The sequence below is a fragment of the Dermacentor andersoni genome, chromosome 1 (genome assembly GCF_023375885.2).
Source record: "Dermacentor andersoni chromosome 1, qqDerAnde1_hic_scaffold, whole genome shotgun sequence".
Taxonomy (NCBI): domain Eukaryota; kingdom Metazoa; phylum Arthropoda; class Arachnida; order Ixodida; family Ixodidae; genus Dermacentor; species Dermacentor andersoni.
Window position 1 is genome coordinate 336,445,059 of NC_092814.1, and position 125,060 is coordinate 336,570,118.

General features: G+C 48.4%; 1 protein-coding gene, 1 long non-coding RNA gene and 1 pseudogene across 2 annotated transcripts; 2 read left to right on the plus strand and 1 right to left on the minus strand.

Moving 5' to 3' along the window:
- Positions 1-25,545: 25,545 nt before the first annotated feature.
- Positions 25,546-118,838, plus strand: LOC140215358 (uncharacterized). The gene is made up of 2 exons (XR_011892314.1): positions 25,546-25,678; positions 118,785-118,838. It is a non-coding gene; the product is annotated as an uncharacterized lncRNA (long non-coding RNA).
- LOC126516948 (carotenoid isomerooxygenase-like) lies at positions 56,905-58,425 on the minus strand. Its single transcript, XM_050167026.2, has one exon. It carries the CDS (start codon positions 58,423-58,425, stop codon positions 56,905-56,907), a length of 1,521 nt encoding a protein of 506 aa, XP_050022983.1.
- Positions 85,700-92,166, plus strand: LOC129381250 (uncharacterized; annotated as a pseudogene).
- Positions 118,839-125,060: the final 6,222 nt, after the last annotated feature.

Here is a 125,060-nt window from a genome sequence, read left to right on the forward strand (position 1 = left end):
CGACCATACACCGGCCCAGCCCGGGGCCGCTCTGCGAGCCCATATCCGGAAAACTAAAAGCAGCAACCGATGGAGGTGCGGTTGCTGTTCGTCGAACTGACGAAGATCCTCCGCCGCCGACGAAGACGACGAAGAAACCATCTCGACGACCTAATGACAACACGCCGCCGTCCCGACGAAGTCAGGAAGCCAAGACTACACCGACGAAAGACGACTTGACGAAGCGACGTTCCAGCTTCAGTTCAACACGACGCAGCCGTGATCCGACGCCACGACCTAACTGCAACGCCAGACAAAGAACCACCGACCTTGACGTGCTTCTCGACGGCCACGCAGTCACTGCCTTAGTCGACACAGGGGCCGATTACTCCGTAATGAGTGGACACATCGCCGCCCAGTTGAAGAAGGTTGAGACTGTATGGGAGGGCCCCCAAATTCGGACCGCTGGAGGACACCTCATTACGCCGACTGGAGTCTGCACGGCAAGAATTACCATTCATGACCGGACTTACCCTGCCACCTTCGTTATCCTGCAACAGTGTTCACGAGACGTCATTGTCGGCATGGACTTCCTGAACCAACACGGCGCAATCATCGACCTGAAGTCGCAGTCAATAACGCTGTCGGAAGATCAAGCGATACCATCGGAGAGCCCTTGTAGTCACCACGCCTTGAGTGTGCTCGAAGATCAAGTGAGCATCCCGCCTCGCTCCAGCATCGTTATTTCGGTCGGCACCGAAGCACCCGCTGACGTAGAAGGCGTCATCGAAGGCGACCAACGTCTACTACTCGACCGTGAAATTTGCGTCGCAAGAGGGATCGCTCGACTGCATGGAGGAAACACGAGAGTGTTGCTGACAAACTTCAGCCAGGAGTTCAAGCACATCAACAAGGGCACGACGATCGCATTCATCGAGGAAGTACAGGAAACCAGCGATGCCTTTGTCCTCTCGGATTCTGTTGCATCTACCCCGACGACCGCAGTTCCCGAGCCAGACTTCAACATAAATCGAAGTCTCCCCGTGATTAAGCAGCAACAGCTCAGAAGTCTGCTTCGACGATACAAAGACTGCTTTTCGACGTCATCAAGGATTCGACAAACACCAGTCGCAAAGCATCGCATAATCACCGAAGAGAGCGCTCGACCACTACGCCAGAGCCCTTACCGAGTTTCGACGCGAGAACGCGAAGCTATAAGACAACAAGTCGTCGCGCAGCATTTCGTCGACATCATCCAGCCGTCGAAAAGCCCGTGGGCGTCTCCAGTTGTTTTAGTGAAGAAAAAGGACGGAACCCTACGTTTCTGCGTCGATTATCGTCGACTGAACAAAATCACGAAGAAGGACGTATACCCCCTCCCACGGATAGACGACGCATTAGATCGGCTCTGCAATGCTAAATACTTCTCATCGATGGACCTCAAGTCTGGCTACTGGCAAATAGAAGTCGACGAAAGGGATCGCGAAAAGACCGCCTTCATCACGCCAGACGGCCTCTATGAATTCAAGGTTATGCCATTTGGACTGTGCTCGGCGCCTGCAACGTTCCAGCGCGTGATGGACATGGTTTTAGCAGGATTGAAGTGGCAGACCTGTCTTGTTTACTTGGATGACGTCGTCGTCTTCGCCGGAAATTTCGACGATCACCTTAAGCGGCTTGCGACAGTATTAGAGGCCATCAAGTCATCAGGGCTCACCCTGAAGCCGGAAAAGTGTCGCTTCGCTTACGATGAGCTTCTATTCCTAGGCCATGTCATCAGCAAATCTGGAGTGCGCCCCGACCCGCAGAAGACAGCTGCCATCGCAAAGTTCCCGCAGCCAATCGACAAGAAGGCAGTGCGCAGATTCCTTGGCATGTGTGCCTACTATAGGCGCTTTGTCAAGGACTTTTCGCGCATCGCAGAGCCGCTAACACATCTAACGAAATCTGATGTCGAGTTCAATTGGGAAACGCCGCAGGCCGACGCATTTTAAGAACTCAAACGACGCATGCAGTCGCCGCTGGTACTTGCACACTTCGACGAGGACGCCGATACTGAAATCCACACTGACGCCAGTAGCCTAGGCCTCGGTGCCGTCCTAGTCCAGAGGAAAGAAGGACTTGAACGGGTGATATCGTATGCTAGCCGGTCGCTGTCAAAAGCGGAAAGCAATTATTCTACGACTGAAAAGGAATGCCTCGCCATCATTTGGGCTACAGCTAAATTCCGCCCTTACCTCTATGGCAGGCCATTCAAAGTCGTCAGCGACCACCACGCGTTGTGTTGGCTAGCTAACTTAAAGGACCCTTCAGGACGGCTGGCGCGGTGGAGCCTCAGACTACAAGAATATGACGTAACGGTAATGTACAAGTCCGGAAGAAAACACTCCGACGCCGACTGCTTATCACGCGCCCCAATCGATCCCCCGCCGCAAGACGACGTGGACGACGACGCCTTCCTTGGGATAATAAGCGCGGAAGACTTCACTAAACAGCAACGAGCAGACCCGGAGCTAAAAGGCCTCGTCGAGTATTTGAAAGGGAACACCGACGTTGTCCCTAGGGCATTTAAGCGCGTGTTGTCTTCGTTCACGCTACGAAACAACCTGCTCGTGAAGAGCTTCTCACCAGTCCACGCCAGCTACCTTCTTGTGGTGCCGTCAGCGCTCCGTCCAGAAATACTGCACGCCCTACACGACGATCCAACCGCTGGGCACCTCGGATTCTCCCGGACGCTGTCGAGGATACAGGAAAAGTATTACTGGCCGCGTCTGACCGCCGACGTCGCCCGTTACGTCAAGACATGCAGAGACTGTCAACGACGCAAGACACCACCGACAAGACCAGCAGGATTACTACAGCCGATCGAACCTCCTCGTCGACCATTCCAGCAGATTGGGATGGATTTGTTGGGGCCGTTTCCGATGTCAACATCCAGGAATAAGTGGATCATCGTGGCGACGGACTATCTCACCCGCTTTGCTGAAACCAAAGCTCTACCAAAAGGCAGCGCAGCCGAAGTGGCGAAATTTTTCGTCGAGAACATCCTGCTACGACATGGTGCCCCAGAAGTCCTCATCACCGACAGAGGAACGGCTTTTACAGCAGAGCTCACCGAAGCCATTCTGCAGTACAGCCAGACGAGCCACAGGAGGACAACTGCCTACCATCCGCAGACGAATGGTCTCACGGAGCGCCTGAACAAGACCCTCGCCGACATGCTAGCAATGTACGTCGACGTCGAGCACAAGACGTGGGACACGGTCCTGCCGTATGTCACCTTCGCCTACAACACGGCGGTGCAAGAAACAACACAGATCACGCCATTCAAGCTGGTTTACGGCAGGAACCCGACGACGACGCTCGACGCCATGCTGCCGCACGTCACTGACGAGGAGAATCTTGACGTCGCTACCTATCTCCAGCGCGCCGAAGAAGCCCGACAGCTCGCCCGCCTACGGATCAAGACCCAGCAGCGTACCGACAGCCGACACTACAACCTCCGACGACGCTTCGTCGAGTACCAGCCCGGCGACCGTGTTTGGGTATGGACCCCAATACGCCGGCGAGGACTCAGTGAGAAGCTGCTGCGACGCTATTTCGGACCCTACAAGGTCATCCGACGTATTGGCGCTCTATACTATGAGGTCGTGCCAGACGGCATTTCGCACTCACAGCGGCGCCGCGCACGATCTGAAGTGGTGCACGTGGTGCGCCTTAAACCATTTTACGGACGCTAATGAACTTCCTTAGTTTGTTGTTTTCTTTGCTACGAGTGCTTTTCTTTGTTACTTTCGTTTGTTAGCAGCATCGGGTCGATGCTTTTTAAGAGGGGGGTAATGACACGTGTACTTATCTTTATCGGGCAACCACGTTTCGCCGCTTAACAACTGTAATCGCACAGCGAGGGACGCGCCTGCATGTATCCGACGTTTCTGGAAAGTTATCGACGCTTCTATCCGTGTGTCTGTTGTCGCCGAACCTTGTGTTATCAGATTTCATCGCGTGACACGAATGGTGTAGAACTTTGTGGAAGACACGCGGGTCCCATCAGTTAATCTGGAACATTCGACGACTGATCTATAAAAGCCGACGCGCTTGACCCGCTAATCAGTTTTCCGACGATCGCCGACCGTGTTCGCCGCTATCGTTGTGCTATAAGTGTAGCCTGTTCTTGTGGGCACAGGTTCGCCCAATAAAAGCTAGTTTTGTATTCCACCGCATTGCTTCTTTCTTCACCGTCACTACCACGTGACAATATAGCCGCCCGTGTCACGTGAAAACGACGGCGCACGCGGTTTCTGAATCCGGTACCAGCAAATCTCCAGCCGGTTCGTCGCGCGCCCGATTCACAGCTATCGCCGCCAAACGTATCACGATAAGCATGTTCGCCTATTTGTTTTACAGCGCCTGGTGCGAAGTGCCATTGGAAGCGTACTGCACGCTTTTAGCAGGCGATAATCGTTTCGCTTCGGCGGCACCTCGCGTCGCCCACCAGCTCGATTTCGCTTCGGTTTCCCGTCGCCCTCTTAAAACACCGCGCAATAGGAAAACTACAAAACGCCTCTCGGGCCCCCGGAGCACCACCAGCTCGACGCGCGTCGGCGTCTCGTGCCTCAACGATCCACGCGACGCTTCGCATTACGCAGATGTCTACAATAGCTGAGTCTGTCGAACTGGTTTAGTTACTTCGGATCGTACGTTTCCCCGGTTAGCACGTTTTCTTTTCTCGGGGGTTTTTATTTTTCAAAACCTATGAACGAGTTTGTACTTTATATATATATATTTATATATATATATATATATGTATGTGTGTGTGTGTGTGTGTGTGTGTGGGTGTTGATTTTTTATTGGTGGGCTTCGGAAAGTTGGTCGGGCCCCAGTCCCCCCCCTCTCCGGCCTACCGGAAAAATGATATATTTCCGCCTATGGCAATACCTGCAGTTTTGCATCATCTTTGACACAGTGAGGCGTGGTGTACGTAACTCTGCAACTCAATCGATAGTCCGTTCCATGAGTGCAACAAGAGCACTGGAAGTAATGCTCATGCATTATCTGACAAGCCCCACTAGGGAGTTATTTTACTCCGATGTTTCTGCACACTGTTAAAACAGTTGCACCCTTTGGGGTGTATATTTCTCCCACAACGATAATCGTCACCACGTTGCTTGCGTTTCCTTTCTTGAAAATTCGGCGCTCGCTACTTTCCTGTCGAGAATGCCATGTCACGCTGACAACGCGCATGCCGTTCGTGACTCTGAAGTATAGAGTTGTCTACGATATCCTAGAGGGAACGATATCCTAGAGGAGGCCGAGGGCCCCGGGTGCCAGTTTGGAGAGGGGGGGGGGGTATCATACATGCCTGATAACTCCCCTCTTCCCGCCGGCTTGACTGGGAGTAAATGGTAAAGAATGCTCCGGTAACAAGCACCCCGAGCTCATGTACCCGATGCACCAGATGTGGAACAGAACTGCTTGTTGGCCTAGTTGGTGCTTGCTAAAAGACATGTTTTTTGCCGCAATTCAACACTCACAAAAGGAAGACACATAAAGACAACACGGGCCGCCAGTGTTGTCTTTATGTGTCTTCCTTTTGTGAGTGTTCAGTTCGGCAAAAAACATGCATTTTACCAGATGTGGAGTGCCGCAGAATTGTCGACTGGAACTTTATGAACATCCTACATAATAATTGCACGAATGTGCGGGCTAAAATTTAATTCGCTAAATGGTTTCTGTGTCGTCAGTGTGTATACCGTGCTTCATTTATCAGTTTTGTATCGTTTGTATTATTTTTTTATCAGTTTCGCGGTGTTGAATAAAAACACTCTCTCCTAGTCCTAGCTAATCATCACTTTATCATATTTTGTTGTGTGACTTCATGTCGCTAATACAGTGTGTTGTTTCAGCTGCACAGAATTTTATAGAAAGGTGAATTTTGTGAGGTTATTTTGCGATATTCTATCAGGTTATGTGTGCTTGTGACCACTAGGAACTCGGTATCGTGAAAAATACGGCAGATAATCAATAACAATATCTTAAAGAACTGCTTAGTTAGCAATTATAGAGGAAACATAGTAATTCGGGGAATTGAGGGCCCAAACTCATATTGTTAGCCCAACAAAAGCTTTTCTCTAAAGAAAATTGTCTTGTGTGGTAGAGCCTGCAGTACTTTGGCACCGCGGGCGGTGGAGTATGGCACTACCCAAAGAAATATGAAATAGTGCACTAGTGACGTCGATATCTTCATACTCTCTATTGCAACTGCACACCAAGAGTAGCGCAAGCTTCCGCTGGCGCAGGCTTCATTGCGGTCTTCTCTCTCTCTTTTTTTTTTTTGTGTATGGTGACGCCAGTAATCGACGCGAAGCGTGCTCTATTCCGTTCCCAATCTCGTGGTGCTACCGAAGCTCGGATAATCACGTTTGCCAATAGCAGCAAGTAAAAAAAAGGCTTCATGGATCAGAATGAAGAGAACTCGAAACTGTCATAGCATTGCCGCCGGCCCAGCAGGAAAGCAGGTGGCGTTTTCTAAAAGGGTAGGGCGATCAAAGTCACTGACACGCTATTTAATTTTCGTTTGCGTTCAGGGCCACCCACAGCCAAAATACTGCACGCCGTATCTACAACAATTTTTGTGAAGTTGTTGTTGGGCAACACATGACTGTCGGGCTTCAATTTCGCAAATGCAATATTGCCTCTAAAATTGCTAATTAAAACTTTATTAATGTATTTTTGTGACTTGTAAATCATATTTTCCACGATGCGGCATCTGTATTGGCTCCCACGCCTTGCAGATGTGAAAATGCGCTTATCAGAAGTTATCAGTGCAGCACCCTGTGTTATTTGGTGCAGAAAATAAAACAGCGTGTATACGTGCTACATTCGCGATATCTGGGAACGAAAGCGAAAGAGGGGCCCCGCGGGAGATACGCGGTATCCAAGGCGGCTGTGCTGGTGCTGAAACATAACCCCCGTTCTCCGGAAATTTTCGATATCCTCGCCTTCCCGACAACACCTGGGGGGTTGACAGAAAACCTATGGACCCCGGGTGCCAGACGACCTAGCTACGCCACTGGCTTTGCCGGTTGCCATTTCATGCACACATCTACGCTTGATTACGGGAGAGCCAGTATATTTTAGTTTTTTTGCTGGTGGCGTGGTCTCGAAACTTTTGATCGTGACTGTGCTTATAGACTAGGAGTCCGAGCACAAGCTTTTTATAACGCGGCATCTTTGTCTCGATATATTCTCAGCATGTCAAAAAAGCAAGAGTTAAATGAAATAACTCCTGTTTCATTGCGATACGAATTTTATTGACGTTGCAGGCGAATTTCAGCCGTCGTCGGCAGTTTGGGCGTCGCCGTGAAGGACCGCATAAAGTCCGACTGCGATAAGATCGCGGCCGCGCGCCGTATGCTGTAGGTGAGAGGGAAAGCGTGCGAGGATGATCCGAGAAGGATGTGTGGCTTGGTGCAGTGCCGTCTTCTCGCGCCTGCAAGGCAAAGCGGGGAGATGTGGGCACGCTAGAAAGGGGGAGGGGGTGGTGCAGCGCGCGTTTACGCGTCTGGGGCACTCTCACGTAAAAATATTCCAATATATTTTTATTCCAATCTCCTCACGTCAAATTTGCGTAACCGCCGATCCAAGCATAGGGCGGTGACCCGCAGGGTCGTCTGAACAGACCAATCGAACGCTCTCATCTATAGGAGGTCAATTTTGTTCGCTTTAAAAACGAATAACCTTGCCTACGCTGAGCGGCTTGTCTTATCTAATTGGCTGACAAGAGGCGAGGAGCGCGCTTAAGTGGAGAGGGATTCGATGGGGCCGAGCCAGTGCATTGAAAATCGATAACCGGATGAAGAGTGTGGTGCCGACGTCTGCGATTGGTCCGCTTTCCCTTACTTAGCTTGAGGTAGCTGGTCGAAAATCGCGGCAGCATGCGACAGAAGGTTAATAATGCTGCTAAAACGGATCCTCAGCAAAGAAGGGTTCGCAAAGCGAGGTCGTAAACGTGCCGATAGTTCTCGAAAATGCTACACGGCCACACAAAAGGTTGTATTGTACGCAAATAAACCCATGCTCTCCGGCAGGTGCGAGTAGCCAGTGCCTGAGCGATCGGCGGCAGCCATCTTTCATTCCTTTCGGAAGGGGGCAGTCTGCGGCTATTCAGAAAAAAAATGTTCAGTTTTGTTCGGCATATTATTGCATCTTTACGCGTACACGTCACTTAGACGCGGTGAGTTCTTGCGGTTTTGTGACATTGCATGACAGGCAGGTCAAGTGGGTGCAACCCTAAAACTTTTCACCAATAGTCGAGGTCTAATGGCGAAAAGGTGTCGAATCAGAAATAACTATTTTTCTTTTGTTCGGTCCAATCATGCATAATAAGTGTGCACACATCATATCAGATGGGGAGCTATCGCGGTTTTCGTGACGTCGCGTGACAGACAGGCGAAGTGGGGGTGGTCCAAAAAAGTTTTTGACCAATCGCGGAGGGCTGATTGTAGCCTTGGAATAGAACAGTTTGGAATAGCTTTACGTTATAGCTACCCTGCTCCGGCCGCGGCTGCACATGGCGCGGCTGAGGGCGGCCGCTCGCGTCTTGGAGGTAACCTGCGGTGGGCTCGAAGGCTAGTGGACCCAAAATAGCTGATGGCTTCGTGTGCGTTCTGTTCTCACGTGCCTAGTTTCGCGTTGAAGGGAGAGGCAGCACGAAGAGCAATTGGCTCTCCGCTGAAGCCGCTCTTCGTCACACCAGCATTCTGACAGTGAATGTCTGCACTCATCGAGTAAGATGTGTTTGTGTTTGCCTGTGCCTGCATGGTAAGTTAGTAAGCGAATGTTTACAGCAGTTTATACGGCTGATAAAAGTGCTGTCTAATAATTTACCATTGCAATCAGTGATTCGCCTTTCGGGCGAAAGGGCGGTTTCTTACGTTGTTGTCGCTCTTAACATGTTGTACCTACAAGCCCAACGGAAAGATACCCCCCCCCCCACTTCCTAAGGTATTGGTCGCAAACATTGCAAAACACAGTAAAGTGTGGCTTACCCTCGACTCAAATTCTTGCGGCTTCATGTAACATTTCATTCTCCCATGACGTAGAACTTCGGCACCCAATAGTAGCAGGGCATCGATGTTACGTAGCGGAAGATGGCACGCATGAATTGCCAAGCGTGCTCAACTTGTCCATGGCGTAGTTTCAACGGCCAAAACTAACTTGAGAGCTTCCGCAAGGTACGAATAAGCGCAGCATGTGCTCGGCGTGTTGATGGTGTTGGGGGCTCGGTGCTGGCGCCCGTTATTGCGAATGGGTCGCAAGCCCCAAGGGTAGCGTTGGCCTGGCGGCCTGGGGCACTGGAAGCATCCGAAGGTCCCGGCAAAGCATGAGAAGACTGGTAACAGAACAACTTGTTTATTCTAACATAGCAAAAGAGCGGCCGGTCAGGTCGACCGAAGTGGAGAGACGGGAGAGCACGTAACTCAACAGAACAAATCGGAGCCTCTCTCCTGGCGTCCGGGGGCAGCTGCTCTTATACTCTCGGCGTCGCGGGCCAGAAGGAAGGTCACGGGATGAGCCCACGCGACGGCGGAGCATGAGCCCACGACGGCGCGCACGGTCGAGCCGAGAGACATGTTGAGCCGAGTGTAGTGACGCATCGCCAACCCGCCGACGGACAGACCTCCTGGCACCTCACTTGGGGAGCTCCGCTCCCCGGCTGCCGCGCATTGACAAGCGTGGGCACACACACACACACGCACACACGAAGACACGTGGCACTGAAACACGCCTGGACACGCTTGGCGGGGAGGCGTTGCGGCGTCGTCGAACGGGCCAAAATGTCCGCCGCTTTGAACGAAGCCCCGGCGTCCGTTGCATCCGCGCCGGCATTACCGCGCGTTGTAGGCGAAACGTAACAGACCGCCCCGCCGGGGGAAGGAGATCCCGATGGTCAGGGGACTGCATCCGCTGTCCGGAGGGATGTCACTCGATGACGCTCATAACCGAAGTCGGGCGTCCTTTGGCGTTTCTTGAGCGCAGCGCACAGAGAAGGCCTCGTTCTCACGTTCAGGTTCACACAGGACACTGCAAAGTGACTTCGGGAGAGTTGACATTTTTGTTCTCGTTTCCGGCAAGCGTTAGAACTACGCCGAAAGTCAACCGCTCAGTCAGTAAGCACGGCACAACCCTCACTAAGCCCTGCCAGGCTCTTTCCCCTTTTATACTGCTGCCTAGTTCCTTACAGTAGTTTAGCAGCACTCAGAACGCGTCCACAAATCGGAAAATTGCACTAGAAAGCACATCATCACTTTGAAACACTACACGAAAGCAATAAGTTAAAAAAAATCCTGCCTCAGGAAGAAAAACATCCGTAACAAGCAATTTTGAGGCTGATTCCCACGTTAGGGGCTTCGACTTAAGCCATCGGCGTTACCGTTGAGACTCCCCTTTTTGTAACGCACCTCAAAGGAATATTGTTGCAAAGCGAGGCTCCAGCGCAGGAGGCGGCCATTTTTGGGAGAGATGGTCTGCAGCCATTGGAGAGGGCAGTGATCCGTTTCAATGATAAACCTCGAGCCGGCTAGGTAACATGACAATTTCTGAACGGCCCACACGATACACGCACACTCTTTCTCGGTGGCGCTATACGCCTGCTCACGACTCGTCAGCTTACGACTAGCATACAGGACGGGGTGTTCTACTTCTCCATTTTCCCGTTGGCACAGTACAACGCCCATGCCTCGCTCACTAGCATCACACTGAACAACGAACCCTTTTGTGTAGTCGGGCGATCGTAGCACAGGCTGGCTTGTTAGGGCGCTCTTTAGGGCGCTAAAAGCTCTTTCCTTTGTCTCGTCCCAGACGACTGTTTGCGGCTCTGTCTTTCTTAGAGCATCCGTTAGGGGAGCCGCGATATCAGAGTACCTGGGGATGTACCTCTGATAGTAGCCGGCGACACCTAAGAACGACCGAATATCGGTCTTCGTGCGCGGTTGCGGGAAGTCTCGCACAGCGGCCACCTTTATTTCAGAGGGGCGGCGACGACCCCGACCAATCACGTGTCCGAGGTAGACAACCTCGGCCTGTGCTAACTGGCACTTGGGAGCCTTGACTGTCAAGCCCGCATCGCGCAGGCGGGTTAGCACTGCCCGCAAGTGCGCCATATGCTCAGGCCAGGATGCGGAGAATATCGCTACGTCGTCTAGATACGGTAAAGCGAATTCTTGCTGTCCCCGCAACACTTTATCCATGAGGCTTGAAAAGCAGTATGACGCGTTCTTCAAACCAAAACTCAAAACTTTAGGACGGAATGTCCCCATTGGTGAAATGAACGCCGCATACCTACTAGCCTCTTCTGTAAGTGGAACCTGCCAATAACCCCTGACAAGATCTAGGGTGGAAATAAACTGAGCGCTACTCACTCTCTCAAGGCGCTCCTCGATGTTAGGGATCGGATAAATTTGATCCTTAGTGATGGAATTAAGCCTGCGGTAGTCGACGCAAGGACGAGGTTCCTTGCCCGGTACCTCAACTAAAATCAAAGGGGAGGTATAATCACTCTCACCCGCCTCAATAACACCGAGCTGTAGCATTTTCTTTACCTCAGCCTCCATAATATCGCTCTGGCGGGGTGACACCCGGTACGCCTTGGATCGTACTGGCTCTGGGGAGGTAAGTTCTATGTCATGAGTAAGGACAGAAGTCCTACCAGGCCTCTCAGAGAACAGACCTTGAAACTCTTGTAAGAGCTGGTGTAGTTCGGTTTTCTGCTCAGGCGACAGCGATGCTTTACTTATTAAGTCACTAATGACTTGATCGGTGTCTTTCCTGTTCGTCACTGAGCCTAGTCCCGGAAGCTCGACCGGAAGCTCTTCGGGCACGTTTACCATCATGCACACCACTGCTTCCCGTTGCTTATAGGGTTTGAGCAGATTACAGTGGTAAACTTGCTGTGCTTTCCGCTTTCCTGGCAGACTCACCACGTAGTTAACGTCCGACAGTTTTTGAACAATCCGTGCTGGGCCCTCCCACTGCACGTCGAGTTTGTTCTTTAGCGATGTGCGCAATATCATGACCTCATTGCCCACCTCAAAACGACGGGACCTGGCTGTCCGATCATAATAAACCTTGGCCCTCTGCTGGGCCTCTGCCATTGCTTCACCTGACAACTCCTGTGCCTTTCTTAAGCGTTCGAGGAGCTTAAGCACGTACTCTACCACGACTGGGTCGTCGCCCCTGCCTTCCCATGATTCTCGAAGCATGCGAAGCGGAGATCGCAGCGAGCGACCGTACACCAGCTCAGCTGGCGAAAACCCCGTAGCCGCATGCGGCGCGGTCCTTAATGCAAACATCACTCCAGGCAGACACAGCTCCCAGTCAGTTTGATGTTCAAAACACAATGCTCTCAACACGCGCTTCATGACGGAGTGGAGCTTCTCAACGGAATTCGACTAGGGGTGGTGCACTGAGCTGTGTAACAGCCTTACCCCGCACCTTTCGAGAAAGGCTGTCGTCAAAGCGCTAGTAAACACTGTACCCTGATCTGACTGGATTTCTGCAGGAAAACCAACTCGCGCAAATATGGACAGTAGTGCATTGACTATCTCAACTGAGCTGAGTTCTTTAAGCGGCACTGCTTCAGGGAACTTTGTCGCTGGGCAGATCACAGTCAAAATGTGTCGGTACCCCGTGGCTGTTACCGGCAGAGGTCCCACTGTATCAATAACGAGCCGTCTAAAAGGCTCCGTAATGATAGGTACCAACTTCAACGGCGCCCTCGATTTGTCCCCTGGCTTGCCCACCCGCTGACAGGTGTCGCATGTCTTCACAAAGTGGTCTGCGTCCCGAAAACACCCTGGCCAATAGTACTCTTGCAAGAGACGGTCCTTAGTTTTCTTAACTCCTAGGTGTCCGGACCACGAACCCCCATGCGACAAGCGCAACAGATCCTGACGATAGCATTGAGGCACGATCAGCTGATCGAACTCCACTCCCCTGCGGTCTAGATACTTCCGGTACAGGACCCCACCTCTTTCCACAAAGCGAGCATTTTTCTTGGCGATACCTTCCTTGATAATGCAGCGTATGTTTTCTAGGCTGCCATCCTTCTTTTGCTCGGCTATCAAAGCCGACCGGCTGACTTTTAGCAACCTGTTAAGTCCGTCTGACGTAGGCGCGATGAGCAAATCTGGAGACAGCTCTTCTAACCTTCCCGTGTCGGGATTTTCCTCTCCAGTATCTGGTGCCTTTAACGCTACAGGCTCAATTTTATTCAGTTCGGGCGTGCTCTGAATACCAGCTTGCTGCGCCTCTGACCCTTTCTCATCGTTCAACAACGTCGGCCCCGCAACTACCGCCTTTGCAGCGAGCTCCCGAACCTTCGATCTGGTTAAGGCCTGAACGCTAGCCTCACCAAACAAAAGCCCCTTCTCGCGCAGGAGGTGATCGGACCTGTTCGAAAATAGGTACGGGTACTGGGGGGGCAGCATAGATGACACTGCGGCCTCCGTCTCAAGTGCTCCGAAAGGTCCTTCAATAAGCACTTTTGCTACCGGCAGACACACGCTATGAGCTTCCACTGCTTGCTTGATCCATGCGCACTCGCCCGTGAACATATCGGGTTCTACGTAAGAGGGGTGAACTACATCCATTGTAGCTGCGGAATCGCGAAGCACTCGGCACTCTTTCCCGTTCACGAGGAGGTCTCGCATGTAAGGCTCGAGAAGCTTCATGTTCTCGTCAGTGCTGCATAAAGACAAAAACACGACTTTTGTTTTTGTTTCTGGACACTGCGCCGAAAAGTGACCCGGCTTCTGGCACGTATAACAAACGCGCGCTTGCCTCGTCTCGAACCGCTTTCTGCGTTCGGCTTCGGTTGCCGCCGTCTCCGTACGTTCGGTCGGACTGCTTTCACTCGCATCCGAACTACGTGTGTCCCCCTTTGCTCTCATGGGTGTGAACTTCGGCCTCTCAAACTTGGAGCCAAATTCACCCTTTTGACCGTCCTTAGCTCCGCGAGCCCGACGCGTCACAAACTCCTCGGCTAGCTCAGCGGCTCTAGCCACCGTACTAACGTCTGGCCTATCCAAGACCCAGTACCGCACGTTCTCAGGTAACCGACTATAAAACTGTTCTAGCCCGAAACACTGCAGAACTTTCTCGTGGTCACCAAACGCTTTCTCTTCTTTGAGCCACTCCTGCATGTTTGACATAAGCCTGTACGCAAACTCTGTATATGACTCACTTCTGCCTTTCTCGTTTTCCCGAAACTTCCGACGGAACGCCTCCGCTGACAGCCTGTACTTTTTTAGCAGACTCGATTTCACTTTGTCGAAATCCTCTGCCTCCTCTCTCTCCAAGCGAGCGACTACGTCGGCCGCCTCGCCGGGTAGCAAAGTGAGCAAGCGCTGTGGCCACGTTTCCCGAGAGAACCCCTGCTTCTCGCACGTTCGCTCAAAGTTAACCAGGAACAAACCAATGTCCTCTCCAAGCTTAAACGGCCGCATCAGGTCAGTCATTTTGAACAATACTCGTTCTCCTGCACCGTGTGCCTGACTTCCATTACGAGCGCGTTCCATCTCTAACTCGAGACGCTTCATTTCCAACGCGTGTTGACGGTCGCGCTCTTCTTTTTCTTTCTCTTTTTGTTCTTTAAGTTCGCGCTCCTGTTTCTCTTTTTGCTCTTTAAGTTCGCGCTCCTGTCTTTTTGCCGTCTCCCTCTCCTCAATGGTCTCAAGGCATTCCGACAGCTCGTCATCCTCAGCTTCTAACTCAAGAATAGCCCTTAGCAGTTCTGGTTTTCTGAGTTTGTCTGAGACATCCAGACCCAACTCTCTTGCAAGCTCCAGCAATTTCGGTTTGCGCAACGACTTCAAATCCATGGCTGCTCTGAATGCTGCTTTCTCTACTGCCTACTATTGTCTTGCCGCAAACTAACCCGGCAGCAACGACAACCACAATTACCAGCTCTGTTTCTGACACTAACAAAAGCCTGGCAAAACTCAGAAGAAGAAAGTCCCGCACTCACCAAACCTCGCAGCCAAGAATTCAGCGCAGTCGTTCCGCTGCAGGCAACCAGTCATCACACAGGGCTCGTTGCACTGCTCCCGGATGGTCGTTGTGCTGCTCAGCATACATTCAACCGCATCTCTTCGCTGCTGGCCTCCGTTGTCGCGATCTCACCGCTGGCAACCAGTTGTTGGGGGCTCGGTGCTGGCGCCCGTTATTGCGAATGGGTCGCAAGCCCCAAGGGTAGCGTTGGCCTGGCGGCCTGGGGCACTGGAAGCATCCGAAGGTCCCGGCAAAGCATGAGAAGACTGGTAACAGAACAACTTGTTTATTCTAACATAGCAAAAGAGCGGCCGGTCAGGTCGACCGAAGTGGAGAGACGGGAGAGCACGTAACTCAACAGAACAAATCGGAGCCTCTCTCCTGGCGTCCGGGGGCAGCTGCTCTTATACTCTCGGCGTCGCGGGCCAGAAGGAAGGTCACGGGATGAGCCCACGCGACGGCGGAGCATGAGCCCACGACGGCGCGCACGGTCGAGCCGAGAGACATGTTGAGCCGAGTGTAGTGACGCATCGCCAACCCGCCGACGGACAGACCTCCTGGCACCTCACTTGGGGAGCTCCGCTCCCCGGCTGCCGCGCATTGACAAGCGTGGGCACACACACACACACGCACACACGAAGACACGTGGCACTGAAACACGCCTGGACACGCTTGGCGGGGAGGCGTTGCGGCGGCGTCGAACGGGCCAAAATGTCCGCCGCTTTGAACGAAGCCCCGGCGTCCGTTGCATCCGCGCCGGCATTACCGCGCGTTGTAGGCGAAACGTAACAATGGCATCCTTTCCATCTTCACAACACCTTCCGCGTGTCTGTTGTGATAATGAGGCGATAATTAGGATGAATGTAAAAAACAGTATTGGACTTTTTGGTAGTGCTCTTAATATCGTATAAACGTAAATCGTACATTTTTAACCAACGATCCCAGCGGCCGCAGATCGACGTGAGTTCCTTTGCACAATGTTCACGATGTCGCCGCATCGTGATATTGCTATTAGTGTGGTCCAACTTCTCATACACATTGCAGGCCTCCTTTAAAAAGAAAACGAAATTATGGGGTTTTACATGCCAAAACCACTTTCTGATTATGAGGCACGCCGTAGTGGAGGACTCCGGAAATTTCGACCACCTGGGGTTCTTTAACGTGTACCTAAATCTAAGTACACGGGTTATTCGCATTGCGCCCCCATCAAAATGCGGCCGCCGTGGCCGGGATTCGATCCCGCGACCTTGTGCTCAGCAGCCCAACACCATAGCCACTGAGCAACCACGGCGCGTTGCAGGCCTCCTTGAAGGCATCCTTCGCGGCCCTGCACAGCACCTACTACCGATGGCTAACGTTGGCGACCACCGAGGAACACCCCTGCTACATACTGATCGGCTTCTGCTGGCTCCTCCAGGCACTGCGCCACGCCGCGTTCCAGTAGACTGGCACCTCTACGAATATGGCGCCGCTGGACGAGCAGCTTGAGATGAAGCGCACGATGCGTGCCGAAGAGGTTGTGACCTCTCGTCCAAAAAAAGAAAGAAAGGGTACGTGGGGCACACCGTTGCATGAGAACACCAGAGTTTTCATCTCGGATATGTGACCCAACGCCCTAAAGACCACATTCCAGGATCCCCAAAACTTGCTGCGGTGACGCAAAGTGACACTCCAGGCGCATTTCTGCCGTCGGCATCGGCGTCGCCGTGAGGTTCCGTATGAAGTCCAAGGGTGATAACATCGTCGCCGCGCGCCGTATGCGATATGTGCGAGTGCAAGCTTGGGAGAGTGAGCCGGCGAACACGGCTGCATCGCGCGTGCGCGAGCGAGGAAGTCGCTAAGGTCCCTGAATAAAACTGAAAGGTAGCGACACTCCTCCTCGCCCGGCCTCTCCTTCTCCTGGCCTTCTCGCAACTCGCTCTTTCTCTCGTAGCTCACTCTCGCAGTTGGGCCGTTCGCTCGGAAGCCACCCAAGAATTACACGAGGTGTGACATGAAAAATTGTGCTTGGGTGTCTGCGCATGAGTTTTTACCGCAGTTAAGGCTTGATTATTGTGTGCTGTGCTAATAGCTATGATGGGACGCTATGAAACTGGAGGAAGCATATTTTTCTTGTTATTTTTCAGCGCGTAACTGCACTCTTGTTTTGTGGCTTCGGGTTGGCTGCCTGCTTTCAGTTAGAAGGCTCTTGAGGCTAGTTTGGTGGACAAATTCCTTTTAGTGTCGAGTACTAGCACAAAAATCAGAATTATTTGTCTCGCCAATAATGTATACGTAATGTACACGATGTTTACGTACATGCCAGAGCATTGTTGGAGTGTTATGTCGTCCACTGCCATGCATTGTACTCGCAGGCAATAACACTGTCGCGGCTTGGACAGACCAACCCGCTTCCCGAGTAATTACTATTGCATTGATCAGGTTCTTTATTTGGCTTTCTAAAGACACTTGCCCGGCGTGAAAGGGCTGCGATGAATGATTTGCCGGTACATGCCAAAGGCGGTGCGCTCACGTGTGTGCAGCACTGTGTAGCTGCCGATTCAACAACTCGGATGCCTTTGAGCTGCTCGAATGGCATACGTGTGTACGTGCGTGTACCCAATCGACTGCCGTGTTTGCAGCTTCATAATTTAATAATCTTACGTTGAATTCCAATGGCGGAGTCGGAGCAAGTTTTTCTGCTCGTTTCGGAGCAAGTCTGTTCCAATGACAGAGTGAGGGCTGGAGTAAGGTGTTGCAATGAGAGAGTCGGAGGGGATTCAGAGCGGGAGTCACTCCGTGGAGCAGAAAAAGATGCTCCGCCAAAATCGGCGGAGTGAACCGGAACTCTGCGTGACGTATTTCCTTTAACACGTTTGTCTGCTGGGAGGCGCCACCGGTCACGACTCGCGAGGAAGCAAAAGCTGCTGCACATTTGGCGAGATATCCATACCGCTCTTTAAAAAAACAAGAACAGGTGAACGGCGCGGAAGAGACAAGTGACCGGTGCGGCGGTGCTGGGAGCAAACAGCGGAAGGTAATGACAGCACGCAAGGTATGCTGGGTAACTCGGTGATAGAACTTCCGCTTCCGCCTTCCTCCGGCGGCGCAGGTTGTGTTCCACGCGCGGATCTGGAGGCGTTGCTCTGCGCCAGAGTCGAGTGCTCGCTCGCGGAGTCCGTCGGCTGCTCCGACTCCGCCAATGGAATTCGACATTCGTACCATGATTGGCAAACGCAAGGCGCGTGACATATTCGCCTGAATAATGCGAGCGTCATGTAGAAACGTGCGCGATCAACGCGGAGCACCTCAGCTATTCTCGTCGTTTCGTCATGATGCTGGCATCTCTTTATGCAGTGAAACTGGTCCTGCGTTTTTATGACAAACTGGTGTCGTTGGCTCTCAAGCGCCGCAAACATCGCCATGGAACCTGTACTGAAATTCTGAACAAAGCGTATGCAAGGACGAAAGTTACTCAGAGAAATGGTTTTCATCAATGAGCACTTCCCCCTTTACGCAGCTCCAAATCAATATAAGCCAACAAACTCGTGCACTACTGTATCCTGCCGAGACGGCGAAGCGGAGCGAGCCTACTCACAATAGTCAAAATCATTTCTCCACTGGTAGCGAACAGCTTGTCGTCGCACAATATATTTGCAGCGCCTAACAAAAGCATGGACTGACAAAGCTATGCACTCGCAGTACTACAACGAAAACATGTGTTACGTTTCGAGCACGATATATGACAGAACACAGCCTACGTACTCCAGGGCTTCGTACACCTGATAGCGCGATCAGGAAAATAAATCTTAACGAGCACCGGGAATAGCACCCGTGCATAATCTTACCCATGCCTGAGCTCCGTAACCCGTCAACAAGGCAAGAAAGCTCCGTTAATATACCGTTGCACCTCCAATACTCTTAAGATCAATCCCTAACATAAAACAAACCAAAAACTGAGTTCTTCAATGACGCGGTTAGCCACGAAACTTAGACAAAACATCAAAAATCCCGCGCGAAAGCCTTGCCGCGGAAAGTCGACGGCCAACTGTCACGGCGGTGAGTGCGCCGAGACGCGGAAAAAAAGAAAAAAAAATAGAGAAAGGGGCGCGGAAAATTTCACATGACGGCGCTCAACCAATTGGGAGACGCAGACCTTCTCTCCTGCCTCCTGTCATGATCCTAGCAGCAGCGGAGGTGGCAAGATAAAAGCAAGTCGCTACCTTTAAGTTTTATTCAGGGGCCTTATCCGCGATCGCCTCCTCTCGCCATCTAGTAGCGACACGCGAAAATACGCAGCACGTGAAAATTCCGTCGAGCGTGCTCCGAATCAGCGTACCGAACGAGATTGCTTCTCGGTTGGATTTATTTCTAGTATTGGCTGTCAAGTTGGGGTTGCGACCCTTACAAGGGTGCGGCCTTTACACAGATTTGTACAGTGAGAATTTTCCTTCGTGTAATTGTCTTATAATTCGCTATCACTAATACTGTTTCGCCTTTCCGTCTAAAACTGCAGCCTCTCTCTTTTCCTTTTTTTTTTTTTTTACTGTGAGTCCGAGTAAAAGCGCTCCTGCGCTCGACTGCTATAGATTTTCATTTCGAGCGAATCTGGCTTGGCCTCATTTCGGTTACTGAGTGAATTACAAGTATATTTATGACCTCTGCATACAAGTGGCGACGTTTCCAACCCTAATAAATGTGGTAATTTAGTACAAGAGTTTTCTTTTTCCTGAGTCATTGGCACTGCCTACTGGACAGAGAAGCGATGCTAGGACAAACATCATTCACGTGCAATTTAGACGCCGTTGATAAAAGACTGCAGTAAGGGGCCACTGAAGTCTGCAGGGTTTTTTTTTTTTTGTTTGTTTGTTTCAGGGTCACAAAAGGACCTAAAGCAAAGTGAAACGAGGTGAACATACCGCAACATATTCATCCTCTAGGCATATGCTATCCATACTATTAGAAATAATTGTTAGTTGGCTGCTACGTTCTCTTTAAAAAAAGATAACAAACTTTCTCCTATGTGTACATTTAAATTTGTGGTGTTCACAGTGAAAATGAAAAAAGAAAGAAAGAGTTTGAAGCCAGAAAATACGGATGGGGTAGCCGTCGCTTGTACTTCTAATGCGTTTGTCTTCTTATTGTCAGGATTTGCAGAAATAAAGGGAAAGTATGAATTAAAAGCTGTGCACGTCGCACCGCAACGACAATGATGTGGGTAAATAACTCTCGTAATCACACTTTTGGGGTGGGGGGATTTAGGCTTCGGCATCACCGGTGGGGGGGAGGGGGCGTCAGAATTATTCTTACTGGGCGGTAATTATACCGACTTAGAGTTGAGTAATGTAATGTAATGAGTAAGGTGCCTTGTGGTGGTCTCGTACGGACGATGCCCTCTCGGTGAGCGCAAATTTCCCCTCATCTTTTAAGAGGTTCAATACTTACAAGCATTTGTCTCGCAAACCATATTTATTTCAAGGAAATTTTCCACGTCTCAATAATTTCTCTCGTCGTATTCGAGTTCTGATTGCCGTGTTATAGTTTGTCAACGAAGCTTTCCCTCAAGTCTAAATATTTGAAGGCAGTTTGTCGTGTGCGTATCATGGCCACGCACGCTTATATCGCCTTCCGTTTCTCTACCACGGGTACGCTTTAAAACCACGGCGCTGTAATTTTGCTTCATAGACTTTCCTTTCCTTTCTTCTTCTCCGCCCTTAAACTGGCTCTCTTAACTGCTACACGCAGAGACAAAGCAACAGCGCGCGCATACAATCCCATAGATGAGATGAATATATATATATATATATATATATATATATATATATATATATATATATATATATATATATATATATATATATATATATATATACATATATATATATATAGAGAGAGAGAGAGAGAACTATCAGTCATAGCTCTCGTACTATAGCCCTCTGGGCCGTTTCCTTTTTTTCTTTTTTTTCTTTTTTTCTTTTTTTTCTTTTTTCTTTCGAAAGTAGTCCTATTAGGGTTATTATAATTACACGAAGGTATTTCGCCCTCGTCAGCAGCAGTCCTTGAGATTGTTATTCTGGCGGCTAGCTTCCCACGCTATGCGTGCCGCCATCGCACCTGGTTAAGCATCTCCTAGACGCTAGAGTTTACACTATGTTCGCGCAACCTTGAGCGATCGGAAAGCGTGTTTCCCCCTCTTGGCCGTCGGGGACGGGAGGCTTCGTTCCGGCCGCGAAGCTCCCCACGTCTCAGTAAGGTGCCTTGTGGTGGTCTCGTACGGACGATGCCCTCTCGGTGAGCGCAAATTTCCCCTCATCTTTTAAGAGGTTCAATACTTACAAGCATTTGTCTCGCAAACCATATTTATTTCAAGGAAATTTTCCACGTCTCAATAATTTCTCTCGTCGTATTCGAGTTCTGATTGCCGTGTTATAGTTTGTCAACGAAGCTCTCCCTCAAGTCTAAATATTTTAAGGCAGTTTGTCTCAGTAAGGTGCCTTGTGGTGGTCTCGTACGGACGATGCCCTCTCGGTGAGCGCAAATTTCCTCTCATCTTTTAAGAGGTTCAATACTTACAAGCATTTGTCTCGCAAACCATATTTATTTCAAGGAAATTTTCCACGTCTCAATAATTTTTCTCGTCGTATTCGAGTTCTGATTGCCGTGTTATAGTTTGTTAACGAAGCTTTCCCTCAAGTCTAAATATTTTAAGGCAGTTTTCCTTGTCTCTAAAGCCGCTCGAGTTCGCTCTCCTCCTCGGGCAGCCATTTTTCCAAGAAAGTATGCCTTCCAACCAAAAACCGACTATCGCGGACAACATGAGTTCCTTTCCACGTAAGTGTGAGGCTCGGAGCGGGAGCTGTGGCGCTTGAAAGTAGCCTGGGGCCTGACGAACCAACCGACTGAGCCATCTTTTCGGGCAACATCGAAGGGTCACGAGTTCAAATCGCCTGTTATGTTCCTTTTTTTTCGCCCCTTTTTCTTTCTTTTTTTTCTTTCTTTTAATGTATTTTCCTTTATTTTATCACTGTACGGGAACCCTCCTAAATTACAAAAAGAAAGAAAGATATATATCTTCAAATATGTATGACCTCACTTGTGCAGGTCATAAATACCAGGTTCTCTAGCCGAGTGCCATCCGTGCGGTATATCCGAGCTCAGATTGGTACACCTTGACTGATCAAATAGGGCACCACTGTATATTAAATGAGGCGTACAACTCCTGCAGGACCCGCCGTGGTTACTCAGTAGCTATGGTGTTAGACTGCTGAGCACGAGGTCGCGGGATCGGATCCCGGCCACGGCGGCCGCATTTCGATGGGGGCGAAATGCGAAAACACCCGTGTACTTAGATTTAGGTGCACGTTAAAGAACCCCAGGTGGACGAAATTTCCGGAGTCCTCCACTACGGCGCGCCTCATAATCAGAAAGTGGTTTTGTCACGTAAAAGCCCACAATTTATTTTAAATTTAACTCCTGCGCGGACGGTACAGTATCCGCCTCCCGTGCAAGAGGACCGTGATTCAAATCCCGGACCGCAGAATTCTCCACCGGAAAATACCAGAAAAAAAAAACCGTGTGTTGAGAAAATTGCACAAACAGGCCTGGAGTGCGGCCTGATCCCGGGGACAAGAACCGGTAACGCACTCTCTCACCAGAGCAGGATTGGCCACCCTGGTGCAGTACTTGGCCACAACCTCCTATATGAACACAACAATCAAACCCCGGCCCTCAGTCCCCAGCAGCTGCGAAGCAACTGACCACGGCGGCGGTCAGACCTGCGACGCTGCAGAGGGTGCTAAGAATGCCTGGCTCCGGACAGGCCGCCATTGGAATATGAACCTGGCAACGTTTAACGCTAGAACGTTATCTAGTGAGGCGAGTCTAGCAGTGCTATTGGAGGAATTAGAGGCCAGTAAATGGGATATAATAGGGCTCAGTGAAGTTAGGAGGCCAAAAGAAGCATATACAGTACTAAAAAGCGGGCACGTCTTGTGCTACCGGGGCTTAGCAGAGAGACGAGAACTAGGAGTCGGATTCCTGATTAATAAGAATATAGCTGGTAACATACAGGAATTCTATAGCATTAACGAGAGGGTGGCATGTCTTGTTGTGAAACTTAATAAGAGGTACAAAATGAAGGTTATACAGGTCTACGCCCCTACATATAGTCATGATGACCAGGAAGTCGAAAGCTTCTATGAAGACGTGGAATCGGCGATGGGTAAGGTCAAAACAAAATACAGTATACTGATGGGCGATTTCAATGCCAGGGTAGGCAAGAAGCAGGCCGGAGACAAGTCAGTGGGGGAATATGGCATAGGCTCTAGGAATAGCAGAGGAGAGTTATTAGTAGAGTTTGCAGAACAGAATAATATGCGGATAATGAATACCTTTTTCCGCAAGCGGGTTAGCCGAAAGTGGACATGGAGGAGCTCGAATGGTGAGACTAGAAATGAAATCGACTTTATACTCTGCGCGAACCCTGGCATCATACAAGATGTAGACGTGCTCGGCAAGGTGCGCTGCAGTGACCATAGGATGGTAAGAACTCGAATTAACCTTGACTTGAGGAGAGAACGGAAGAAACTGGTACATAAGAAACCAATCAATGAGTTAGCGGTAAGAGGGAAACTAGAGGAATTCCGGATCAAGCTACAGAACAGGTATTCCGCTTTAACCCAGGAAGAGGACCATAGTGTTGAAGCAATGAACGACAATCTGATGGGCATCATTAAGGAGTGCGCAATAGAAGTCGGTGGTAACGCCGTTAAACAGGAAACCAGTAAGCTATCGCAGGAGACGAAAGATCTGATCAAGAAACGCCAATGTATGAAAGCCTCTAACCCTACAGCTAGAATAGAACTGGCAGAACTTTCTAAGTTAATCAACAAGCGTAAGACAGCGGACATAAGGAACTATAATATGGATATAATTGAACAGGCTCTCAGGAACGGAGGAAGCCTAAAAGCAGTACAGAAGAAACTAGGAATAGGCAAGAATCAGATGTGTGCGTTAAGAGACAAAGCCGGCAATATCGTTACTAATATGGATGAGATAGTTCAAGTGGCTGAAGAGTTTTATAGAGATTTATACAGTACCAGTAACACCCATGAAGATAAGGTGAGAGAGATAGTCTAGAGGAACTTGAAATCCCACAAGTAACACCGGAAGAGGTAAAGAACGCCTTGGGAGCTATGCAAAGGGGGAAGGCAGCTGGGGAGGATCAGGTAACAGCAGATTTGTTGAAAGATGGTGGGAACACTGTCCTAGAAACGTTGGCCGCCCTATATACACAATGCCTCATGACCTCGAACGTACCGGAATCTTGGAAGAACGCTAACATAATCCTAATCCATAAGAAAGGGGACGCCAAAGACTTGAAAAATTATAGACCGATCAGCTTACTGTCCGTTGCTTACAAAGTATTTACTAAGGTAATCGCAAATAGAATCAGGAATACCTTAGACTTCTGTCAACCAAAGGACCAGGCAGGATTCCGTAAAGGATACTCAACAATAGACCATATTCACACTATCAATCAGGTGATAGAGAAATGTGGGGAATATAACCAACCCTTATATATAGCCTTCATTGATTACGAAAAAGCATTTGATTCAGTCGAAACCTCAGCAGTCATGGAGGCACTATGGAATCAGGGTGTAGATGAGCCATATGTAAAGATACTGGAAGCTATCTATAGCGGTTCCACAGCCACCGTAATCCTCCACAAAGAAAGCAACAAAATCCCAATAAAGAAAGGCGTCAGACAGGGAGATACGATATCTCCAATGCTATTCGCAGCGTGTTTACAGGAGGTATTCGGAGACTTGGCGTGGGAAGAATTGGGGATAAAAGTTGATGGAGAATACCTTAGCAACTTGCGATTCGCTTATGATATTGCCTTGCTTAGTAACTCAGGAGACCAATTGCAGTGCATGCTCACTGACCTGGAGAGGCAAAGCAGAAGGGTGGGTCTGAGAATTAATCTACAGAAAACTAAAGTAATGTTTAACAGTCTCGGAAGAGAACAGCAGTTTACGATAGGTAGCGAGGCACTGGAAGTGGTAAGGGAATACATCTACTTAGGGCAGGTAGTGCCCACGGATCCGGATCATGAGTCTGAAATAACCAGAAGAATAAGAATGGGCTGGGGGGCGTTTGGCAGGCATTCTCAAGTCATGAACAGCAGGTTGCCACTATCCCTCAAGAGGAAAGTGTATAACAGCTGTGTCTTACCAGTACTCACCTACGGGGCAGAAACCTGGAGGCTTACGAAAAGGGTTCTGCTGAAATTGAGGACGACGCAACGAGCCATGGAAAGAAGAATGATAGGTGTAACGTTAAGGGATAAGAAAAGAGCAGATTGGGTGAGGGAACAAACGCGGGTAAATGACATCTTAGTTGAAATCAAGAAAAAGAAATGGGCATGGGCCGGACATGTAATGAGGAGGGAAGATAACCGATGGTCATTAAGGGTTACGGACTGGATTCCAAGGGAAGGAAAGCGTAGTAGGGGGCGGCAGAAAGTTAGGTGGGCGGATGACATTAAGACGTTTGCAGGGACAACATGGCCACAATTAGTACATGACCGGGTTAGTTGGAGAAGTATGGGAGAGGCCTTTGCCCTGCAGTGGGCGTAACTAGGCTGATGATGATGATGATGATGAATGTAATGTACATTGAGTTTCCTTACGCTTGTTTATTCTTGAACGGGCTTATCTGTAATTAATGTGATTAATTTAAATGACCATTAATTATTCAGATTAATCTTAATTCAATGTTAATCTAAATTACGCTAAACTAATCTTAGCTGTCCTTAATATTGGTTGATTAAGTTTAATTAATTTCATCAGACTTATTCTAATTAGTCTTGTTAACCTTAATTACTCATAACGCCTTTTCAGTACTCACCATAAATATTTTTAATCATAAATCTAAGTCATACGTAGTCATAAGGTATTCTCATATATACCCCCTTAGAACCCCCATCTTTAAAGAGAGAAAGAACCGCGACTTCATACGGGATGTGAGACGAAGTAGTCGACAGGACGAGCGGCATGCCCATGTGTGCGTTATGGAGCACATCGTGTTCCATAAGGTTACAGATGGAGGCTAGATTTTCGAGATAAGTAGCCCTAGAATGTTTGCGCATTAAAGAGTCCTACTTTTGGCCACGCTTTGGCGCACAGTTACCAGTAACCGCAATACCAAACAGTGTTATCACTGTGGGCTAGCGATATGAAGTTTTCCTTTTCCTGCAAACAGACCTATAGTGGGAGTACCTACAGTTGCCCAGCGTCCCCCTTTCCACTTTGTTTCCGACGGCGGCCGCTGCGCATCCCCCATAGCAGGGTTCGAGGCTATCTGACACGTGCTCCTGTGTTCCCCCTCATATTGCTCACGAGAGTACGCCGTTCTGCCCGTTGCATGCGTGGTTCCAATGAATTTGTGCACTGTTCGTTTCACTTTGCTGTGTGTTTCTAGCCTCTGCGGTACGAGGGGGATGAGCCATTTCATTTTTGCTTGTTTAAGGGGTATGAGCCATTGCTGATGATGATATTTTCTGCTCACGCACAAACACGAAAAATGTAGACCACCGAGCGAGCGGCTAACAGCTTCGCTGTAAAACCGAGCGAGGAGGGAGAGTGTAGAAAGTTAGCGAGAATGTCCAGGTCAGCACGCGGCTTATGCAGCGTGTGGGCCAGGCTAAAGCTCCTCCATACTACTACTACCGCTGTAAGCGGTTATGCTAATGAAGGGGCTTTAGGCCAAGCATGAGGCGGTCTCATACTGGGAAATGGAAGACGTTTTCGGAAAGTTTCTGTTCGTGCGGTTTAATAGGGACAGCAACTTGTTCCTGTCATGTTGTGGACAGTGTTTTGGCCAACTGTTCTTGCGATGTGGAAAGGCATTTACACAAAAGTTTGTGATAGTTTCTTGCACAGGTGGTTATCTTGGTCGCCGAGCGCGACAGGGCGACCAGACTGCTCGATATGTGGCCAGAGAGCCTTGATGGAATACATATTTGTGTCTGCTCCGTAGACCCACCAACTGAATAACTCCAGAAACTTGTAGGCTCGCAAAAGTGGGAGACCCTGCTGACCAGCTCTGCTCCGGAAGTAGAAGTCAGGGTCACAGCACAAGCCGAAGACGTCGCCTTCAGCACCGACTGAGGACCATCTGGTGGTGTTGCTAATCTCATCCCTCCCAGTACCTATAATAAAGTTTTACGACCCTACAGACAAAATTTCAGGGGGGTAGCGGGCGGCGCTGGAGCACCATGAGCCATTCCCCTCCCAAGTACGCCCCAACGGTGGCGACCAATTTACCGTGAAATAGCCAAATGTGCAGCTGTAATGTTTCAAGAAAGAATTCAGCAATGTCGCAAACCCAATGCGGCCTTGCAGTCGTGCACTCGGAGCAAGTTGGTTTCATTTCCACCAAATCGCGAGCCGAAGAATTTTTAGCGCGCCAGGAGAGGCGCTATCTCCGATAATAAAGGCCGGTTCTATATACCATCGGGATGAAAACATTTATTCCAGGAATAACCCAGCAAAAGGTAAGAAAAAATTGCGAGAATGAACGACACTACTTTTAAAGAGGGACATTAAAAAAACGAAACTTGGAAAAAAGGGAGAAAGAAAAAAATGCATCCAGTTTCAAGTGCCTACACGATAGATGATGCTTGCAGGATTTTTTTTTTTTTTTTCGCTTGGTCTCGAGATGTTTTCAAGCCTCTTCTTGAGGCACTGCTTTCAGGTTGCCAAGCAACAGTGCCACGATGTCGTTAAAAGTCATACGCGAGAAACCGCCTTGCGACCTGCGCATGTTGTCCACCAGCTGGCGGATCTCCTCGTCAGTGCAATCAGGCCGCTTCTTCTTCACCATCCGGACTATTTTCAAAATTTGGTTTTCCATCTTGCTCTTCTTCCTAGGCGATTCTTCTTGACTGGACGGGATGGACGCAACGTGTGAGCATTGAGCTGCAACTTCTTCCGTAGTGCCGGGAAGTTCAGGGAAGTCTGGCACCGGTGGTGGAGTTGCGTGCCTCCTGAGCTCTTTTTCAGACGGAGTTAGTGGCTCGGGCCTTGGGTCAACAGGAAGCGAGCGCTGTTTCTGCTCGGGACTGGGAAGAGGTAGCGGATCCTGCTGAGATAGCTGTGGCCGTGGCTGTGGCGGTCGCGAGCTGACCTGGGTGTCTTGCTCACTCGCGGCATTGGGCTTCTCTTTCTCGGCGGCGCAGTTCTGACTTTCCGCCGCACTCCGCGTTGGTTCTGGCTCAGGCGTCTGGAGTAGCTTGTCGATCTTGTCTCGGAGCTCCTGAGCCTCATTGGCATGGCTCTCCCGGAGAGTTTGCAGCCTCTCATTGAGCTCCGCGACCTCTGCATCGCGCTTCTGCAGCATCGCCTTCAACTCACTGAACAGGGCAGGGTCCCATCCTTGGGTCTGGGTCTCGGCTTCGCACGTTTTCGGCACCGCCTGCAGAGCTCGTGACAGACGAGGTGGTGACGATGCCTGGCTCCAGCCGTCCTTCATTCTTCGCTTTTCTTGCTGCACGTCCGCTTCATCGACGGCGGACTCGTAGCTGCTGCTGCTAGACGAGCTGACACGCGTCAGCTGAGGCCCGTAGTCATAAGCCTCTGCGTGCTGGCATCCGTCGTCGTTGTAACAAGCAGATCGGATGGTAGCTCCGTCTTGAAGGGATCCTGGGTGCTGGTCAATAAAGGCTGTCAGGGTGCCGCATACATCGATGATTAGCTGAGCCTGCGAAAGGGTCAGCGCTCCCACCAGATCGTCTTTCTGGGACATGCCCTTTTCCTGCCCCACTTCTTGCAGCTGCCTCACGATATCACCCACATCTGACTCTGTTGGGCCCTTCCACTCTGGCTCTTCATTGACGATGACAGCATCCTCAGCAATGATGTTGGTTTCATGCTCTGCAACTATTGGCACACTTGCCTTGCATTCCTTTGTGTCGAAAAGCTTGATGCCGTCCGATGATAGGGCTTTACCCATGTCAGTCATCGTCTCTGGTGTAGCCAGCACGTCGTCATTCGAACTGTGCTGGGGAGCACCTGCTTCTGTTCCGTTTCCAGGAATAGCAGGTTTCTGCTGAGTCGTAGGGACGGCGCACAGTTCCGGGATGTTAGCAGTCATGTTGGATGGTGAGCCACTGGAGTCGCTGCTTTCCGAGCCGGATGACATTTTGGGCTTCAGCAGCCTTCTTCTGTCGATCTTTGAAGAAGCGATGGTCGATATAGCCAAAGTCGGCCAGGCTCTGACGGATTAGGCGAAGCTTCGGGAGCACTGGTTCGGGCCGCCAGGTTCTGACTGCCGACTTCGAACGATTTACCCGCGAGCAGAGCGTGCAGTTCGGAGTAGGACAGCGCGCCGGTAAAGGCAGCCGGCGAGCCTCGTGAGGACAACCCGCGAGCCTCGCTGCAACCTTCGTCGTCTTTCCTTTTCGTTGTCCGTCACTCAAATAGAAATTGAAAGAAATACTAAACATGAAAAACCAACTGCTCTAGCAGGTGATTCCGAGTGGAAGTGAAAACGCCGTAGTAAGTTTTTAGCAAATAACTAATCATATATTCAATGAAATATAAATTTTCCCGCAGCCACGTGCCACGAAAGTAGTTGTAAAGGGGCTTAGTCACCGAGAATTTGTACGCTTTTTTAACGTGATAGCCTTAAGGGCGCCGTGTCGCAGAAAATCCACTGTCGGCGTCGACGTCGGGCACCGGCGTCTCCGTGTGCGAAAATAGCCGTATGTGTTTAGGTATATGTATATGCCACGCCTCGCTATATAACGTGCAATATATGCGGGTTATATTGCCACGCCATTGTATCACTTAAGTTGTTCATACCTTGTTTTACATTCTTGACAATACTGCTGCTCCACACCGCGATCCTCCTCTGATACCGTTCACGTCGCTGACTGATGCGATGTCACTAAAACTTACCAAGCACCGGGACAGCGCCTTCGCCGCCGGGGGTCATGCTACGAGGCGCTGCAGTAGCGAACGATGATGAGAGGATTGACGAAGACGACGATCGCCGATATTCGTGCACACGGGTTCCATCTTGTGTGCCTGTCCTCTGCCCGTTGCATATATACTGTAAATATATTGTCAAGCGCCTTTTCTCCCTGTAAGAATATTATTCCTCGGAATTCTGAGGATGACAGCCCACAAACAGATGCCATGAAACAAAACACTGACAGCGCACGCATTTTCTGTTAAATCTTCTCAGAATGAAATAGTAAAAGTGCGAAAGAATAACAGCAAACTGAAATTGATGCATTTTCTTTGGCGCGTCTGTGCACTGCTTCCAAAACGAGCCCACGCAAGGGACCACGTTTCTACCAGGAAGCTCGCCTTCGCGCATAGCGTTCGCTGCAAGCGTTTCCCGGCAAACATTACGGCTACAGAAGCTGCAGCTGCCGGGAAGCGCGAGAAGCAATCAGGATTCTTTGAATGCTATCGCGTTCCACTCTTAAAGGTGAAGGTTAAGCGCCCTTCAATTTATTGAGTTACGAGTTATACAATCATGAGTTTTTTTGCCCGAAAATAATATAATTCGATTTTGAGCCTATTGAGGAGAGGGGGGGGGGCTCCGGAATAAGTTTGACCGCCTTGGGTTCTTAAATGTGCGCCTAATGCACGGTACCCGAGCGTTCTCGTATCCCGTATTAGGTACAAACGCCTACAACACGCGCTACCTTCTCCTCCGTAGTACCTAGGCAGAGTCATATATTCAAGGTGCAAAAGCCCCTACATTTTCTCTCTCGCACATGTTCTTACTCGCGCATGCGCGCAAACGTCCGGCGCCTTCGTAAGTGCCACGCCCGGCTGGACTTACTAGCAATGGTAAAGTCGCAGCCGGTATCCAGTCCGCGGCCTCGAGCTCAGCAGCGCAACGCCATTGCCAATAAACTTCCGCTGCACTGCTTAGTTACGAGTTTGCTGTAAGAAAGCGCAATAGCAACGGTACACACTTGTGATTGTTGTTTAGGGAGAAAATAAAAAAAAACATAAAAATAAGCATGAGGTCTGAACGGACGATAAATAACGTGTGGTGACGTGGCACTGTGCTGGCGTCTGGTGTCCAGACTGTGCAATGCGGCCAATCACCTTCCCGTGAACTTTCGCGCCTTCCTCCTCCCGGCGTGTGCTATTGGGGGCGAGGACTTACGGAGTCGCCATCTGTCGGAAGCGCCACCCTTGCGTACTATAAGGGATAACGGTGCTCAATAAAAGCACCAAGCGGCAGCCCTCCTGGACATTTCTGTAAGTACTCTCAAAACGAGGAAATCTTTCACTGTCGAAATAATAATCTTGGGCAAACCGAAAGCACAGAATCGTTTACAGACGCTATCTCTTTACCGAATATGTACAGTGAACGCCACTGCGCATGGTCGCCACGACGGAGTCTACCGAACCGCCTTCTTGCGTGAAAGGTAGGCGAACGCTGAGAACAAACTATGTGAAATATGTTCTTAAAGTGGGCTGTCTGTATAACCGAATAGAGCATCACACAATGAAGCCTCAATGCAGCGATCGCACGGGTTCGCAGCGACCGACTGCACGTCTGCATGCATGTCCGCGCACAAATGTTTTGCTTTCGCTGCGAGCGCGTTTTCGCATCGTGCCTTGAGCTTTAGGGCGCAGAATATGAGCATTTGACACTACACAAGCAATCATTGTTGCGTGGGCGCTATCAGAGCTGTTCAAAATTAATTTTGTTATCTAGACTTCAACGGCTACGGCGACTGTGATGTGCCGTCGCAACGATTCAATCTTTCTTTCTTCTAAAGTCTTGAACGTTTCAATATTATTTCTCAAGTTGCGTCGCACTGTATGTTTATTGGTCTTATCAGGGTGCGATTCCCCGCTGCTTTTTGTTTGTAGTGCAGTATATTAATTCAAAGCACAAACATTACCATGTGCCATGCCTCTTTTTAATGTGCTTCCTACCGCTACCTTTGCATTCCACTGAACTTGCCAAAATCTAGCATCAACATGTTCATAGACCAAATAAAGCATCATGACATTAGCCGGGCAGCGGGCGCGGGCGAGCGTCTCAGTGCGCGCTTTCTGCTACTCACCGAACATCGCAGTCCTGACGCCGTAAGAGAAAGCTTCCTTGCGTCTGTGCTTGCTGCATACCCGAATTGTAGCCGATGGCTGTTCTCCGGTTCTAAGATTAGCGAGCTAAGCTTCACGCAGCTTCTTGTTCTGCGGCTACGTGTGAATAAGACTCCGTTGCGTACGTCCCGCACTGCGGCACCGAGCAGTAGCCTACCATGCTGCACGCCTCCAAAAGCAGCCACTACCCATTATAGTGCTTTCAAATTGTGTCAAGCAGATACCCAAGGCGGGAAAACCTCACCACTTATTCAGAACTGCAGCGCAGGTGGAACTTTCAACTTTCGTTTTCAGTTCGCTTCGGCGCTTCCGAAGCAGCCGACGCGGCCGCTGTGTCCACGTGATCCCTCATGCCACGTCACGCCGACGGTGGCGCCAGCTTTTTCAGTGGGGGAGCTCACCCGGAATAGCACTGAAGTATGCGCCCTTATGCGCTCTTTATCAGCAAGGCGGGAAACTGCGAAGGCAATGTATAGTTGTTCCAGCTATGTACAGAAGTGGCGCCGAACGGAACTTGCGTTGCTTTAGAATAGGTGAATAGCAAAATGACGCTGTCGTCTATATGTCACTTCCGGTTCAAAGCTTATCTTTCCCGTTGCTTCCCCCAGCCTTCTCTGGAGCCTCCGCTTGGACGTTTTTGCGATGTGATCATGTTTGGTTTCAGAATTAGGGTGCGCGAATTCTTCCGTTAAATAAAGGAAAATGTCTCGCTTTCCTTGGAACGAAGCATGCAAGCGTAAATGGGCAGTTTTCGTCAAACGAGTGATTGTGAACGGTGAACTCTGTGCACCGAATGTAGGAGCCAGAATATCTATGGTTTCGTTACAGGCAAGTCCTTTGGCGAATAACTTTGTATACTTACTTTAGGGGTGACAACGTCACCTGTCTAATGATTACTCATAAACAAACCGGTGCCCTCAGCAAAGATCGTTATCACGTTGATTTTGTGCCGCCTTTATTCCGGTACAACGGAAAGGCAATTAAGCTGCACGAAAGAGGGAAGAGAGGGAAGAGAGGGAACGCCAAAATAACTCGCGTACTTTTGGATTCCTTAAAGCAGGGCTTTCTGTCTGCAGTTATACACGGCACGTAGCTCTTGAGAAGAAGCGGGAGACTGCGAAGGAACCGCAACCGACGACTTCGCGGGACGCAGACGGAACAACGGACGAGGCGACATGTTCACCAATTGACGAATGTGGCGATAACATTCACGATCAAGAAAGTGAAGTGCCATCGCAAGTCATTGCTTCAAGCTTCGTATAGACGATTTTCTATAGCACCGCCATCTTGGGCTGTTATACAAACAATTTCTATGTCTCAACAGACGCAAAGTGATTTAGCATGGTCATGAAACGCTGACCGCATTTATGCAACTATTTTCATGCTTGCGAATCGACTGTAGTAATGCACACTTCGTCGTTAAAAACAGAAAAGAGCAGCGTTAACAACCCAAGATGGCGGCACCTAAACGCGCCCGGAAAATAGTCTATGGAAGCGCGCGATTAGTGATGTTTGTGCAGTGCAGCGCTGGGCTTAGGTGTATATTAATGCATGCACGTTTCGTCGAGAGATCGGCCGATATACAGACGGAAGCCGTCATGCGTGTGTTATGTTCCTGCCACCGCTTGAACGAAAAAGAAGTTAAAAGTGAACGTCGAGGCGCTCAAGCGCAAAAGCTCGAAGCACGCAAAAAAAAAAAAGAAGGAAGCAAAACCCCGTGCATAACATGAACGAAGCGAACGTACTGCTTTACACAAAGAGTTTCCTAAATTTACTAAAGGCAACTCTGGCACTGCGATCGTTCAGCCACCATGGCAATAATGGCTAGTACATGGGTTTCTCTGATAATCCTGCTTGGGGCTTCTGAGGTTCTTGTGGCTTCGTTTATTACGCTTTATCTGGGCATAAATTTACCTAAATTTCAAAACAGTTCATACTTTTTTAATGCAGAAGGTAATAAGACTCTGCAAGCACGCATAATGGCTGCTAATTGCAGTGGTTCCGCTTGTAGATGCGTACGTGGCTTTCAATGTCGTGCTTCTCTGCTTGTGGACTCACGCTTGTGATAACATTTATGCAATGTGTCCTTCACCTCGTTCCTCCCATTGTCATCCCCCATTGTGACCCTTTTTCTTAACCTCTTCCCCTTCCCTTACCTAGAGTAGCAGGCCAGATGCTCCATTTTCCGGCCGACCTCTCTACATTTTTCAATCATTAAACTACTTACTTCTTTCTCTGCTTGAGATACTGTGTTCGAATTCCGCAGTCGGACAATTTGGTTAATGTTTCATGAATTATTTATAGCACAGTACTTTCTTAAAAATGACCACTTTGTAAATTCACGATATTTAAAGCGAGAAACACGAAGCTTAGGCAAATCTATGTACTTCCCATCATTTCCATGCTGGGTGAACGGCCCTGCCAGCAGCTTCCGTAGACACTAGCGCCACAGTTTCCTCTAATAATTGCATGAAACTATGGTTTTGCACAGGTCAGGGCAACCCACTGCCTTTATTTGCTTGCAAACACTTTGAATACTGGAGAACGCTTGTCTCTACTGCCAATGGGTATGTTTTGTTTGCATGTTTTCAGCTAGAATACTGATTCAAATGACGGTTATCCTGCTATTGCAGGTCCCCCAAAGGCTGTGTTCTTGTTGTTTTGTCCAGCATTGTGCCAGTCTTGGCACAAGCCCGCGAGGGGTTTCTGCATGAGGTACGACTTTTCGCCTTTTTTGATGGAGCTTCGGCTCAACTTTACCTTCAGGGGCCTGGCATAACCCTAAGCTTAGACCTCAGGAGACTGAGCCAGAGCTTCAGGGTTGTGCTAAATACTGTGTGGCATCTGTGCAAACAGCTGATTGTGTTGCCAAGTCGTTCAGTATGTGAAAACTGATCGAGGGAGAAAGAGCTGAAGCATTTTCCTCGGCTTCGGGCAATCATTGACCGCACTGAAGTGCACGTAGTAAGGCAAGTATTGATAACTTTTAACCTAAAAATTTTCTTTACAGAATTCGTATTAAAGCCGCATTGTATCTTTTAGGCCACTTGGACGCGCCGCAAGTTGTACGGAGTACTTATAAACAAAACACCACTGAAGTACCTTGTTGCTCTTAATACGTACGGCGCCGTAATGTTTGTATCAAAGACATCTGCACGAAGAGTTTCTGATAAAGAGCTCACATTGTCAAGTGTTCAGTTACGCACCGAACGTTATTTCATATTATTTGCATGCAATACATTTCTTTCACTAGGCAGCAATGTGTGCACATAAGTTCTTCTTTTGTCCTTGTTAGTTTGCTTTGGTTCATGAGAAGTCAGCGCACCACATACCCCACTTAATCACTCTGTCGTTGCACGCATTCCCCAAAATACAAATGTTGTGGCTGGCGCAACATAGCCTAAGCTCCTTTTGCACAAGCAAACCCGTTGTAACTAACCAAACACAGATGATGATTTTCCCAGGATTTATGGACTATATGGAAAATGGAGACAAAGTTCTGGCAGGCCGTGTATTTCTGCTTTTCAAAGAATTTTATGAAAGAAATGGTCAATAATTAACGCCCAGCTTTGTCAAGAGCAGAGTGCAGTTGCCAGGGCATGAGGTGACAACGTCAATTAGGCTTTCTTCGTCCCGCAGAATCGTTGTACGGGCGATCAGCCACTTAAATTATTACTGATACAAGGCAGTACACACTGATTGATGTGTACGACAAAATCACTGCTACTGTTACTGCCCTGACGAACCTCTGTCTACCGCTTTCCGAGAAGGACAAGAATGTTGACCCAACATTGCCTATATCCTTTAGATGGAGAGAGGGCGTGTTGACTCATTTGTTCAAAATCTGACTATGCTGCTGAAGATACAGCAGCATAGAAAGTTGTAGCTAAGAATACAAACCAACATATCTGCTGTACCGGGACGTGCATATTCCGCTCAAAATGTTAGTAAAAAAGTTTTGCGCTTACCACTGCACTGTTCTTGCTCAAATTTCGCAGAAAGATCAGATTTCCGAGTCTATGGCTTTCAGTATAACACTTGGCAGAGTTAATCGCCTGTCTTTAATAAAAAAATTCAAAATTGCCTTCGTTATTGGAAATGTAAGCTACTACCACGACGGCGCAAGTATAAACTTAGGTCGCTGCCTGCCGGAAGCTTCAGAAAGCAGTCGTTCACGGAGGGTTGCCGTATGTTCCAGAGGAGCGTGCAACAAAAGGCTACCCTCCCTGACTGGCGGCTTTATGCAGCTGCTGCTTAGGCTGGATACGAAAATAGGTCCGTCCAATTGTCTTTGATTACCTTCCACTACGCCTGGACACGGCAGAATGCATGATATTTGTTGCATAGTTAATAGCAACCTATACGGCACATTTTTTTAACATGCAGTGAACTAATATGTTGTTCCACCTTTTTCAGCCGAGGCATCACCCACTGCTACGGCAAGTCTGTTGGAGCAGCACTCCTACTGTTCCCTTGCGTCCTAAAGTCTGCGGCAAAACACATTGCCACAGCATGACTGCAGGCCCGTTCCAACCTGAACATGCAGCGGATGCAGTTAAAATTTATGAACCACTTTCCAGCTTTGAACGTGTTACTAGAAAGGCCTATAACAGAAGCTTAAACAGGAAAAATCGAAAAGTCAGTGTATCATGGGCTTCGGTCTTTTCTACAGCTTAAGTAACTTATAATATAGGTAATCAGTCTAGGTAACCATGATCTGCAAGAGACATTACCCGGCCGTCCTCTATTATTTGGCCGTCCTCTCTTATTTTCACCCAGCACTCGTAGACAGCGCCTTGCCTTTGTTAAGGGCTAACATGCACGCCTGCACTCGGAAGAGCTACTGGTGATGATTATAGTGTTTTGCACAACGGAGCTAGCTGTGGAAGAAGACGACGACGAACGCGCGAGCAGTGGCACGAGCAAGTTTGCGTTCTTGCTCCGAAGGGCGCTGTTGGGGATCTCGGTGCTGACGCCCGATATTGCAAGTGGGTCGCAATCCCCAAGGGTAGCGTTGGCCTGGCGGCCTGGGGTACTGGAAGCATCCGAAGGTCCCGGCAAAGCAAGAGAAGACTGGTAACAGAACAACTTGTTTATTCTAACAACGCAAAAGAGCGGCCGGTCAGGTCGACCGGAGTGGAGAGACGGGAGAGCACGTAACTCAACAGTACAAATCGGAGCCCTCTCCTGGCGTCCGGGGGCAGCTGCTCTTATACTCTCGGCGTCGCGGGCCAAAAGGAAGGTCACGGGATGAGCCCACGACACGGCGGAGCATGAGCCCACGACGGCGCGCACGGTCGAGCCGAGAGACCTGCTGAACCGAGTGTAGTGACGCATCGCCAACCCGCCGACGGACAGACCGCCTGGCTCCTCACTTGGGGAGCTCCGCTCCCCGGCTGCCGCGCTTTGACAAGCGTGGGCACACACACACACGCGCACACACGAAGACACGTGGCACTGAAACACGCCTGGACACGCTTGGCGGGGAGGCGTTGCGGCGGCGTCGAACGGGCCAAAATGTCCGCCGCTTTGAACGAAGCCCCGGCGTCCGTTGCATCCGCGCCGGCATTACCGCGCGTTGTAGGCGAAACGTAACAGACCGCCCCGCCGGGGGAAGGAGATCCCGATGGTCAGGGGACTGCATCCGCTGTCCGGAGGGATGTCGCTCGATGATGCTCATAACCGAAGTCGGGCGTCCTTTGGCGTTTCTTGAGCGCAGCGCACAGAGAAGGCCTCGTTCTCACGTTCAGGTTCACACAGGACACTGCAAAGTGACTTCGGGAGAGTTGACATTTTTGTTCTCGTTTCCGGCAAGCGTTAGAACCACGCCTGAAAGTCAACCGCTCAGTCAGCAAGCACGGCACAACCCTCACTAAGCCCTGCCAGGCTCTTTCCCCTTTTATACTGCTGCCTAGTTCCTTACAGTAGTTTAGCAGCACTCAGAACGCGTCCACAAATCGGAAAATTGCACTAGAAAGCACATCATCACTTTGAAACACTACACAAAAGCAATAAGTTAAAAAAAATCCTGCCTCAGGAAGAAAAACATCCGTAACAAGCAATTTTGAGGCTGATTCCCACGTTAGGGGCTTCGACTTAAGCCATCGGCGTTACCGTTGAGACTCCCCTTTTTGTAACGCCCCTCAAAGGAATATTGTTGCAAAGCGAGGCTCCAGCGCAGGAGGCGGCCATTTTTGGCAGAGATGGTCTGCAGCCATTGGAGAGGGCAGTGATCCGTCTCAATGATAAACCTCGAGCCAGCTAGGTAACATGACAATTTCTGAACGGCCCACACGATACACGCACACTCTTTCTCGGTGGCGCTATACGCCTGCTCACGACTCGTCAGCTTACGACTAGCATACAGGACGGGGTGTTCTACTTCTCCATTTTCCCGTTGGCACAGTACAACGCCCATGCCTCGCTCACTAGCATCACACTGAACAACGAACCCTTTTGTGTAGTCGGGCGATCGTAGCACAGGCTGGCTTGTTGGGGCGCTCTTTAGGGCGCTAAAAGCTCTTTCCTTTGTCTCATCCCAGACGACTGTTTGCGGCTCTGTCTTTCTTAGAGCATCCGTTAGGGGAGCCGCGATATCAGAGTACCTGGGGATGTACCTCTGATAGTAGCCGGCGACACCTAAGAACGACCGAATATCGGTCTTCGTGCGCGGTTGCGGGAAGTCTCGCACAGCGGCCACCTTTATTTCAGAGGGGCGGCGACGACCCCGACCAATCACGTGTCCGAGGTAGACAACCTCGGCCTGTGCTAACTGGCACTTGGGAGCCTTGACTGTCAAGCCCGCATCGCGCAGGCGGGTTAGCACTGCCCGCAAGTGCGCCATATGCTCAGGCCAGGATGCGGAGAATATCGCTACGTCGTCTAGATACGGTAAAGCGAATTCTTGCTGTCCCCGCAACACTTTATCCATGAGGCTTGAAAAGCAGTATGGCGCGTTCTTCAAACCAAAACTCAAAACTTTAGGACGGAATGTCCCCATTGGTGAAATGAACGCCGCATACCTACTAGCCTCTTCTGTAAGTGGAACCTGCCAATAACCCCTGACAAGATCTAGGGTGGAAATAAACTGAGCGCTACTCACTCTCTCAAGGCGCGCCTCGATGTTAGGGATCGGATAAATTTGATCTTTAGTGATGGAATTAAGCCTGCGGTAGTCGACGCAAGGACGAGGTTCCTTGCCCGGTACCTCAACTAAAATCAAAGGGGAGGTATAATCACTCTCACCCGCTTCAATAACACCGAGCTGTAGCATTTTCTTTACCTCAGCCTCCATAATATCGCTCTGGCGGGGTGACACCCGGTACGCCTTAGATCGTACTGGCTCTGGGGAGGTAAGTTCTATGTCATGAGTAAGGACAGAAGTCCTACCAGGCCTCTCAGAGAACAGACCTTGAAACTCTTGTAAGAGCTGGTGTAGTTCGGTTTTCTGCTCAGGCGACAGCGATGCTTTACTTATTAAGTCACTAATGACTTGATCGGTGTCTTTCCTGTTCGTCACTGAGCCTAGTCCCGGAAGCTCGACCGGAAGCTCTTCGGGAACGTTTACCATCATGCACACCACTGCTTCCCGTTGCTTATAGGGTTTGAGCAGATTACAGTGGTAAACTTGCTGTGCTTTCCGCTTTCCTGGCAGACTCACCACGTAGTTAACGTCCGACAGTTTTTGAACAATCCGTGCTGGGCCCTCCCACTGCACGTCGAGTTTGTTCTTTAGCGATGTGCGCAATATCATGACCTCATCGCCCACCTCAAAACGACGGGCCCTAGCTGTCCGATCATAATAAACCTTGGCCCTCTGCTGGGCCTCTGCCATTGCTTCACCTGACAACTCCTGTGCCCTTCTTAAGCGTTCGAGGAGCTTAAGCACGTACTCTACCACGACTGGGTCGTCGCCCCTGCCTTCCCATGATTCTCGAAGCATGCGAAGCGGAGATCGCAGCGAGCGACCGTACACCAGCTCAGCTGGCGAAAACCCCGTAGCCGCATGCGGCGCGGTCCTTAATGCAAACATCACTCCAGGCATGCAGACACAGCTCCCAGTCAGTTTGATGTTCAAAACACAATGCTCTCAACACGCGCTTCATGACGGAGTGGAGCTTCTCAACGGAATTCGACTGGGGGTGGTGCACTGAGCTGTGTAACAGCCTTACCCCGCACCTTTCGAGAAAGGCTGTCGTCAAAGCGCTAGTAAACACTGTACCCTGATCTGACTGGATTTCTGCAGGAAAACCAATTCGCGCAAATATGGACAGTAGTGCATTGACTATCTCAACTGAGCTGAGTTCTTTAAGCGGCACTGCTTCAGGGAACTTTGTCGCTGGGCAGATCACAGTCAAAATGTGTCGGTACCCTGTGGCTGTTACCGGCAGAGGTCCCACTGTATCAATAACGAGCCGTCTAAAAGGCTCCGTAATGATAGGTACCAACTTCAACGGCGCCCTCGATTTGTCCCCTGGCTTGCCCACCCGCTGACAGGTGTCGCATGTCTTCACAAAGTGGTCTGCGTCCCGAAAACACCCTGGCCAATAGTACTCTTGCAAGAGACGGTCCTTAGTTTTCTTAACTCCTAGGTGTCCGGACCACGAACCCCCATGCGACAAGCGCAACAGATCCTGACGATAGCATTGAGGCACGATCAGCTGATCGAACTCCACTCCCCTGCGGTCTAGATACTTCCGGTACAGGACCCCACCTCTTTCCACAAAGCGAGCATTTTTCTTGGCGATACCTTCCTTGATAATGCAGCGTATGTTTTCTAGGCTGCCATCCTTCTTTTGCTCGGCTATCAAAGCCGACCGGCTGACTTTTAGCAACCTGTTAAGTCCGTCTGACGTAGGCGCGATGAGCAAATCTGGAGACAGCTCTTCTAACTTTCCCGTGTCGGGATTTTCCTCTCCAGTATCTGGTGCCTTTAACGCTACAGGCTCAATTTTATTCAGTTCGGGCGTGCTCTGAATACCAGCTTGCTGCGCCTCTGACCCTTTCTCATCGTTCAACAACGTCGGCCCCGCAACTACCGCCTTTGCAGCGAGCTCCCGAACCTTCGATCTGGTTAAGGCCTGAACGCTAGCCTCACCAAACAAAAGCCCCTTCTCGCGCAGGAGGTGATCGGACCTGTTCGAAAATAAGTACGGGTACTGGGGGGGCAGCATAGATGACACTGCGGCCTCCGTCTCAAGTGCTCCGAAAGGTCCTTCAATAAGCACTTTTGCTACCGGCAGACACACGCTATGAGCTTCCACTGCTTGCTTGATCCATGCGCACTCGCCCGTGAACATATCGGGTTCTACGTAAGAGGGGTGAACTACATCCATTGTAGCTGCGGAATCGCGAAGCACTCGGCACTCTTTCCCGTTCACGAGGAGGTCTCGCATGTAAGGCTCGAGAAGCTTCATGTTCTCGTCAATGCTGCATAATGACAAAAACACGACTTTTGGTTTTGTTTCTGGACACTGCGCCGAAAAGTGACCCGGCTTCTGGCACGTATAACAAACGCGCGCTTGCCTCGTCTCGAACCGCTTTCTGCGTTCGGCTTCGGTTGCCGCCGTCTCCGTACGTTCGGTCGGACACTGCGCCGAAAAGTGACCCGGCTTCTGGCACGTATAACACACGCGCGCTCGCCTCGTCTCGAACCGCTTTCTCATGGGCGTGAACTTCGGCCTCTCAAACTTGGAGCCAAATTCACCCTTTTGACCGTCCTTAGCTCCACGAGCCCGACGCGTCACAAACTCCTCGGCTAGCTCAGCGGCTCGAGCCACCGTACTAACGTCTGGCCTATCCAAGACCCAGTACCGCACGTTCTCAGGTAACCGACTATAAAACTGTTCTAGCCCGAAACACTGCAGAACTTTCTCGTGGTCACCAAACGCTTTCTCTTCTTTGAGCCACTCCTGCATGTTTAACATAAGCCTGTACGCAAACTCTGTATATGACTCACTTTTGCCTTTCTCATTTTCCCGAAACTTCCGACGGAACGCCTCCGCTGACAGCCGGTACTTTTTTAGCAGACTCGATTTCACTTTGTCGAAATCCTCTGCCTCCTCTCTCTCCAAGCGAGCGACTACGTCGGCCGCCTCGCCGGGTAACAAAGTGAGCAAGCGCTGTGGCCACGTTTCCCGAGAGAACCCCTGCTTCTCGCACGTTCGCTCAAAGTTAACCAGGAACAAACCAATGTCCTCTCCAAGCTTAAACGGCCGCATCAGGTCAGTCATTTTGAACAATACTCGTTCTCCTGCACCGTGTGCCTGACTTCCATTACGAGCGCGTTCCATCTCTAACTCGAGACGCTTCATTTCCAAAGCGTGTTGACGGTCGCGCTCTTTTTCTTTCTCTTTTTGTTCTTTAAGTTCGCGCTCCTGTCTTTTTGCCCGCTCCTCAATGGTCTCAAGGCATTCCGACAGCTCGTCATCCTCAGCTTCCAACTCAAGAATAGCCCTTAGCAGTTCTGGTTTTCTGAGTTTGTCTGAGACATCCAGACCCAACTCTCTTGCAAGCTCCAGCAATATCGGTTTGCGCAACGACTTCAAATCCATGGCTGCTCTGAATGCTGCTTTCTCTACTGTCTACTATTGTCTTGCCGCAAACTAACCCGGCAGCAACGACAACCACAATTACCAGCTCTGTTTCTGACACTAACAAAAGCCTGGCAAAACTCAGAAGAAGAAAGTCCCGCACTCACCAAACCTCGCAGCCAAGAATTCAGCGCAGTCGTTCCGCTGCAGGCAACCAGTCATCACACAGGGCTCGTTGCACTGCTCCCGGATGGTCGTTGTGCTGCTCAGCATACAGTCAACCGCATCTCTTCGCTGCTGGCCTCCGTTGTCGCGATCTCACCGCTGGCACCAGTTGTTGGGGATCTCGGTGCTGACGCCCGATATTGCAAGTGGGTCGCAATCCCCAAGGGTAGCGTTGGCCTGGCGGCCTGGGGTACTGGAAGCATCCGAAGGTCCCGGTAAAGCAAGAGAAGACTGGTAACAGAACAACTTGTTTATTCTAACAACGCAAAAGAGCGGCCGGTCAGGTCGACCGGAGTGGAGAGACGGGAGAGCACGTAACTCAACAGTACAAATCGGAGCCCTCTCCTGGCGTCCGGGGGCAGCTGCTCTTATACTCTCGGCGTCGCGGGCCAAAAGGAAGGTCACGGGATGAGCCCACGACACGGCGGAGCATGAGCCCACGACGGCGCGCACGGTCGAGCCGAGAGACCTGCTGAACCGAGTGTAGTGACGCATCGCCAACCCGCCGACGGACAGACCGCCTGGCTCCTCACTTGGGGAGCTCCGCTCCCCGGCTGCCGCGCTTTGACAAGCGTGGGCACACACACACACACACGCACACACGAAGACACGTGGCACTGAAACACGCCTGGACACGCTTGGCGGGGAGGCGTTGCGGCGGCGTCGAACGGGCCAAAATGTCCGCCGCTTTGAACGAAGCCCCGGCGTCCGTTGCATCCGCGCCGGCATTACCGCGCGTTGTAGGCGAAACGTAACAGCGCCAACGAAGCAGGCGACGACGCTCGAGCCATTCCTGATGATAATTCCTACTCGCAGACGCCACGAAACCCCGGATCTGAGCCATATACAGCTTCGCTGTAAATGTGCCATCTTGCTCAGCGCTTGCGAACAATTGCCGCATGTAGCTCGCAACCAGCAGAGAAAAAGTTACAGTGACGGTTTACTTCGTGAACGCGGGTGACACACAAGCGTATAGATGCTATGCATGCGCTAACGAAGCTATCGGCCCTCGGTGCGCGTAGACGCTTGCGCTGTCTGCATCGCAGACCGTTTTGAAGACAGGGCTCGAGGGCCCGCGCCATACGCAGTAGCCCCCCCCCCCCCCCCCCCCCACACACACACGCCCAGTGGGAAGACGGTGCACTTCCCCCCGGTTTCGTCCCTTGCGCATGTGAAATTGAGCCGTGACCGTCGCACGCTTTCACTCGCGCACACAGGGTATAGCGCGCGAGGACGATGTTATCACGAGACAAACTCCGCACATCGCAAACAAAACCTGTAACAACTGTCAGTGGAGGTCAACCCAGCGCGCCTCCGCCTACCTTCCTCCTCCGCGACGCTACACCTCGTTTATCCTTCACCCCTCCGCTTAACATCTCCTAGACTTTCCTCTATGTGGTGTTGCTTTGCCGCACGCTCAGCGCGCTCCTTCGTAGTCTCCCCGGCGCGCCATTCTCTTCGCCCCCAGGCGCCTTCCTGCTCCACTTGCGGCTTCGAACATACATTCGCCGGTTATGCGAGATGGTCAGTTACGCTTACGCGTAAAAAGCAGATGGAACACCGCGCGGCATTTGCATCCTGACGCGCGAGAGGTGGCTTCACTACATAGCTCGAGCATAATGGCGGACCTAGCTATGCGCAACTCTGCTCCCCAGTGTTGAGAGGAGGAACTAGAATACGGGACTGAGGGTTCACTGTTAAAAGGCTTCTTTGTATTACATCATTGCTTTATTTAATGCCTTCTAATCTCTGGTCCATCAGTTGAATTTCTAAAGCCTTACCTGCTGATTAGGCACGTAAGCAGGATTTTTTTTTTTTTTTTGTGGAGGGAGGAAGTGGGGCGGGGAGAGCTTCGGCCGCGGTACACAGCTCAACGGTTGTGGCACTCTGCTGCTAAGCACGAGGTCGTGGGGTCGATCCTCGACTTCGGCGCTCTCACTCGTTTGGCGTAGACTGCAAGACCGGCTGCGCACGTAACTTGAACATACGTGCGCGTTAAAGGGACCGACAACCGCCAAAACGTGTTATGAAATTTGGATGGAAATGAGAAGGCTATGGTTTACAGTGATATAACGGAGCAAGCTGTTTGTAGCTTAAGTAGAAATTATTATTTCAAAATGGGGGGGGGGGGGCAATGAAAGTCGCGAGAAACAGCTCGTCACGCCACTTCACGGTGAAAACTTTGATAATATTGAGCTGCTCGCTATCTAACTACCCGCAGATTACTGCATGTAAGTCGGCTGTTACTAAGCGCGCCATATGTATTGTGTAAAATCTCAGCCTTTTTTATTATATTGTCACGTGGTAGTGACGGTTAAGAAGGCAGCAAAACTGTGATTAACGAAACGAGCGTTTTATTGGGCGAACTTGTGCCCTCAAAAACAGGCTACATTCAAAGAACAACGGTAGAGGCGAACACACTCGGCGATCGTCGAAAATCTGATCAGCGGGTCAAGCGCGTCGGCTTTTATACAGCAGTCGTCGAACGTTCCAGACTAATCGTTGGGACCCGCGTGCCTTCCACAAAGTTCTACCCCATTCGCGTCAGGCGATGAAATCAGATAACACAAGGTTCGGCGACAACAGACAGCGGATAGAAGCATCGATAACTTTCCAGAAACTTCGGATACATGCAGGCGCGTCCCGCGCTGTGCGATAACATTTGTTAGGCGGCGAAACGTGGTCGCCCGATAAAGATAAGTACACGTGTCAATATATTCGTTTACGCTTTATTCTATGCGTATTCCGAACTGAACGAAGTTCACGCCAACAAGCGGCGCTGACGTCGCGGCAACAAGTGGAACTATAGAACGATGGCCAGCCGGGGCATCCCTCATTGCACGGAGGTACACATGAGCGCTTTTGTACGCATATACAAGATTTCAAGTGAGCGCCGCGAGCTCTTTGGCCTGTTTTGAGATGCAATATGCCACCGCATTAAGATCGGCTTGACAAAGAAAATATTAACTTCTTACAAATAGAGCCACACTTGCCCTCTTCACATCAATGCCGGCGTAGGATCGTTATTGCGCTCACCTATCACTGTTACGAGCAACATTTCAACGTGCTTCATAAACACGGTCGAGTCTGCATATAAGTAAAGAAATTGAAGAACAATGTTCAACGACGTTCTTCACGTTACCACAGTGGATTACATTCTGTCCAGTAACCTTTCGTTGCCCTTAAAACTGAAAAAGAAGTGGGTGAAATAAAAATTGGTTTTCGGTCACATGAGATGGTCAAAATGAACAGGGAATACATCACTATGGTATCTATAATAGAGCTTTGTGGCATTGAGGCGTTAAAAACTAATGAGCGAATCACACCTGAGATAGACGTATATATAGAGTGGCGTCGGTGACGGTTTGGTGTCAGGAATTGGCAGACCGCGAAAATTGCTCACAATTATTCTGACAGAAGACGATTGTCTAGCGTCACTGGGTAAGAAGATTTGTAACATAGGACGTCCTGTTGAAGGCCAGCAGAGGGGCAGTTGCAATTCGAAGCAATACACCGGTTGATCGGCTACGCTTGGACCTTAAACCCTGTTACACATACAAGAGACTGCGCCACGGTGGTCGCGGCGGCTAAGAGGCACCGCGACGTGCAGCTTAGCCGCTTGATTTCTTCAATGTTTAGTCTAACACGAGAGTGGCGAGTTGATGTTAAACGTTATGTTGCGTGCACCACTGCTGTTTGTCTGCGTAGTACACAGAACACGCAGGGAGAGGTGTTTGTTGAGGCGTTGTGCGCCAGACTTCATAACCTCTGAGAGGGTCGAGCATTGGTATTGCTTCACATGGCACATCGCATCGTGGCAGAAGTATGAAACTTGAATTCCATTATGGGGCTGTACGTGCCCAAACCACAAGCGGATTAAGAGGCGCGCCGTATTGGCGCACTCCAGATTAATTTTGACACCGTGATGTTCTTTAACGTGCCCCAAAATCTAAGTGCACATGCGTTTTCTATTTCGTCCCCGTCGAAATGTGGCTGCCGCGGTCGGGATCAAATCCGCCACCTCGAGCAGCACTATAGCCGCAAAGCTACCGCGGCGGGCACAGAAGTGTTGATTTGACGGTCGACCGCTTCCGTAGTGTCGCCTGGACCCTGCGGTGCGCTTTAATTAATGTGGCTCTGCTTCTGCACGCCCTGCGTAAGTTGTCCGCTTGATATATTTGCATGGCGCTTATTGTTCAGAAATAGCAGAAATGTACTGTACCTTACCTTGGAACTTAAGCTTATCCAGTTTCCCCGCAACCGCTGTCGTCTCTAGTAGCAGAGTTCGCTTGGCTTGCTAAGTCATCTTTTCCCCCTCCCCTCTCCCTTGTATGGGAACTGCCTTTCTACATTTCTGCTTTTCTACAATTCTATATACGTACCCTCTGGACTCGCACGTTAGTAATAATAATAATAATAATAATAATAATGTTTATTTCCCATCAAGCAAGATGGAGGAGGCTGCAGGTAAAAGCTGCACGAACGAACGGCAGCTTGACAGGAGCCCGCAGCCCCCTCTACAAGGCGGCAGTAAAAGGGTGACAGAAAAGAACATCGAAAAACATACATAGGCACCAAAATGGACACTGGAAATGAACAAAAATTATTCAATGAGAAAGATTAACTACCTTATACATAGTGTTGTCGTATTGCAGCATTAGTTGCTTTTAAAATATCAGTGGTGGTTTTGTTGTAATTATTCAGGAGAGTGGGCAGGGTGAAGGACAGTTTTTCTGTAGAGTAGTTAGCCCGAGGGGTTATAACATTCCATTTTTCTTTGTGCCGGGTAATGTGTATGGAAATGTTCTCTTTTAGTGATGATAAGTCACGTAGAAACGTTCTATTATCAAATACTTCGCGTTTGAAGGCTAGTGTTAGCTTATAGTCATAAAGATTTTTGACTGGTATAATGTTTGTTTTTTGAAAAAAACTGTGTGTATGGCTGTTATATGGTAAGTCATAAAGCAGTCTGACCATTTTTTTCTGGAGGACAAAAAGTTTCTGTAAGTTAGTTTGAGTAGTTGTGCCCCAAACCAATAAACAGTAATTTAGATTAGAGTAAAAAAGCGAATTGTAGAGAAGTAGTTTGACCTTGAATGGCAGGCATATCCTTAGGCGAGATAAGGCGCCAACTACACGAGTTAACTTGGTCAAAACAGTGTCAATGTGGTTATCCCAAAGCATATTATCGGAAAATGTTACGCCAAGGATTTTAATCTGATCAGTTATTTGTAGTGGTTCGCCCCCATACGTTAAGTTTGCTGGAGCGTTGAATTGTTTCGATTTCGGCCTAAATATAACAGCTTTTGTTTTATTAACATTGATTTTCAGCTGATTTGCTATTGACCATTTTTTCAGGTGTATAAGGAGGGAGTTTGCTGCACTTACCAGTTGATAACAATCGGGAGCTGTTATAAAAATACTGGCGTCATCCGCATATAAAATATATTTTGATTTTGTACAGATATTTGTAAGGTCGTTTATGTAAATATTGAAGAGCAGTGGACCCAGAATGCTCCCTTGGGGAACACCTCTAATAATAGATTTCAAGTCAGATTGATATGATTCAATTTTTACAAACTGTTGCCGGTGACTAAGGTATGACTGAATTAGTTGCAAGAAATGTCCACGGATTCCATATATTTCAAGTTTTTTAAGTAGTGTACAGTGATGAATGCAGTCGAAGGCTTTAGAGAAATCCACATAAATACCCAGTACTAACATTTGTTTTTCGAAATGTGATAAAATAAATTCTTTCTGTTCAAGTAACGCCATTTCCGTAGATTTGTTTTTGCTGAATCCAAACTGTGCAGGTGAGATTAAATTGTGTTTATCAAGGAAGCTGGACATTCGAATATGAATAACCTTCTCCAATCCCTTAGAGAATATGGGTAGTACAGAAATTGGTCGATAATTACCCATGTCATTCGCATCACCCTTTTTGAACAGTACAGTCACTTTTGCAATTTGCATTCTTTTCGGAAATAAGGCGCTCGACAAGCAGATGTTAAAAATGTAAGTTATATAGGGACACAGAATGTCAAGAACATATTTAATTGGACGAATTTGCATAAATTCTGCGTCACAGCTTGGACTATTTTTAAGAGAGGAAAAAACTGACATCACCTCGGATCCGGTTACTGGACTGAGAAAAGCGCAACGTTGGTTGTGAGCAGGCATGAAGTCGATGAACTCATTGAGTACTCCACAGTCAGAATACTCAAGGAAGTGATCATTAAAAGAATTGGCAAGTGCATTGCCGCTTACTTCTCTGCCATCCAATGACAATTTCCAGATACCTGGTGTCGATTTTCTAGGCCTTATAAAGGTATTAAGTTTTTTCCACAGTTGATCACTGGTCGAAAGGGAATAACTGCAGTTTCTGCAATGCCACGGACAACAGCAGCTGTCAAGAGGCTACTTTGGCGACGCCCATGGAACTCCAAAGGGCATTGTGCACATTCCACGCAGTGGGGTCCAAACGAGTTTCTCTCGTAGCGTTTCCTCTCTGCCTCACTCCTGTCATGTATACACATGCTCTGAGCCACCCCCCGACGCGGTGTGCCCGTCAGCAGCAGCGGCGGCGGCGGCGGCGGCGGGAGCAGTAGTGGGGAAGTCGAAGGAAGAGGCAAAGAAAGCTTCGCTTTTTCGCTTTAAAAAGTGGCATTTCACTCAAACCTTAACGGGTGCCCCTAATTCAACGCAAGAGTGGGCGACATTTTGGAGTGGCGACACAACACAAGTCGCCACTGTATCGACATCGCCTATTCGCGGCTGTAAAACCGGACCCAGCTGCCGTCAGAATCTCCCGACCGGTATTATTACGACGTTGTACAGTTGTGCGGCAGAGTTACTCCGTCTATGACGGAAGAGGACCGGTTGTGGCATCTCATGCGCGGCCTGCGTCCAGACGCGCTGGAAAAATCATTATCGCAAACCCGGACAGTCGCTCTGCATTACTTTAAATTCTACAACGTATTAATCACCCTGCTTTGATGACCCGTGCCCCTCGCGTTAACCGATGGGCACCTATTTCTCTGCCGGCCCGCAGTCCTGGTTCCCAAACGTCTCGACACCTCCCGTTGAAATTACACCCGCTGTAGCAGCAGTGCAGCTGCCTTCAACAAGTTTCGGTACGTGCGCTAGGCAGAGCGTCTTTGCCCGCGAGAGGCCACCGAGCGCAACAGGGATCTAACGGCGATCGCGGATTCCATTGCCATCCTCGTTCAGGGAGCGCTTAAATGCTATTGAAGAATACGTACGTCGTCCTCCACTGCATTGTTCACCCAGAAGTTCCCGTGACGACGATGGGCGACCAGCTGTGCGACCGCATCGGCCACCTTGGACTCCAGTGCCCAAAAGGTGGGAGCAACGTGATACTCGAGGTGTGCAGCTTTACCCCCCGGGAGCCGAGGACGGCCGGGCATAGGGGGCCCGCCCGTAAATTAACGGGTTTTACGTGCCAAAACTACGATCTGATTATGAGGCACGCCGTAGGGGTGGACTCAGGAAATTTGGACCGCCTGGGGTTCTTTAACGTGCACCTAAATCTAAGTAAACCTGTGTTTTTGCATTTCGCCCCATTGAAATGCGGCTAGTATGGTCGGGAATAGATGCCGCGACCTCGTGCTAAGCAGCCCAACACCATAGCCACTAAACAACCACGGCGGGCAGGGGTCCAGTCCGGCCCACCCCCATATATTCTTTGGTAACGTCAGCCCCTCGCATTGCCTGTTCGAGCAAAGGAAGTAACACATATATGTTACTTCCTTTACTATATATAGTTACGGCAGCGCTCTAGCTTCGAGCATAGAAACTCCGACACGCTTTCCCGCCTTCCTCATGATTCCGCACCAGCAAACGGAAAAAAACCCTTACCATTGCTCGCGCTGGATCACATGGACGTTGGAAAAAAATATATATATCAGAGGGAAGACGGTGGATGAGAGAAGTTATACAGCACCTAGAACAGCCCAACGTACTCGTTCTAAGAAAATTGGAAAGAACGGCACGGGACTTTCGGTTAGTCGATGGTATTTTGCAGAGAAGGGCGAAAGGCTTTCATGCAGGCTACATGGCAGTCGTTGTCCCAGGGTGTTCGACGTCGAATGCTTTAAAGCACCGTCGTGCCGACACTACGGCGGGCCCCCTCGACGTCAAGCGCACACGAGGTAAAGTTCGTCGCCGTTATTTCTGGCCAGAGATGCATTCCCACGTCAGAAAGTACGTCCCCTCCTGCTCTTACTACCAGAGTGGAAAGCTCGCACCCGGAAACCCGGCCAGTGTCGTCCCTCTTGTGGCCTTCAAGGATGAGCCAACACTTCATGTAAATAAAGGTCTAGGCGCGCAACGCGGAATCGAAAATGCCAGGAAAGTACGCCACCAACTCCAACCTAGCTAATTACAGGGTAGCCGACCAAACCACACACACAAAAAAAAGAACGTGACAGTGTGAATGTTGCGCGTTCAAAACTTTGCCACGTTCGACCGTGCTTCGATAATGAGGCAGACGACGAGTGCGTGGTGTTCGTCGTGATGTGCGCAACTGCGGTTCGCTTGGAAACCGGCGGCTTGACTCGCGTGATCGTGTGTGTGATACTGAGAGCCGTGATCGAGGTCGCCAAGTCAAGAGCTCTGACGCTGGGACTGAGCTTTTCTTTGAATAGAGGACATTTCCCAACGAGGCCCAATCTAGAAGCATCCCTCTTTACGACACGGACCCTGATGTACTTCCTGTATATAACAGCGTAAGTGAATGAACTTGAGTATTTTAATTCTTGTGTTTCGCGATTGCTCATGCATTGCCACTTTGTTAAAACGCGCTTGCACTTATTTCACTTATTATTTTACGCTTTATTGCGATAGCAAATATATGGAAACTCGAGGCGCATTTCTGCCGTCGCCGTGAGGTTCCTATAAAGTCCAAGGGTGATAAAATCGTCGCCGCGCGCCGTATGCTGTATGTGCGAGTGAAAACGTGCGAGGGTGAGCCGTCAAACGCCGCTCAATCTCGCGTGCGCTAGCGAGGATGGCGGGGTGCACGGAAGGGCGATCTTTTGACGCGCGCAAGGCACGAGGGTGAGGCGAGGGACCGGGGGGGAGGAGGGGCGGGGAGGGTGCGTTCTTCCCCGGGCGGCTGCTGCTTGCGGTGCGCCGTATCTTGAAAGCGATCTGTGAGGTGGCCAAAGTGCTTCGTATGCGCAGTGCTTTCTACGTTTCGTTCGCTTTGAAGCGAGAGATGGTCAGTTAGCTCGCTGCTGTTGCCGCAATTACTCGCCCTAGCGTTTTGACAGCGAGTTTTCGCGGTCGTCGAGCGAGATGTGTTCATCTTTATTGTGCGCGCGTGACACCGCGCTTGTTAGTTTAGTTAGTAAGCGAATGTTTACAAGTTTATAAGGTCGATAAAACTACTGCCCTTACTTCGTATAGTTACGTAACAATTTTCTATCGCAATCGGTGGTTCGCCTTACGGTCAAAACTGCGTCTTCTTTTCCTTACTGCTACTTTTTTTTTTTTTTTTTGAGAAATCCCTCATATACCCGTTTTTATGAGTGCTCTTTTCTGTTGACGTTCGAACTGCTTAGTAAAAACGACTGAGACACACCATTTTGTAGCGGGGAAGTGCCGGGAAGAAAGTATGCCACGGGTATTTTTTTTTTTTTTTGCGACTGTTGGGTCTTCCTCGATGCGGTGGAGCCGGATAGAGCGCGTCCGAGATGTGGAACCACGAAAACGAGCAGCGCGGGCGGCTGGAGCCTTTCTGTGGGAGTGACCGCAACTGCGCCTCGGGCATAAGCCCGGCCGACGCTGTCGTACCTGACAGTCATTTTGGGTGCAAGCCGTCAAAGGATTGTTCTGCACTCGGCCGACCTCGAAAGGACCTCGAAATTGGTGAGGACGAGTGTGTGTAGATGTCGTGGTCGGTACACGTACGCTCGCCTCTAGTGCCTATATCAGTCATGCGTGTTGTTTTCGTGACCCTGTCTGGTCACTTACACTCTGGCCCGTACTGGATCGCGTCGGCTTGCCTGATTGGTCTGAGTAGGCGACTGATGAATAGGCCTGCGTCCCCCAATGGTCCCGTGTCCTCTGGATGTTGTAAGAACTGATTTAAGGAAGACGTCTGAGCCTTTTCCGGAGTGAGCAAGGAGGCAGCCGTCCACGGCGCCACATCACCATGGGAAACCAGGCGGGTCAGGCAGACGGCCGCTTACCGATGACATCGTTTTGTATGCAGTATGTGTCCAGTATAACTTCAAATCAATACCAAGTTTACTAAACCTAGTTTTTCGAATGATACCCTTCGTCGTCGCCGTACTACGTGCCGATCTGCACTTACCTCAGTCGGAGCTCATCGCCCTTCATCGTCGTGTCCCTGGTGAGATGATGCGCACGAATGCTAGCAGCTGCGTCACTTCGCTACAGCCAGCAGACATTCCATGTGCCGTCTGGGCCACACAGATGCGAAAGGCTGGGCTGGCAGGGTCAGCATTTAACGATATCCTCTGGTATACCTCTTACCTCAAGGCATTCGAGCAGAAGGGTAGTGGTATTTTGATTATACTAGAGCTAGAATGAATTTTGACCGAAGAAGCACAGAACTATGGGTACGCACGCCCACAGCGAAAAAGAAGAAAATGTAGCTGTGTGCGCAGCGAGGAAGAAAAAGTGCCGTCTCGTCCCTTATAACTGGACCCATATGGACACCACTACTCAAAAAAAGGAAAATAAGGAAAGCAGTACCACGCACACACTTTATCGCCATGCGAACGGAAGCGTTTATTCATTCGTTCGTCACTGTTCGTCATCTGCCACGCAGAGAAGCACCTCTCGAGCTCGAGTTCCCCCACGCTTCGAGATCACCCCTGTCCCGTGAGACTCACGTGGCTGCTCGTGAGCGCTGCGCCATTGGTCCATGCTGTGGCCACTAGCCAATTTCGATCGTGATCCACGGCCGGGCCAGAGCGCGAGCGCACGTCTCTCCTAGCCCGGCCGTGCGGGATCGCAGCAGCGCGCGCGGCCTGAAAAACAGGTATTGTGGCACTCTCGGCCGCGCCGTGTATGCGCCAAAATCGCTGTCACGTGAAACAGGCATAGCGGAACTGCAACTATCGCGTCGCGTCGCAGTGACTTGCTTTGCCATTGAAGTCAAGGTAAAGAATAAAGGATCGTAAAAGCGAGCTCAAGATGTGTATATTCCCCATATGGGCTCGCAAATGTGAGCTGTGAAGGAGGACTTTAGCGCAGTGCGGTTGGCACTAAATACCCAACCCTGAAACCGCTCTAGACTATGCAGTCTAATGATAATGTAAATCTAGAGTGGTTGGTTCCATACACACGCTTTGTGCTCAGGGTGTATAAAGGGTCAGTATATTGCAGCGGTGCTAAAGCATCGAACGATTCTTCCTTTTCTCCTTCTCTGCTGTCTCAAAGGATAAAGTAGGCAGAACGCCGCTCGGGGCAAATACGAAGTAGGAAGGAGAGCAGAACTTGGAAAAGAATCGACACATTCTTCCAGCCGAGCTTGCTGGATGTCGACGCTCTAGACGGAATGGAGCACGCTGACAGCTTAGTCATACGGGAAGGATTGTTTACCACGTATCTGACTCCTTTTTTAGAGAGTTAGTGTATTCACCAGTAGAGTGCTTTCACACTGGCTTTTCCAATAATAGTAAAAGTACACTTTTTTCAGTTTCTTTTAGGGGTAGTGGCGGGGGGGGGGGGGGTGGAGGGGGCAGGAACCAGAATTTTCAAAGAACAGCTAAATGCAGGACAAACACGCATCTTGGCGAAGAGTAGTCGCCGATTCTTTCTTTGTCCGTTTGTCCGTAGAGCGTAGACGTCCGTACGGACCATAGTCTCCGATTCACGTGTTTCTCCCTATGAGCAATAATCGCACGGAGAAATGATGGGGTGAGTTTCACCGCCTCAGCATCAGGTTTGATTGTAGAGAGAAATAACGAGGTAACATTTTTTATCGTGCCTGTCGACTAGCGGCAAAGCTTTGCCTGCCTGCAATACGCATATATGCATAGAGGGGCGTGTATATCGACAGCCAAAGAAAGGTTCAGACGGTCATTTACTTTCTCATCTTATTCAATAAAACTCCCTCGAGGAATGGTCTCACAATGCATTGGCAAACTCGAGATGAGTTAGTAAAGAACATTTGTATTCGAAAATGATGCTGCAGAGGTGAGGGCCTAAAGTTTGAGTCATTATCGTGGTGCGTGTACAGAACATGCAGAACATCTGCACAAACAAAGATAAGAAACAAGATCTGACCGCTATTAAGGAGTATGTAGCATTTCAAATAAAGGCTTTGGTTTCACGTGGAAAACCACCATTTTATTTGGAGGCGCGCCTGAGTAGGGGACTACAGATTAACTTTGACGATCTAGGGTCGTTAACGTGCGCCTAAGTTTAAGAAAACAAGCGTTTGTGCAATTCACCGCCCCCCCCCCCCCACCCCCCCATAGAAATGCGGCCGCCGCAGCAGGGATCGAACCGTCACCTCGAGCTCAGCAGCCCAACGCCATAAACACCGGGCTCCGCGGCTTGTATGCAGCTCCATGCGAGTGGTAGTTTTCTCAGAAGTTTGTCCTACACTCGGAAAAAATTGCACCCTTTGGGGCTTAAGCTGTCACCCATCAAAAATCCTCATCGATCTCACGTGCATTTGCTTCAGGACTCTTATGCAGTGCTCGCGGTACTTTGAGGTCAGGAACGGCGTGCGCGTATGTCTGACCGACCGATCCCGAGAGAAAGCTACCAAGCGCCGAGTGTTAAACGAAAAAAAAAATCACGAAAGCTGATAACGATTATTATTGGAGGACAAGTTCAGTAGCACAGGGTGTTAATTTAGGGCGAAGCGTTACTTTAGTTATCAAAAGCTTGGAATAACAATAAAATTTTCTTCGCGAAGCATGGTACGTACGTAAAATACAGCGTTGTAACTGAGGTTCTAAATTATTTGTAAAGGGGATCCGTAGAATGAGTTTCATTGTTATGAAACCCAACATGAGTTCCTTGAAAATCAAAGAAACATGGCCAGATAATTTGAATAAAGCACTCTCTGCCAGGGGAAAAAAAGCTGAATTTATTATGTCACACGAGGGCCGCAGCGGCAGCTCAAGGAGCTCCAAGAACTGGAGATGAAAGCTGCGTCAACTTTTAAGAGAATCTTTTTCACCATTAGCGAGTGTAAATAACATTTGCTACATAAAAAGGGAAAGAACGACCGACCCCTGAAAATGTTGTTAGTTCGTTGGAATTAATCTGTAACGTATCATACGCAAAACTACGACAACGTAGGCCAACTCGAAGAACTGTCGAAATTTAGTCACAGTTTAGACATCCAGCACCAAAATGCTCTTTTTCGTGCATTTCAGCTCGACTGTAATCACGAGCCTCGCTTAAACGAAGATAATGATCTAGTGAAGGCATTTCTGCTGAAGATTTTGGACGTTTGATGATGATTAAACTAAGTAGACTATTGTTTAGGAAATTAACACTAACGTTTCTTATGACTACGTACGACACTTCGTGCTACTTCATGTACTTGTACTTGCGATCTGTAAAAACCTTAAACCAGGAGAGAAAAAAATGCGCCCCACAATCTATTTGATTAGCTGCCAGTGAAATTACTTGCCTTTAAAGAACTACAAGAAGGATGTAAAACGCTCCCTACAGGAATATTTGAAGGCTTACTTGTGCGTCAACTGCAAGCCCAATATACCTGACATACTAAAGCAGACATAGCGCAGGGATTATGCGCTTTTCCGGCATGAAATTTAAAAACGATCGATACCATACGGAATACCATTTAGCCTGTCTTTCATAGTTTAAGCTATCGGACCTGTGAGCAGCGTATTCGCAAGTTTGCTGCTCGTAAACACGTTGCAGAATTACTCTATTTAATTGGGTTGCCTTATATTTAGTGCTAAAATAGGCCTAAACTATGTTTACAGTGTATATAGCATTCAAACTGCTTCTTACGTCTTTTTCTCAAGAAAGCATCCGTGAAAATCTGCTGGAATAGAGGACGGGCAGTCAAACTCTGCTAGAGCAAGTTGTTTGAGTGTTTTCGCGTCCAATACCACCAGAGCGAGCTTCTTCTCGTTCTCCTCGTGCAGAAGGGAGCTGAGGACGACACCATCGTCTTCCTCAACAGCGCCTGGACGCGCTACAAAGACAGGTTCTGAGGGGAACCACCCTTGCCTTTCCCAGCGCAGCCAATTGCCCGTGGTGACATCTAGCTTGGAGACAAATGCCCCGTGTTCTTGGCCTTCGACGTTGCTGAGGCTGTAAATATACTTGTATGGTTTTCCGTTACGGTTGTTGTTGATTCGCGGAAGTTCCCCGCGCAGCTCGTCCTTGGCTAGTTCCCGCGGCTGGATCATGACACGTTCGCCAGGTCCTCGATTCAGAGGCAGCAGAAAGCGGCGCAAGTGGCCCAACTTGAATGCCATGTGAGTCTCCACCGTGTAGTCGAGGCACCTGATGATGCCGTCGTCGCTGTAGCATATTAGGTCGACCACGAGCTCGTCGCCCTGTTCGAAGGCGTTGATGTGGTGGAACGTGAAAAATGCGGCGGACTCAAACACGGTGGGGTGAAGCTCCCCCGTCTTCTTGTTCATTACGTGAAAGCGGACGTTCTTCTTGGCATCAAACTGCAGTGCGTTTATGAGTGCCTTGTAGCCCAGGTACCTCGACGCGAACATGGAAGGCAGGTGCATGGATGTTGGCTGCTCCAGCACTACCACCCACTTTTCTGTCATTGCGAAACTGTGAACGTACGGCACGGATATGTGAGATTGTAGCGGTATCGTTCCCACGGCTCTCACACGGTCCACCAAGCTTTCGGATCCACCGGGAAGAAAATGAATGAGCACGAAGGAAAGGCGCGCGCCTACGTGCGTGCCGATGTTGTACATAGCGCCATCGTCAGGATCCAAGAGCGGATGGGAGGTGGCACCGTGCACAGCCACCATTTTGCTCAAGGTTTTCTTCTCCCGAGTCTCCAACGACGCAGGGTCCACTCGAATCATATCAGACGTCTCGGTCATGGCGTACACTTCGTCGCCCAGGGGCATCACGTTCAGCTGAGCGTTGTCCGACAAGTCCGGGTAGAAGTACGACGCCAGACGCTCGAATACGGTGGCACAAGGGTCAGGATGCGCCACGGTTCCGAACTCGGAAACGACGATTCTGTTGGCCCTCCGGTTGCGTACGTACGCATGGCTTCGCAGGAAGCGGTTCCGATAAAGCACTTGGCCGTTCTCGATGGTGAACTCCCTCAACAGAGCGGGGCAGTCGAATGTGTGGTTGTAGTGGTCGGGGCCAAACGAAAACAATCCAGGCCCGTTCCGTAAAAGCCTCCCTTGTAGCCAAGCGGGAAGCTGTCCTCTCAGAAGGCCCGTGACCGGCTCCGAAACTTCGGGCGCGCATGAGCGCTTGTAAAACTTTCTCGCATCGATGCCTGGAGCCGATGAGGCTTCTTGTCTTGCGGCCATCGCTTTGCGTCCGCTCCAAATGGGAGAGAAACACTACGCGGCCTCTGCACCACCGCTACACGTGTCATAGTGCTTGGGCCGCCAGGATTGCGTCAATCAGATAATGCTGACGAGAGTGTTGTGCAGAATGTGACGCAATAACACCGCGTCTCTCCTTCGCTAACGGATGCACTAAAATGCCCGTTATATGTCAGACGAACAAAACGAGCAACGATCGCAACTGAAACAGAAGTGATAGTTTTTTTCTCTCTCCCTTCTTCCATCTGCTATAGAACCGGTGTGGAGAGCTCCCGGCCGCTGCTTCGTGCGAAGGTCTTTTTCTCTTTCTCGAAGCCGGTGCGTTGGATTGGCGAATCGCTTGCCGTGACGACATTTTGACGAGAGTGAGAGAAAAAGCAGGGAAAAACAGGCAGGCTAACTGTATATTGTTATTCGGTATGCTACCCGGCAGTGGGAGAAGAGAATAAAGGGGGCGGAAAGAGAGAAGGAAGACACGAAGAAGAGCACTGGTAGACGAAAAATACATGTCTAAAATACAAGAATTCAGCACTCGAATTAAGAAGAGACGCGTGCATAAACAGTGAACAGTTTGCGTGTATATTTTCATCTAAGATCAAGTTAAGTTGCGTCTTATATGTGGCAAGCTCAACCGTGTGATAACAAGCCACTCGCTTGTTCTGCTGCTGACGATATCATATTATAGTTATACCGGGTGTTTCAGCTAACACTTTCAAAAATTTTTAAAGCTTGCCTGTGGCGGATAGCACAATTATAGTTCATGAGCTGGTCTACTCGAAGAGACGGACATTACTTGCACAAGAAATACAAATGCATGGTCGACTAATTAACAAAAAATCATTAGGTTTTAACTCATTACCTTATGGCCCCTATTGCAATTTACAATTACTAGTCGTGGAGTTCGCAAGGCGGATCCACTAATATACATAAAACGACGTCTTATGCAAAAACCTAATATTAATTGAAAACTTAATTAATAATTATTTGTTAATTAGTCGATTATGCATTTAACTTTTTTTGTGCAAGTACTGTCCACCGCTTCAAGTAGACCACCTTAATGAACTGAAATTTTGCTATCTGCCACAAGCAACCTTGAAGAATTTTTCAAAGTGTTCGCTGAAACATTCTGTATATGATAAGACCGCTCTTCAAATAATTGACTGCGTCCAGAAACGGGGCTCGCATTACGCCTTAGCGTTAGAAATCACAAAGCTTGTCGACCTTTCAAATAAAAATGACCACACTGTCACCCTTCAGTACATACCTGCGCACTGTGTGGCGTGATCAAGAATGAACAGGATGACGCTGAAGCAAAAACCGCTTTAAGTAATGCTTCTGAACTACCCATTTCGTTTTGACGAAAAGACGCAAATGCCCTACTTCGTTGCGTAATACCCAACTCTACGCTGGAGCACTGGGTCCAACCACATCGAGGACCGAGGCGATTGCGTAAGTGGGACCCGGGAATGACATTTTGCAAGTCTCACAACCTCGACAGAAGCCAAACAAGTATGGTGCACCAGATTCGCTTTGGTGTCGCATTGTCCAGTAGTTATGCACACCTCATAGGTTGCAGTGACACTATCCCAAATTGTGAACACTGTCAGGTGCAGGAAATCCTTGCTCACACATTCTGCATTTGTACCGCGTTCGCGCAAGAGCGACAGAAATCGATCCCTTCAATCGCACACGTTGATATGAGGCCGACATCACACGAGTTTGTTTTGGCTCCTTGGCCTGACGCAAACAGCACAGCCTTGATTAGAAGTGCAGCCATAGCCTTTTTTCAAGCCACTGCGCTAGACGCATGGCTTTAGAGATGCTGCAACGTTGCGGATCTGTGCATACGCACCCCCTTTTTCTATCACCGTCGTCGTCATTCATCAGTCTTTTTCCTTACCGCCCCTTTTCCTCACTGTAGAGTAGGAGGCCAGTCTGCCTTTCTGCCAATCTGCCTTTCTGTAAATAATTTTTTCCCTCTCTCTCTCCATCGCGGTGGTTCGATTTCTGTTCGCGATGGGCGCGTCCTTAGGTGGGTTGAATGCAATAACACTCTAGCTGTATTTAGATTTAGGTGTACGTTAAAGAAAACCAGATGGTAGAAATGAATTTGAGCCCGAGCAGTACCGCACTCCTCATAAACCATTGTCCAGTTTCAGGATGCTTAGCCCCGCATTTTCTTTAACCTACTGTGAGCGCGACCTATGAGTGACTCTTCATCTTTCCCCATCATCATCACTTTTATAAATTCCTCATCTGTAATTATCATCATCCGCCGCACAGGTTGTTTTTCTTCGTCATAGCTCGAGCTCGGCTGGATTAGACTGTTCCTTATAAGTGGTAGAAGGTGCTTTTCGTTCCCCGCGGCCTCTCGCCCTTCTCACTGGAGCTCCGCTCGGGTCGCCGCATACCATCTATTGTCATGCTTGCTCAAGACAATCCGAGCACGTCCGTTACTACCACCCCAGCGCAGCCTTCGCCATCTGTCGTGGCCATCCACAACCGCCACCGTGACTCACCAGTCTTCGCTGATCTGCGGGGAGATGACGTCGAGGAATAGTTCCATAACTACAACCTGGCAAGCGACTTCAATAAGTGGGATAACTCACAGAAGTTGCACATCGTCCTCTTCTACCTCATTGATGTCGCGAAAACCTGGTTTTGAAACCATCAGCCTGATCTCTCCGACTGGGAAGCGTTCATGCAGCAACTTCGTCACATTTTCGGCGCTTCGTCTGTCCGCCCTGAGGTCGCGAAGATGCTTGGTGAGCGTGTCCATTTCCCCTGGGAATCGTACACATCCTACATTGATGATGTGCTAGCTTTGTGCAAATGTGTCAACGCCACCATAAACCCGACCGACCGCATACAGCATATTGTTAAAGGCATAAACACCATCGCCTTTAGCGCACTCGCCACACAAAATCCTGCCACTATCCAAGATGTAATAGCCACTTTTCAGTGCCTAGGGGAACTTCAATCTCTACGGCTATGCACGGATAACACAGACGTTCGTTAGCCTTCCTCAGTAGAATTGCGCACGATCATACGTGCATCGTTCGGGATGAAGTTCGCCGGCGGTGCTCTTACTGTGCACCAGAACCTGGCGTCGCCCCTTCTCCGACCGGCTTACGCGAGATAATCAAGCAAGAGATCGCCTCTGCGTCGCGTCTAACGTACTTCCACGGCCTCTGCGCTCGACAGGTGCCAACATACGCCGACGTCGCGGCGCTCCCTCCGGTCACCGCGGCACCTCTACAAACGGACCACTATGTCCCTGTGGCTTCATTGTCGCCACCAGTGCGTGTACAGCCTTACCGCTCCGCTCTGTTTCCTGCTCGACCCATTTGCTACTACGGTGGCTACCGCGGGCATATCTCCGGGTTCTGTCAACGGCGTCAATGGGATGACAAACGTGGTTATACATCCGAAGAGCCAACAGGCGTCCGTCCAGCAACAGGCTACCAGAGAACTTCCTGCCGCTCTTCATTTCACCGATACCCCTCTCCTCCGTACCCTACCAACACTCCTCTCAATTCTCGAGAATCTCGCCGCAGGTCGCCTTCTCCACGTCGTCGTCGTTCCGTATCACCTCTCGTCGTGCTTCTCATGCCTCCAACGCTCACTCGGAAAACTCTCCGATGCAGTTTTAAGTGGGGAAACTGCATCCACCGGACAGCCTACAATTCCTCCAGAGCAACCGTTGAACTTGTTGTCAGTGGTTGCGGAACGTGTGCCCGTCGAAGCTCTCATTGACACAAGTGCCGCCATTTCGATTATTCGGGCAGACTTTTGATGCCGCCTCCGGAAAGTGATGACGTCTTATTGCGGCAAGTCTCTTCGTGCAGCCACCAACGCCGTTCTTCGTCCCATCGCGCAATGTACAGTTCGAGTATTCACTGACGGAATACGTCATCACATTGTTTTTGCTGTGTTTCCCGAGTGTTCCCACGAAGTTATCTTAGGAATGGATTTCTTGTCTTCGGCGTCCGCGGCTATCTCTTGTCGTGAGCGACTCGTACACCTGAATGCCACCGGTTACTCCCTTCCCGATTATGCAGAACGCATGCGCCTCGTCACCTACTCCGATTATGTTCCTTGGCCACCAAGAGAAGACATTATAAGTGTCAATTCCAGTGACATTCAGGATGGCGACGTTCTCATTCTTCCCTGTGGTCAAACGCTATCTAGAGGAATTCTTATTACTCCTGGCCTTGTTCGCTTTTCTCATGGCTCGATCTGCATTCCTCGCCGCGTTAAACAAAGCTACCGAACCTGGACTGCTACCCCGTGGATGAAGTGTCACTTGCGCTGTTGATACACAGCCTATATAATGCCGTTGTTGCCTTTTCGACTGTTCTACCAGAGTCAACGTCGTCGCCACTGACTGCTTCTTCCACACCGCGGTCGGCAACCATAAGCCCTGACCAGACCCCTGCCCAGAGTCACGATCTGCTCGCACTATTAGGAAAACACCACTCCTTGTTCGACATCACTTCGCCAGCCCTCGGTATGATGGCTGCTGCGACTCATCGCATACACACTGACGGCTCCCGCATTGTTCACCGGCGGCCATATCGCGTGTCTCATAAGGAGCGCGAGGTCATCGAGGAAAATGCATCGGACATGCTTCGACGGAATATAATGCGACCTTCCTCTTGCCCCTGGTTCGCTCCAGTTGTTCTAGTGCAGAAGAAAGACGGTTCAGTGCGTTTTTGTGTCGATTACCGTGCCCTGAACAAAATCCCGCGCAAGGATGTTTAGCCTTTGCCACGGATCGACGACGCACTAGCTTTTTTACAAGGTGCCGATTATTTTTCTAGTCTTTATCTTAGATCCGGCAAATACCGGTGTCAGAGTCCGACAAGGAGAAAACCGCTTTTGCCACCCCACATGGGCATACCAGTTTATTGTGATGCCCTTTGGGCTCTGCAATGCGCCTGCCACCTTCGAACGAATGATAGATTATGTTCTGCGCGGTTTAAAATGGAAGACCTGTCTTTGCTATCTCGACGACATCGTAGTGTTTTCAACCACGTTCCCAGAACACCTGCAGCGTCTTGAACAAGTGATCACCTGCCTCGCAAACGCTGGCCTACAGTTCAACATGAAAAATGTACTTTCGCAGGAAAGACCATCAAAGTTCTGGGACACTTAGCAAAGATGGCATTCGATCGCACCCCGAGAAACTTTCCGCCGTCTTTGAGTTTCCTCGTCCTCTGCGCCCAAAAGACCTGCGCAGTTTTCTCGGACTGACTTCGTACTTCCGGCGCTTCATACGCACCTTCGCTGCGCTTGCGTCTCCGCTCCATCAACTCCTCTCAAATAACGCGCCCTTCGTTTGGTCCGGCGATTGTGAAAGTGACTTTTTGACGCTCAAGCAGGCCCTGACGCCCGACCTGGTACTGTGCCACTTTGACCAAAGTACAGCTAATATAATTCACACTGACGCCAGCAGGCATGGTCTCGGTGCTGTTCTCCTGCAACGTGACACCACCTTGCGTGATCGAGTCGTTGCTTATGCCAGTCGGACGCCGACTGCTGCTGAGAAAAATTACACCATCACCGAACAAGAGTGCCTTGCTGTTGTTTGGGCAGTGCAAATGACTCAGCATCGCCTAATCGTAATGATGTACAGCCCGAGCCCACTTCATCACCCCTGTCCGTCTCAGCGCTAGACTGGCTGAAACCTAATCACCAATCTGTCCTTGTTTCCCACCAACGTGCCCACCCATACTGTTGAACTATTCTCGACCGCATGCAAGGCTCTGCTTCACCTCCGAACGCCCGACTCCGTCGACAACTTAAGCAATTCAAGCTTCACGATGGCGCTTTGCATCGCTGTATTTATCACGTCGATGGAAACAAATGAGTACCCACCATACCACGTGCTCTGCAACGTGAGGTGCTTGAAGCCTTTGATGATGATCCGACCGCAGGTCACCTTGGATACCACAAGACATACGACAGAATACGAAGTCGGTGCTCTTGGCCTGGCCTTTCCTGCCGTAGCCAGGTACGTCGCATCATGCGCTCTTTTTGAACGCCGCAAACGACCTACGACTCCTCCTACTGGTCTTTTGCAACCTCTTTCTTGTCCCCCTTCACCTTTCGAGGTCGTCGGAATAGACTTGTACGGTCCTCTTCCTAAGACCTCCAATGCCAATCGCAGGATTGTTACGGCCATAGACCATCTGACACGCTACGCCGAGACAGCCTGTATACAATCTGGGAGTGCCGCTGAAGTCGCTGATTTCTTTCTACGCAACTTCCTCTTACGTCACGGAGCTCCGCGCGTTCTCCTCAGCGACCGCGGCAAAGCCTTCCTCTCGTCTGTTCTTACCGAAGTTCTGCGCGCCTCAAGCACCGTTCAGAAGACCACTTCGAGTTACCACCCGCAGACCACCGGCTTGACAGAGTGTTTTCATCGTACTCTATCGTATATGATTGCAATGTACATCAGCCCCGACCATACTAACTGGGATGCAATCGTGTCGTTTGTGACATTTGCTTACAATACGACTGCACAACACACCACCGGCTTTTCTCCATTTTTCCTCGTCTATGGCCGCTCACCGGGTTTCGTCCTGGACGTCTCTTTCCTTACGGCTCCCGTGTCCTCAGCAACGCCCTTCTTAGAACAATTTTTGTCTCGCCTCGAAGACTGCCGTCATCGAGCGCGCATTAACACCGACATCGCTCAGGATGTGCATAAGCATCGCTACGACTCGACTCACCGTGTTGTCACTTTTTCCCCTGGTGACAAAGTTCTATGGACTCCTGTGCGTGTTCCCGGTTTATGCAAAAAATTCGCCAGTCGTTTTATTGGACCCTACACGGTCATTGAGCAGACGTCTCCGGTTAATTACCGCGTCTTACCCCTTAGAATTTCTCTCGACCACTGTTGCCGTGCTGTAGAAATTGTGAATGTATCGCGCTTAAAGCCGTACACTCGACGCGTTTCATTATAATGCCGCGCAACCAGGCCGCCGCTTGACTGACTCTTCTTCATCTGTACACGTCATCATCACTTGTACAAATTACTCATCTGTAATTACCATCATCAGCCACACAGCTTGTTCTTCTTCGTCGTAGCTCGAGCTTGGCTGGATTAAACTGTTCTTTATACTACTAAATATGCTGTAGGCGTACACACTTGAGTAAAGCTGCTTCCTAGTGAGTGGATAGGATAGGATAGGAAAAGCTTCTTTTTAAATGCCGGCAACCGACGGTGGATTGAGAACTGTGGCATTCTCACATGGGCATTTCTACTGAAAGCTGATCAGCTCGCAGTGTTTTGCATTCACAATAGAAAAGCATCGAAAAAAAGATTGTGCAGATTAGAGAAGACATTTATCAGCATTTCAGAGTAGCAAGCAACATTTGATAAACAATAAATGAACAACCACACTGGGTATGCTATTTAAGGCTGTGATATCGGGATGCAAAAAAAAAAAAAAGTGTTGTTGATCCTTATGGCAGAGGAATTGGTCGTACGACGAAAGTGAAAGGAGTATTCTAAGAAGCAGTAACAGCTTGGTTGCAGATTGGCAAATTCAAGTCCTAAATGAGCACATTCTTTTATAATTACAGGTTTACTCGAAGAGTGAATCAATGACACCGACAGCAAGTACACGAGTCCCGGGCTCCTGTGCAGCGTAAACAGCACCCCGACGGCTTCCAGGAGTCATAGGTATGCCCCACACGACGATGAGTGTATATGTGGGGAAACTGTGTCGTTGGAGCTCCGAAGGCCCCGCGTGCGAGCGCCCGTACGCATGTTCGAAAGTGTGCAGACCAGCGAAAACGGCATGCGCGCCGCGTCAACCGTAGATACTGACTGCGTTACACTGCAAGAAACTTCCAAGTACTACCATCTTTACTAAGCTCTTATATGTGTCCAGCCTGCCGGCCTTGCTGTCTACGAAATTACTCAGTGATAAAGGAATGATACCTAAAAATCCTCAGAGAACAATTCCTATAATAAAGAAAACCATTTTATGCCTACTTTCCCAACAATTAGGTGGGTACAAAGCGGTAAAGTATCGCCATATCGCACATTTGCATGACGGTGATTTCATGACGTACGCACATGTGACTGAGTTACAGTGGGATCCGGCATAAAATACTTTCGTGTTAAAATCACCATCATCCCACTGGAAGCAGGTTGGCCAATACGCAGGTGGGACGTATCTATATGTTATTTCTGGGTGATTGATTGAATTTAATAAACTTAACGTCCGAAAGCAACACTGGGGTATCGGAGATACCGTAGCGTGACGGCTGCGGAATAATTATTATCTTTTGGGGTTCCTCAACGTGCAACTAAATTTAAGCACAAATGCGTCGCTGCTAGGTGCCCCATCCACCGCGGGCTTGGCAGCAGCAGCAGGTCATTGCCACTGATCTGTCCCAGACGGTCTTTCGCATCCGGCTCTGTTGCAATGTTAATTTCAGGGAAGATGCATGCATAAAAAGCTCTGTCATATATGTTGTGCTGCTCGGGACAGAAAGAAAAAGCATCGCAATAAACGCCTGCGCTGTGCAAGACGCACACGTGCAAGTCATTCCTAATGCCGCGTTTCTGCTTTCGAATGGCTGACAATCAACTCGATCGAGCTCACTGTCAGTTACTCGCCGCGGTGGCGTAGCGGCTATGGTGCTGCGCTGCTATAGCACGAGGTCGCGGGAACAAATCCTGGCTGCGGCGGCCGCATTTAGATCGGGGCGAAATGCAAGAACGCCTATGTCCCCTGCATTGGGGGCATATCGGGGTCAGAATTAATGCGGAGTTCGCCACTACGACGTGTCTCATAAGCAAATCGGGCTTTTGGTGCGTAAAACCCCATATTTCAGTTCTCTGTCTGTTATTCGACGTCGAGCAGCCAAATACACTTTACGAAACATTTTCACCTGCTTCACATGCAGGAATATAAAATACCGCCTCATGTAAAAAAAGAAAAAAGTGAAAGAAAGAAAACCCTTGACCAACAGCTGATTACCAGCGAAACCGTACGCTAAAATACAAAATAACTAGATCGGCTTTTGCGAAGTAGCGACAAGTTCCTCCTATCCTACCACCCTTTCCCTTGCGGCTCGTGTCGGTCGCCATGTTTTTCCTAACGCGCTCCGGCGGCGCGGTTGTACGCGCTGTACGCACGTGAACAGTATGCATTTGCAGTCACGGCTTTGCTGTGAGAGGCAGTAAAGAAACGTGGCAAACGAGTTAGGTAGTAACAAGAAGGGAAACGTGCCAGCAATGCGTTCCAGCTGTTATTTTCGTGCTGTTTTGTCGCAGACGGTGCGAGCGGTAAAATTGCGTAGTCGTAGTGCGGCTGCCTAGTTCACGAGAGAACAATGCACGCGCGCATTTGTATATGCAGTGTTATTGCAGAATTTTTTATCAGTCGCTCGCACGTAGTACAGTTCGGAACTGTGCCTGCAGCTTTGTATATGAAATGTGTTATTGCAGATGTTTGCAACGGTCACTCGCCCGTGGTACAATTCGGAACTGTGCCTGAACACTGGCGTGCAAGCGGTGCCAACTTATTTTCGTATTTAGTAAACAGTGCGCATAACTTTTCCCTATCCTTGCTCGCCATCCTCAGTCCCTCCCCTTGCCATCTTCTCCCTATCCGTTTTATTTCTGCCAGCCGCAGCTCGTGTGCGCAAAACCTCGGATAGCAACTGCCGCGGCTGGCAGCGTCTTTTCCTTTCGTCTTGTACTGTAATAAAACCACTACCGGATCTCCTATATGTTTTAATATTCAACAATAACTCAACTAAGCGATATTAAGTAGGATGTCGCACTGCGCGGTTACACGCGTCATTCGCGCTCAGGAACGATACCCACGATCGCAAAGCCAAATTTGCCGTTCATAACCGAATCTGGTTAGCGATATTCATGCTGATGCTGGGCTTTTCGAAATGTACATTGCACCCGCAGTTGTGCTGTCTGTGCCTTTAATATGCGTAAATCATTGTAATTGAGGCGAACAATGAAACATTGCAGCAGCAGGCAGCAAGAAGCGTCCGGAAAGGTACGCTGACTTCCAGCAAACAGCGACAGATGTACAGAAGCCACCTTTGCTGAAACTCTGCAGCCGACACAACTGCACAAGCAAGGAAACAAACGTGCTAGCGCCGTCGAACTCAGCAGCTGGACTGGCCCAGGAAGAACATGGCGGACGAAAGCATCTCCCAGCCAGAAGTGGGCACTGTCCACTAAAGTGCGTTGGCGGCGCCGGAAACGTTTTCGGTACTAACCTTTTTTTAAAGCTCCATGAAGGGACTTTACCGTACTCAGGCGGCATGTGGCGATGGCGTGACGCTCGCTATCGGACCGGCTCGGCTACGCATTGACGCTGAATGCGTCTAATTGGTCGCCTGATAAAGTGTTTTTAGAACTAATACAAAATTTCAGAGGAAAAGGCTGCAAGCAGAAGAAGGGCAGGGAAGTCAACCAGACGAGCTTCCGGCTTACTACCCTACTCTGGGGGTAATTGCAAGGGCGAACAGAAAGAGGAAGATAGTGAACATTCCACGAACACTGTAGAACGCGCAGGACTATAGACGCGGTCAGTGTGGCCGGCGCACTTAAATATGCAATAGGAAACCTCAAGCAACTTCTGAAAAGGCGTACCAACCATAGAAAGAAAGCAGGGTCGACGTAATACATGACGTATACATTTATATGCAGTGAAATAGGGGGAGGGGGGGCGAAATTAAAGATGAAGATGAATTGCATGATATTTTTGCAATATTTTCTTCATTCTATGGTGAGACCTTACATTTATTTCCGGACCCTTTATTTCTTTTATTCCTATCAAACATTTCATTAATTTTTTTTCTAAGCGCATTTACGTCGACGTTGTCTTCTTTTGCGTCGACTTTCGTTGACGCACCTTGCTTTTTTGACCAACCGGCCAGGTGGGCCCATCCCAGAGAAAAAAAAAAGATTAAATTTTGAGGTTTTATGTGCCAAAACCACGATTTGATTATGAGGCACGCCGTTTAGTGGGGGACTCCGGAAATCTGGACCGGCTGGGGTTCTTTAACGGGCATCTAAATCTAAGTACACGGGTGTTTTCGCCCCCATCGAAATGCGGCCGCCGTGGCCGCGATTCGATTCCGCGATATCGTCCTTAGCAGCCCAACACCGTAGCCACTAAGCAACCACGGCGGGATGGTGCAGTCTGTGGTCCAATATGGTGAATTTTGACTATATTGGCACTAATTACACCCTTACCGTCAGCTTTAGATGCTCTGCGACTAATTCTCGCTTCTTGCCTCGTCGAGACCTGCATTTTGATACCTTTTGCGACTTGCTACGACGCTGCGTAGGCGCGATAAGCTCGTTTTTTGACCAAGAGGCACGACAGATTCCCAGTTCTCACGTGCGCCAAAGACGTGTGAAGCCGCCAAAGAAGGGCTTGTTTTCAAAAACTGCAGGGGCGCAGAGATAACTTTTCGCTTGTTCATACCCTTTTGACTTGAAGAAATTTCGGCAGTTCCCGTTTTCTACTGCGGGAAAGCCACTTCCAGCGACATGTGGGCGCGTTTAGCATTCTGTCATTCCAAGATTGATCTGTGCTAAATTATAAAGCTTCATATTTTACTTTTTAAACACTATAATTTCATGCTGGTGGAGAGTGCCCGCTTGCTCGCTGTCGATTTCGCCAAAATGTACTGACCTGGCGTAGCTTTGTTGTAGCTTAAAGAAAGCGATCGCCAGATAAAGTTATATAGAAAAGTTCGCCGTAGCGCCCTTGCATGGATTTGGCGGCCCCACACGGAGGTTCTGCCGTGGTTTTATGGTTACTAGCTGTTGAGACCATTGCGAAACAGGTATACAGTATTGAGCTTTAATCTACCAAATCAGTTCACTGAGAGATGGCCGTTAGTACTAGGAATATGTAACCATAATATCCAATGTTCCGTGAATTTCTTGTTACCATTGAGTAGTTACGATTTGCTAGGAACTAAATCGTTTAAATATCGCTGGTTGATTTTACGCGAGCCCTCGCATTTAGCTCTGACGCCATATGCCTGCAATGCAGGCATCAGTGTTTCTTTTTCCATAGTGCACCAAACTCATCGCCGTGGTGAATAACGCTCATTAGATGCAATAACGGAGCACAAAAACAGTAAGCAAGAGGGACTAAAGCAGTCGTTGTTAGATCACAAATGCACATTCCAGAATATCCTGCTAAAACGGGCAAAATCATTCAAAAGGATGCCATACAAATGAATGCAAGCATGCTCGAAAAGATATATTAACGTAGAAAGATAGACATCGCGAACGCGCGAGTGTTTTGAAGAGCCCAAAAGAATCTGCCCAAAAATCCATGCGTGCCAGCGCGCAGCAGCAAGATATTTCCGACACGAACGAGGGCAGTTGCGCTTCCTCAAAACTTTTAATTTACATTATAGCGGGTGGCAAATATCTCTGGCAAGTACAATGTGGAACAAATTGTAATTTACAATTCAAATAATAATATTCTTAATTGTTGTTTGTACGCCTTCCCATAGTCACGCTTCAATCGATGACATTGCCGAGTTTTTAAATCCATAGGTTCGCGACCTATGCGAATGAACGGCCTTGGCTTGTAATTTATTAAAGGGGCCATGGCATGGTTGTCCGACTGTTCCTAATTTACAGCGACTATTATCACAATATGTGTGTTACTACCATAGGTCAGCGAACTCTCTCATAAGCCGACTCATTCAGACTCAATCAGACTGACTTGTGACTCCGAGTGAGACCGGCTGAGTAGAATTTTGGTCAGACTTTGTCTGAGTGAGGCCCGGCTGGGTAGAATTTTCGTGAGCCTTAGCCTGCTGTGGCTGCATAATATTAAACTTAATTATTTGACATTCATGTAAAAACATCAGTTGCTTTCTCCCATATGCCAGGCATCCGTTTCTGCCTTCTCTTGACAAAACTTGCGCATGCGCCTAGCGGATAAGTCGACAGCGCTGCGAAACATGTCGCCATGAGCCTAGATAAAGTTGACTACGCTGAATTGGTTCACGAACCGTTACATTATTTTTATTTGTAGGTACAGGAACCGAACCGCAAATAAATCAGAGCGTATTGAATCCTCACGGAATGGGAATTTTTTTAGGGGGGGAAACGGGCTGACACCTAGGTTTGATTACCGGCAGACGCTGGTGAGTGCGGATAGACATAATTATGAGCGCTAACGAGTATGTGTGAGTGAGAGAAGAGTGTGCAAGCGAGTGCGTGGCAGTGCATGTTCGTAGACGTGAGTTTGAACGTCACTTTGAAGCATGCTCTCATCATGCTCTGTATCAGCGATCCTTTAGTGAGATGGTAATTCACATCAGTTATAAGCCTGTGAGTTTGAAACAAATGAATAAGTCTGCGATACCTTGAGATGTACTGTCAAACGGGGTGGCCTTTATAACGAAGGGCTCGGGACCTCCAAAATGCTTCGCTATACAGGTCACTTCCTTGTAAAGGTTGCATTCCGTACCGATTATGATAGGGAAGGCCCCTCAGAAGGTTCAACAAAAAGAAGCCTTTATTTATTATGCGCTCAAGATGGACTAAGTGAAATAGCTCACTATTCTTTTGTTACAAACATTTTCTGACAGAATGTGCGACTGCAGCCAACCTTATGGCGCCGCGGTTCACAGCATGCTCCTCATGCGAAGCTTAGGAATTAGGCACAGTAACGCTGCAGGTCGTGAAATGCCGCGATCGCGTCCCTTGCAGTCGAAATTCTTGGTTCATTTACAGGATCTTCATCACTGTAGGCTTCATTGACATACGCGTCCATTCCGCCTTACATGACATGGAAGATTTTGTCGGTCGTCAGTTACGATTACGTCATCACGTCGTCATCAACTGCGACGTATTCACCAGCCGTCGTACCCGTAGATGCGCTAAAACAAGTGGCGTACCAGTTCAGCGATTCCTAAAGCAGCGCAGCAGGACAACTTTTGATATCGGCGTTCTCGGCATACTCGGTGACGTCTGCGGAAAGGAGTGGCGGCAACCTTACATGGCATTCGTTGTAAAGCAACAAGTCAGCCGTCGGGGACGACTGCAAGTCTTCGCTGCACAGGCAAATTGGTTGTAGTGTTATTCGCTGTAGAGGAGTTCATAATACACAAGGAAGATATGAATTTCGCCGCGGCATGTTCAATTTTTCATTAAACAGGTCATTTTGCTGTGGTGGCGTTCGTTTTAAATTTTAGAGCGTTCAAGTGTATAGTTTGATCTCATGATTCATTCAAGTGTAGTCTGATATCATGAATTAGTGTCCATAATTACGTGAACCCGAAAGAGCCCACGTGCGTGTCAGTCCGTGAATGTAAGTGGCGCCTGCCTGAGTCTGATTCTGGCGAGTCTGAGTACGAGCGAACTTGGCTTAGTCTGGTCTTGGCGAGTCTGAGTGCGAGTGAGCCCGGCTGAGTAGAAAATTGGTGAGTCTGAGTTCACGTGAGCCTGGCTTGAGTGTGGAATATTTGTGAGCCGGAGTCAAACTAAGTATAACTCAGGTGAGTCTTTCGCTTATTTTGCCCACCTATTACTGTTACCCTTCTGCAAATTAGTGATAAAGTAAACTCACGTAATTGTAGTCGAACAATGGCATTGTAGTTGGAACTTGTGTCCTCAATTCTAGCTCTCTTTCTCGCCATTTGTCAACGTATTCTTGTGGCTTAACTGAACTTTGGATGGGAATATTAGCAGCTCGAAATTTGTTATCCTTCGGCGAATGGTTGCTAATGAGTGCGCATCTGTATATAGCTGAACTCTTGTATAACAACGCGTTTGTTGCTTCCACAATTCTAGTAGTTTTCTAAGCCACATATTGACGTGCTGTTGACGTGATGGTCCGTTAAAGAATGTCAAGGGGAGCGGCCGGTTATATTTGTCCTGTAATGAAGAATAAAAGCAGATGTTTCACGAATTGAACCTGGTCTTCTCTTGAGTGCATTATGTGTGTTGAGCGTTCCAGCTAACAATAACGCACCGAGTGTTTAAAGAGACGTTGTTATGCGATTAGAGGATCGATAAACGGAACCATTCTATAAACAGCAGTTTCATAATTGTGCCCAGCAATGGTTTTTTCTTGTGATTGCTCATGGCGCAGAATGGCAATTTTCTGGCTGGTTTCTTAAGCACTTTTAGTAAATTAACAACTTTTTGACATCTTTTTCAGATTTTCTTGGTTACTCTTTAATTCTTGAACAACGCAACTACTTTTTTAACATAGTAGCTCACGCAATCAGAGCAGCCAAACTGCCGATAGTTCAAAACTGCATATATGTGCAGGGAAAAAATATTTTAAGGTAATCTCAAATTCGACGCTGCCGATTCTTAGAAGCTTGGATGCTCTCCTAAAGAATGGTGGAAAATGAAATCATGACCATTTGAGAGACGTTTTCGAAAAGTAATACACTGACCGCAAGGTAACCTGAACATGATACAAACAAGAACAGAAAACAAACATGATGCACTAAGATGCACTGATGAGGCACTGAAAGAGCATGCATACACATATGTCTGACGTATGTTTTCAGACGCATGTGTATGCTTCCTCTTTCAGTTTTTATTTGTGCTCTTAACCGAACCAGAGTCCCGTAATACCATTTTCTATTGAAGGACTCTGACCAAACACAGGTTGCAACCAGGTATTCTTCTTTTCCCGCCCCCACCTGTTTCAAATTCCTGAGAGATTATTTGAATGGTTCCTGCTTTCTCAGAGAACCTGACACACTGGACTGACCACACCTACCTACGTCCATAAATTTTTTCCTCGTTCCGTTTGTTATCTCCACTCCTTGATAGATCCCAAAACCGATACCCCCATCGTTTCGCCGCTACTCTCATAGCTCCAACTTTCCCTTTTAGATATGGGGACGATGAGAATGTTAAGGTCTTTGCATGTATACTGAATTCCCCAGGCTGCATTACCATGCAGTCCAGAAATTTGCATTCATTACTGTGAAGGCGAACTCCGAAAAATTACTCATTTAAACAACACTTTTCTTTCTCTAATATGTCACAACCTTTAAATTAAGATTTAAATACCGCTTTGAATTTTCAGTTTCTTTCAATTTCTTACTTTAAATCCATACGTTTTGTCCTCGACCGCCCCCACCCGCCTTCCCTGCCAACGACGAAGTCTACGAACGCTAACGTCTTGCTATACCCCTAGATGATGGGCGCAATTATTTGAAAAAAGCAAAAACAAAACAAAAACAAAACAGGCAAACTAAAACAATATTATAGTCCTCAACATGGAGAATGCTTCAGTTGTAGGAAATGAGTTCATAGGTGGAGATATTGCTGAAGTTTGCTTTCTTTTTTTCTCGTATCACTCGCCTATTAATTGATATAACGCTGCTAACTCAATGTGGGATCATGCTAGATTCGCAGTGAATGAGTCCATCGCCCAAGTAATAACTGAACTCTGCTGTAGTTTTTGTCTCCTGTCACTTGCCCAATAACTGATAAAGCATTGCTAACTCAGTCTGGGATAATGCTGCTTTCGCAGTAAATGAGTTTAGAGTCGAAGTGATCGCTGATGCCTGCTGTCTTTTCTGCCTCATATCACTTGCCTATTAATTGATAAGGCATTTTTAATTCAGTGTGGGAGACTGCTTTATTCGCAGAAAATGAGTTCATAGCCGAAGTAATCACTGAAGTCTGCTGTCTTTTTTTTTTCGCCTGTTACTTGTCTCATTTGATAGGGCATTGCTAACTCACTGCGGGATAATGCTGCTTTATAATGAGCTTAGAGCCGAAGTGATATCTGATGTCTGCTGTCTTTTCTGTCTCACATCACTTGCCTATTAATTGATAAGGCATAGCTAAGTCAGAATGGGAGAACGCTTCATTGGCATAAAATAATAATTTTTTAGCTTCTCTCACTTGTCTACTGTCGATAAGGCGTTGCTAACTCACCGTGGGAGAATGCTGCATTCGCCGTAAATGAGATCAGAGTCGATGTAATTACTGAACTCTATCCCTTGATAATAATTAATAACACATCGTTTATTCACTTTAGGAGAGAGCTGCATCGTAACAACTGAGTTCACAGTCGAAAAAATCGCTGAACTCTGACGTCTGTTTTGTTTCATATCACTAGCCTATTAAGTGATAAGGCATTGGTAACTCACTGCTGCGGACTTATCCATTCGCAATAAATGATTTCATCAAAATTGAGAGCTGGGCGAGTTGGTGTGGATCCATCTTAGCAAAAAACTAGTGCGAAACTATAGCAAATAAACGACAGCGCCCGTGTTTGCCATTCCTTTGCTCGTCCCCGTCTTTCTCGCGCTAGTTTTTCAAGATGAAAATGATTTCACAATTAAAATAATAGTCAATGATGTCTGCTGTCGTTTTCGTTCCTTATAGCCTGCCTATTAATTGAAATGGCGTTGCTAATTCACTGTAAAGAATGCTGCATTCGATGTAAATGAGTTCAAAGTCAAAGGGATCGTTGAAGTCTGCTCTCCTCCTTTTTTTTTCTCTGTTATCCATTTGGTACCAAAGGCTATATGCGCCCGTGCATGGGCACTACAAACCTTCAACACGTGACCGTGCCACAATTGAGCGTCTTCTGGCTGCCCCTTTGCGGTAGCGGACGACGTACTGAGTAAATGAGGAAAAGCGCTGTATTCGCTTTCTGGGTGAATTATTTATTTGCCATGAATGCAGCATTTTCAACCGAACGCGTTAACTCAACCTTAGAGCTGGCTATAATTTACGCACGGCCTTATCTTAGCCCGATTGGCGTGATCGAATACTGCAAGTCGGCGCCGGTGCATCTCTCAATGAAGCGACACCGCATTGTGCGTATTAATGCGATAAGCCTTAGGCTGCTTCACGCAGTTTTCCTTCTACGACCATCTTGGTGCCTAACCGCTTTCCCCGATTTCTTCAATAGAAAACAAAACAAACAAACAAAAAAAAACTTTAGGAGTCGCTCCCATGCATGGCGGAATCAAACCACGTCACACGGGTTCCTCCAACAAAGCAGTCCAATGCTTTTACGAGCTGCGCCACGAGTGAATTGGGTATGTGCCGCTCTTCAATGAATTTCTTTCTCGCTAACTTGGGTCAGTGGATACCTGCCGCTGGGTAATCGGCCTGCGAGAAAACAATTTTAAGCGTACGCACACACCGGCGCACCACGCACTTCGGAGGCCACGCACAGACTTCTCGGGAGTGCCGCGAGATGGCGCAGCGTGTCTATGGGGAAGCAGGAGAGAGGGCCCAGGCTGTAGGGTACACGTTGCCTCATACATGGCGCGTTCGCACGTACGGGAGAGCCATAAAATTTGGCGGCCCCACGCAAGCTTCGCAGCGGGGCCGTGAGATGGTGAATCGTGTCTACAGGGAACAGGGCGTCTACATGCTCTCGCTCCACCCCGCTCTCTGCATGATGGGGACAAGCGCGGCGTCTGTTACAGCATTCACCGTTACGTCTCCTGCTTCCTACGAAGCGGGCAGCCGTTGCTGATAGCAATTATATGGACTCTCTAGACGCATCTTTACCTTCAGCGTGGCCATGCGATATTTTATAGAGACCAAGTGTTATCAGTACTTATCGCGCCCTTCAGGCTGTACGCTGTGCGTGCTAGGGGAAGCGTGAGGGAGGGGGGGGAGCCGAGTAGGATGGTGGCTTGGATGAGCGCCCACTGTCGAAGGTCACGTTATAAATTGCACGCAAGACGAGGGGGGAGGAGGAGGTTAGCGCGCGGTAATGTAATCAAGCGTGCGCATGGAGCACATGAGTTCGCGTCTTCTTCTCTGGCCCTATCTTTGAGGTAATCTCATAACACACAATTGCTCAAACAAACGTTTTTAGACCACACCGACGTGCGATAAGCCGCAGCCCACTGGTATCAATTGCATTCCAGGCTGTTTATTGATTCATATTGTACGGCGGTTATATTTGCGCACGGGATGGTCATTTCCTTTGAGTTTCATCACGCAGGTTCCTTTCAAGGCAGTTTTCTTTTGATAACGATAATGTCTCAGCCAGTTTATGCGTCCGACTTTCGATAGGCGCTGCCACCAAGCGAACGTGACGGTGAATTTTATTACCTGCGCCGTTTCACTGGCATACCGGTTGCATGGCTTCCACCCTTAGTGATCTACCGCGTCTGCCCGCGTAATGACGTGTTGCTTGAAAAATCACCGCGCAAGCACTCTGTACAGACGGTTAACCAGCGAAGCCGAAACGTACGGCCCCCATTTTTATCACTGTGTTAATCCCGACGGTTCATAAACGACGGTTTGGTAAGTACGTAAGTACTTTACTTACAGTAAGCAATTTACAAAGCTTACTGCAGGGTCAAGAGCTAAAGGCAATCAAGCCTGACAAAGGCATCTGTGCCTCCGCAGTTCGTGATAGTTCACTGCCGGATCCTCGGTACGCAGTTGCTGCTTGCGCTAGGCTGCACGAGCCTGTTCTTGTGCGCGGGATGCAGCAACGACACGGCGTAGGTGAGTTCGTTCCCGGTTCTGCTCGGGGCATTGCTGATGGGAAGCTGCCTGCTCTTCAGGAGTACGCATGACACGTGGCCTAACCATTTTGCAGCCGGAGAGAAACTGCTGCGCTTGCGCTCGGCTGCGACGGAGAGCAACGACGTCCCTATTGGCACAGCCAATCGCGATCCTCTTGTGTTTTCTCGCGCATGTGCATGTGGTTGCGCCTGAGGAGTTTTCTGCGTACAGGAGACAGACGGACGGTCGAATCAGCTAGCCATATACAGCTTCGCTGTAAAAAAAGGTGCTAGCTAGCACAAATATTCATTGCTGCAACCGGGCGCAGTGTTGCAAGACTACCCACAAAAGCGTATTAACCTTGCAACCTGTGGGCGTGCGCACAGGCGAGTAAAAACGCCCTCGCTTCGCATTTTCAACTTCGAATTAGCGTGCGAGGTGGCAAAGCAGACTCCCGGGGCCCTATAACGTAAAACTATTCCAATCTTTTCTATTCCAATTCTGCAATCAGCCCTCCGCGATTGGTCACAAGTTTTTTTGGACCACCCCCACTTCACACCTGTCTGCACGCGACGTCACGGAAACCACGATAGCTCCCCATCTGATATGACGTGCACACGCTGATTATGCATGATTTCACCGAACAAACGAAAATATGATTCGACGCCTTTTTGCCATTAGCCCTCAGCTATTCGTCAAAAGTTTCACCTGCCACTTCACCTGCCTGTCACGCGACGTCACAAAACCGCAAAAACTCACCGCGTCAAAGTGACGTGTATGCGTTCAAGATGCATTAATATGCCGAATAAAACTGAATTTTCTTCTGAATAGCCGCAGGCATGCCCGTTCCGAAAGAAATAAAAGATGGCAGCCGCCGATCGCTCAGTCACTGGCTACTCGCACCTGCCGGAGAACATCGGTTTATTTGCGTATAATCACGGCCGAGCTAGAGGGGCGACGCGCGTTTTTTCTTACGGTCTGCGCTTCGGGGCTAGTTCCCGCCTTTCACCGTCGCTAGTTCATGGCGCTGTCACCCAACCCTGGCCTTTAACCCTGGCCATTTCAGCTGACAGAACCGGACGGCTTCCTCCGTTTGTGGAGACCGGACAACAGGTGATATCTGTTTACGCTAATTTACATTCCCTTTATCATGGGCGTCCTAAAAAATGGGCGATTCCCTCCCCCTCCCCTGGAATTATTGGCTTATAGGGCCGAACAGCAGTAAATGATCTTTGAGAAGCTTCGCATCATGAAAATTTGGAAGAAACACTTCAACACAAAGGATAAGACGTAAACGATGCGAATTACTCTTCAGTATAATTTTCATTGAATAATACCTGTAGCATTTCTAACATTGATTTCAGCAGTTGGGTACAAACTTCGATTAAAAATAATCACTCGGAAGAGGCATTGAAGACTGCATAAACGAGTAGTTTGTAGTGGGATATTTTCTTCCTCGTTAAAGATCATGAGTTCATACGTGTCAAGGTCATAGTCTGATGAACTTCCTGGATGGCTTGTGCACATATTTGGAGGGCTTATCTTGCGTGTCGGTGATTTTATTTGCGTGGTTAATGAGAAGTATTCGCATGAATTTTTTGGCAATTAAAGCCGCTGATCGCTTTGCGTGGCTGTCGTCGACACAGCTTAGTAGTGTTAGTAGCGTTCGAGCTGAATCTCAACAAGTAGTCGAAGAATTTCAAGCGTATTCATTCTTGGCAAGTCCTCTGCCACGCGCTCAAAAAATTAATTACATTGTCCAAAAGAGCAAGAAAATTTGGCCTTGGGTAGCATAATCCGCTCATGTATTGGCCTTGCAACAGTGCATACAGAGGATCATCTTTGTTGCACATTGTTGTTACAAGCCTTTCGCAGGACTCGCAACCAAAATCTGTTATTAACTTAGCAATGTAGCCACCAATATATGACATGCCCGAGTAAGTCACTGACCTTGGTGTAGCGGCTTGACATTCCCTTAGGTCTTCCAGCTCGTCATGAAAATTTTCAGACAGTGTGCCAGCCAATTGTTCAGCATCAATACCGGGCGTCTCCGTTTCTTACGGTCTTAACGACTTGGCCTTCACAATCCAATCAAGGGCCGCTTTAACGGCCCTGGCATGCAGTTGATCGTTGTCACCGCACATTTGTCAAAATCTTCCAAAAAGTGCCTCAATTGGATCGCTATTTAATTTCTTTGTCAGCACATTTTCAACATTTTCAACTTTGTCAACACCTTTCTGCAGCAAGAAGCGTGTTGTTTCCACAGTGGTTTGCGTTGTGAAGCGCAAGGCATGAAATGTCTCTTCTGTGAGTGCGCCATTGCCTCAGGTGACTGAACATGACTGCACATTCCTTATGTATACAATGAACTCGTTTTCTAGCCACAGCAAACAATGATCGTTTGTATTACAGATCGGCGCCTTGTAGCCACTTCCTGCATAGGATGTATCATGTATGTCAAACCATTCCTTTAACATTTTCGGAAAACGAATTGTGGCACCCGCTTCTTTAAAATTATATAGGGCCCAATCTCCACGGTAATTCTCCTGCAGATGTAGCACCGCACAAACCTGCGATGAGAACACTTGAACAGCACACAGCACATTCTGCTTTTCCAAACTCGATGGATAGACATGTTTCCTTGTTAGGTTTCGAGCGAGTTTCAGTCATCAGCTTCTGATAGTCACACAGCTTCTGCACATATGCACCAGTTATAATGACACAGCCAGCCATGAGCCACCTTTTCAAGGAACTGACTTCACATGTTTTTTTATCACATGGCACGGGTCAAAGCTACGGAAGATGACCCGCTCGGGGTCATGCGGATGCGTCACAACCGTACGCAAGGAGCCATTGCCCATGTGCTTGAACATCGTCGTGTTCGCCGAGTAGTTGTCGGTCACAATTCGAACGATGATGACTCCACACAACTCGACTGCGGCAATCACTTCCTTCGTCCGATGGAAAAGGTCTTTTCTACTTAGCTGCTTATGAAATAAGAGCAGGGTATTTTATAATGGCTGTAAGCGCCGCACAGAAAAAACCCTCTTCGCTAAAATTCCCTCTGTGTTCGGCATGCTGCTGTCGGGTCTGTTCTTAAGACCGAACACGGCATCCTCTTTCCAGTCATAGATGCATTTCGGCTTTATGCTGGCTTCACCAATAATTAATGCTGACATGTGCTGCCTGCTGCTCAGGAGTGAAGCCTCATGAACCAGTCTTGCTCGCATCGTCGCACTCATTCTGGACGTGGTCGAACTTGGGCCCATGTAGTATTTCTGGAGGGTGCATTTTGCTGCAACATTCAGGAGCCTTGATGTTCGAGCGTGATCATAACCCTTCGGTGAGAGAAATCGCCACATGATGCATTCTCGAATAACCTCTTCAGGATACGTCAGATGTTGCTTTCTGTAGAGCTCTATTTGGTGGAGCAGGAATACAGCCTTTTTGTCTCCATTCTGCGAGTCCGCCACGATTCTCCTGACCGAAGCATGATGTTTGCTTTTGCGATAGAATACGGTGTGTTGTTTTTCCGTCGTGAGCTTTTCCAGTAGCTTCAGGCTCTGGGAACGGTGATATGAAACTTGAGAGCGAGGTTTGGAGATCACAGAGAAGTATCGGCTTGCTCTCTGGCCATTGTTGTTTGTAGTTTGCGTACTGACACTTGTAGTGTGTTCATAGAGGCAGTAGGACAGATTGAATTCAACAGGCAGCGATTCAAGTGGCTCAGCTTTCCGCTTGGTTTGTTTTGGAGCAGGAACAGCCCTGACAGAAGGGTCTTTGCGAGTCTTTATTGCGGGAGGCTCCAGGTAGATCGGATAGCCTTCGAAAACCGTGGGGACAGCGCCCGGCAAAAGTTTCTTGACGCGGCACTCTGGAGCGTAATCGGTTGAAAGAAAGTGCTGGCTACGCGGGACCGTAGACGGCAACTTATCATTGATAGTTAAATCCTTCCTTGCAATGCTTTTTGCCTTTTGGCGCACAACTCTCTCACTTGGAAACTGATGAAATGACACACCTGGGCATTTCCCAAAGCGCGATCGGTAAAAGGGCAAGCCGCAGTACACAATTTGGATGCCGATCAGTTCACGTGCACCAATTTAACACAAACCAACCTGAAAATTTTTAACAACGCAATCAGCAATCGATGAGGAAACCATACAAATTAAGTCCCAAAACCACTATACTTGCTTGGTAGCCACTGAGCATGTGCTGGTGGGCTAGTTGGTTAAGCATGATTACAAAGACGGCGCCGAATAAAACAACACACGAAGGGAGACACAAGACAAGCACATGCCTACGTGCTTGTCTCGTGTCTCCCTTCTTCGTGTGTTGTTTTATTCGGCGCTGTCTTTGTAATCTTGCTTGGTACAACGTGGCAGCAGCGAATGTGTGCATTGATGTCCGATGAATGTTCGCGGTACCACCAAAACATGTGCGGTGAACCTTGTCTGTCCGTTCTTACCGGCTGGAGGCGCCTACTGAGAAGAGGTAGCGTTGGGTCAACGCGCCCCCACTCGGCGAGCACGGCAACCAGCCGTCAAGAAGTCACTCTATTGCTCCCGCGTCAGGCGCGCAGGCCGTAAGAAAGAGCGCGTGAGTCATCCCTCTAGCCCGGCCGTGGTATAAAACTTTCTGCGTGGCCGAGTAACGTTTTCGAGCAGTTTCGGCACGTTTACGACCTCTTTCTGCCAACTCTTCTTTGCTGAGGATCCGTTTTAGCGTCATTCTTAAGCTTCCGTTGCATGCCGCCACGATTTCCGACCAGCCACCGCGATGTAAGTAAGGGAAAGCGGACCAATCGCAGACGCTGGCACCACCCTCTTCATCGGGTTATTCATTTTCAGTGAAGTGGCTCGGCCCCATCGAATCCCTCTCCACTTGAGCATGCTCCTCGCCTCTTGTCAGCCAATTAGATAAGTCAAGCTGCTCAGTGTAGGCAATGTTATTCGTTTTTCAAGCAAACAAAAGTGACCTCCTATGAACGAAGAGAGCATTTGATTGGGCTGTTCAGACAACTTTGCGAGGGCCGCCCAATGCTTGCGTCAGCGGTTACACAAACTTGATGTCAGGAGATTGGAATAAAAACATGTTGGAATAGTTTTACGTTATAGGGCCCCTGCAGTGCTTTCCTAAAGCTGTAAGACGTTCAGCCATTCAGAATTGCAGCATGTGGATCTCAGCATCTTGTAAAGCTCTAGTTCTCTCACATTTTGGCATAATAATATTAATTATATGTTCATTGCTCCTCAAAGGCAATTCCAATGACTATTATTTTGTCATATTTCTAAAATTCCTATCATGCACTACAGCATAAATAATAAATAGTTTTGCCCGTTTCTAGAAGAATGATCCACCCCGATAAGTTTATTGCACATTAGTGCCAAATGTACTTGCAGTGATACATTAGGTTAATTGCATTGTAGGCATAATTAAATGACGTATTTATTACTAACACAGAAATAAATGTCACCTAATCGAGGCTTGACTAAGCAGAGCACACACAAAGACAATATTGAAGGAACCCTGAAACGATTGCGTAAAAACATACTGAGTCGTTAGAGTAGGTCCTTCTGATCATTAATTGATGCATCTAAGTGCTCCCCGTAAAGCATGTAATTTATTATAAGGTTTTAAAAATGTACATCGCTGCCGATCGCAGCACACTGCTCAGCTGAATTTTCAGCCGCCCCTACCCATTTGACGTAAATTGCCCCAATGACGTCAGTAGGGCGAGCTATCCGATTGTCTGCCCAGGGCGTCATCGATAATTTTTCCAACTTAATGGTGAACAAATGTTGTTTGTAATAGTTGGAATGTTAGTTCATTTGTTTCCATAAAAAGAAAGTAACAGAAAGAGAATGCACAAGAAAGATTTTTCAGTACACTTATGCACTTCCGGCACACAGCAAGTATCGTCTGCTTGCGTTACAACGTGCTCCGTCTTGATGTGAGCTCAGCGGTCAGTGTCGGTCTGTCTTTTTGTGAGCACCATGAATCACCTTTGTTGCATTGTGGGCTGCAAACGTAGGGACTGGCAATATGTCAAGCTGCGACATCGTGTTCCTCAGCAAGGCAGCAGACGAGCGGAGTAGTCACCTGGATTTGCGGCGGCCACTTTACACCGGAGGATTACTACTACAGTAGCGTCTCGCGAGTCCGGTATTCGGGTAAACGCAAGCGAGGGGACAGGGCCTGGCCGCTTGACCATGCTGTTTCACGGGATGAACAGAAGTGCAACGTGAATGATCTGCATGGTGCAGCCACCTAGTAGGACAGAGCTCAATGAAGAATGCCTCCAAGGTGGCGCGTCAGCTATACCCTGCACCGCACAAATCCCTTGGCAATCGTTTGGCGCCGATTACAAACACGCACTCTCCTTTCTCCTCTGACTCTTTCTCACTATCACCCACTTTTCCTCACATCATCCTGTAACCTCTGTCCCGAACCTCACGATTCTGCTCTCCACCTCCTGTCTCACTGCCCGGCGGATCCTCCCCCGCGGGGCCTCGAGCACCTGAAGACCTGGGAGGACTGGGAGACCCTGCTGCGCTCTGGAGACCCAGTCGTGCAGACCATGGCTAGTGATCGGGCTGCCAGCGTTATGGACTGAAGCAACATAAACGTTTGAGTGCAGTGGGGTCGTGCGGGGGCCCGGGAGTCTGCGTGCCCCAAACTCCTCAGTCTTACAATAAAGTTTTGATGGTGATGATGAATCAAACACAGTAGCAGTAACGAAGTGTATTCTTCTTTGCTGCTGGTATAAATTTTTCACAGGAGTGTAATCGTTAACGTGCTCTTCTTGTAGATGTCTAAAACGTTTTACACTTGGTTAGAATAATATTAGCTCTTTGTTTGGCTGATTAAGCTCTGCGCCACCAGGGGGCTGGACCGCGCAGACCGATCAGGCCGCTCACGTACGTCTACGCTAAAGTTGCTTCATCAGCTTGAGTTTACGCCTCCACCCATCCGTCGAAATTCCCAGCTTGCCTGTGGCTACTGGAATACCAGACACGTTCGGCGCTGCGACAGAATGCTCGCAAAGCACGCAGCTTCGTTAGCTATCGCTTGGGGTCGACTGCCAAGCAGCTGCCGGAGGTTGGAGAGGCTTCACACGCTCGCTCCTAGAGAACTGGAAGTAGACGACATGACGTGCCATCATGACGCAGAGCCAGTGAAGGCGGAGCTTAGCCTCGGTCACCCGGCGAACCAGTTGACGAGAAAATGCATGGCTATGGAGGAGGGTAACTTGTAATCATCCGTAGCTCTCTAAATGTGAGATGCTTCACACAAATTGTGGTGCGAATGATAAACTTTAGCTGTACCCTACGCATCAACAAAGTTTGAACCGTTTCAGGCGCCCTTTAAAAGGAATGCACATGCAGAATAGTGTTGTGCCTATGCTTTTATTTTATGAAGCATTGTAGCGTGCACTGTTCCGAAGTCAGACATGAATCACAACCTCCCCCATGCTTCAGTCATAGTAATCTAGGCTTTTTTGTTCTTCCAACCGTAGTTTCCAAGACACTGGTCATATTCGTTCACGCCTTCAGACGCTATTGTCTCAGGACATACTTCAATTGAACAGTGATTGTATCGCGACTGCTAGTAACCTCCAAGGGCCCCAATCTTCACTAGGTATGTTTCTGAACACTTCTCCTAAGAACCGTAAATTGTTCACTTATTGGACAATTTTTGTTTCACCATTTATTTGCTTACATGTTTGTCATAGATTCATAATTTCTCTTTTCAGGATCATGGACAAAAGATATTACTAGTCTTCAAGCTGCCCACACCAAGTCATAAGCTCAATGGTCACCGTAATGACAACTGGTCCTTTCGCCCTCCATGCCTCACCATGAGCTGTTTGCAAGTTTATCAGGTGGAGGGATGTGGATCCTATCCAGAAAAGCCTCAGTATCCAGTTTCGTATTGTACAGAATAGGAACGCAAAAATTTGACATACAAGTTCACTTGCTATTAAGGCCATTTAATGACAAACGGCGAAGTAACATGTTGAGCCCTGACTTGTTTCTTTTCTAGTCATTACAAACGCGACGACCAGGACACTAACAGGGTAGCACGTTCCTGCTTGCTAATGTAAAAACTCTTCCCGCTGCTCTTTGCAGCGCAATTGTGCAATTCAGCTTGGCAGGCAATGCCGCCACATATCACATGCTTCCTCACCACAATAATTTGTTAACTTAAAATGCAAACAATTTTAAAACAATTGAAACAAAACTGAAGAATGCAATTTCGAGGAAATGACACCTCATGGTGATAGAATCTCTGACAGTCACCTTAACAAGGTTTTCAAAGAGTTGGCATGATGAAATAAGCAGGCTAGCCCTGCACAGCAAGATAGAGTTCCTAGAAATGGCAAGCTAACACAACCGGCCTACCCTACATTTCAGAAACATGACAAATCACTGAATACAATTTCTCTTCAAAGAGCAGATGACACACATGAACACAGCGTGTTTACAAAACTTTTTGGGGAATAAACACGGAGAATAAGTTTGTCTTTTGCTATAGCCCTTACGAAAAATTGTTGAAAGGTCATTAAAATGCCATTGGCCAATGTCAACAAATTCACTGAAAGGAAATTGTGGAATCATTGAAACACTGAGGAAGTTGTTGACAAGTGTTCATAATTGACCTGCGACGTTTTGCCAAAACATTATTGGGACATTTCAATTTGAAAGTTCACTGATGTATTATTGAAAACATGTATTTCGATACTGAAAGCTGTAAGGCATTGTTGACCGACAATATTAAAAGATCATTAAAGTATTGCGATATGTGTGTCAATATTGAAAGCCCATTTAAGCATTGTTGCATATGTATTGAGTTTCAACATTTATAGACCATTGAAATATTTCTGGAGTGTATTGCACGTCAATATTGAAAGCCCATTAAAGTATTGTTGCAGCTGTGTTGAATGTCAACACTCAGATTATGTGAAAGCCCTTTTTCCCCCCAACAGGTACTTATAGCAGTGTTGAAAACTGCACTTTTCTTAAAATAGTGCTGAGATATGTTGTATCACATAGCATTAACTTTGATGTCACGTTGATATGGTCCTTGAGGATCGGAGCAAATTTAAATAAAAGCACTTCTGCTATTCAGGCCTGGGCCACACTAGGCTCAAAATCGTGCTCTTTTATAACTTGTATGAAATGATATTGTAAAGCTGCAAGCAGAAGTGTCGTGCCAGTTTCTCAGTTAGCTTAACACAGCAAAGTCAGTGGTCCTCCACGAAATCCCCAGTGCCAAACTGAGGCAGACAAAAACCATTTTTCTAAGTGAACCATTTATTTAACCCAAACATCTGCATAAATGTACAACCATTTGTAGCTTGAGAACGTCAGTAACTTCTTAAAAGGTATTGCAAAGTACAACATGCCTGCAGCTTGACACCACAATTGAATACAGACATATTTAGTCCTTTGTGGCCCTCAAGTAAAAGACATTTCCCAAAAGAAATAAATCTTAAAAAGTAAATACCTAAATAAGTAAATGTACAAGCAGACTGACATGACAGTAAATAAGAGCACTCAAAAAGGCACTTGCTTTCTTTATTACGTAGCCAGTGGTACACATAACCATAGCACGATTCACTTGAACACACAGCAAAGTGATATGCGTGATAAGCCTGGCTGTTGCAGCTAACAGAATTCTAGATCAAGCTGGATTATAGAGTGCCAGACATTACTTGCATGAGAAATCAAAACACATATTCAGACAATTAACAAAAATTCACTTCATTAATTTACAAAGTGTAACCAGTGATTTTACAAGGTGTATGCACTTAAATGAATTTCCAAAATGACATCAGTGACGAGATACATGCCATCAAACTGGCCGTAAAAATGCACTGTTGTGCCACTTACTTTTTTAACAAAACAAAATTTTATGCATTGAAGCAACTAGAACGCCCATGTATTTCGCCCCATATTTCTGGAAAAATCTGAAAACTGGTGTCATCCTGCAAATTAATTTCATGTAAATACGTCTTTCAATCTGGCTGCCTACAATTTGTAAATTGCAATATGTGCCGTAATGTAATAAGTGAATTCATAAATTTGTGAGAATCAGTTGAATATGTGCTTCCATTTCTTGTGGCAGTGATGTCCACCTCTGCATAATCCAGCTAAAAATAATTATGCCACGTGCCACAGGTAATAATGAAAATTCTGTAACAGTGAGAAATAATCACTGTATAATCGTTAATTATTGGTTGAATGGTGCATGCCAATTTCAGTAATCATGTACAGTGCTCACAGAATGAAACGCGGCAATTTAGGGCTAAGTAATGCGCGTACTTTCGTTTCAACCGGCTACAGTTCGTGTCACATCGACGTAATTCCGGCGCGTACACTTACATCAGAGTCCTCGTCACCTTTGGTGACCAAATTCCTAGCGACATGACATGGTGCTCTCGCGCACTTTGCACACATGTATGGTTCTACTAAACGTTCAGTGTCCCATTTCATTCCGTGAGTACTGTACTCTTGAAACAACATGGCCATTGCAATAAATGATGCCGTGGGAGCAGTTTATTCTGCTGCTTGTTGCATGATCCAGTTGAGTTTCCTGCCATGATAATGTTCCTGCGCAGGTCATTCCATATCAAGCGACTTATTCATTTTGACTACTTCAGATCTTTAGATGAAAAAAAAAAAACAGCTATTAGTGACCTGCTGCAAGACTTAAAAAAATTATTTCTCATGTGAGTTCCATTTCAATTTCGTTCAGTGCCACAAAAATAACAAAATAATTCACAAAAGAAATGTTGGTTTCATGCATAGATGAAAAGCACATCATTAGCATTACTGGAGAGCTTTTGTTGCACTTTAAGCTAACTTATACCTATTAATTCTTACTCATGTATATTAGGTAACAAAATAAACCATTTTTGTGAACTTATGCAAACCGCAGTTTTTATTGAACAGAACCACTCTGGCAATGACACAGATGCACTTGCAAATGGGTCCTTCCATGCCAAAACGACCAGCAGTTTTTTCTAACACAACAGATATAGCTGAAAAAATTTCCACATGTTTACTGGAGTTCAAAACTTCTTCCCCATTTTTACTTATTTCTGCCAAAAATTTTGTAGCATTTTGGTGAGTTTATTTTTCCGGCCCAGCTGAGCTAGAAGACATCAATCAACATTTTTTTTTTCAAAGGACTTCAAATGGTGTTCATGGAAAGACAGTGAAATGATGCGACTGCTAAAGTAGCCAACTTTTCAAATATCCAAATACTTCCGAGTTCTTTTGGCACCAGCAAAAGTGAGTGAAATTGCAATGTCTTAATTTTTGCTCGTAATGCAGAAGAACTCAGAAGGATGAAATTAAATTTAGAATGATAACCCAGTTGACATAGTATAGGAGCAAAATATCTGAAGCTTTGAAAGCTTAGACAATTGCCTGTAAAGAAATGGTAAAGTTCTAACCTTTTGCAAGAAGTTTTGTGATCAAGGTGAAAAAAGCTGGTTTGGTGGTTGGCTTAAAAATAAATGTGATACATCATTAGATAGCTCTACGTGTGTGCTATGCATGTGTGACGGTAAAGAAAAGGCATTATTTTTAAATGCAAAATCTCCGTTTTGAATTTTTGTGTCGGCACCAGCTTTTCTCCGACGTGCGCACAAGCTTGCCAGCCGCAAATGCAGACGACAAAGCTGGCTTTGTCTGCAACACAGGTGACAGAGAAGCGGTGTTGGGGTCTGCATTTTATTGCCAAGAGATGCATGCTCTTACTTAACGAAGCTTGTGCTTGGTGTGGGCCGGGTAAACCATACAGCCATTGCACATAAAATATCAATATGTGTTAAATTCGTGAGGGAGTCCTGCAGCGTTAAGGGGAGACTCGGGTCGAAAAATCGCGATTTCCTAAAAAAAATCACCTTTTTGTTTTAAGCTGCATTGTCATCTTTGGTCTATAAACTTTTATTTCTGTAAATATCAAGCCGAAATTCGCACGAGAAGTCACCAAAAAATGCGCCTAAATGAGTGGCGGTAACTCTATAGTCCACCGAAAGTTCAGAAAGTCCGCACCGTTCGCATCGTTCTTACTCAATGGAGCCTCACCGCCCGCCATTTGCAATCATCAGGGCGTGCAGCGTCAGCCCTTTCCTCCAAGGTTCAATGGCTGTCAGCCTCGTATGTTCACGGAGAATAAAAGAAAAACGAGAAAGAAGACGAGACTGTCGCACGCTTCGAATTCCGCGCCATGCAGCGCGGCCCCGCCATTGGACGGCGGTGCTGCTTTTGTGCAGTAAAGCCAAACCACTGCCGCTGCGCGTTCTCGCTAGCCGCACAGTTCCCCGTATTCTCTCCGCGTTTTCTTGAGATGACTAGCCCCAAAAAGTGCAGTTCTGACGCCCGGAAGTATCGAACTCGGCACAAGTACCGAGGGAAACGGCGTAAGACAGGTAAAAAAATGACAGCCGTGAATGACGCCCGCGACGCTCCGACGTCGGTTAGGCCTACTGCCGACACCGGTCGCCGCGACAGTAGTGAAATCGACGCTGCTGTGGATTTCGTCAGTGCATCGCAGAAAAAGATGGAATTCTTCAAAAGTGAATCAAGGTCGGTCGATGCCACTGCTGCTAGCACGATGTTGTGCAAGATCGGCGCATTGACGGCACTGGTGACAGGTTCGGCATGCCCCACTTGCCGTGAATGGAAACTCGCCGTCCAAGAAGCAGCTGGGAAGCGCAAAGGACTTTCGTCGTACCTAGAGCTACGCTGCGAAAATCCCGACTGCCCTGAATCTGTGCGTTCATTCACGCACACGTCGAAGCAGATCATCTCGGCCGGTGCGTGCCGTGACCCCGGGGCGAACATTCGCAACGACAGCAGGAGCTCGCGTGACGGCTTCGCCGTAAACGTGAAGGCTGTTTTGGCAGCACGTGCTATAGCTGCTGGATATGACCAGCTTTCGTGATTTTATGCGATCGGCCTTCCAAAACCGCTGCATCGCAAGACATTCCACGCTATTTCTAAGAAGCTCCATGGTGCTGCAATGGAAGCTGTTAGCCAAAACTTGGAACTGGCACGAAAGGCCATGAAGGACGCCGTTGGCGGGGGCGATGTGCCGATTATGTTTGACGGCACTTGGCAAAAAAGGGGCCATAAAAGCCACAACGGAATGGGCACAGCTGTGTCCATGGACACAGGTCTTTGCTTGGACTTTGAAGTCCCTTCAAATTATTGTCTTGCTTGCAGTATCCACAAGGACATGGATGATGATGATGAGGTATGGCAAGCCTTTCATCGTCCTGTATGTGAATAAAACACCGAATGTTCATCCCATGCAATGGAACCTGAAGCAGCAGTGCGCATATGCAGAGGACATTGTCATACGAGACCCCACTGCGCTTCACAAGTTTCTTGAGTGATGGCGACAGCAAAGCCTATACTGCCGTCTGTGGGGCTGAGGTGTACGGTGACAGTCATCGAAAAAGAAGAATGCACCAACCACGTTTCAAAACGCCTAGGCACTGCTCTGCGAAAAATGACAACGCCACTGCCACGAGGTGAACAGCTAAGTCACAGCCATCCAGAAACTGCAGACATATTACGAAATAGCCATAACAAATAACAAGGGCAGCGTGCGCAGCATGTACACTGCTATATGGGCCTCCTACTTTCATTGTTGCTCCAGGGATGGGGCCAGCAGCCACAAATTTTGCCCTGCTCAACCAGATTCCTGGTGCAAACATAGGCGTGCTGAAGCACTGGGGGAGCCTACACCACGCCACACCCCCTTGTTGACAAAAGCTCAGGGCTTGGCAATTATGCCTATATACAAGCGCCTTACTGATGAGAAGCTCCTGGCTCGGTGCCTTCATGGCAAGACGCAAAACGCAGCGGAGTCGCTCAACAGTAAGGTACGGCTGCTGTGTCCAAAAACAAAATTTGCTTCCTGGACATCTGTGGAGACAGCCACGGCTATTGCCGTGCTGTGGTACAATAAAGGCCGTACCGGCTTTGAAGAAGTCCTACAAGAGATTGGAGTACTTCCTTCAGAAGAGTTGGTCACACATAGCGACCATTGTAATTACATGCGCATAAAGAAAACGAACTTGAAGCGAACCGCAGAAGCAAGGGCGCACCGTCGTAGCGCAGTGAAAAGGGCTTGCACAGAGGAGACCAACCGTAGGAGCCGGGAAGGGCCAAGCTACAGTGCAGGAGCATTCTAGAAACTTTGTGTGCTTTCTGTAAAGCTGCTCTTGAATGTGATCAAGATTCATGCAAATGCAATTGGATTTTGAAGAATAGAAGGTTTTGAAACTTTCAAACCTGTTTTTCTCATTTTCAAATTTTTTGATATTTTTGTGTCTTCCGGGAAGCCTTTTGTACACTTGGAATTGGTGCATACTAACAAAATTTGGCATACATACTCTTGAAGGTATGTAGAATGCCAATATCTACTTGAAATTTCAATATCAGTCGTCAGTAATTACAATAGTATGAAGTTATGTTTCAGGGAACTGAAAGAAACAATGGTTGAAGTGTCAAAATTTTTTTGTCCCACTTCCAATAGCTGAACATGTTTTTTGACTAGATATCGGCACTCTGTGATCTACGAAGAGCTAAATAAGCTATAGCACAATACCTTTTGTGAAAGTTTAGTTCATAAAAAAGTGCCCGTAAAGATCGCTACAATTTGTCATTCAGTTTAATATAACTCGAGACCCTATAGCAGCTACACAAAAACTAATTGCATATTTGAAATCTGCATAAAAAACTAACTGGCTGAATTTCGAAGTCTCTGGTACAAATAATAAAAAAAAAGTTGTTTCGAGGAGGATTGCCCACCAGGGGGCTGCGGAGTACAGACGTGTCTCACATGGGCTCCCGCTTCTCGTGCTTCTCACCCCGGAACAAGGCCAGTAACGAACCCAAGTTTTGCACCGGTGCGACCGGCAAGACGAGAGAAACCGGCGGACACTAGCCACTTTCGAGTGAGTGCATCTTATCTCAAGATATCAAGCGTTATTCCCGCCGACCGCCCGCCCGCCCGGTTAAGCATAACGCCAGAACCAGCTCCGCGCGCCTCACGCCGTGTGAGCACGAGCACACGAGTGCTTGCCCACATTGCGGCGAAGAGCCCCCGATGATGAGCCGAGAGGCAGCTGCTGCAAGCGAAATGTCAAACCAGAAAGAAGATGAAGCAAATGCAATGCAAACAGACCGGACAGAATCGAAGCGGAAATCGCCTGGATCACAAGAAACAAGAAAGCCAAGAAGGACACCTCGAATTCAAGGACGCCGGCAAAAAAAAACAACCGATGAGCAAACGCCCAATGCAGCACCTTCACACCAACAACGCAGACCCTGGATGCCGCCCCTGCCACTTGACGACTTTAAGATTGTCTACCGCCCGCAAGCAGGTCTCGACCTCGCCAAATGGAATACCGTCGCAGTCGTGCACGCCATTGGTAGAGCGAGTGGACCATCACAGCAGGACTTCAATGACAAAGTACGCGTACAAGTACAGAGAATCGAAAATTTAATCATCGCAAGCACGGCCAACAAGGAAGACTCAAAGATGCTGGTCAGCATCAACAGAATACAGCTCGAAGGCACTTACCACAATGTCAAAGGCAACATACGAACCCCTGACGACGTCTCCCAAGGCGCTATCAATGGCCTCATACCAGGAACAAGCACCACAGAACTTATGGCAGGAATCCGAGCACCGGCACGATACACCGTTCTTCATGCCTGAATGATGGGTCAATCGACCGCGGCAGTCGTATTCTTCGAAGGGCCGCACGTTCCCTACTACATCATCTTCCAGAGCGAAGACTTCCACTGCAGACTATATCGCAAGTCAGTGCAGTACTGCCGCACCTGTGGCAACACGGGACACCGCCAAGACGTCTGTCCGAAACCGATCCCAGATTTTTGCTACAAATGTGGCAAGACTGGACAACCACAAGACCATGACTGCAAACCGACCTGCAAGCTCTGCGGAGAAGCGCACGAAACTGCAAGTACAGAGTGCAAGAAGAGACTGAAGCCAAGTCCACCACCCTACAATATACGGCAACAGCGCCTTAACAGACTACAAGAAAGAGACAACCGCTGGAGCTCCAGCAGTGAAGAGTTCCCGGAGCTGGGCACCTCGGCCACCAGCTCGAGCAGTGTCAGTGCGAGCAGCTCCCCCAGACGCAGCAGCTCCAAGCCAATACTGCGAAGTGCTTCGCGCTCACGTTCCCGCTCTCGCTCCTGCTCAGTCAAGCGCACGAGCTACGCCGACGCAGTAAGCGGCTCGAGCGACTCGGGTGGTACGAGCAGCTTGGATGCATCGGCCCAAGCCGCAGTCATACGGGTCCTAGAAAACAAACAGCAGGACCAGCAGAGCAAACTGCAGAATCAGCACAGCCAATTGCAAAGCCAGCAAAACCTCATAGACAAGCTACTCCACAGTCAACAGAAACAGCAAGAGCTCACCAATAAACTGCTTCAAAAATGCAAAGAACAACAAGAACTCACAGACAAGCTGCATCAAAAATGCCAGGAGCTCGAAAACATAAACAGAGCGTCGGGAACGATGTCGACCAAGGCCGACGTTGAAGCCGTAGTAGATGCAAGGTGCCTGATATTTCAAGAAGCCTTTATGAAGAACATTCACGCCAGAATGGAAAAAGTTGTCCAATCAGCAGTCGAAAAAACAGCCGCTACCTTCGAAAACAAGATCGCCACATTAAACGCCAAAATAGATGGGATCACACCACAGCTCAACAATTTTATCGCGCATGTAAAGAACAACTACATCACCAAGGCACAGCTCGACAATTCGCGCCCTACGACTCGGAAGAAGGCATGGGCGAACAGCCACAGCGACTCTTGCTCGGTCTCGCCCACTCGCGATCGCTGACGCGTATTCGAATCCATTGACGATGGCGATCCTTAACCACAAGGCAAAGAACCAGCATTCAACTATACGCATATGGCAATGGAACTGTCGATCATACCGCCCTCGACACGCCAATCTACAAGAATTCGTCAAGCTGAATCAACCCGACGTGATAGCACTACAGGAAACCAACACGCAGAACGTCCAACTGCAAGGATACGCCACATATGCACAAACCCGACGAACTGTCATACTGGTGAAGAAAACTCTCACAGCCCAAAAACATGACATAGAGAACACCCAGACCGAACACACCTTAATCGAGGTTTTACCGGAATGAAAGACGCAGAAAAGCCTATTCGTGTCCAGCGTGTACAGCCCGCCTCGCGACCAGCTACCGGACTTCGATCACTTTGTACGAGAAATCAGGAAATCCACGAATGGACACCAACTCATCATAGTGGGAGGCTTCAACACCTCGCACACGGCATGGGGCTATCATACCACCACAAAGAAGGGTGCTAGAGTGCACGATGCCGCACAGCAACACAGACTCACCCTCTGGAATGATCCCCTCCAGACCACGAGAATTGGAAACAGCGTCTCCAGGGACACAAACTCCGATCTTAACTTTACTGCGGACGTCCCCTGGGCAGAGTGGAGTCGACTCCAGGAAACCTTAGGTAGCGATCACCATATTCTCCAATTAGGTGTAGTACACACCCGTAAACAGACCAAGACCGGAATTGCACGGCTAACCGATTGGAAATCCTTCAGGGACAAGCTAGATTCCGGAGCAAGCATAACTGACATTGACGAGTGGCTCAAGAATGTATTAGACACAGCAGAACATCACACCAAGATCATACAACTCGATGCCGATACACCCGCGGTCGACGCGCACCTCCTACATCTCTGGGAGGCAAGAAGTGGCCTCCTGAAGAGATGGAAGCGACAAAAGCTTAACAGAAAGCTAAAAACACGTATCACTCTCCTTACCAAGCAGGCTCAAGACTATGCGGACCACCTTGTCAGGCAGAACTGGCACGCTTTCTGTGACAAGCTACAGGGGACTCTGAACACGAAGAGGACCTGGCACCTCCTACGCGCACTCCTGGCCACTGAACCCACCAAAACGAAACAGAAGCAACATCTTCACAGTCTTATCCACAACCACGCCGGATCAGAAGAACACCTCCTGCGAGAACTACAAAAGAAACTATGCGGAGACGCACCCTCTACCACGTCAACTCACAGCAAAGAATACTCTGGAAAACTGAACCCAGAACTCGACCGACCCTTCACGCAGGCCGAAATCCACGTAGCCCTATCCAAGCTGACTAGAAATACTAGCCCTGGTAAAGACAGGATCGTTAACAAACACCTATGCAACCTACCGCAGCAGGCCACCAAGGCTCTCCTCCGTTACTACAATGAGTGCTGGGAGAAAGGAGAACTGCCTGCTGTGTGGAAACACTCAGACATCACCATGACCCCCAAGGCCAACGAACCTCTCAGCTTGGAGAACCTACGCCTGATCTCCCTCACCTCGTGCGCGGGAAAGCTTTCCGAACATATAGTGCACGACCGCATTACCCAGTACCGGGAAGACAACAACCACCTACCAGACACCATGTTCGGTTTCAGGCAGCACCTCTCAACGCAGGATGTACTCTTACAACTAAAAGAAGGCCTTCTAGATCACCTAAAGAATCGAAGCAAATACTCCATAGTGGCAATAGACGTCAAGGGAGCCTTTGATAATGTTAGCCACGACGCGATCCTCAACAATCTCGAAGGCACCGGCTGCGGCACTAGGACCTACGCATACGTCAGAAACTTTCTGATGGATCACATGGCAACAGTCGGAATCTGCAACATCCGCAGTGAAAGCTTCCTACTTCCAAACAGAGGCACCCCACAAGGGTCGGTCATTTCACCGCTACTCTTTAACGTAGCTATGATCAAGCTACCCCCACTCCTCGAGACCTTACCAAATCTGCGTCACGCGATGTATGCTGATGACATCACGCTCTGGACCAGAGCTACGAACGTTGGAAGGCAAGAAAGTAGCTTACAAGAAGCCGTGGACACCATCGAAAGCTATCTCCGAAACTGGGGCCTCCGCTGCGCCCCAGAGAAGTCTGAACACCTCGTCCTGAAAGCAAGAACGAGAGGCCGCCCACCCAACTACGAAGAGCCCAACCCCAGCATCACACTCAACGGGACAACAATCCCGAAAGTCAACACCATGCGAATACTTGGACTCCACATCCACAAAGACGGATCGGGAGCTGCCAGCCTACCGAGAGTAGAACGCACCCTTTCGCAACTAGCGCTCCTCACCAGCCGCATCACATACGGCATGCCGTACCTGGCTTTAAAGAACGCTGAAATAGACAAGCTGAACATCATGATAAGGAAGGCAATCAAAGTCGCCCTGGGACTCCCCGCCATGGCCTCTACAGTAAAAGCTCGTTAATTCGAATTCCGCGGGGATGCTATGAAAATTCGAATTATACAAAATTCGAACTAATGAAAGAGAAAAAAATCGCTCGGTTAAGGCGCGTATATAGTCTGACGTGGCGTGAGCACGCGCGCACACGCTACGTCACGTTGGCGTGAAAAACGTATATACTTCGAAGCTCTGGCGCAGCCAACGTAACCGGATGCGGCCAGCGCGGTCCGACGCGCCTGGTGTCGAGATGGCTCTTGCTCCATCCGCGCGTTCGTCGCGCTGACTGGGGTGGAGAAAAAAAAAAAAAGTCTCTGTCTCGCGCGAAAAGCGAAGCATCGATTGCGATAGAAAATTAGTAGATAGCTATACAAAGTAAGGATAATAGCTTTATCGGCCGTATAAACTTGTAAGCATTTGCTTACTAACTAAATTAACAAGCACTGTGTCACGCGCGCACAGGTGAGCATGAACGCATCTCGTTTGATGACCGCGGAAACTCGCTGAAAAACGCTGGAGTGAGGGCACGCAGCAGTAGCAGCGAGCGAATTGACGTTCGTACAGCCCTCACTTTAACGCGAACGAAACGTAGAAATCACATCGCATTTGAAGCTACCGGCAATACGCGCACTCTGCAAACATCGCAGATCGCTTTGAAGACGAGGCCCATGCGGGTGCGCACTTTGGCCACGTCGCAGATCGCTTTCAAGATGCGGCGGTCGCATGGCCGCGCCGTAAGCAGCAGCTGCCTCAGCCGCCGAAGATCGTCCCCCGGTCCCTCCCTCGCCTCACCCCCCTGCCTCGCGCGCGACAAGAGAGGGCGCGCTCCGCCCCACCTTCTCCTCTCGCACACGCGAGATTGAGCCGCGTTCGCCGGCTCACGCTCGTACGCAAAGAACATGGCGTGCGGCGAGGGTGTTATCGTCCTTGCCGCTGATCGAAAAAGCAAAGCTGCGCTACCCGCGCGGCGACGCCAGCGTGCTCCCGCGCACTAGCACTCTCCCCATCCACGATGATGCGGAGTTCAAATTATTGGTGGCGGTGCGGATTTCAGTGTGAATTAGCGGGATGTGTTACATATTGCTTTCAATACATTGTGGGACGGTCCGCGGCAACTAATTCGAATTATCCGAAATTTCGAATTAACGAGCTTTTACTGTACATCACGTCTCCTTAAGATGGGCGTCCACAACACGTGGCAAGAGCTCGCCGAAGCGCACAAGAACAGCCAGCTGGAACGACTCAAGCTCACGCCCACAGGGAGATCAGTACTCCGACACCTAAACTACAGCGAGACGTATGTCGCAGACACGGACAAGAAAGAGCGAATACCACCGGACGTTCGAGAGTGCATTTGCATTGCACGTGTCCCGCGCAACATGCATCCCATATATCACAAGAGTAGAAGACAGGCTAGAGCCAACGCCATCAAACGAAGTTTCAAGCATGACCCGAATGCCCGCTACACCGATGCGGCCAGGTATCTGCATCGAAACGCGTATGCTCTGAGCGTCGTAGACTCTCAAGGCTCCGAGCTAGCATCGGCGACCATGAAGGCATGCAACCCGGAAACGGCTGAAGAAGCGGCAATCGCTCTCGCCACCACCATATGCACAGATGCAGCGGTTATATTCACCGACTCTCAGGCCGCCTGCAGAAACTTCTTGAGGGGCCGAATCTCAGCCGATGCACTCAAGATACTAAAAAAGACGAAGCACTCCGCTCCCGTACACCTGCGTAACGTGGGTACCCGGACACGAGGGACTAGAGGGGAACGAAGCGGCCCACGCCGCTGCCCGCGAGCACGTCAGCTGGGCTCCCCTCTCTCCACGCGCTCTCGGACCCGTGACAGAAGAGGCGGAGGCCGTACCCACCAACTATTCGGCCATATTGCAACATTACAGGCTCGAGCGTCGAGTGTACCCTCCACCGCACCCTAAACTCGACAGAGAAGAACGCCTAATCCTTAGACGCCTGCAAAGTAATACATACACGCACGGAACGATAATGCATCACCTCTACCCGACGCTCCACAGCTACCTCTGCCCACTTTGCAACGTACCCGACACTCTGGCACACTTGCTCCTGGAATGCCCGTGGCAGGAAGGCAGCGAAATGCAACCAGAAACGCACACAAAACAAGCAATAGCAAACGACCTATTCGAAACGTGGGAGGCCAAGCTAACCCTCGGAGAACTGAAAGACCAACGACAACTCGTCGCCAGGGCCAAGAGGGCAGTCGAAGCCAGAGGGTTCCTGGACTAAGGAGCCTTCCCACCTTAGGGTGATACCCGGCCTCGCTCTGGAAACTGTTTCGTTTAATAAACGTTTCTCTCTCTCTCTCTCTTTCGAGGAGCCTCTTCCCCTTAAAAGATATGTTTCATGCAGTTTACAAAAATACTTGCTCTGACGTAGCCAGTAAATCCAGAGAGTGCTGATATTGTTCACACAAAGCAGTTAAAAGACATGTCGCACTGCAAAGCAATGCGACATACAGGGAGCAGGACAATTTGTGCCCTGCTCCCTACAACCCAAAAACTGTCATATGATGACGCAAGTAGAAAACACCTTCATGATTACAATTGAAAGGCTACATGAGCATGAACAAATTCTTGTGGTGATGCATGTTACCGCTGTTTGACAGCCTGAACATGCTTGGCTATGAAAGTTGCCTGTGCCATGTTCAGTCTGATATGGTTAGACGTGGTTGGCGACCACTTTTTGCATTCATGTTTAAAAAGGTATGAGTCAAGATTGCGGTGCTTGACATCGCTTGCCTTCATATTGATAGAAAAGGCAGTCAGTTTGTCGACTAGTTCTTGTGGCTAATTTTACAGTCGAACCTCGATACACCGAAGTCCAATTTGCAGACGAAAATTTCGTTAAATTGCGAGTTTCGTTAAGTCAAGGTTCGCATGTTTCAGCAGTCCAAATTAAGATGCAGGTTCTTTGAACACTCCTGGCGTATGGCACCTTGTAGATAGCAAAATTACAAAGATAACCAATAAACCCCGGAACTAATAACACAACCAAGAGCGTGATGCCCGATAGCCAGCAGGTACGAACGCATTTTTCTCCATTACGCATACGCTGAAGAGCAGGTCTGCAGCAAGCGCCGTACCTAGTGCTCATCGCTGCCACTAGATGTGGCCACCAGTGCCATCATCATCATGATTTGTCATCACTAAAAGAAAAAAAAAAATTCCTTTCACGAAGACACGGCAGCCCGTGGCGCAAAGAAAAAAAAATTGTGCACATACCAGAGCTATCAACTTGAATATTCTTTCGAAGAAAATTGGAAGTAGTATTAACTTGGTGGATCCATGATGAGGCCACCACTTACCATTAGAACGCTTAACGCTCGTAGCCATCGGATGATACCGCGCTCAGTAAAGCAATGACGACGTTGATTCTAGAACGCTGGAATATTTTATTTAACTTCCCGCAGAGCAATTCTATGCAACTCAGATGGAAGCGAAGAAGTCCGTCAGCTTCATCTGCCGCTTTTTAATAAGCATCGGGGTTATAAGGCACTCGTAGGTTGACAGGGCTGCTAAGGCTTGCGAGTGCGAGTGCGCGCCCGCATACGTGCGTAAGAGATCCAGCGCATCCATGACTTGCTTCGGTGTAGCTATGCTGCTTGCCGCCTGGAGTTCTTCGTCCGAGTCGTCGTCCTGCTTTTCTGTATCTGTGACGCTCTGGATTTTTGCGTCATCATCCAGCTCTTCAGTTGTCACAGCGCAAGCATCGCCGAAGACAAAGTCCTCGAGTGTCACGTCGCTTGGGGCACCTCCCTGATCGCAGAGCAGCTGCCACGAGTCAACGACATCTGTTGTGTACGCCATACTTTCGTCACCGTCATTGTACTCACGGCGGAGCAGGGACTTAAAATTAAGGCAAAGGTCCGGGCTTGTTTCATGACCATGTCGCACTTCACTGGCAGGGACCGATCACGCATTTCAGTGACGTACGCCGCAAGCTTAGCCTACAGCTCCGGAAAGCGTCCAGACTTCGGCACGTGGGAAATTTCTCACTTGCCGTCACGGATCAAAATTTCGCTTCTCTGCAGTCGCCACTCTCGCACCACCCGTTTGTGATTTGTTTCTTCGGCGTAAAGGATGGCAGCCCTCTTGAACGCTGCTGTGAACGAGTGCCGAACGATTAGTGGGCCTAGAGCACTCATGACGACTAGGGAAGCATAGAAGTAGCGCGTAGCCGGCAGTCAAGTGGAACGCGTCAAGCCAGTGCCAATGCCTTTCAACAGAGAAAGAAACCCGCGAGCGGTGTCTGCTCTTCCATGAACTACCGATACTCCCCCCAAGCGCCGCCGTTCTGAGGGTGCCGCCGCAAATGGGAACAGCGGCGCTTCCATCAACTATCGACACCGCCCCATGAGTGTTGCATGCACTGTAAAACTCTCAAAAATGTTGAAAAACCCTTACTAAAAGCGAACAAACTCGCAGGTTAGCGAAAAGATACGGGTAGGGCCATAGAGCAAACATAAAATTGTAACTACGTTGTAGCTCCCGTTGGTCTCGCTTTCTTGGCGGGGCCATGTTTTGGTTTCGATTGTAAGTCGACCCCCCAACTTCAGACTTTCAAATTTTAAAAAAGTGGTCGACTTACAATCGTGTAAATACGGTAACCAACTGAGAAAATGTGCCCAACGACCGCAGTTCGTAAACTTACTTCCGGTTGGCGCTTTCCCGTTCCAACAGGCCGGTGATGTCATAGCGTGACGCGTTCCGGAACTTCTGAAGCACTCCGGCTAGCACTACAGGAGCGCGTCCGCTGCGGGTTTCATACGTACACGATAGATGGCGCAGCGGCACGTTCTGCTCTACATATTGAAGCGCGCCGGGAAAATTTGAGCATTAAAGGGCACATGCAAATCGCTGTTTGCCCGGCTAAAGTTTTCGTCTGCCTGTCAAGGAGGCTCCTGGTATGTGCGTGCGATGCGCGAGGACTTCGTTAAATCGGAAGTACAGTATAAAGTGACCTCGTTAAATTGCGAAAAAGAATACATGGTTTTCAATGGGGCAGAGATTGGGAAAAATAAAAAGTGCGTTATTTCGAGAATTTCGTTAAATTGAGGTTAGTTATATCGAGGTTCGACTGTATTACCAATCTCTCCTTGATAGACGACAAGGCTACATATATTTATGCTTTGTGTGTAATCTACAAACGAACCTTCCAAAAAATAATTTCTCGCATTTACACAATACATTTTTGTAACTTGACATGCATAGAAGACACGTAGGGTTATGTAATGATGTATCACATACTTATACGCTGATCACCAAAGCAAAGTTTTTTACCTTGAACACAAATTTTTGAAAAATTTGAACTTTACAGTTTTTTAGGCGAATGACTGAACCTCCAAGGCTTCAAATATTTTGCAGATATACTATGTCAACCAGGCTGCCATTCTATATCTATTTTGTGCCGTGTGGATTTCCCTGCACACAGAGAAAAAAATTCAAACATTGCAATTTTGGCAGTCACACCACTTCACTGTCTTGATGTGAACACCATCTGAATATCTGGATCATACAATTTCTGTTTGAAAAGAAACACTGATCAATGCCTTTTAGCTTAGGTGGGCAAGAACAATAAATTTTTGCCAAAATAGTGGAAAATTTGTGCGAAAAAAAAATAAATGGGGAGAAAGAGTTCGGAACTTCAACAAACGTACAGAATTTTTTTCAACTGTAACTGTGATGCTAAAAAAGAACACTGGTTGATTTGACATGGAATGACCCAGGTGCAGTATGAAACAAGATTTTTTGAAAACATTTCTCATTGTACCTACTTCTGCATATCAAGCAAACTTGAAATGGTGTGCCATAATAAAACAGTTCTTGACAAAACTGGGTTGTCTGGCATAAAATGAGTGAACATACTTGAAAAATAAAATAGTAAAGAAACTATATCAAAAATTAACAAAAAAAATGTAGTGAAGAATCACAAAGCACCACACTTGTATGCTGGTTTGAGCCATCCAACGTGGGCTTCTCAGGAAACCAACAAAATCAACATAAATAACATTGCAATAAAAATGTCAAGGCTTAGAAAAGCACAACATTTGTACGCTCATTTGAGAAATCCGAACTGGGCTCTTCAGGAGACTAACGTGACAAATATAAATAAACATAAATATGTCGAGAGTTACAAAAGCACAACACTTGTGTTTTGGTATGAGGTGTCCAACTTCGGCTCTTCGGAGGCCTTAGGCCCCAGGCAAGAAGCGAGGACAGGGTGTTCTTTACATAAGGCATGTTGGTACCAGGAAATGTGTGACACGTGGACCCTGCAAAAACAAAAAGCCAGAAGTTTTAAAAACCAAGTTCCACATGCACGAGTGTGGCACACAGTATGCCCTCGTTATAATAAAATTGAATTATGTATTTGTTTTGCTTTATTCCAATTTTTCGTGGGTACAACTTCGGTATAACCTCTTAAATTTATTCAATGTGGCACAGGACTCCACTAAGTGTCAAATGCAGAAAAGGGCAAAGAGGAACAATACAATGTAGCAAATTAACTTTATGTATGTCCTCGATGTCAAAGATGTGAACTTTGATTGCTTAGAGACAAAATGGTGAAAAAATACGTAGTTAATGAAGAACCCTTAGGGAGGGACTACTGTCAACTAAAATTATTTCTAGTAACTGTCATAATTAAAATGTGCAGCACTTCATTGTGCTCCTCCTTGCTCTAAATACAATAGTGCCATGTCACTAGAATTGAGTGCGGCTTCATTTGAAGTTACGTTTTACGAGTTCCCATGCAACTGGAGCAACTAAAGGACTCTAAAGTAAATACTAAAGGACTGAAACTGGAGGATAAAGTAAATACTGCTTATAGTGAAGTGTTTTCTGCCTCAATGACTGTTATGAGGGTCTTCTGTAGCTGGTTACCCTGACAAATGCAGAATGCGACAGATACGAAGAAATGCTGTCTTCTAAGAGCCATACGTGAGTGGACTGACTTCTTTAACCCTTTGAGGTTCACTGCCATACATCTGTGGTGGCGACGAAACATTTGAAAAAGTGCACCTTTTCAGAACAAAGCGTCACCTAGAGTCACACTGGAGGTGCTGCAATCTTCTAGGACTTCTAGAAAAAATTCTTATTGTGCTGTCGCCCCTTGGGTTTCTCCAAAACTGACTTTTCTCTTAGCTCTTTGGTGGCTGTCATTGCAGTAGTTTGGGAGTATTGCCATTTCACCTAGTTTAGTATAAAAAAATTTTGTAATTTCATTACATTAAAAAATTATGCCCCTTTATTCTGCATAGAAGAATAAACCATGTGTACAACTGCAGATACTAAAAATGTCTTGTCGCTTTAGTGTCACTTAAAAAATTATTTACCTCTTTTTTCTCGAAAAGTCACTCCGAACTTAAATCTGCAACAAAAATAGTAGGGATGTGCGAATAGCGATTTTTCAGACCGAACCGAATACGAGTAGTATAATGCCAGAAGCAAATTGAATATTGGAGAGCTTTTGAATAATGAACAGCTGATATCACGATTAATATTATGATGTTCACATCCTAGTATTCTTAATGCAAGTTTCTGTCATGCATAATATGTCTTGAAGAGCTGTTTGTTAACAGAGGGTGTCCAGTAAGCTGACATTTCCAAATTCCCTGAGTTTTCCAGGTTTTCCTTGAGTGCCTTTGCAAAATTCACTGAGTGACACAGAACGCTGTTTTGTGTCAAAATGGGCTGACATGTCACCCGATGCTGTCACACTCTAGTAGGCATGTTAAAAAATAATAAAATGACTTAATCCAGTTTTCAATAGTGAAGAGTACTGTTTATTTTATTCAAAAGAAAAACAGAAGGCAGGTGTTAGTAAAATGCAGCACAAATAAAATATCTTTGAAAAAGTGGCAAAGCCTATTGAAAATACGAAAAACATGAAGCCCACTGCAAATCGAGTTGATCATACTTAAATACAAATAAAAAGAAATGCATACAGAAGCAAATATTTTCGAATATGAGCCATTTCTATCAACTGACAGCAAGCTGATTGGTATGGGGACTGAACTTTGTCACGAGTGCGATTCTCTCTGTGCCGCTGGAAAGTCAACCTCAACTGTCCTGACATACTCTCAGCCCGTGCACAATGCCTCAGTGTTGCATTGCACTGCTTTAAAGAGTTTATTTTCGTTTGGATGACGGACACCTGCATCCCGGCATCAGCCAACACTTTGTTTTTTGAGCTCAAGTCCCTTCAAAGAAGTGGCGGCACGCTTCCTTTCCCGTTCATTCCTCAATGCGTCGGTCCTTTCTGTCCTCGTCCTCCTTCCACCGCTTGTTCACCCCACGAAACATTTGAAGCATCCTTTTGGTCAGTTGTACATCAACGTCCGAAAAAAATGAATGCGTGTCTTTTACTGCCTTTGAGGGCTCAAATCGGTACAGGCACATCCGAAAAAGCTCTGAAGGTGACAGGAGACGGCAGGTGCATGCATGTATCATTAAGGAATACATACTGTGTTCCGTAACAACTGGTCGTTCCTGTGACGTCATCCTGATACACACTGTGCAAGCCTGTGCCACTGACATGCGCTGAGATAAGGGCCATGCATTCATTTCCTTTACACAAGTTCTCAAAAAAGTAATGTGATCTTTCTGGCTGTGTATATATTTCCCGACAGTACATTAAAGGGGATAATTCTTCGTCATGAGACAACGAGCGCCTGTCTGCCTGTCTAACATGGTGTCAAAAGTGGCTACATCAAAGCTGACTCCGAAGTAACGCTGCAACAGCCCCGTCAACGAGAGAACAACTAGCAACTGCTGCAACAAGAACAAGTCTTCGTGTTGACTCAAGCAATGCTTCAGAATGGCGAGAATCAAGCCTCCTAAGCCCTTCGACTTTCAGAGTGCTGCCGACTGGCCCGCATGGACCAATGAATTAGATAACTACAGATTCGCATCCGGACTAAAAGAGAAACCAGACGAAGTTCAAGTAAGGACGTTTCTCTATACAATGGGCAGAAAGTCACAGGAGATTTTTCGCTAGCTAAATGTAAAAGACCAGGAAATGGACTTCAACTTCGTGACGTCTAAATTTGAGGGCTATTTCGTCCACACCAAGAACAGTCTACGAGAGTGCTCGCTTTAATTTACGCTGCCAACAACTGGGAGAAACAGTAGACCAGTTTGCAACCGAGCTTAACAGGCTAGCAGACAGATACGAGTTCAAAGACATGAAGGAACACCTAAGAAGGGTTCGCTTCTATGGGACCAGGTTGTCTCAGAAGAACTACAGATGGATCCTAAGCTCACGATGAACACTGCTTTGGCAAACGCGCGCACAAGTGAATCCGTAAAGAAACAGCAAACCAAGCTAAAAGAGCATGAGGGCGCGATCCCAGAAGCTTGCGTCGCCGCACTAAAGCCCAAGAAAACCGTTGGAAAGAGCACATTCACACGCGGTCCAAAGCCAGCTTATGGTCAAAAGTACTGCAGTTTCTGCACCGGACCATTACATCCGAGAAGTGGTTGCCCAACGCAACAAGATGCAGATTTTGCTGAAAGTTGGGCCACTTCGAAAAGGCGTTCCGAAAAAAAGAAGCAAGCAGATGGGAATCTTGACGGCATTGTCGAAGTGATAAGAAATTTCTTGGCAGTCAGCACAGTCGAGCAATCGGCGAACACACCATCTGAGCATTTTGTCACGGTACTGACAAACGACCAGCTCTGTATGAAAGTACATACAGGCATCAAAGTGACCGTTGTTGGTGACAATTTTCCTTTCCTTCCGCATTCTCTGGACAAGGCAGGCAATCTTAAAGGCCCGAACAACGCAAGCATCTGTACGATCGGAAAGTTTGACGCTGAAGTAGCTTGGAAACTGTTCACAGCAAACCATTTATGTCATGCACAACTTGCGCATGCCCTTGTTGGAACTACCAGCTACCAATGCCATAGGAATTGTTCAGAGACCACTGACGACATCGTAAGCAGGTATCCTAAGATGTTCCAAGGCACAGGTTACATACCTGGGGAACATACCATACGCCTTGTGCCAAATGCAACCCCATACTACATCCCGACGGATTCCTATTCCTATGAAGGAAAAGGTCAAGGAAGAACTGGACAGGCTAGAACGAGAAGGAATGATACAAAAGGTTGAAGAACCCACAGAATGGTGTGCTCCTTTTGTTCCAGTAATGAAACCGCCTGGAGCGGTAAGAATCTGCGTTGACTTAACCTAACCAGCTTGTCAGATGGGAGCGTCATCAGCTACCAATGGTAGAGTAAGTCATGGGAAGCTTCCAGGAAGCGATGGTTTTCTCTAAACTAGATGCCAATTCTCGGTTCTACCGGCTAAAGCTTTCCAAAGAGTGTCAGAAACTCACGACTTTCATTATGCCGTATGGGCGGTACTGCTACTGCAGGTTACCGTTCGGGATAACATCTGCACCAGAAATTTTTCAAAGTTCTCACAGGTCTTGGACGGCCTAGACGGCATACTGAACTAAATGGACGACATTCTGGTGTACAGCAAGAACAAAGTGAAACATGACAACGGCCTTTGTAAGGTGCTTGACTGACTGCAACAGGAGTAACCCTTAAAAGGGAAAAATTTTTCTCTGTTGAGCAGGTAGCGTTCCTGGGCATGATCTTCGACACCAATGGTGTGCGCCCAGATCCTGAGAAAGTCGGGGCAATCATGGAGTTGCCCCGACTCGGAAACATTGCTGACGTTCGTTCCTTATTAGGCATGATGAACCACCTCGCAAGGTTTCTTCCTGATGCTGCGTCTACATATGCGCCTCTACGCAGCCTTCTCAACAAAGACAGTGACTGGTCTTGGGGTAATCAACAAGAGGAAGCTTTCGAAAAGATCAAGACTACTCTCAGCTCAAGCAGATGCCTGGCAAGGTACAACTCCAGGGACCCAACAATTGTATTGGCAGACACCGTATTACTCCAGGAACACCCATCTAGCGAAACACGTCCATAGCATATGCCTCCAGGTCGCTCACAACAGAGCAGAGGGATTTACAGATTGAAAAGGAAGCATTGGCTTTGACCTAGGCAGCAGAACGCTTCGGCGAATTTCTGAGAGGCCTCACGTTTCTATTTAAGACATACCACAAGCCTCTCCTACTACTGGGTCGCGATCCTCTCGATTCTTTTCCACCAAGAATCCAAAGGTTCAGAATGCGTTTATTGTGGTATTCATTCACACTTACAGACGTCCCAATAAAACTATTGCTACTGCGGACACTCTTTCTCGGCCTAGAGTGATGAACATGGGATGGTCTATCGTAGAACTGTCTGAAGCTGACGTCTCATCTCACGTGGACAGAGAAGTTGAATATGAGCTCTCAGATGACATGCTCCACTGCATACGCTCAGAGCAGGCAATGGACCCTGAATGCATATCGTTGCTTGAAGCTTGCATGCAAGGGCGGCCCACAAAGGACCGGCTACCGCAAGTTCTTAAACCCTTCTGGGCGCATTGTGGCAACATCACGGTTTGCAAGCAGTTGCTTCTGAAGGACTACAGACTAGTAATTCCACTATCGCTGTGGAAAGAAATGCTTCAAAGAGTCCACGAGAGGCACAAAGGCATTGCCCGCTGCTGCGCGAATGTAAAGAGTCAGTCTGGTGGCCTGGAATTAGCCAGGAAAGCGCAAGAATTGTAGGAAACTGTCAAGCTTGCGCCTCAGAGTGCACCCAATTTTCCAAACCAATGATCCCATCTGAAACAATGGAGCTTCCATAGGAGAAAATGGGAATTGATTTATTTGAGCTGAAAGGAGCTGTCTATCTTGTCGATTACCACTCCAGGTATCCTGAGCTGGCCTGTTGAATCGAGGAACATCATCAGAGGTGGTCATCCAACATCTGAAAAGCATCGTCGCCAGGCATGGGATAACGAAAACGGTAATATCAAACAATGGACCACAGTTCAGCTCATTTTCTTTTATTAATGTTGCAAGAAACTACGGCTTCAAGCATATCACATTGAGCCCTCGTTACCCACAAGCTAATGGGAAAGCTAAGTGCGTGGTAGAGACTCTCAAAAGACTACTGAAGAAAGCACAGGACCCCTGCATTGCATTGCTGAACTATAGAAACTCACCAGGTGCAACCAGCTATAGCCCAGCGCAACTGCTAATGAGCTGCCGCTTACACTCACAAATGCCATTCATGCCATCCGTGCTAAAGCTGCGATTAGTAAGCGTTTCTTGGAAAAAGCAGGGCGAAAAATACAGACAAAAAGAAAAGATATATTTCGACAGACGTCATGCTGCATGACCTCTTCCCAGTCTATTCGCAGGCAACCAAATACGGCTTCGAGACAGAAACGCTGAGGGCACAGTACTTCGTCCTCCCTCGACACCGAGATCCTGCTGGGTCCAGACTGCAGGCAGAACCGTATGCAGAAACAGACTTCATCTGTTCCTGCTCCCAAATGGAGGAGAAATCAGTCCCCTGCCGGCCAAACAGGATCAACAAAGCAGCCAGCCAACGGACACGACCGACAAAGAGGGCATCGTGGCTAAACAACTGTCTGACACCCAAGAGACCCTTCCATGAAACGAAACTTCAAGACCAAAGCAACGAACGACTTGATATGGGTGCGTCGTACGAGCTCCAAAAAGACTCGATATCGATGACTGATTTGTAAAGTGGTTTGCTTTCTTGGTAGAGACACAATGCTTGTAAAATGGGGAAGATGTCATCCCGATACACATTGTGCGTGCCTGTGTCACTGACATGCACTGAGATAAGCGCTATGCTTTCATTTCCTTTGCACAAGTTCTCATAAAAGTTATGTGATCATTCTGGCTGTTTATATATTGACACATGTACTTCTTTATCTTTAACGTGCAACCACTTCTCACCACCTAACAAAGGCTATCGCACAGCGCAGGACGTGCTCGCATGTAAAAGAAGTTTCTGGAATGTTATGGATGGTTCCATCCGCTGTCTTTCCCCGCAACTTGTGTAATTTGATTGCATGTACGCGCGACGCGAATGTAGAACTTTGTGGAAGACACGCGGGTTCCAGCGGTTACTCTGGAACATTTGATGACTGATCTGTAAAAGCCGACGCACTTGACCCGCTGATCAGATTTTTGCCGATCGCCAACTGTGTTCGCCGCTATCGTTGCGCTTTAAGTGTAGCCTGTCTTTGTGGGCACAGGTTCGCCCAATAAAAGCTAGTTTTGTCTTTCACAGTATTGCTACTGTGTTCTTTAATGTCACTACCACGTGACAATATTTTACGACGCTACAATAAAGGGGATCATTCTTGGTCATGAAACAACGAGCGTCTGTGCCTGCCTGACACTTCCCACGCTTAAGATTCACAGCAATACTTCGCGTATGCTTTCCCGCTCAATATTGCTGTGTTGAGGCGGAGCTGACTTTCGGGAACCAGCATTATGCAATGCGCCGGAGTTTGTGCCATTGCTGACAGCGGCGAATTCTTTCAATGAAAACCACGGCACCGAAAGGCAAGAAGCTTGAGGGTGTCTACCAAGTTGACATTTCCAAAGTCCCAGAGTTTTCCATGTTTTCCTTGAGTGCCTTTGCAAAATTCTCTGAGTGATGCAGAACTATGTTTCATGTCAAAACTGGCTGAAACCATATCGCCCGATGCTGTGACTCTCTAGTAAGCATATCCAAAATTTAAAAAAAAAGAACGACTTAATTCAATTTGAATACTAAGGAGTAGTCTTTATGTTATTCAAAAAGAGAATAGAAGGGAGGGGTTAGTAAAATGCAGAGCAAATAAAATGTCTGAAAAAAATTGCAAATCGAGTTGGACATTCTCAATTACGAATAAAAAGGAGATGCATACAGAAGCAATTATTTTCGAATATGGGCTATTTCTATCAACTGATGGCAAGCTCAGTGGTATGTAGCTCAAACTTTGTCACAATTGAGATTCTCTCTCAACTCGTAAGTCAACCTCAACTGTCTTGATATACTCTCAGCCCGCGAACGACGCCTGAGTGTTGTGTTTCACTGCTTTAAAGAGTTTATTGTGGTTTGGACAAGGGACACCTGCATCTCGGCATCAGCCAACACTTTGTTTGAGCTCAAACTTCTTCGAAACAACGACAGCACGCTTCCTTTCCCATTCATTCCTCAATGCGTAGGTCCTTTCTGTTCTTGTCATACTTACGGCACTTGTTCGCCCCACGGACCATTTGAAGCATTTTCTTGGTCAGTTGCACAGTCCATGTCCGATTATACTGACACGTGTACTTATCTTTATCGGGCGACCACGTTTGGCCGCCTAAGAAATGTTATCGTGCAGCGCAGGACGCGCCTGCATGTAAAAGAAGTTTCTGGAATGTTATCGATGGTTGCGTCCACTGTCTTTCACCGCAACTTGTGTAATCTGATTGCATGTATGCGCGACGCGAATAGTGTAGAACTCTGTGGAAGACACGCGTGTCCCATTGGTTAATCTGGAACATTCGACGACTGATCTATAAAAGCCGACGCGCTTGACCCGCTGATCAGATTTTCGACGATCGCCGACCGTGTTCGCTGCTATCGTTGTGCTATAAGTGTAGCCTGTTTTGTGGGCACAGGTTCGCCCAATAAAAGTTAGTTTTGTAGTTCACAGTTTTGCTACTGTGTTATTCAACGTCACCACCACGTGACATCTGGTGGAGGTGCTGGGTACGTTCATGTACCAGACGCCCCCGACAAGCCGTAATCCAAGCCCGGACCGCAAAGACAACACCAGCGCCGTTCCGGAACATCGAGCAAGCGGCCGGCTACAGAAGCTGCCCCCGGAACACTGAATTCTACCAGAGACAACCAAGAAGACAGCCCCAATGGCAGCCGGAGCAGCCCCAATAGTTCTGCAGCAGCCTAGGGAGCCACCGACGTTCCGCGGTTCCACATTTGAGGACCCGGAAAGCTGGCTGGAGACGTACGAGAGGGTCGCTACGTTTTAACAGTTAGGACAGCGACGACAAGCTGAGGCATGTCTATTTCCCATTGGAAGACGCCGCCAGGAGCTGGTTCGAGAATCGAGAAGCCACCTTAACGACGTGGGACCTGTTCCGAAGCAGCTTCTTGCAAACGTTTACAAGCGTCGTGCGAAAAGAGCGAGCCCAAGCTCTACTAGAAACCAGAGTGCAGCTGCCAAACGAGACGATCGCGATCTTCACGGAGGAGATGGCCCGTCTTTTCCAGCACGCCGACCCGGAAATGTCGGAGGAGAAAAAAGTCCGCTTCCTGCTGCGGGGCGTCAAGCAAGAACTTTTCGCCGGACTTATTCGTAACCCGCCGAAGACGGTAGCTGAGTTTTCTACACAGGCATCGACGATCGAGAAAACTCTGGAGATGCGCACCCGGCAATATAACCGCCAGGGGCTCGCACCGCAGTACGCCATCCAAGGACTGGGTTCCGACGACCTTCAAGAGACCATCAGGGCCATTGTGCGCGAAGAACTGCGCAAGGTCCTGCCTTCATCGCAGCCTCAATTGGCCTCGATCGTCGACGTCGTGAAAGATGAGGTTCAGCGATCGCTTAGAGTTCCTGAGGTGCAACCTCAGTTACCGCAGCCCCAAGCAGGAGCGAGTCATTCTCGGCATGGACTTCGTGAACCAACACGGCGCAATCATCGACCTGAAGTCGAAGTCAATAACGCTGTCGGAAGATCATGCGATGCCGCCGGAGAGCTTTCCTAGTCACCGTGCCTTGAGTGTGCGCGAAGCTCAAGTGAGCATCCCGCCTCGCTCCAGCATTGTTATTTCGGTCGGCACCGAAACATCTGCTGACGTAGAAGGCGTCATCGAAGGCGACCAACGTCTACTGCTCGACCGTGAAATTTGCGTCGCAAGAGGGATCGCTCGACTGCATGGAGGAAAAACTGAAGTGTTGCTGACAAACTTCAGCCAGGAGTTCAAGCACATCAACCAGGGCACGACGATAGCGTACATCGAGGAAATTCTGGAAACCAGTAATGCGTTTGTCCTCTCGGATTCCGCCGCATCTACCCCGACGACGATGGTTCCTGAACCAGACTACGACATTAATCCAGGTCTCCCCGTGATTAAGCAACAGCAGCTCAGAAGTCTGCTCCGACGATACAAAGGCTGCTTTTCGATGTCATCGAGGATTCGACAAATACCAGTCGCCAAGCATCGCATAATCACCGAGGAGTGTGCTCAACCACTCCACCAGAGCCCTTACCAAGTTTCGCCAACGAGAACGGGCAGCTATAAGAGAACAAGTCGACGAAATGCTGTGCAACGACATCATCCAGCCGTCGGAAAGCCCGTGGGCATCCCCTGTTGTCCTGGTAAAGAAAAAGGACGGAACCCTACATTTCTGTGTCGATTATCGTCGTCTGAACAAGATCACGAAGAAGGACGTATACCCCCTCCCACGAATAGATGACGCATTGGATCGGCTCTGCAACGCTAAATACTTCTTGTCGATGGACCTCAAGTCTGGCTATTGGCAAATAGAAGTCGACGAAAGAGATCGCGAAATGACCACCTTCATCAACCCAGACGGCCTCTACGAGTTCAAGGTTATGCCATTCGGACTGTGCTCGGCGCCTGCAACGTTCCAGCGCGTCATGGACACGGTGTTAGCAGGATTGAAGTGGCAGACCTGTCTCGTTTGCTTGGATGACGTCGTCGTCTTCGCCGGAAATTTCGACGATCACCTCGAGCGGCTTGCGACAGTACTAGAGGCCATCAAGTCGTCAGGGCTTACTCAGGCCACGTAATCAGCAAATCTGGTGTCCGTCCAGACCCGCAAAAGACAGCTGCAATCGCACAGTTCCCGCAATCAATCAACAAGGCAGTGCGTAGATTCCTTGGCATGTCTGCCTACTACAGGCGCTTTGTCAAGGACTTTTCACGCATTGCCGAGCCGTTGACACGTCTAACTAAATGTGATGTTGAGTTCAAGTGGGATACGCCGCAGGCCGATGCATTTGAAGAACTCAAACGACGCATGCAGTCGCCGCCGGTACTTGCGCACTTCGACGAGTACGCCGATACAGAAATCCATACTGCCACCAGTAGCCTAGGCCTCGGTGCCGTTCTAGTCCAGAGGAGAAACGGAGTCGAACAGGTGATAGCTTACGCTAGCCGGTCGCTGTCAAAAGCAGAAGGCAACTATTCTACGACAGAAAAGGAATGCCTCGCCATCGTTTGGGCTACACCTAAATTTCACCCTTATCTTTATTGCAGGCCATTCAAAGTCGTGCGTGACCATCACGCGTAGTGTTGGCTAGCGAATATAAAGGATCCTCCAGGACGACTGGCGCGGTGGAGCCTCAGACTACAAGAATACAACATCACTGTAACCTACAAGTCCGGACAAAAACACTCCGATGCCGATTGCCTATCACGCGCCCCCATTGACCCCCCGCCGCAAGACGACGAGAATGACGCCTTCTTTGGAATGATAAGCGCGGAAGACTTCGCTGAACAGCAACGGGCAGACCCGGAGCTAAAAAGCCTCGTCGAATATTTGGAAGGGCACACCGACGTTGTCCCCAGGGCATTTAAGCGCGGAATAGCTTCCTTCACGCTTCAAAATAATCTACTCGTGAAGAAGAACTTCTCACCAGTCCGCGCCAACTACCTTCTTGTTGTCCCGTCAGGACTTCGTGGAGAAGTATTGCACGCCCTACGTGACGATCCGACCGCTGGACACCTCGGATTTTCCCGGACAGTATCGAGGATACAAGAAAAGTATTATTGGCCGCGCCTGACCGCCGACGTCTCCCGTTATGTCAGAACATGCCGAGACTGTCAGCGACGCAAGACACCGCCGACAAAGCCAGCCGGATTACTACAGCTAATCGAGCCTCCTTGCCGACCATTCCAGCAGATCGGGATGGACTTGCTGGGACCCTTTCCGACGTCAACAACCGGAAATAAGTGGATCGTCGTGGCGACGGACTACCTCACCCGCTTCGCTGAAACTAAAGCACTGCCGAAAGGTAGCGCAGCCGAAGTGGCGAAATTCTTTGTCGAAAACATCCTGATGCGACATGGCGCCCCAGAAGTCCTCATCACCGACAGAGGAACGGCCTTTACAGTGGAGCTCACCCAAGCCATTCTCAAATACAGTCAGACAAGGCACAGGAGGAGAACGGCCTACCACCCGCAGACGAATGGTCTTACGGAGCGGCTGAATAAGACCCTCACCGACATGCTAGCGATGTACGTCGACGTCGAACACAAGACCTGGGATGCCGTCCCGCCGTACGTAACATTCGCTTACAACACGGCGGTGCAAGAAACAACACAGATCACGCCGTTCAAGCTGGTCTACGGCAGGAACCCGACGACGACGCTCGATGCCATGCTGCCGCACGTCACTGACGAGGAGAACCTTGACGTCGCTACCTATCTCCAGCGCGCCGAAGAAGCCCGACAGCTCGCCCACCTGCGGATCAAGAACCAGCAGAGGACCGACAGCCGACACTACAACCTCCAACGACGCTTCGTCGAGTACCAGCCCGGCGATCGTGTTTGGGTATGGACCCCGATACGCCGACGAGGGCTCAGTGAGAAACTACTGCGACGCTATTTCGGACCCTACAAGGTGATCCGACGTATTGGCTCACTGGACTATGAGGTCGTGCCAGACGGCATTTTGCATTCACAACGGCGCCGCGCCCGATCTGAAGTGGTCCAGGTGGTGCGCCTTAAGCCCTTTTATGGACGCTGACGAACTTCCTTATTTTGTTGTTTGCTACGAGTGCTTCTTTTTTTATTACTTTCGTTTGTTTGCAGCATCGGGTCGATGCTTTTTAAGAGGGGGGGGTAATGACACGTGTACTTATCTCTATCGGGCGACCACGTTTGGCTGCTAAGAAATGTTATCGCGCAGCGCAGGACGCGCCTGCATGTAGAAGAAGTTTCTGGAATGTTATTGATGGTTCCGTCCACTGTCTTTCACTGCAACTTGTGTAATCTGATTGCATGTATGCGCGACGCGAATAGTGTAGAACTCTGTGGAAGACACGCGGGTCCCATCAGTTAATCTGCAACATTCGACGACTGATCTATAGAAACCGATGCTCTTGACCCGCTGATCAGATTTTCGACGAACGCCGACCGTGTTCGCCGCTATCGTTGTGCTATAAGTGTAGCCTGTTTTGTGGGCACAGGTTCGCCCAATAAAAGTAAGTCTTGTCGTTCACAGTATTGCTACTGTGTTATTCAACGTCACCACCACGTGACAATACAAAATCCTTAGGGGCCGCGAAAACGTCTAAAAATATGCATGTCATTTACTGCCCTTAAGGGCTCAAACTGCCACAGGCACATTCGGAAACGCTCTGAAGGCCTGTCGGTACACGTATTGGGCATATCGGTGCTCGTACTGTGACAGGAGATACCGGGTGCACGCGTGTATAATGAAGGAATACATACTGTGTCCCGTGGCAATAGCCCCTTCCCATGCTTGTTATGCTTCACTGCAATACCTTTGAGTGTGGTTCACCAAGTAACATTCCTGTAAAGAGGCGAAGCTGACTTTCGGGAACTGGCATCATGCAATGCACCGTACTTTCGAAGCTTCTAAGCCAACCGCAAGGACCACAAAGGCGGAGTCGGTGCCATTGCTGACAGCAGCGAATTCTTTCAATGAAAAACACGGCAAGAAGCTTAATAGCGAACGTCGAAGCAGCTAGACCTAGCATTGCCGCAGTGGTGGCTATGGCTGCCAGTGGATCTGCGTGCGAGAGCGCCGGTTCGAGGCAGCGAGGTAATCAAAACGGCAGCAGTGGTGGATTTCAGTAATGCCGTTTCGGACCTGCGGTCACGGCAAAAAGTCCGGAAAATGGGACGGCAAATGGTTCTTGCGTCCAGAATTTCAGACGTTCTGATAGTACATTTACTCTATCGGGTACGTGGTGGTGCCACAAAGCCGTCCAATTATCGGGCATCCGGAAAGTTGGTCATTGACTGTACACTGACACTCTTCTAACCGACGACAGGGCGCCAAAGACGATTCATTACGATTCCTGTCTGTTACTTGAGCCAGTATTACCGCAACTTTCGATCCTTTCAATAAAATTACAGCTAATTTTCTCTGATAGAGGCACATATTTCCCAAGTTTTTCCAGACTAAAAATCCATGAGAATTCCCAGTTTTCCCGGTTGGTAGACACCCTGAGCTTAATATCGAACGTCAAAACAGCTCGGCCTAGCGTTGCCACGGTGGTGGCTACAGGATCTGCGTGTGAGAGCGCCGGTTCGAGGCGACGAGATAATTAAAATGGTGGTGGTGGTGGTTTTGATTAATGCCGTTTTGGACCTGCAGTCACGGCAAAAAGTCCGGAAAATTGGACGGCGAGGGTTCTTGTGACACAAATTTCAGAGTTTCTTATACATTGACTCTATGGAGCACGTGGTGGCGCCGTGAAGCTGTCCTAATTATCGGGCATGTCCCAAAAATTGGGTGTCCGGAAAATCGTTCATTCACAGTACACTGGAAACGCCAGCCAATGACATGACGTCAAAGACTATTCCTCTGTTACTCGAGCCAGTATTCATGCAACTTTCATTCCCTATCAATAAAATTACAGCTAGTTTTCCCAGATATAAGCACAAACTTCCTGAGTTTTCCCTGAGTATTTCCCCACTATGCAAAATCCCCGAGAATTCCCAGTTTTCCCGGTTGGTAGACAACCTGTACAGTGCAGTCCACTTATAACGATACCACATATAACGATATATCGGTTATAACGATGGGTCGACATGAGAGTGTCATTTTATGCATTAGGTCTATGGGGAAAAAAACCATTTATAACGATAGGTTATTCACCGCATATCAGATATAACGATCAAAATATTGCCGCCCAGATGGCTTTTCCCGTGCAAAATAATCGTAACATTTGCATTGCTTAATTCCCTGAAACGAACGATGTTGAGACGAGGCGATGTTTACCTCCGTAAGTTCGTATCTGCCGCCATTACCGCGCAGCGCGTCTCGCCCCGCCCGCGCACGAGTAGGCGCAGCCAACGTTGGCGCAGCGCACCACAAGATGGCGCTAGCTGCTATGCGCGTAGGCCACAGTTGCTCCGAAAGAGAGAGAGAAAAAAAAAGCAACAAGCAAAGCGGCGCGGTAGCGCTCGTCCCGCACTCAGTCTCTCTCTCTCGCGATAGCAGACTGACGCCACCGAAGCAGCGTGCAACCAACGTGACCAACGGTACAACCCAGTTCGAAGATGGCGCCGAGAAAGCGTAAAGCTGTGTCGCTTGACATGAAGATGGATATTTTGCAGGACTCTCGACGCGGCTTCAAGGTGAGCGCCCTCGTGAAGAAATATGAGCTCGCCCAGTCGACGATATCAACCATCTTGAAAACCGGGAGCACCGCGATTGTGAAGGCAGGAGCTATCGGCGGCCATGCCGATCAGCGGAAAAGGGTTAGAGACCCTTTGTACGCCGATGTTGAAGAGGCGCTTTACCAGTGGTTCATCACAACCCGTGCGCATAATGTGCCTACCGTATTTACACGATTGTAAGTCGACTCGAATGTAAGTCGACCCCCCCATATCGCGTGACCGAAAAAAAAAATAAGAGAGCATACCCGAGGGCGCATTCGATAACGAAAATTTATTAGTAGCTGACATGGTCACTGGGCTACTCGTCTTCACTAGTGCCGCCATTGTCATCATTGCTGCGGTCCCACAGCGCGTCGTGGTCCAGCGAAATTTCAAATTTGGCAAACGACCGCACCAGGACATATTGCAGAACAGCAGCCCACGCCAAATGCACCCAACTACACGCAGCCGTCAGGGAGGCTCTTTTGACAGGTCCGATTGGCGTAATTTCGCAGTCTTCTGCCGCCAGCCACTCGTACTCGCAGCGGAGCAGAACCTTAAAATTAAGGCGAAGGTCCGGGCTTGTTTCATGACTACGTCGCACTCCACTGGCAGAGACAGATCACGGATTTCAGCGACGTACGCCGCAAGCTTAGGCTACAGCTCCGGAAAGCGTCCAGACTTTGGCACGTGGGAAATTTCTCACTTGTCGTCACAGGTGAAAATTTCGCTTCGCTGCAGTCGCCACTCTCGCACCACCCGTTTAGAAACACCGAAATTGCGGCCCGCTGTGCAGTGATTTGTTTCATCGGCGTAAAGGATGGCAGCCCTCTTGAACGCTGCTGTGAACGAGTGCCGAACGATTAGTGGGCCTGGAGCACTCATGACGACTGGGGAAGCATAGAAGTAGCACGTAGCCGGCAGTCAAGTGGAACGCGTCAAACCAATACCATGCCAATTCCAATGCCTTCAAACTAGAGTGTACTACTTCAAACCGAGAAAGAGAAACCAGCGAGCGGTGTCTGCTCTTCCATGAACTACCGATACTCCCCGCAAGCGCCGCCGTTCTGAGGGTGCCGCCGCAAATGGGAACAGCGGCGCTTCCATCAACTATCGACACCCCCCCATGAGTGTTGCATGCACTGTAAAACTCAAAAATGTTGAAAAACCCTTCCGAAAAGCGAACAAACACGCGGGATAGCGAAAAGATACGGGTAGGGCCATAGAGCAAACATAAAATTCTAACTACATTGAAGCTCCCGTTGGTATCGCTTTTTTTGGCGGGGCCATGTTTCTGTTTCGATTGTAAGTCGACCCCCCAACTTCAGACTTCCAAATTTAAAAAAAGGGGTCGACTTACAATCGTGTAAATACGGTATTAGTGGGCCAATACTTGCCACCAAAGCGAAAAACTTCGCTTTTCTTCTGGGACGGCCAAATTTTGAGTCTGGGGGAGGCTGGATTCAGCGCTTTAAAGAGCGGCACGGAATCGTTTACAAAAACGTGGTAGGGGAAGCGGCGTCTTTGGACACAGAGGCAAAGCAGCAGTGGCTGCAGACAAAGCTGCCCAGCGTGCTGGAGCGCTACGCGGAGAAGGACATATATAATTGCGATGAAACTGCTTTGTTTTTTCAAATGTTGCCGTCGAAGACTCACGCTCTTAAAGGAGATCGATGCCCCGGCGGGAAGCACTCGAAACTTAGGGTGACCGTGTTGCTGTGCGTTAGCATGGACGGGAGCCATCGTCTCAAGCCTTTCATGATCGGGCGATCAAAGAAGCCAACGTGCTTTAAGAATCAGCACATCCCGGTCCGCTATCGCAGCAACAAGAAGGCTTGGATGACCCGCGACCTGTTCGAAGAATGGCTGCTCGAGTTCGACAGTTTAATTGAAGGCCAAGGAAGAAAAGTAGTGTTGCTACTTGACAACTGTAGCGCACACAGCGTTAACCCGAAGCTAACATCTGTAGAATTGATGTTTCTGCCTCCGAATACTACGGCAGGCCTTCAGCCGTTGGACGCCGGCGTGATCGCCAACTTTAAAGTCCTGTATCGGCGGCGCATGCTGGAGTGGCTAATTTTAGCCATTGACCGCGCAGCTCCTGGAACGTCGGGTCATGCAGACGGGCCCCCTGACCTGAAGATCAGCCTTTTGAAAGCCGTGCGCTTCGTTTACGGTGCATGGTATGAAGTAAAGCAGTCAACCATATACAACTGCTTCAAAAAGGCGGGCTTTGTGCGTCAGGACGAACTTCCCCAACCCACTGAGACCAACACTGTGGAAGCGGCCGACATAACCGAGCTCTGGGAGCTCGTTCCTACTGGTGACACAGGTGGTGCGTCGATGGAGGAGTTTTTGACTGCAGACAGTGCTGCCTCGTTCTGCGATGAGGTCACCGACGAGGCGATCGCCGAAGATGTGCTGTCTCGACAGACGGCAAAGTTGTGCGACGGTGGCGACGGCAGCAGCGACAGTGACAACGAGATTGGCAGTGGCTCCTTGACCCCGACCACGATGTCCACGCAAAGTGCACTGTCGTCGATCGACTCCTTAATTGATTTTATGCATGCCAAAGGATTGCCGCCAGTGTTCGCGCAGCAGCTGGAATCCATGCACACCGCGGTTGTGAAGCTGAAGCTGCTGCAAAAGCAAGTGCAGATTTCGGACTATTTCGGCGCGCCTAACCCTTGACACGGTCATTGGCGCTACAAATAAAGTTTGTTTTTCACAGCCGACTTTCTACATCATCTATTCTTTAGAGCAAGTAGCGAATTCGAGTTCGGAGCTGCAAAGGTATGTTCCGCGTTTTTTTTTTTTTTTTTTATAACTGCAGTCCAGATATAGCGATCATCGGTTATAACGATCATATTTTTCGTCTTTCTCGATATCGTTATAAGTGGACTGCACTGTAAAAGCACAAATAGAGAAGCAAACAAGTAGTATCCTCACATGCACAGGACTCTTGTAAGCATGAATGATAGCTGTACAGCCTCTAAAGTACAGCTACCTAAGTGACATAGCCTGCTCTACTACACAAGTTCCCACGTTTTATGTCTATACTACGTTCTTGGAGGTGATAATTTACCGTACTTTTGTTCTAATTTTATGTTTGATTGGTATTTTGAGATATCTGAAAAGAATTTGAAGTCGCATTTACGAATAGTGACTATTCGAGACAAAGACCAAATCGAATAGGACGCCATTATATTCATTATTCAAAAGTTTTGAGTGTTTGCACACCCCTAAAACATACATAACCCTTAAATTGGGGACACACATTTCCCTGCAATATGTGATCCTCAAGGGTTAAACAAGAGCAACTGGAAAGCCCATTCATCTTTTCAATAAATCTAAGCCTATGGGCTACTTAGCAACGGTTTATAGTAACCCTGTATACAAGCGAAGTAAGGAAGCAGGAGGCACATCCAACAATTTCAGAATGGGAGTTGTGGACATGTCCCATGGTATGTAAGAAGCTATAGACAGTAGTTGCCAAGGGCCTATTCAGTGCTGCTCAATTTATTTAGGCATATGGAGAAAAGCTACATAAATTGGGTCTTTTTGTCATGTCTTACAATACAAAGTGATAAAGTGCATGTTAACAAATAGGTTAGGGGCTTTGAATGAATAAGCATTCACTAAGCATTGCATTGTTCACAGTGATACTGGCAAATTTGTCCCCGTTGTTGCTTTGATTAAAAGAACGAAAGAAAAATGTCACACAAGTCATGATTCCCCTGCTGAAAGGCTGCTGTCTGGCATCACATGGACCTCCTTCAAGACAGGAGCAAGTTTAATTCAGTGTGGTCTGGTAAAATTGGTGAAAGCACTGTTTGGCATTACAGAACCTAGAGAGCGGTATTGAATGCTGAAATTTGGTGGAAGTGCTGTTCCTCAAGCTGAGCAGTAACCACACGTGAGCATAGCTTCTCAACAATTCCTGCATTATAACAACACTTTCACGCTACTTAAACAGGTCCTCCATGCCACCAGATTTGGAGCGTGCTTCACAGACTATTAGCCGAGTAGCACTACTAATGTGCAACTGCACCTCAATTTGTCTGGTGGAGCCGCCAAAATCTTCTGGTAGTGAAGGCAGCTTTTAAATTTTAGAAGCCTTTGAGCATGGAGGCATTAGGCACTTATTATATCAAGTAATTCGAAATGGTAGGCTATTGTAGCACACAAATGTGCACAGGCTACTTGAAAGTCATTTATTATGCTAATGGAAAGTTGCTCATTTAAGATACAAAACGTGAATGCATAAATGCAACGGGAAAGGATGTATGGTACTTGCCTATAACAGCGTTGACCCTGGTGGGGTCAAGAGCCTCTTTTTGGCCCTTGGTGTTATTTCCCAAGATTAAATGGCCCATGAGCTCCTCCTCCTCCTCTGTGAACATACGGTGAAGCAAGGCCCTTGCAAACTTCCCTGGTCCACCATGGCAGGCCATGGTAAGCTGTGCCAGGATAACCTCCTCAATACGCACTCCTCCAACTTATGTGAACCTGCATGTTTAGGTAAATGGTAGCAAGGCAGTTTTAAGCCTTTTAAGCACCTTTACACACAGCCCTACTGCAAATAAATCACAATAGTGCCTGTTGCAGATCTAGAATGCTAATCTTGCTTGACTTCTTACTAGCTTCTTATGCTGTTAGATGCCACGTTTCAGAAAAACAAGGATTTATCCAGCACAAATAAGAAATAATAAGTAAACCAAAGTATTCAAGACATCTAGGATTATTTATTGCAGTTAGCATTCTTAGGATACTTCATACTTTTGGATGTCTGTCTCTAACTATCTTCCCGCCCATTTGTGTCACTGGGTAGTTCATGGTTTAATGGATAGTGATCAGGCTGCTATGTTGAGGGAAGCGAGTTCATAATCAGCTGTCCGAGCAACTTGGGTCATTGGGTACATGACCCTGGGTATGTGCAAAGCTTCAATGAACCTCTTTCACGCCATCTTGGGCAACTGCTACAGCTTGTGTTGGCAAGCAGCAGTAAGAGCTCGAAAAGGAACATGACTGTCAATGTTTATTATTTATTTATTTCACAATAACTCTAAAGGCCCTCAAGGCAGGGTATTACGTAGGGTAAAGGTTACATCGGTGAGGCAAAGAACAGTGCGTAAATGTAAATACAACACAAAAACAAATCTACGATAATATTAATTACAGTGCATCAACATAAAAACACACAAGAAAAAAAATAGTTATCAATACAGCAACTTTACATGATTTGCACAAACTACGATGTCATGAAGACTTTGGTTATCGACTCATGAAAAAAAAATCAGTTTACAAATCAGAGAGTGAAATGTTATATATCAGGTATGCATGGTATGAGTAGAGCGTCTGTAAATTTCTAGGCATTTGTTTCCGTGACAATGTGCGATGGCAGATTATTCCACTCTATCGCGGTGCGAGGTATAAATGACTGACCAAACGTGAGGCAATGACACATGATGCATTTGACTTTGCAAGAATGATCCCGATGTGGAAAAAATGGCTGAAGGTTCACACAAACTTGTTACGCGATAGTAAAGCTTATGGAATAGTGTCAAACGAGACATATTATGACGAAGGGACAAGGCTTCAAGCTTGGCGCGATTTTTTAATGCTGTTACACTGGTTTGTTGTGAATAATCTGAAAAGAAGCGTACAGCACGGTCCTGCAGGGCTTATAAGTCAGTTATTAGGTACGTCTGATGGCGATCCCATATGGCTGACACGTACTCTATTTTAGGGCGTATTAGTGTTGTGTATGCCAATTTGCGTAAGTGTACGGGAGCATGTTTCAGGTTATGTTTAAGGAAACCAAGCGAATGGTTTGCAGAAGCAATGATATGCTTAATGCGATTATTCCACGTCAAGTTAGAGGTCAGGTGTACGCCAAGATATTTGTAGCTGGAAACTTGTTCAACAATGCTGTCGTTTAAGATGTAAGATGTTGAAGTTCGGGGTGCCCGATAAGTAAAAGACATGAATTTAGTTTTAGCAAGATTTAGAGGCATTAGCCAGGTTGAACACCATATGTTTATTGCGTTTAGGTCAGATTGAAGAATGTCATGATCACGGTTAGAGTGAACATTACAATATATGACACAGTCATCAGCACGTAGTCTGATACTGGATTTGATGCCGTCAGGTAGATCATTAATATAAATTAGGAAAAGCAGAGGCCCAAGCACACTTCCCTGTGGTACACCAGATGTTACGGGAAGTAGAGATGAGTTGTGATTGTTAACCGATGTAAATTGCACTCTGTTAGAAAGGAAGTATTTTATCCACGTGACAACAGTAGAGTCGATGTTCAGCTGTGTAAGCTTGTGAATAAGTCGACGATGAGGGACACGGTCATATGCTTTTTGAAAAATCTGGGAATACGGCATCTACGTGAATTCCAGTGTCTATTGATGAATGTATGTCGTGAATAAAGCCAGCAGCTGAGTGTCATATGAATAGCCTCTGCGAA

Bases quoted from the DNA above. Each gene is read 5' to 3' on its own strand.
- LOC126516948 (XM_050167026.2), bottom strand. From the start codon at position 58,425: ATGGCCGCAAGACAAGAAGCCTCATCGGCTCCAGGCATCGATGCGAGA.